At 52.5% G+C, this 136902-nt stretch overlaps 2 protein-coding genes and 1 long non-coding RNA gene across 6 annotated transcripts; 2 read left to right on the top strand and 1 right to left on the bottom strand.

Moving 5' to 3' along the window:
• The first annotated feature begins 48349 nt into the window (after positions 1–48349).
• Positions 48350–63197, top strand: CCDC167 (coiled-coil domain containing 167). 2 transcript variants are annotated; one of them, XM_008262861.4, is made up of 5 exons: positions 48350–48460; positions 60586–60680; positions 60773–60825; positions 61785–61884; positions 62817–63197. In XM_008262861.4, the coding sequence occupies exons 1-5, from the start codon at positions 48419–48421 to the stop codon at positions 62827–62829; spliced, it is 303 nt and encodes a 100-aa protein (XP_008261083.2). In that variant the 5' UTR covers positions 48350–48418; the 3' UTR covers positions 62830–63197. The 2 variants fall into 2 exon arrangements, with proteins under 2 accessions (XP_008261083.2, XP_051710743.2); XM_051854783.2 differs by lacking the exon at positions 62817–63197 and adding an exon at positions 62230–62474 and having other exon boundaries at positions 48364–48460.
• CMTR1 (cap methyltransferase 1) lies at positions 63176–112419 on the bottom strand. Of its 3 annotated transcripts, none has more exons than XM_051854781.2 (24): positions 112212–112419; positions 109946–110080; positions 101104–101255; positions 98872–99030; positions 96511–96603; positions 95098–95169; positions 93896–93990; positions 93724–93796; positions 87137–87335; positions 86285–86403; positions 82410–82506; positions 81590–81722; positions 80687–80866; positions 72399–72455; positions 71603–71660; positions 70760–70828; positions 69735–69866; positions 68760–68882; positions 68057–68148; positions 67433–67501; positions 66166–66213; positions 65358–65470; positions 64910–65018; positions 63176–64381 (listed from the first exon to the last, which is right to left on the bottom strand). In XM_051854781.2, the coding sequence occupies exons 2-24, from the start codon at positions 110073–110075 to the stop codon at positions 64249–64251; spliced, it is 2505 nt and encodes an 834-aa protein (XP_051710741.1). In that variant the 5' UTR covers positions 110076–110080; positions 112212–112419; the 3' UTR covers positions 63176–64248. The 3 variants fall into 3 exon arrangements, with proteins under 3 accessions (XP_051710741.1, XP_051710740.1, XP_051710742.1); XM_051854780.2 differs by having other exon boundaries at positions 68057–68211; XM_051854782.2 differs by lacking the exon at positions 80687–80866 and having other exon boundaries at positions 68057–68211.
• On the top strand, positions 80009–85298 carry LOC138849668 (uncharacterized). Its single transcript, XR_011388690.1, has 3 exons — positions 80009–80205; positions 82341–82547; positions 85087–85298. It is a non-coding gene; the product is annotated as an uncharacterized lncRNA (long non-coding RNA).
• Positions 112420–136902: the final 24483 nt, after the last annotated feature.

Genomic DNA, 136902 nt, shown 5'->3' on the forward strand with positions numbered 1-136902 from the left:
TTTATTTATTTATTTTAAAGGCAGTGTGATGGAGAGAGAAAGAGAGAGAGAGAGAGAGAGAGAGAGAAAGAGAGAGAATCTTCCACCTGCTGGGGTGGAACAAAGACAAACAAAGGGAAAGCATCCAGGACCACGCGGCAGAGCTGGAATGTGACCCAGGGCCCAGGCGCTGTGGCATCTGAGGAAGCCACAACCAATCCCGGGGTTTGGGGGGGAGGTGGGGAGCAGGGAGCAGAGCCGGACGAAAAGAGCTCTGTTTCTCCTTGGGAATTGCAGGCTCTGAGTAGACATTGAGGAAAAGCCCAAACGTGTGGGCTGGCTTGGCGGGGTTGCAAGGCGCAGATATCGGTCAAGGGCGCTGGCTCTGTGGCCTTGAACAAGGGACGGTAGCGAAACTGTAATTACAACCGTCTCCCCGACCCAGGGCTGGCGTGAGGACTCCCTGAACTGCTGCCTGCGTCCTGGCGTGGGTGGGCAGGAGCTGTCTGGGGCAGTGAGGCTTTAGCCCTCCGCAGGCTCATCCATGCTGAGGGCTCTGAGGGCCTGTCCGGGTGGTCCACTCCTCCTGGCTCGCCTCAGGCCAGCTGGAAGCAGCACAACTCACCGGCCCCTCCGGAGAGTGGACAGAGGGGAGGCTGACCCCGCTCACAAGCAGCTGAGCCAGAGCTGATGGAGCTTCCTGCCCCGACACGGGCTGCCCACTGTGCGGGGCTGGACAGACCAGCCAGTGTCACTTTGAGGGCCCTGTGGCTTCCTGTCCCACCCCAGCCTCTAAGCAGAAGGGACGGGGAGCAAATCAGAATCAAGTTCCAGCTGATTAATCCATAAGTCGTACTTTGGAAATTTATATTCATTAAATAAAAGTTAAAAAAAAAAAAAAGTTCCAGCTGAACTCCTTCCCTGCTAGGGCTCGCCAGAGAACCGGCGCACAGGAGAGACCCACTTCTGTCAACTCACGTTCCCTAGGTCTATACCCTGGGACAGGTGGTGAGCGGCAAGGGAGGGGCTCTGCAGCCAGCTGCCTGGCTCCCCCTGCTGGTGCCACCCAGCTCTGCAGCCTGGCACAGGTGCTCACACTCCACCTGTCCCAGTCTCCTCGTCTGTGATTGGAGGCTGCCACCTGTACTGTTGCTAGGATGGCTGCGAACAAGGCCACAGGTGGTGAGGGCTGGTCACCATTATCAGCCGGGGCTCACCTGGCTTCCGGAAGGCCCAAGGGGCAGGGCTCTGGGTGTTAAAAGCCACTGAGGCCACTGAAAGCCTCCCTGGGGGGAGGGTAGGGTAGAGGGAGAAGGGCTGCAGGGGTGGTGGGGGAAGGCAGCTACAGAAGTCTGGGGAGCCTGGGGCGGGGGGGACTTGACTGTCTGGTGGAGTCAGGCTGCCCTGTCTGCCTCTCCCACCTCCCTTCCCCCACACTTCTCTTCCTTCCTCCGTGGCTGATGGAGACACCCAGATTGAGAGAACTCAGCTGCAGGTAGGCTTCTCCGTGCTCACAGGGCTGCCCACCAGCCTGTCCTTGAGGGCCAATCGCCACCCCCTCCTGCACCCCATGGGCCGGCCCGGGGTCCCATGGGCACAGGGATGGCGCTGCTGTGGAGGGCAGGGAAGGGTGAGGAGGCTCCGTGACCCCACAGGGCCGTCTGCTCTGGCCTGGGTGTTAGCTGGGACCATGAGGGTCTGCCCCAGAGGCCCCTGTTAAAAGTTTGCTCCCCAAAGTCCTCTGTTCAGGGCACTAAGAGGGTGGGAACTTAGCTGTGGCATTGTGTGGGGTGGGGGCTTTGGGAGGTGGCTCGTGAGGGTGGAGCCCCTTGCAAGAGGCCACCGGACAGAGACAGGCACTCCCTCTAGCCTGGGGTGTCCTCGGCGCCACCCCCACTCTGCCACCAGGGGCAGAACCAGCCGGCAGCCCCATCAGGGACTGCGCACCCCCAGGGCCGTCAGCCCAAAGAAAGCTTTCCCTCTGTGAAGTTAGGCTGCCCAGGCACCAGCGTGCAAAAGCTGGCTAAGGCTCCTCGCCTCACTCCTCAGCTTCTGAGGAAAGTGTCGCCATATCTGTCCCTTCTTTCGGGGGCCTACACCACCAACTGGAATCATCCTTTAGGACAGGGCTGTGCCTCCCCCCTCAGGCTGGGGCTCCCTGGGGATGGGGGCTGTGCCTCCCCCTTCAGACTGGGCTCCCTGAGGGTGGGGCTGTGCCTCCCCCCTCAGACTGGGGCTCCCTGGGGATGGGGACTGTGCCTCCCCCTTCAGACTGGGCTCCCTGAGGACAGGGCTGTGCCTCCCCCCTCAGACTGGGGCTCCCTGGAGATGGGGGCTGTGTCTCCCTCTTCAGACTGGGGCTCCCTGGGGATGGGGGCTGTGTCTCCCCCCTCAGACTGGGGTCCCCTGAGGATGGGGCTGTGTCTCCCCCCTCAGACTGGGGCTCCCTGAGGACAGGGCTGTGTCTCCTTACTTGGTATCAGCTCAGTCTTTTCCTGAAAAATGATTTTGGCCTCTTGGCGCTCTAAGAGAGAGCGAAAAATGTTCCAATTGTCTAAAAATTCCCTGGAGCAGGGGATGGGGACAGGTGGGCACCAGGACAGGTGCTGGCAGGAAGCCAAAAGCCCTGGGGAGGGCAGTGGCGTCCCTGCTCTGTGGTGGGAGCTGGGGGGACCCCTGCCGGCGGCTGCAGGGGAAGCGGGGTGTGGGTGGCTCCCCGACACCCAGCGCTCCCCGCAGCCCATGAGGGAAGCTCCTTGCTGCGGGAGCCGGAAAGGCCATCTCTGCACTGAACCACAGGGTCTGCTTGAGCACAGGCCTGGCCCAAGTCGTGTCTGTTGAGTGACTATTCACCCAACCTGGACCATTCCCACCTCCGGCAGCCTCCGTCTTTGCAAATCTTCCAGCATCAAACCGTGCTCCCCAGCCAGCCCCGCCGCACCCTCCCCACCTGCTCTGACACCCCGTGCACGCAGGCCAGCCCTGACCTGGGCACTGGCCACAGTCCCGGGGCCACCACCAGAGGCTCACCCAATCGGCAGGGAGCAGGGGCTCCGTTCTGTCTCTAGATCAGGCACCTGCACGGGCCTGGTTCCTAGCAGCCACTCAGTGTTAGTGGTGGCTTGTGGTGGCTGCCTGCCAGCCGGCCAGCCCCCGCCTGGAGGGAGCTGCAAGCCCGCTCCTCTGCCGCAGGCCAGGCTGTGACAGACAGCTCAGCTCCACTGACTAGCACACCGGGTTCACATTCGCCCACTCCTCAGCCTTGGGTGAACTGAGCCTCAGTTTCCCCATCTGTAAATGGGGTTCCCAGCAGCCCCGACCACTGAGTGCTTTTGAGGATAGAGAACACATATCCATGAGAGTACTTCAAAAAGTCTGCAGAAAATGGAATGCAAAAATAAACTTATTTAGGTGCAAAAAAAAGTTGAAATCCATGCATACAAATGGTCTTCAAAAAGTTCATGAAAAATGTGTATTATGAAAAAACTGCATGTACTGTGACTTTTTTGCACCAAAATAAACTCCTCTTTTAATTCCATTTTCCATGAGCTTTAAAAGGTTTTTAAATTTATTTTCAGCTATTTGAAAGGCAGAGCCACAGAGCGATAGACAAAGAAAATGACACAAAGAGATTTGCCAGTTTCTGATTCACTCCCCATGGCCGAAACAGCCAGGGTGGGGCCACGTCAAGACCAGGAGCCCAGAATTCCATCAGGACGTCCACACCGCTGTCAGGAGCCCGGGTACTGGAGCCGTCCCCTGCTGCCTCCCAGGTGTGCCCGAGCAGGAAGCTGGCTGGGAAGCAGAGGCAGGACTCCATCCCAGGCGCTCAGGTCAGGGATGCGGGTGTCCGAGCAGCACCTTACCCGCTGCTCAGCAAAGCCGCTCGGTGCACTTTTTCAAGCATCCTCGTGTAAAGGCGTGGCTCAGGTGGTCTCGGTTAACCGAGTCCTGACAGGAAACAGGTGGTTCCTCCAAAACCCTGAGGGCATTGATCTAAGGGAGACGGGGCAGGGCTGAGGGAAGTGAGGGATGGTGCAAAAGCTGGGGCTGGCTGCACGGGGGGAGCACGGGGGAGCATGTTGGGAGAGGTCCCCGGAACCCAGGGACAGGGCCGTGCTGCGGGAGAGGGGCTGTGACAGACACCGTGAACCCGGACGCAGCAGCCATTGCCATCCCAAAATATCTCCTGGCCTCCTGTTGGGCAGCACCACCCAGAGGATGGCCCGGAGCCTGGGGGTGCAGGCTGTGCAGGTTAGCTCGGCGGGCACGGTGCAGGGTGGAGAGGGCAGAGAGTGGGTCTGGGAGGCACTGCTGCGAGGCTCCCAGCCCGTGACATACCCAGAGTGGGCCTGGGCCTGGGTCCAGGCCCCAGTCTTCAGCAGGTGCCCTGCACACATGGGAGGGCGGAAGGACCCAGCCCTTGCAGCACAGCGCGTCTCCGCGTGCAGCCAGGGGCGCAGCATGCCTGGCTAGCCCTCCAAAAGGCTTCGCTATACAGACTTCGTTGAGATGGAAGTGCACTGCTCCGGTATGCAGATGGGGCCACTTTATTATTTTTTAATTTGTTTACAGAGAGCCCCCTGGTTGGTGTGCACCATCTTTGCAAATAGTAACACATGGGCATGTTTGCTGCTCCCCCAAGCTGTGGGGTCCCTGGGTAAGTAGGCCAAACCCACATGTGAACGCTGCTCTCACCTTTTTTTTTTCTTAAGATTTATGTATTTTATTTGAAAGGCAGCAGCAGCAGAGAGAGAGAGAGAGATCTTCCATCTGCTGGTTCACTTCCCAGATGGCCACAATGGCCTGAACTGCACCGATCCAGGAGCCAGGAGCTTCTTCTGGGTCTCCCACATGGGTGCAGGGGCCCAAGCACTTGAGCCATCTTCCACTGCTTTCCCAGGCCATAGCAGAGAGCTGGATCAGAAGTGGAGCAGCCAGGACTCGAACTGGCGCCCATAAGGGATGCTGGCACTGCAGGCGGTGGCTTAACCCACTATGCCACAGTGCCAGTCCCACCAAATGCCTTGTGAAAACGGTCACATTGAATGAAGAATGCTTAAGGAGTGTAGCTATGTGAGTGGCCGTTCAAATATTCAAGCACAGTGCAGTCCCCAAGAGCAACAGTGGGGACCCTTGGGGCTCAGTGTCACTCCCTGCTGGTTGGGCAGGTTCCTTAAGGTCCCTGTCTCAGTCTCACCTGGCAAATGGGGGTGCATTAGCTTTCTGTTACTACAGCGAATACCTGAGGCAGCTAGGGGAAGGAGGTTCCCAGCCCCAGACCCGACAGGCCCCCCTGCTGGGTGTTCTGGCCGGCAGAATGCAGACATGGTGCAGAGCGTCACAGGGCAAGAGGGAGTGTGTCTCTGTCTACATCCACATGGTTTCCTAGAAGCCACCGGGACTGTGGGGGCTCCACCCTCGTGACCCAATCCCATCCCGTTACCAGCAAAGCCCCCCCCCCCCCGCCGCCAGTCCCAACACCAGGACTCAGTTTCTACCCTCTTAGTGTCCTGCACAGAGCCCTGGAGGACCAAGCCTTTGGGACAGTCCACGTCCAGACCGGCATCCGAGCCATAGCATGGAGTAGTGGGGTAGTGGTACCCCTGCCCCTGGGGTTGCTGGGGCTCATTCAACAGGGTGTGGCACTGTTAACCACTGTCATTATGCGTGGCAGCAGTGGGCTTCTTTTTTTCATTTTAATTTTTCTTATTTATTTTTTTGAAAGTCCAAGTTACAGAGGGAGAAACAGAGATCTTCCAGCCGCTTGTTCGCTCCCCAAATAGCCACAACAGCCAGGGCTGGGACAGGTGAAGCCAGGTTCTTCTGGGTCTCCCAAGTAGATGAAGGGGCCCAAGCACTTGGGCCATCCTCCATTGCTTTTCCAGGAGCATTAGCAGGGAGCTGGATCGGAAGCGGAGCAGCCAGGACCCAAACTGGCATCCATATGGGATACTGGCACTGCAGATGGCAGCTTTACCTGCTATGACACAGCACCGGCTCCTGAAGTACTGGCATCCCATATGGATGCCGGTTCCAGTCCCAGCTGCTCCACTTCCGATCCAGCTCTCTGCTGTGGCCTGGGAAAGCAGTAGAAGATGGCCCAAGTCCTTGGGCCCCTGCACCCGCCTGGGAAACTCAGAAGAAGCTCCTGGCTCTTGGCTTCGGATTGGCGCAGCTCCAGACGTTGTGGCCATCTGGGGAGTGAACCAGTGGATGGAAGACCTCTCTCCCTGTCTCTCCATCTCTCTCTCTCTCTCTCTCTCTCTCTCTCTCTCTAACTCTGCCTTTCAAAGACACAGTGCACTCTGCTCTCCTCTGTTTTCCTTTTATATACAAAACACCAGAGGCCCAGAGAGGTCAAGTGAGTTGCCAGAGGTCACAGAGCAAGTTGTCAGGAACTCCAGCCGATTGGGTCTAATGAATAGAACCGAGTTATGTTCTCTGCGTAGAAGCCAGGGCGGGAGCCCACGGCCAACTCATCAGCCAGCTCCACCCCTTCCACAGCCCCAGTCGTGGCCCAGGGCAATTTTCTGCCTAAGTGCAGCTGCTGCTGTGGGGTAGTCACTTAGAGAGTTTTAGCCCTTGGTTCTCCTCCAGAGAGGAAAAAGCAAAGGCCAGCCGCCTACTGGTCCTTTTGTTTGGGGGCCAATAAATCCCTTCCACCCCTCAGAAATGTCTAAATAACCCTCTTCCTTCCAGTAATTCTAGGAGAATGAAAATCCACGCCCACCTGCTTCTCCTACCACCATTTAAGCTAATGGCCCGGGGAGAGGGCCAGGGACAGCTTCTTTGTGTGCCTGGCCTCCCCCTTCCTCTCCTCCCTTCACACCCCAGGTCAGTGCCTGCAGTGGGGGTGGGGGCTGTCCTGCAGGGGAGCTGCCGCCAGGTGGCCAGGAGGAAGGCCAAGCCCCTGCGAGGGTCCACTGTGGCTACAGCGGCTTATTCCAGCTCATTCCGGTCCCTCGCGGGAGCCCCGGATCCACAGGGTACGCGCAGCATATTTGTGTACCTGGAACTCTCAGCTCCGTCCCCTTGGGGACCATAAGAGCCGCCGAGGAAAGAAACAACATGGTCTTCCATAATTCCAAAGTCAGCGCTAGAGTTAATAATAAATTAAGAGCAGGGCATGGCGGAGGATTGGAGGCGGACACGGAACCGGGAGCCCTGTAGCCTGCGGCGCCCAGCCCAGGGTGGCCAGGCCTGGAGCTGGGCAGAGCCCAGGAGACCCTCTCCCCTTTCTTCTCTTTCTCCTTCTGCCCCCCGGCAGGCCCCAGCCCCCATGGGAGCATGGGTCACCCTGCACCCCGAGGAAAACTGTGCAGATACCTGGAAGACCTGAGACCCCCCCCCCCGCCCCCCGGCCTCCAAGGAGGTTTTCACACCAGGGCAGCAGCCACACCGGCTGGAAACTCAACAGCCTAATATCCGCCCAGCCCAAATACCCATGGCATTTTGTTCTTTCCTCTCCTTTTGATCTCCCAGACAGGGAGCTCCCCGCAAACCAGGGCTCTGCCATCAGACTGAAAACTCCATCAGTGCCTGTCGGAGACGAGATCCGATGGGGCTGGGAGGCAGCGGGGGAGGACTGAGCCCCTGGGACCAGGCAAAGGGGCCATATGGAGTCCATTCTCTGGGGGCTGCTCCCAAGAAGGGGGGGAGGGGGAGGAGAGCTGGGAGCACTGGGAGGTGATACAGGGACTTGACTGGCTCTAGGAAAGAATGAATTTTCCAAGGGTGCGCTCAGCAGGAGGTGGTGAGGAGGCTGCTGCCGGGGTGGGGGTGGTGGCCACTTAGAGCTTTCCTGACAGGAAAGGCGGTTTGTATGCGGCTATGACGCTGCTTGGGACCCGTGCATCCCATGTCCGAGTGCCTGGGTTGAGCCCTGGCTTCTCCACTTCTGACTCCAGCTTCCTGTCAACACGCACCCTGGGAGGCAGCAGGCAATGGTCAAGTACTTGGGCCCCTGCCACCCACATGGGAGACCTGGATGGAGTTCCTGGCTCCTGGCTTCAACCTGGCCCAGCCCTGGCTGATATAGGCATTTGGAAGTGAACCAACGGATGGAAGATTCTCTACCCCCACCCTGTCCCACCCCGTGTGTTTGTGTGTGTGTTTCTTTTTAAAAATTTATTTATTTGAAACTCAGAGTTACAGAGAGAGAGGAGAGGCAGAGAGAGAGAGAGAGAGAGAGCGAGCAGTTGGTTCACTCCCCAGATGGCCATAACAGCTGGAGCTGCACCGATCAGGAGCCAGGAGCCAGGAGCTTCTTCCAGGTCTCCCACATAGGTACAGGGGCCCAAGGACTTGGGCCATCTTCTACTACTTTCCCAGGCCATAGCAGAGAGCTGGATTGGAAGAGGAGCAGCTAGGATTCAAACTGGTTGCCATATGGGATGCTGGCACTGCAGGCAGCGGCTTTACTCACTAAGCCCCAGCGTCAGCCCCAGTGCCTTTCAAATAAATTTTTAAAATAAGCTAAAAGATCCTCTCCAGTCCCAGAAGTCAGCCAGTGATGGGCAGAGGTTCCAGTCCCATCTACCCCGACACATGGGGCTGCCAGAGACCAATGTGCAGGCAGACGCGGAAACCCGGCCCCAGCCAGGGAGGCCACCAAACACCTACAGGCAGAGGGTGAACACAGCCCCCGCCCCACCTCCAACCCCTGGCTAGTGTACGCCTCTCCCTGCCCCGCCCCCACCCCACACGGCCTGGAAGATAGGCCCACTGCCTGCTGGCTGAACAGACAAATCAATAGGAAAATCTCCCTGGCTGAGCAGGGTGGGGATCTGTACTCATCACTGCCTGGGAGTGAGGCCTCGCTGGCCCTGCACAAGGCAGGAGCCCCACTCCCTTCTCACAGGGGCACCTGGGGCGCAGCAGCCTGCCCACAGCCACGTGGCTCCAAAGGGGCAGGGGTAGGTGAGGACCCAGGGCTCCCACCTGGAAGCCGCTGTCTCTTCTCCCGCCCTTGGCTGCCCCCGCAGCACCGACTGCTCCCGCTGCTACTGGGATTCCTTCCGGAAGTCCCGAGGTGGACAGGAAGACGAGGCACCTGTCTTTTGCTGGCCCAGGGAGAGCAGGAGAGTCTGACATTTCTGGGACAGCAGGGAATGCGCCAGACTCTGCTCTCCAAGCCAAGGGGCGGGGCGGTGCGGTGCGTGTGTCATCTTCACCTTCCAGGAGCCCTCCACACCCGCTCCTCCGCTGCTGCTGGGGAGGGCTGCAGACTTTCAGGGCTGCCCCTCCCTGGAAGAGGCTCCACTGGACAGGGAGGCTTAACCCGGAGCCCAGTCCCGGGCACTGAGGATGATGGTTTCTGAGCTGCTGCTCCTTCAGCTGCTCCCTGGCTGGAGAGGCGGGCTGTGGTGAAGTGGGGACATCATCCAGGAGGGGGCAGTTCAGGACTGGCCCCAGCCCGGGGTATCCTACAGGGACCAATTCCCTCTCCCTGACAGTTAATTAATCCTGAAGAACAGGAACTAGTTCTAGAACTATCCTGTGTCTGCGCAGACCAACCCAGACCCCTCTCTCCCCAGCTCAGTCCCCTCTACCAGCTCATCCCCATGCCCTGGGGGTGGGGGTGGGGCACTGGATGCAGTGGCTGCGGGGGGTCTCAGGTGGAGGTTTCCAGCTCCATCAATCCTGGGGCAGAGTGGATTGGCTGTCTGGGATCCCTGAGATCACCAGCGGCCGGAGCTCGGGAGCTCCACTGTTCACAGGCTGGAGAGCTGGAGAGCGGGCAGGTGGCTTCTGTCGCCCCTCCCCCTCCCGGGCCCAGGGCAATTTCCCCAGAAGTGTGCTCACGCTGTGCCCTCCAAGCCTCAGCGCCAATTGACTGGATTTCAATCAGAAATCCATCTCCCTTAAGGACCGCTTTGGATAAAAGCAGAAGTAACCTGCAATCTAGATGCTGACGCCGGGGCAGTAACAGGGGGTTGGGGGGGCTGGTGGGAGCCTAGCCAGGGTGACACCAGGCCTCAGCTGGGGCAGGCTCAACTTCTGCCACTGGCCCCCTGGCCAAGTGCCCCCCCGCCTGGCTGGCACAAGCTCAGAGCCAGCCCTTGGGCAGCAGCCGGGAGCCTGGGCGCGCCCTTTGTGCAGTTCTAGGGCTGCAGGACAAGGGCTCTTAAGGGCCAGGAGAGTCAGGGGAATCCTTCAGGGCCACAAAGAATTGCGGGCTTCTCCCCACCCGCATCCCCAGCTCAAGGCCAGTTGCCACTTCTGCCACCCACCGGTTCCTGTCTGGACCTTTGCTGCGGTCAAGAGAGGGTCACTCCGAGGGAGCGAGGCAGCTCCGGTTCGCCCCTCCCCCAGGCCCCGCACCGCGGGCGGGGGAAGGGCTGCAGGGTCCAGAGGGACCCCGCGTAGCGCTGGCGGCCGCGGTGCCCAGCGCAGGCAGCCTCCCTGGTAAATAATGCACGTCTCCCGGGCCGCTCTGTAGCAGGTAGTGTATCAAAGTAATATCGCGCCGCGAATTGCAGTGTAATCGCCATAATTTAGGGCCCCAGGGGTGAGACTGTTTGGGAAAGGCTGCACACCCGGCCCCGCAAGGTGACTGGAGCCTCTGCGCCGGCTTTGACCTCTGGATTTCCTCCAAGCTAAGTGAGGCCATAAAAAATTCAGAAGCCCAGCCTGTCTCCGGGCAAATGGGGTGTGGGCAGAAAGATTGTGTTATCTATCCAGACCCTGCGAGATGGCTGCACCGGCCCGCGGAAGAGCGGTGTTCCTGTGCGCACAGCCGCACTCTGGGTGTGGGCGCACGGCGCCCAGCCTCTCCCAGGTGGCCCTGACGCCCGGGCTTGTGTCGGGGGCGCCCTGCCAGGAGCGAGGAGATGTTTTCATTAGGCCTTGGGCGGCCCCTGCCGCGAGCCGGCGCGTCTGTGCCTCGCGCGGGCTGCTCAGCCACCGTCTTCCGGGCCCTCCCAGGATCAGCGCGGGCTGCGGCCGCCGCTCCTCCCTCCTGCGCCGGGAAGTCGCGGGCATTAATATTCCTGTCCAGGCCCTCCTGAGGGGCCCGCGGCTTGCCTCCCCTCCCCCAGCCCCGCCAGGGAAAGCCATTCTGGGGTGGAGAGATGATAACAGGAAATGTATTCGCAGGCTCCCTTCTAACTTCTAGATGGGAGCCGGCTGGAAGCGCAGGAGCAGCGTGGTCCCTGCGCGCTCCGCTCCCCGTGACCTAGAAGGTGATAATGATGAGCTCCTCTCAGGAAAGACAAAGAAATGGAAACACTTATCAGGCGCTGCAGCCCTGCCACGTGGCGTCAGCAGAGCTCCGGGGCCAGGGTGCCCGGGTGCCCTGTGTGCGTCTACTCCCTCCTCAATATCGGGACCCAGGAGTACCCGCGGCCTCCTCCCACCTCCTGGTCATCTCGGGAGACGCAGCGGGCAGCAGGCTTTCCCAACTGACCGTGGGCAGCGAGCCCCCAGCTCCCGCCCCTGCCTTGCTTCTCTCTCCCGGGGCAGTGGGTTGGGGAGCCAGCGGGACCGGGACGTCAGCAGTTGTGGTTAAACACGCAGTGGTGCATCGGTGCAGCAGAGCGTTCTTCCGCTACAAAAACCAGGGAGATTTGTGTGTGAGTGTGCGCGTGTGTGTGCCTGCGCGCGTGTGTGTGTGTGCGTGGACGTGGAGCGATGTCTGGGATGTATTGTTACACAGAAAAAGGCAAGTTGTGGAATTAACATGTAAAGAATGGTCTCATTGGTGTTACATTTTAAATAAAAGCTATATATACTCATGCTTGCATATGCATAGAAGATGTCTGGAAAGATTAAAAAAAAAGGCTGTTAATGATCGTCCCACAGGGTAAGGAGGAGGAAGGGACTTTAACCTCTCATTCTAATATTCTTGTACTGTTAAATTTTTTCAACAAATAATTGCATTACATTCATAATTTAAACATAAATCTCTCTCTCTCAAAAAAAAAAAAAAAGAATAAAAGAAATCTCCCAGCTCAGCCCCCTCGCGGGGAATGGTGGCCCAGAGAGAGAAAGGGCACAGCGCCCCCAGCCCAGCTTCAGCCTCCCCCTTGCCCTCTCTGAGCACCAGGATCAAAGGGAATTGTGCCCCGCCCCCTCTTCCCAGAGCAGGAAGGGCCCCTGGCAGCTTCCGTACCTGATTGGAGGGAGCAGTGGCACAAAGGCAGGGACTCAGAGTTGGTCGCAGGTGTGGAGTCCGGGCTGGGTGGCCTGCCTCACCACCCCCCCACCGCCCCATCTTACACAGCTGGCTTCGGCCGGTGCAACCTTAACCGAAGTGGGGACTTGCAGGCCCACACCTAGGGTGGCCGACATCTTGATTTGTCCAGAACAGAGAGGGTTCCCAGGAGGCAGGACTTTCACGAGGCACACTGGGGACAAGCTGGTCACCTTGTCTTGGCCGACATGTCTACAGCAACCCGCTGAGTTTGGTGTAGTGGTTAAGCTGCTGCTTGGGACTCCTGCACCCTCTGTCGGAGTGCCTGGGTTCGTGGCCTGGCTCCACTTCTGATCCAGCTGCCTGCTGTTGCACACCCCGGGAGGCAGCAGGGTATGGCCCAAGTAGTTGGGCCCCTGCCGCCGACGTGAGAGCCGTGGATGGACTCCCGGGTTCCTGACTTCCAGGTCTCAGCCCTGGCTGTTTCAGACATTTGTAGAGTGAACCAGCCAATAAGAGCTTTATCTCGTGTGTGTGTGTGTGTGTGTGTATGTGTGTCTACCTGCCTTTCAAATAAAATGAGTAAACATTAAAAAAAAAAAAAAGAATTAAAGGACAACTTTGGCAATTCAAGGGTGAAGATTCTAGAAGGTTGTCTCCACATGAAGAGAGCCAGCCCCTGCTCTGGCTTTTCTGAGAAATATGAGCTGTAGGAGTTAATTTATATCTTGTCACAGCCGTTCTTAGCCCTCGATCCAAGCACACACACACACACACAGCCTCTCTACCTTCCCTGGTCCCCTTAGTCTATTGAGACACATCAGCTGGGGTCCAGCTGGACCACCCGGAGCCCATCGGGCCTCTTTGAGTGACATAATCCTCAAGAAATTCTAGAGCCTTTAATTACACACACGGTGCATCACAATTTCTCATCTCTCCCTCCCCACCCCAGGAGACAAAAAGGAAATTTCACACCCTAGTGAACCCAGCTCGTCTTTTCGTCTTTGATGCCAGCCCGGGGTTAAAAAGCAGGGACAGGCAACGCGTGCCTCCTCTGAGTCCCGATTCCTTTGCTGATTTTGAGATTCAAAGCATGCATCTTAAAGATGATAATCTGATTGTGCCATGCCCGCCTTCCCAGCGGAGTAATGCCCCCACGCCCAGCCTCTGCACTGCGGCACCCAGGGTTCTGCAGAAAGCCACCGCCTACCTTGTCCCCACGGGGCCTGCTAAGCCAGGGGAGAAAAGGCAAAGTTTAAACGGGGAAAGGGGGGTGTCAGAAAAAGAGCAGGGGAACCAAGTTCAAGTCCTGATCCCTTCACTAGCTAGCTGTGTGATGTTAGGTAGATTGTTTTCCTTCTCTGGTCTTGTTTTCTCATTCATAAAACGAAGGGGTGGGGCCTGCATTGCAGCACAGCCAATTAAGCAGATGAGCAGCCAGTCTGAGTCCCAGCTGCTCCACTTCCCATCCAGCTCCCTGCTAATGGCCTGGGAAAACAGCGGAGGATGGCCCAACCCAGGTGGAGCTCCAGGCTCTTGGCTTTGGCCTGGCCCAGCTCTGGCTATTGCAGCCATTTGAGGAATGAATCAGCAGATGGAAGAGTTTCTCTCTCTCTCTCTCTCTCTCTCTCTCTCTCTCTCTCTCTAATTCTGTCTTCAAATTAAATGAATAAATCTTAAAAAAAAAAAAGTGGGGTGGGGTTATCTTGGGTGGGGTTATCTTAGGTGGTGTGCAGGGCCGGTTAGGCCTTATAAACCAGACTTTGTCAGTTACAATCCTGGCCCCTCCTTCCAGCTGGGTGAACTTGGGCAAGTTACCTAACCTTTCTTCGCCTCAGTGTCATTCTCTAGCTGACTGTGTTGTAGTAAGGCTTAAGTGAGTTAATATTTGTGAAGCACTTAAATCCCAGCCTGGCACTCTCCCACATACCCCAGCACCGCCAGGCCCATGTGTGGCCCGTGAACTCCAAGAACCTGCGGTCTGCCGGCTGGGGTTCTTTCTCTTTAAAAAAAAAAAAATAGTGATTTGAAAGGCAGAGAGAGAGAGAGAGAGAGAGAGACAGAGAGAATGCTCCCATCTGCTGGTTCACTCTCCATACCCCTGGAACTGTCAGGACTGGGCCAGGCTGAAGCTGGGAGCCAGAGACTCAGCCCTGGTCTCCCAGGCGGGTGCAGGAACCCAGTTACTTGGGTCATCCCCTGCCGTCTCGAGGGGCTGCATTGGCAGGGAGCTGGCGTCAGGGGCTGGGGCTGGGGCTGGGGCTGGGGGTCCAAGCCAGGTGCTCAGACATGGGCTGCAGGAGTCTTAACCAGTGACTGCTGGTTTCTTGGACTCCCCCACCCCCAGCCTGCTCGCTCTGAGCTCCAGGCAGGGTACAAGAGTTGAGTTAGCCCTCAAGCTGATGACTGTGGCATCCGTGTGCAAACACCCCAGCTGTCCCTCTGCTGGCTTCACACTGAGGCCTGTTCTGCACACGCTAGCAGACGGCCAGGGGACTGAGCCCCATATCCAGGGTGGCAACTGCTGGTTAGCACAGCCTTCCTGTTTCCTGTCAGTCTCCCTCACTCAGTGCTTCCTGGGACCACGCTCCCAATAAACAACTTGTGCGCAAATCCTTGTTATAAAGCCCTTCGCAAACACCACCTTCCCTTCTTCACAGCCATGAAATGGGTGCACTTGTCCTCATGCCACAGATATGGAAACTGAGGCCTACTGGGCTGAAATACCTTTGCCTGCCCAAGACAGCAGCTCAGGGGTGTGGCCCTGCTGGGACTCGAACCCAAGCTGTCCAAGTCTCCACCTCCACCGCCCTTCCTCTTTGTCCTCTGAGAGGCCAGACCCTGCTGCAGGATGGACACCCAGCCGTTCCTGTGCGCCAGACAGGGAGAAGGGGCAGAGAGGTGGGGCTGTCTGTGAGAGCTCCACCTTTTCCAGTCATGTGGACAGACGGAGACCCCGTGGGTGGCACAGTCTCAGGCAAAGCAACCCAGCACTTGGCACCACAGGCGTAGTTTAAATGCAAACATATTGGGGATCCTTGGGGGGCAAACGGTCTGAGTGACTGCCTGCCCAAGGTGGGCGCAGCACCTCCCAGCCCCAGCCGAGCCCTCCTCCTGGCCCCTTGAAGCGTGCGCTGCTGGCGAGGGCGGTGGACCATCTGCCGGAGACCCAGAGAGCTCCGCCTCCCATTGCCTCTCCAGCATGGAGGCCTCCCTTGCTATCAGGGCCGATTGCAGTTCCTGGTGTCTTAGACGAGGCTTTGTACCTACCCATAGCTTTTATGTGCACAGGGTCCCAAGTGCACAAATGCCTTGCTTCCCTGCTCCCTGGAGCCCCCAGCTGCTGCTGCCTTCTATGGAATCTTCCAGACACATAGACAAGCACATACATGTCACCCTTCCAAGTACCCTCTTTTCTCCAAGCCATTGTCTTGGAAATCCTTCTGCCTGACCACAAAGAGAATGTGCCCATTCCTTTTTACAGCTCTGTAGTGCTCCAGTGTCTCTGTGCCCTGTGATTGATTGAACTAGTTCCCAAGGGATGATTAATTTGAGATCTGTACATATGTTATTTTGCACACTTGGCAGTTTATCTATGGAAAAAATAACTACAGACAGAATTGAGACAACAGGTGTGTGCACTTGTGATTTTCAAAATTTTATTGAACAATTTGAGAGTCAGAGAGAGACAGAGCTCCCATCTGTGGTTCACTCTCCAAATACCTGCACTGGCTGGGGCTGGACTGGAGGCTAAGCCAGAAGCTTAGCCTTAAGACCAGCCAGGAATGCAACCCAGGTCTCCCACGTGTGTAGCAGGAAGCCAAGGACTTGTGCCACCACAGCTAACTGCTGGGGGGGAGGGGGGGTCTGCTTTGGCGGGAGGCTGGAGTCAGGAGCTGGGCATTGAACCCAGGTGCTCCAGTGGGGGTCGTGGACATCATAACCTCTAGGCTGACCACCCAGAAGATGCTGCCAAGCTGACCGCCAAAGACCATGAATCATTACACTGCCGCCATTCCTGTACCGACTGAGAGCCTGCTCTATGCCTAGCGAGGATGTCTCCCAGCTCTCCTGGGAGGGGGGCACCGGCGTCCCCATGTGATGAGATCACATTCTGTTTTGCGCAGGATGACCCAATAAGCTGTTTATTGGGCCTTTCATTACTCTGTGCTCAGTGCTTCCTTTGCTGTCTTCTCTAACCTCCCAACAGCCCCGGGAGGCAGGTGCTCTTACCATCAAGGCTCATTTTGCAGCTGAGCCCAGCATTGGAGTTTGGAGCGGTTAAGCAGGCTGTTCCCAGCCTCACACAGCTTGGGAGTGGCAGAGCTGGGTGTGGAATTTCTCAGCGTGGCTCTCTGCTTGCTGCCTTGTGTTCCCAAACTCCTCCAGGCACTGTGGGAAGGCGCAAAAGCCGGGTCCCCTGTCAGAGCGAGGAATGTAATTGAGGAGTCGGAGATGGGTAGAAGGTCGGAGCTGGAGAGGATCAGCAAAACGCCCCTGGAAAGGGACTCCCTGCCGCCAGCAGGGAGGAGAGGGCTGCAAAGAGGGGGCGCCGTCTGGCTGCCTCCGTGCCTGGGTTGGGGGTGCCAGTGGGATGCCAGACTGCCTCTCCTTGGGGGAGATGGTCTCACACAACAAAGGACTGTTCCCCAGAGCACGCCTGCCAAGGAGAAACTCTGGGACTGTTTCATTCTGTAGATGAAGACACATGACAGGGACGCCCTCTGGGGAAGGGACCGGTGTGTGGTGGGTCGCAGGCCAAGCCAGGGTTGGATATCTCACTGCTGACTTCCAGACCAGTGCTCTGAACTCTGCCCGGCACTGCCTCCAGCACACACTTGAAACAAAGAGCGCTGTACTGAGTGGCTCAGGGCGTGTTGGCACAGGAGACGGATCACTTATTAAGCCCTTGCTGTATATGCATAATCATTTAAGTTCCAAGATAACCCTGTCAACTTCCAGAAGGGGAGAGAGGCTCTCAACACCCCAGCTAAAGAAGGGGGAGCGGTGCTCGAGCTGGCAGGCATGGGGTAAGTGGAGGCAGATTTTGGGAGAAGCCTGGAACCAAGGCAGAGGGCTTTGTAGGGACTATTTCCGCAATGCCAGTGAACAAACAGGCCTGACTCTTGAGCCAGGACCTGAATTCACGACCTGGTCCAGTTCCTGTTTTGGGTCCAGTTCATGAATTCATCACCTCGTGGCATGTTCTGCATCTGCTCTTCTCCTGCTTGCAATGTCTTTCCCAGGCTTGGACACCCCAAGAACTGGCGCCCAAGGCTCTGTCTGTGGCATTCCTGGGAAGCTTTCCCCTGATGGGGTGCAGCTCCACCCCTCGACGAAACAGAGGTCCCCTGAAGGCGGAGGCTGAGCCTTACCTTTGCGTCCCCAAGCTGGGGTCCAGTGTCAGGCACACAGTGGGAGCTCACCAGATGTTTACACAGCGAATGGCATGAAGAAGGCATGACAGGCCGAGGTAGCGGCAGCCCGAAAGACAAGGAAACACGAAGGTGAGTGGAAGGAAGATGCACAGGGCCTCTTGACTGCTTAGATGTGATGAGAACAGCACACACTTATATAGCACTTACTGTATACCAGCCCCCATAAGGGAGTGCGATTATTATTTACATTTGACAGATGGGGAAGTCAAGGCTTGGAGAGATTACCCAGCTCTTGTCCTCTGGTCTGCCTTTAGAACTCAAGCGTTGGGGGCTGGCACTGTGGCATAGTGGGCTAGGCCTCCACCTGCAGTGCCACCATCCCATACGAGTGCCGGTTCGGGTCCCAGCTGCTCCTCTTCCAATCCAGCTCTCTGCTATGGCCTGGGAGAGCAGTGGAGGATGGCCCAAGTGCTTGGGCCCCTGTACCCACATGGGAGACCCGGAAGAAGCTCCTGGCTCCTGGCTTCGGATCGGCCCAGTTCCAGCCATTACGGCCATTTGGAGAGTAAACCAGCAGATGGAAGACCTCTCTCTCTGTCTCTGTCTGTAACTCTGCCTCTCAAATAAATCTTAAAAGAAAAAAAAAATTCACAAGGACTGAAACAGGTGAATGCGGTCAAAGTCATCCGTCCGTCCTTGGCAGACGGGGACGCGATGCAGAGGTCCAGATCTGCCCGCTCAACTCCTTCCCATTCATCACCTCTTTGAACCTGACGTCCCACACACTGGGCAGCCAGGATGAAGGCGCAGAGCCCTCCTCTCCTGAGCGGTGCCAACGCGGGGGCCAGGAGAATGTGGGGGTGCGCGCCCCCAGGCCCCGCCCGCTTTGGGCTTGCCCGGGTGGACTCTGGGCAGGAAGCCAGTCCAGGCTATGGTGCCCTCTCTCTGCTGTGCCTCCTCCCTCACCCAAGTCACACTCCACACGCTCAGGCTCCTTTGTGGTGGGTGTTTTGATTAATTTTATTCTAATTAATTCAGTAATCTCAAGCTGTTTGCAAAATCTGCACCAAGCGCTGCTCTGTGATGGATGTGCAGAAGGCGAGCCGCGTTTCCCCGCCGGCGCTATATATATATCCGCGGCGGGAGCGGGCGGGCTGGGGGCCGGCGCGGACGCGCTGCCTCCTGCCTGCCGGCTTCTCACTGTCCTTTCCCGCGTGCCCTCGGCATGCCTGGGCAGGGGCTTGGCGGCTGTGTTTGCAGGACGGGGACCCGGAGGTCTTCTGGCAGGTGGCTGTTGCGCTTTGTATCCCCACTTCTCTCCACCTCTTTTTGGGGAGCCTTGGGTGCTTTGCCTAACCAACCTCAGCATGCACACTTAGAAAACCGAGATGAAATGCCTGCCCTGGCCACCCCGCGGGCACTCACGACCAGCTGGAGTGTGGCACGGGCTTGAGAAAGCGGAAGGCTCCTCGGGAGCCGATGACACTGTCAGAGAGCTGGTGGGGTGTGACGCTGAAGACTCGACCGGATTTCCTGGGCTTCACGTCCGCCTCAGCCTCTCACGGGCTGCGAACCTGGGAGCTATCGCTTCATCTCGCGGTGCCTGCTTTCACATCTACACCATGGGGGTGGGAAAGCACTCACTGCACAGAGGGTTAAAGCCCCGGCCTGCAGTGCCGGCATCCCATATAGGCACCTATTCAAGTTCTGGCTGCTCCACTTCTGAACCATGTCCCTGCTAATGTTCCTGGGAAAGCAGTGGAGAATGGCCCAAGTCCTTGGGCCCCTGCACCCACGTGGGAGACCCAGAAGAAGCTTCTGGCTCCTGGCTTTGGCTTGGCCCAGCCCCAGCTGTTGCCATTTGGGAAGTGAACCAGCAGGTGGAAAATTCTCTCTCTCTCTCTCTCTCTCTCTTTCTGACACTCTGCCTTTCAAATAAATACAATAAATCTTTAAAAGGGAGAGAGAAAGAAGAAGGAGGAGGAGGAGGAGGGAAGGAAGAAAAGGCTGGGTTTGCTAAGTATATATGATGATTTTACTGAAAATCTAAATAATTGCAGGAAGATTTATAAAAATCTACTTGTCTATAGGAAGGGTTGGCTTTGGCTTATGTGGAGGGACATTGAGAGGCACAAATGGAAACAGAGCGAGGGCATCCCCCAAAGGTCACCCCTGGGTCTGCATTAGCTACGTGAGGGGGAACCTGCCAACCAGGAAATGGAGAGGGGTGGTGGTGCCACTTCCCATGGAGGCACAGAGAAGGCCTCCCTGAGGAGGTCTCCTTTAATCCAAGCCCCGGGAAACCAGAGGAAGCCAACTGCGTGGCCATCTGGGTAAAGAGGTCTCCAGATGGAGGACACAGCCACACAGAGGCTTGGGGCAGGAACGAGCTGGGGGCAGCTAGGAGACAGGGAGCAGCGAGTGAGGGGGACAGCAGGACAGTTCCGAGTGGCAAGCCACAAGGTCCAGAGCATAAGGCTTTGTAGGTTGTGGTAGGGGCCTGGCATCCACCCTCCATGCAGTGGGAGCCCTTGGAGAATTTTAAGCAAGAACGTGACCGGTTCTCGCTTATGTTTTTGGAAGACAGTTTTGGCTGCCCCCAGAGCATTCGTCCGTCCATCCTCGCGCCCACTCATCACCAAGATGTACTGCATGTGCACCTGCTGTGTGGCAGAGTCTGCGCCAGACACTAGCAGTTCAGAGCTGACATTGCCACCACCCCACCTTTAACCACCATGGAGCTTGGCCCTGATGAGAAAGCAAACTCCTGATGATTTCAGAAGTGGGCGGTTGAGTGCTGTGTCCTGGGCGTGCACGGTGGAGGAAAAGCTGCTAGAGCAGTGGTTGTCCGTTCTGTGAGGGTTGGTGAAGACAGCAGTGCTCACCGTGCCCCCCCCCCCCCCCCCCCCCGCCCTGCCGGCCGCAGGGATTTAGTGAGTCTGCCGTCTGCCGTAGGCCCCCTTTGGCCCTTGTAGCGCATTTCACGGTGCTGCTAATAATGCTCCTGGTCCCGGGGCTGCACCTGGAGAACCTCGGCGGTAGGAGGCGCTCAACATCCGTGGACCAGCAAGAGTTCGTCTCAGCACCCGGGGACGGACAGGCTCCCCCACAGCTCCGGGCTGCAGCTGAGGCAGGGAGCCCGCTGAAGACAGCACTTCCCAACACCTCCCCCACCCCGCCGGGTGGAGGCCGCCCCGCCCCCTGCCCGGGAGGCACGCCCTCAACCTTCCCTCTCACCCTCCACTGATTCCCTTCCAAAGGCACAAAGCGTCGGTTAACCTCTGTCCCTGGCTCCCGGCCAGCTGACAGCCCCTAGAGAACCTTAACTAGAACTGTGCGCGGGACCAGCTCTGTCCTCTGCCTGCCCCAGACCTGACCCATTTCACGTCCAAGTGGTCAGAATCTCCCCACCCCTCCTCTTCCTGCCTTTCTCTGAACACTGAGTGCCCCCTTCTCCCGGACCTTGCATCGTTAGGCTCTCTCCTCCTTACACCTCCGCCCCGCCCACCTATGCTCAATTGGCAAGTTCTCCCATGAAAACCCTGGTAACCTTGGCTCTCAAAGACAACGGGGCTCAAGTTTCCAACGTCACTCAGGACCTGAATTTCAGCATTTAGAAAAATTCCCCAACTCTCCTCCAAGACCAGAACCTCCCTTGGGTTTCTCAGTGGGCAGCGGAGCCCGAACCCTCTCTCTCTTCTGCCAGATCATAATCTCCCTGAGAATAAGGAGCTCAATGCTCCTCTCGGCCACACTCTTCCCAGCACGGTGCCCGGCACCCGGCTCCCGAGCAGCCACTTGGTTGTCGATAGGATCTGACTGCATTGCTGTCATCAGTGCCGGCTGCTCTCCTCATACCTTGCCCGGTGCGCTGCACACAGCAAGGTCTCAGTAAGGTCCTCCAGGCACGCAGGTGACTCACTGGTGGGGCCACCCGTCCCATTCGCCTATAACACTTTTCCTTCCTTTGCATTTTTTTATTTTTTTAAGTTGCAACATTTGAGTGATTTTTGTGCAATGACTTCCCACCCCACGCCAGTTCTTGGGGGCCTGGGAGATTAGTGTCAGGAGACTGTGGGGGTAATGGGTTCTGGGCAGTAGAAAGTGGCCCCATTATAGAGGTACAGTGACATGGGTTACACTTCCCTGGGTTCCCGCACGGCCAGGGACCCGCACCTGGAGTCAGCACAGTGCATGGGACCATGTTATGTGGAATAGTCTCCACTTGCGCTAAGGCTGCTGACAAATATATATGAAATGAGATGGTTTCCTTTTCTTTTTTCCCCCCTTCTTTTTGTTAGCCAAACACTGCGGGCCCTTGTGAGTCACAAAAGTTTCGAGATATTACTCAGGAATATAGAAGGAAAACTCCATATTTCCCCCTGTCAAAGGTTTGGTTTTCTTATTTATTTACGAGCGTGCCAGTGGGTAAATTGAACCCTGAACAACATTAAAAGGAAATAAACATATCTGTCAGCAGCTCACGGATGCAGCACTCACCAGGGAGCCGGGTTATCAGCGAGCCTCGCCAGGCCAGCCAGGGACAGAGTCGCAGCCTCAATGGGGGTGTCTGTGCACCTGCTGCTCCCCCCGGCACTCTGGCACATCCTGGCTCCCACGCCACTCGCCAGCCTCCAGGACCCACGACTTGGAACATGCCCACACACGGCCCTCCTCCGCTGCGGCTCCTAGATGACAGACTAACTCCCTCTCTATCCGCCCCAGTCAAGTCCCTCTCCTCTCACCGTGCCAACGTGCACACACCTGGCCATGCCGAGCGGCACCCAGCCACAGGGGGATGCCATCTCAGAGTAGGAGAGGGGGGCAGGGCTGGGCTCTGATGGTGGAAAGCCTGAACACATTCTCACGGCCACTGAGAACTGATTCTGACTCTCGGGAAAGGGACAACACACACACACACACACACACATCTGTGTGGATGGATAGCTCCCACTCGCCCTGAAAACCATGACAGATGAGCTTTGCTTGATCTCTATGCATTTGAGAGGTGCATTTGAACTCATGAAATGGACCGGAGGCCATGGCACCCACCCCCGCCCTGGCCTCTCTCTCCTTTGGCTGGGGTGGGGGGGTGGGGGGAGGGCAGCTGAGCAGCTCCTCATTTGGAATTCAGTCTTGCCTGAGTGGTGTGATGGTTGCTCCCTCCTTGTCCGGTTTCCCTGGTGCAGGAAGCCTGGCCCTCTCCTCTATCCCGGAGGCCTGGGCCAGGTGGGTTTATAGGGTGAAGGCAGAGACCCCACTGCATGTGCTCAAGGCCAATGGGGCCAGGGCAAGTGGTCCCCCATCCCCCATTCCAGGTGTGCCAAACCTGCTCTGACACTTGGTCGCAGCTCAAGACCCTGCAGTGGCTCCCAATTACCCACAGCAAGTAAATTCCCTCTTACTGACAAACCACGGGTGAGGCCGCCTGCAACTCTGGCTTCAAAAGGTCTCCGGGGCCTCAGGCGGGTTCTGCAAGGAGAGTGCAGTTACGAAACTTGCCACACCTGCCACGGATGGAGGAGGGGAGAACAGAGGCATCCATGATGGGTGTCTGTCTTCCCCGGATTCCAGAACTAAGTCCAAGTACCCCCGTGGCTAAGTCCTCAGGCAGCACTTGCTGCAGTGCCGCCCAACCCAGCTCGCCAAGAAGGGCAGAGGCTTTCAGCGCTTTTTAAAGCATTTTTGTGTATTTGTTTTCACTTTGCTCAAAAGACAGAGAGACAGAGAAAGCCAGAGACACACAGAGAACTTCCATCTGCTGCTTCACTCCCCGAATGCCTGGAACAGCCAGGGCTGGGACCAAGCCAAAGCCAGGAGCCTAGAATTCCATCTGGGCCTCCCATGTGGATGGCAGGGATCCAAGGACTTGAGCCATCACCTGCTGCCTCCCTGAGCGCGCACTAGCGGGAAGCTGGATCAGAAGCCGAAGAATCAATAGGTGAACCCGGGTGCTTCAATTTGGCATGCAGTTGTCCCAAGCCACATCCTAACAGCTGCATCCATTGCCTGGCCCTGCTTCCATCTCTTTTATTCCCTGCTTTTTATCCCTGCATCTGCACGGACACCCAGCACCAAGGGGGCACAAATAGCTGTTGAATGAGCGATCCCACGAATGGGGCGGCCTCTTCAAGATGGCAGGAGGTGTGGAGAGGGGGACGAATGTGCCACAGCTGAGACATATGCTGGGAGTTTGGGGTGCTCTAGGGAGACAGAGGAGAAGAAAGAAACTTTGTCCAAGAAAGGCTTTCCAGAGTGGGCAGAGCCAGGCTCCGAAAGCTAAGACAGACATTGTGAGGCCGTGGCTGGGAGGAAGGGCACTCGCCAAGGAGCAGTGGAGGCAAAGGCAGAGAGGCTGTGACCGGGGCCGGCACATGCGACGCTGGATCCTATATGGGAGTGCTGGCTGCTCTGTTTCAGATCCAGCTCCCTGCTAATGTGCTTGGGGAAGCAGTGGAAGACGGCTGAGGCACATGAGCCCCTGCACCCATGTGGAAGACCCGGATGGAGCTCCAGGCTCCTGGCTTCAGCTGGGCTCAGCCGCAACCGTAGCAGCCATCTGGAGAGTGAACCAGTGGATGGAAGATCTCTTTATCTCTGCCTCTCCCTCTCTCTGTCATCGTGCCTTTCAAATAAATAAAATAAATCCCAGGAAAAAAAAATTAAAATGTCATTACTAGCTGGTGGGCAGCCCAGGGGACCGAGTAGGAATAGTGGAAGATGTGGCAGAAGGCCGGGAGCCTTGCACCTGGCGCTGTAAGTGTGTGGCGTGCATTCACTCATGCTCACGGCGTAAGCTGAGCACATGCAGAGCCGGGCACAGGGAGATGAGACCACCTGCTCACGGCTGCACAGCAGTGCCAGGCGGCTCTGAGATTGGAGCCTGGCGGTGGACTCCTCAGCCTGTGTGCTCCCCTGAACCCCTAGCTGGTCTCACGGGGCCACGGGCTTCCCGGGGGACACCCTCTGCCCTGTCTGTCCCTCCATGTGGCCCGACGACCAGCATCCTCTGAGGATGTTAGTACAGCACCAACTCACAGCAATACCAGGAGACACTGACCTTGGTCCTGGAGGGAAACAGCTCCAGGAAGGCGGGGGCGGGGAGGAGCCTGCAGCAGACAAGGAGAAAGCAACGCTGCAAAGAGAGGCCCCTGGATTTATTCCGAGTGCTCCCTCCTCCGTGTCAGGGCTGAGGTCCACAGGGATCTTGCCTGTATGAGAAGGGGTAAAGGCCACTTACAGGCTGAAGCATCCTGCATTATCGCATTGATAGCTCCCTGGTGACTCCTATGAGGCCCACATGCCTGCCCTCGTTTTACAGATGAGATGAGGCACAGAGAGGGCACGTGACTTCCCTGAGGTCATCCGGCTTCTGCACGCTGGAGCTGGGACTGACCCTGGGTCTGGGAGACCCCTGGCCCTCCCTGCAGCCGCCTCCCTCTTGCAAGCCCACTGGGATCTTTCTGTCTCTGTGGCAGGAGTCTGTTCTGATGCTGCTGCCTCCCCACCCCCTATCCTGCTGCCACAATCTGCAGTCAACATATGCCTCAAAAAGGCAACGAAGCCACAGATGTCCTCAAGGGGGGTTTAAAACGCAGTGTTATTATGCAAGAGCTGAGAGCGTCTTGCCGGAAACTCCCCTCGCCTTACTTAATCCTGGCACGTTGGAAAACCGTCCTAAGACAGCAATCTGAGCGCCTTCGGGCACTGAAGACCTTGGCTGCTTCTCTGCTCCAGCCCCAGCCGCTGGGAAGGAGGCCTCTGAAATCCGAGTGAGCCAGAGATGTGTGCGCTTGCCTCCCTGGGGCTCCCACAGAGCTCCCCAGGGAGAGACCCAAGCCGGCATGGCTGCACAGCACAACCCCGGGGGGCCGCTCCTGAGGGCGCAGCCTGTGCCTGGAGCAGCGTCAGTCAGCAGCCTCCTTCCTCCCCACTGTCCCAGGCCTCCCGTGCCCCCAGCACCCAGCCCGGAAGTCCTTTGGGCATCTTAAGCCCAGGCCCGCGTCTGACTGATGGCTGGGTGCTGGGCAGCCCACGCGGCTGGATTGCTTCCCGGGAGAAGCCCCAACTACAGCCCAGTAAATCAATAAACAAATTAATAAGCAAATACTGCTGTCTGCTGAGCCCAACTGGGACTCCGGGGCGAACAGATTTAAAATCAACAACAGACGGCCACAGGGCATGCCGGGAAGTAGGGCACCATTTCGGCTGGAATTTGCAAGCCCCGGTGGCTCCCTGGATTAGAAGCCAGGATGGTGGGAGGTGGGGGGGGGAGTACGCCCTCCCGATGTGGGCGGCAGCGGGGAGCCAGGCTGTGGTCCTGAGCCTCCTCTTTTATCCTCACTTGCTCCCCTCTGCTGTTTCCTGGGAGCATAGCTGGTTAGCGGCCTTTGATCTGCACCACCGGTGATGATGACGTGGGGGACAGACGTGGGGAACAGCGGAGCCCCATGGGCGCAGATGTGGGAGACAGCACAGCCCCAAGGAGCCGCAGATGGCCCTTTATTGGTGGCTCCCAGCTCCCAGGGCACAGAGAGGGAGGGAGGCCTGGAGGAGGCAGGGGCCTGTGGAAAGGGGCTGGCCCCATTTGTGATCGCGTGGGCAAATAGGGAGGGCTCCAGCTCTGGGCAGCCAGCACCTCCTGGCAGAAACCTGTTGCCCACCCCCTCCCCCGAAGGTGTGTGGGAGACGTCCCCCTCCCCGGCAGTGCCCAGGAGGCGCCCCCCACCCCCCCGGGCCCGGAGCAGACAGAAAGGTCTGGGCGGCTGAAATAGACTCCAGCGACCTCTGGGGATCTCCTTTCCTGAAAGAGTCTCTTCAATGCCGGCGGCCGCTCCTTTGTGCTCACAAATGCCACCGAGCGGGGGAGGCGCGCCCGCTGGGTAATAAGGCAGCGGCAGTGTCTGCCTGGGGCGCTGGCCTCTGGGCCGGCTGCCAGGGCTGTCAGGCCGCCTGGACTTCAATGCCGACAGAACGCGGGGACAAGAGAACAGCTCCCCGCAAGGCCTGGGAGCGGCGGGGAGGGAGGCAGCCTGTGTTGTTTGGCAGAGACCCGTCCACCCGAGGCCTTGGACTAGAGGCTGGGGCGGGCAGCCCTGAGCGGGAGCTCCTGGGTTGCAGGGGAGCCCCCCACCCCGGGCTTGTGGGTGAGGTCTGGCAGCAGGTGCAGCTCTGAGCAGGCCCCCTCCGGGACAGAGGGAAGGGGCAGGTGCCCAGGTGGGGAGACTCCTGGCCCTGAAACACAGTGCCGGAAGCCCCGGCCCCCTGTGCTGGCCTGCAGAGCGATGTCCACGCCCTTGGCACGGCCCAACCTTCCTGCTCTAACAGGCAATGGCACCTGCTATGACTCAAGGAGCTCTGGGGAAAAGGACCAGGTGGGGACTGTGAGAAGATGACGGGGCTCCTCCCCACTGCGGGAGCCAGGCTCTCAGAGCCAGAGGGTGAGCTGGGCCCGGTGGGACACTCAGTGTCTCCAGGGACACAGGGAGTTAGTTCCCTGGGTCTGGAAAGCCAGGGAGCATCTGGATGGGCTGGGCACAGGAGCCCCTTGCAGACAGTGGGGTGGGTGGTGGTAAAAGGGCACAGGTTGGGGGGACCCCACAGCCAGGGAAAAAGAAGAAGCCAGTCTGGGCTCAGCAGCTGGGTGAGGGGTGTCTTGGAAATCAGAATTAGGGACAGAAGAGATCCCTGCAGAGGGACGTGGCCCCAGGGAAGCCCAGAGCAGCTGAGGAGCTGGGGTCAGAGCACAGCCCCCGGGCTGCTCCTACCGTGTGGCTTTGGGTCAGTCACTTCCCCTCTCTGTGCCTCGGTTTGCTTGTCTGTAAGATTCAGGTAGACACAGGACCACAGTGCATGGGGTTGCTGTGGCACAGTGCGTAGAGCCGCTATCTGCAACGCCCGCATCCCACTCCACTTCCGATCCAGCTCCCTGCTGATGCACCTGGGAAAGCAGCAGAAGATGGTACAAGTGCTTGAGCCCCTGCACCCACACCTGGCTCCTGGCTTCAGCCTGGTCCAGCCCCTGCCATTGCCACCATTTGGGGAGTACATCAGCAGCTAGAAGATTCTCTCTCTCTCTCTCTCTCTCTCTCTCTCTGCCTTTCAAATGAAAATTTTTAAAAAAAAATTTTTTGAGGGGCTGGTGCTGTAGCATAGCTGGTAAAGATGGAGCCTACAGCACTGACATCCCATATGGGCGCTGGTTCAAGTCCCTGCTGCTCCACTTCTGATTCAGCTTTTTGCTCTGGCCTGGGAAAGCAGTAGAAGATAGCCCAAGTCCTTGGGCCTCTGCACCCACATGGGAGACTCGGAAGAAGCTCCTGGCTTCAGATTGGCTCAGCTCTGGCTGTTACGGCTCTCTGGGGAGTGAACCAGCAGATGAAAGACCTCTCTCTCTGTCTCTCCCTCTGCCTCTCCTTCTCTGTAATTCTGCTTTTCAAAGAAACAAATAAATCTTTAAAAATTTTTTTTGAAAAAGAATTAAATGAGTTAGTGCCCATTTAGCACCTAGAGCTGCTCTCAGCACATAGTAAGCGCTGTGTGTGACGCATTGTACTCTGAAACAACAGGTGGCTGGGATTGCTTCCCCTGGGGGACGACCCTGGGCCTGGCCACTGTGCAGTGTAGGGGAGGGAGAGGGAGGGTGAGGAGAAAGAGAGAGTCAGCCCTCGAACTGCTGACTGCTCCAGGCTCCTGGGTGGACAGCAGAAGGAAGGAGGGACCCCCGTGCCCCGGCATGTGTGTGTGTGTGCGTGTGTGTGTGTGTGTGTGTGAGAGAGAGAGAGAGAGCTCACACACACTAATCCTAGGTGCACACAGGTGTGCAGTCCTAAATCACCACTCAGGTCAACATAACATTGCCAGCATCCAGAATGTTCCACTAGGGACATTGGCCTTTTATTTCTTGAGAGGCAGACAGAGAGTGTTCTGGTTGTCTCCAAATGCTCCCAATACCTGGGGCTGGGCCCAGACAAAGCTGGGAACCTGGAAGACAATCCAGGTCTCGCACTTGGGTGGCAGGGACCCAAGTACTAGAGCCATCACCTGCTGCCTGTCAGGGTGCACATCAGCAGGAAGCTGGAATCAGACCAAGGAGGGCACCCAGGTCCTCTGATACAGCCCTCGGGCATCCCAGCCAGCGTCCTGTCTGCCCAGTCAAACGTGGGGCACTGGCCATGTGGACAGTGTTCATCGAAGCGGGGTGCACACACCCTGCTCCTGGGCACCAGAGCAGTGTAAGAGAACGGTTCCTTCTACTGACCTTGTCTCGCCCTTTCTGTCCCCCTTGTGGGGACTCTAACTACAGAATGTGTCAGCGCAGTCTCACACGCTTAGGCTACTGCTGTATAAACACACAATTGCTAGGGCTCCAAGCTCAAGGTCCTGCCTGCCCCTGCAGACACTGTCACCTTGGCCCCTGCTCAGAACCTGCCTGGTCTCCTCACTGGGGCTCTCTCGGGCGTCAGGTATCAGCCTGACAGGAGGCCCTGGGAGGAGATGGGAGCGCAGGAGGGGCGGCCAGCCAGGGAACTGACTCCACCTGCTCCCTCCTGGTCCTGGCAAGCTCCTTGCAGAGGGGCCAGGCCTTTGGGGGTTTTGGTAAGCACTCCCCCTCCCCAGCCCAGCCCCAGAGTCACAGCCCCACAGGCCCTGATCACAACTGGCTGTGGGGTGCCTGGCTGTTAAGCAGTGCTTCGTAAATAAATCTTCAGCATTGCTCTAATTTAAATGTGGCATCTGCTTCCTGCTGGGGCCCTGACAGAGTCACAGCACACCCCCAGGGGAATGCCACCAAGCTACTTAGAGATCTCTGTTCACGTACAGCACAGTGCCCATCGGAGCGCCAGGGAGGACCTCCTCTGCCTGGGGACCAGCAAAGGGAGCTGCTGGGGGTCCCTGCCTTCTGTGTGGGGCTCGCGAGGGGCTCCTCAGCTCCAGGAGGCTGTTGGCCAGGGAGTGGCAGCCCTCTGGGGCCGGCCCTCTCAGCCTGTCTCCTGTCTGGGGACCCTGCACTCTTTCCCAAGTAGCAGGTGCTTGGTTCAGGCAGGATGCTGGGAGCGGCAAGGCGGCAGCCTCCCCCCAGACACGGTGAGGACAGGTCAGTAAGGGGCTCCTCACAGCTGGAGCAGGGCTTAGGGAAACCGGCAGCAGCGCCTGGAGCTAGCAAGAGTGGGGAGCACTCCCTGCAAGAGAGTAGCTGCCAACTGCAGCCACCACAGTGGGCAGGGGGCACAGCCAACCAGGGGACCTTGCAGGAGGGAGGCGGGGTGGTAAGCTCCCCATCCTCATTCTGCTCCTTTCCTCCAAACCCCGCCCTCGGCGGCCAGGCAGGGAGGTCAGCAGGGTGGAGCGGGTGTGGACAGGCTGAATGTGAGACACAGGGAAGGCTTCTGCCCAGCACAGCAGTGCCCTGGCGCCTACCCCCAGGGTAGCTCCTCGCCCCCCAGGCCTCACTGGTGGCGGTGGTGCAGGGCTGTGGATGCGGGCACCCCCTCCACACGGCCCCTACAGGAACAGGAGGGCAGCAGGCACTGAGTGGTGAGAAACAGGCTGGAGGATCAAGGCCTCTTCCAGTGCCAGGTGACCTTGGAGCTCACCCTGCAGCCCGGGTAGCACAAGGAGGCTAAGTGGTCATCCGGCTAAAGCCAGGCCCCAGCCAGCACCCTTGTCCGCAGTGCAGGGGAATCCAGGCGGGAGGAGGGCTCTGTCTCTGTTATTTCTTACCAAGCTCCAAGACCAGAGGTGCAGGGTAGAGGGGTGGTGAGAGTGGGGGAAGCTGGAGGCTGGGGACAAGAACGCTGGAGCCCCCAGCAGGATGCTTTGGCCTTCGGTCATGGCCATGCACAGGGCTCCGGCCCAGGGGCCCAGAGGGACCTGGTGTTTAAGGCTCAGAACCAGCCAGGAAGAGGCGGCTGGCAGAGAAGGGGATGGGAGTTCTCGCTACCTGGCCTCTGGGGGACTCAGGCCTGGCCCTGCCTGCTCCAGGCAGGTCCCTGCATTGCTCCAGGCCACCAAGCACGGTCATCTGGAAGGTGACACCAGAGGCCTGCTTCCTGGTGTCCTGGTGACCCCAGGTGGGGAGCACAGGGCGGGCAGCAGAGCTGCTTTCTGGGAAGCCTAAGGGACTGCCCCTCGCTTCAGTGTCTGCAGGGAACAGAGCCTTTCCCCGCCCACGAGAGTGAGTTGACTGTGTCTGTGCTGTGCAGAGGAGCTGGAGGGCCCCCCGGGGGTACCCTGGCACTCAGGGTCTCAGAGAGGATGGGGGGGTACATGGGACAGAGGGAGACCTCGAAAGGCGGCCAAGGGAGGGGATGGACCAGCGTGTGCTACAGTGGGAAATCAGAGGGGGAAATTGGCCAGAGGAGGCAGGGGGTGTGGGGAAAGGCTGAGAGACCGTGGTGAGCGGAGGCCCCCGGTGGAAGCCTGGAGCAGGGGCGTCTCCAGCAGGGAGGCAGGCCTCGCTGAGTGCAGGCTGGGAGGGGCCGGAGTCCTGCCCTGGGATCCAGGCTCTTGCAGCCCACAGCGCGCCCGGTGAGCCCAGGCACAGCCACCTTCCCTGCTGGCTTCCTCAGTCCCCTCTGAGCAGAGCCCCAGCTCCGAGTCTGCTTTCCCTCTCCCAGCTGCTGAGGTCAGCAGAGAAAATGACCCCTTCTTCTCAGTCCCCGGGCTTCTGCAAACCCAGGCACTCATTCCAGCACTGACCGCTATCACCCACTAAATCCCTGGGGATACATCAGTGAATGAAACGGAGCTACGCTGGTGCAGGAAGAAAGATAAACGAAACAAATGACAAAATACGTGGCAACTGCTAGGGAGGAAAGGGAAGGGGCACAAGGGAAACTCAGAAGGGATTCAATCGATTTTTTAAAGTGTCTTTTCTTATTTTTTATCTGCTTGAAAGAGAAAGAGACAGACACATCTTCCATCCTCCGGTTCACTTCCTGAATGGCCACAACAGCCGGATCTGGGCCAGGCAGAAGCCAGGAGCCAGGAACTCCATCCGGGTCTCCCACGTGGGTGGCAGGAGCCCAAGTACAGCTTTCCCAGGTGCCTCAGCAGGGAGCTGGATTGGAAGCGAAGCAGCCAGGGCTCAAACCAAGCACCCTGATGTGGACTGCAGCTTAACCCGCTGCGCCACAGCTCCCGCCCCCAGATTCGATCTGAAGAGAGAAGGAGAGGGGGCCTCACTGAGAAGCTACGTCAGTCCGAGAGCCCTGAAGGAGGTGAGGGGAGGAAGAACCCGCCAGGGAGCAGGCACAGCAGCAGAGGCGGGGATGGGAGCAGGAGTGCGAGTGGGCGTGGCCCTCACCTGTCTGAGCACCCGCAAGAGGCCTTGTAGCTGGGGTGAAGTGCATGACGTCACAGAGGTGGGGGAGCCAGCCTCAGAGAGCCCCCTGGGCTACTGGGAGACCCTTTTTCTCAACCAGGCCCTTGACACTGTGTTGGGCTTCCCTCTGCAATGATTCCCAGAATCCCTTGTTCCGTTAGTGTGGTTTGGCTGCCAGTAACAGAAACACCAAGGAGCGGGGGACCAAACCATAAGGACAGGCATCTGGAGGGGGTGGGCCCAGGGGTTAAACAGCTCACTGACGTCCTCAAGGAGCTGGGATCTTCTCGCCTTTTAACTCAGTCTCCAAGCCTCACACGGCCCTCCCGACAGCTTCCCCAGTGGAGAGGAAGGGGTCCTGGAGAGAAAACACGTGTGTGGAGACAGAAGACTTTCCCCTCACGCTGCTCTCCAGGAAGCACTTTCCAAGACCCTGCAGACATCCCTGACATCTCATTGGCCAGAATGGGGTCACGTGTCTCCTCCTAAGCCAATCACTGGCTGAGAGAATGGAGCATCATCACTGATTCCTACCAATCATGATGCATCTCAGGGCTGGGCACATTGACCCTTAACGAAAACTTGGGCTCTCTTGGCAAGGGAAGAAGGAGGCCACACCCATCCTAACTCCCCTGCTTCCCTTCCTGGGGGGCAAAGACCTTGCGGCCAGAACTTCTTCAACTGCCCACCTGGTGCTAACAGGCGCACCCTGGAGCCTAAACCTCAGGGGACACTTCATCCAGTGTCTCCTCCTACTCAGCTCATCCACTGCCATGCAACAAACCACCCGACTCTCAGTGTCTTATACAGCCACTAGTTTGCTCTGCTCACAGATTCTGTGGATCAAGAGTTCGGCGGTGGGGGTGGCACTGTGGCGTAGCGGGCACCGCCACCGCCACCTGCAGTGCTGGCATCCCAAATAAGTGCCAGTTTGAGTCCGGCTGTGCCACTTCTGATCCAGCTCTCTACTGTGGCCTGGGAAAGCAGTAGAAGATGGCCCAGGTCCTTGGGCATCTGCATCCCTGTGAGAGACTCGGAAGAAGCTATTGGCTCCTGGCTTTGGGTCATCACAGCTCGGGCCATTGCAGTCATCTGGGGAGTGAACCAGTGGATGGAAGAACTCTCTCTCTCTCTCTCTCTCTCTATTTCTCTTTCTGTCTCTACCTCTCTGTAACTCTGCCTTTCAAATAAGTAAATAAATCTTAAAATGAGAGGGAGAGAGGGTGGGGGGAGAGAGTTCACAGGGGCCAAACATTTGGCCTGGAAGGTAAGACACAGGCATCTCATCTCGGAGTGCCCTGGGTCCTGACGTTACTGGAGAAAAGAGCTGTGGAAGCTGTGTGGGTCTTGTCTTCACACAAGAAAGAATTCAGGCGTGAGACAGAGAGCTAAGCAATAAGGTTTTATTGGGGATAGGGCATACGTCAGAATGGAAGGGACAGATAGAAAGTGCCCAGTCCCTCAGACTAAGGGAGGGCGAGTTTACATGGTTGGATGGAGAGAATACACCTGGGCAGGCCAGATGGGCAGCTCAGCAGAGAGCAGAGGATTTAGACTCCCTGGTTTTTTGTTTGTTTGTTTGTTTTGTTTTGTTTTTGACAAGCAGAGTTAGACAGTGAAGAGAGAGACAGAGAGAAAGGTCTTCCTTCCATTGGTTCACCCATCCAAATGGCCGCTACGGCCGGCATGCTGTGCCAATCCGAAGCCAGGAGCCAGGTGCTTCCTCCTGGTCTCCTATGCGGGTGCAAGGCCCAAGTACTTGGGCCATCCTCCACTGCACTCCTGGGCTACAGCAGAGAGCTGGACAGGAAGAAGAGCAACCGGGACAGAATCCGGCGCCCCAACCGGGACTAGAACCCGGTGTGCCGGCATCACAGGCGGAGGATTAGCCTAGTGAGCTGCGGCACCAGCCACGACTCCCTGTTTTTAAGGGAGTCTCTTTACACCCCTCCCTCTTCTCTTCCAGGACGAAGGATGGGGAGCCCTGGTAGAAGGGTTTGTTGGATAAAAATACAAAAACATTCCTCTCCAAGTTTACCACTGAGGTTGTCAGACAGGGGAAGCCTTGCTGGTGTTGGCCAAGGGGCTTCTCTCCTGGGTGGAATGTTTATCAGGCCAGGTGGAGGGGCCAGGCGCCTGGAAGGGTACCAGGGTCTGGGCAGGACTTTGAAAGTCAGGTGCTGGACAGCTGTGGACGTCAGTTTCTTCAGGCCCTCCTCACACACATATGCTGATTTCTAACTTCCTACCTAACCCTGATACCAGCCTCTTGCTAATGCACTCCCTGGGAGACGCTGGTGATGGCTCAAGCAGTTGGGTCTCTGCGTCCACGTGGGGGACCTGCACTGAGCTCCTAACTCCTGGCTTTGCAGCTGTTGTGGACATTGGGGAGGGGGCGTCAGACTCCTCCTCCCGTAGGCGGAGACACCAGGCTGTGTGAGAGGCGCCGGGCGGTGCCCATGTTTGGAAACCTAGCTGCCGCGCCCCTAAACCAGGGCTTCCACCGCGCCCGTGTTCGTCCCCCTGCCCTCTGCCAGCATGCACACCAGCCTTCTTAGGCACCTGTGCCCTAAGGCGCGGTCCTTTCCCAGCCAGACTTCTGGCTTCTGTTCGGCCCCAGCCAGCCCCCCTCTTTCAGACAGTGCGCCCCTGGTTTCTGAGTCCCCGCTGGCTTCCAGCCGTCCTCTTGCTTGAGTGGCGCCCCTCTCAGTCTGTCTCGCGGGCCCTCCCCCTACCCTCGCCTGAGTCCAGTCCTGGCTCCGCGCTCTCCCCACTCTTCACTGCCCAGAAAACGTGAGCCCTCCCAGCTGCTGTGTGCATCTGGCTCCCGGACCTCTCTTTCCAAGCCAATCCCTTGAGCCCTAGACATGTGTACCCACAAGTCCCCTGGCCATCTCAGATCCAGTGCGGCTGAAGCCAGAGTTGCTATCACGCTTCCTAAATCGGCCCTTCTGCCGGCTTCCCTGTCGCAGCCAATGGCAGCCCCATGCATTTGTCCAAGCCTGGAAAGCTGGGAGGCTTTGTGGGCTCTCCACGCCCCTCTTGAATCACCTGCTTCTCATCGCCTCCAGCTGTCCCCCCTCTCCCCTCCGCCACTGCTTTGGCTCGGGCCCTGCATCCCTGCCCCGAGCATCAGTGCTTGCGACGGTGGCTAGGAGCATTGTCAGGGGAGCGAGGCACTTTGGGGGCCACTGGCTGGGTCGTGTTGTGGCACTGCTCCCACCACCCTCCCTGCTGCAGCCGGCTGACCCTTGTAGACACACAGCGCCGCTGAAGCTCAGAGCTGCCAGGGGATCCCTTCCGGCTTGGCATGAGACCGAACTCCTTAGAAGGATCTCAGGACCCCACCTGCCTTCCCAGCGTCCTCTCCCATCTCCTTCCTCCCTGTGTATTTCATGCTCCAGCCATTCTGGTTGGCAAAGCATCCCTCCCCCTCAACCCCACTCCCTCCATCTAGGTCCTGGTCCTGGAACCACTACCTGTACAGCAGCAGCCGTCTCCCCATTCCTGGAGCCATCGCCACCTGCCTTTTAAGTTCACTGTTTGTACAGCAGATGTTGGAACAGCTGAGCAGGACACAGTATTGTTTGGAGGATTTGGAACAGCTGAGCAGGACACAGTATTGTTTGGGGGATTTTGAATATTTTCAAGCTTTAGGTTTGCATTGCCTGTGACACAAACGGTGCTTGTGAGGTGTCTGCATGTGGGTGGGTGGATGTCAGGCTGCTTTCCAGGCAAGGGACAGATAATCAATACTTTAAGCTTTGTGAGCCCAGTAGTCTGTTGTGACCACTCAACTCTGCCATTTTAGTGAGAAAGCAGACACTGACAGTACACTACAAGTGCGTGTAGCTGGGGTCCCATACAACTCCGTTTATAGAAATAGGGGTGAGCTGGGTTTGGCCCACAGACAATAGTTTGCTTATCTACACCATTTATTTTCATTGCTGTATAATATTTCACTGTATGATGCCACAATTTTTTAAAAAGATGTATTTCTTTGAAAAGCAGAGCTAGAAAAAGAGAGAGAGAGAGAGAGAGAGAGAGAGAGAGAGAGAGACTATCTTCTATCTGCTAGTTCATTTCCCAAATGGCCACAATGGCTGGGGGTGGGCAGAGCTGAAGCCAGGAACTCCATCCAGGTCTCACACGTGGGGGACAGGGATCCAAGGTGCATCAGCAAGGAGCTGGATAGGAAGTAGAGCAGCCAGAACCCGAACCAGTGCTCACATGGTATGCCGGCATTGCAGGTGGAGGCTTAACTCGCTGTACCACAATGTCAACCCTTGATACTACAGCTTATTGATTCATTCTCCTAATGATGGAATGGGTGAAAAAATTATTGTTCTCAAGTCTTTACTCCAATACTATATAGGACTATCCCATATTCATACTCTGGGACCCATACAGTGAATTTAGCATTCATTCCTATTCTGTTAACTTTGGGTTTGGCCTAAAAGATTTTAACTGACTGAATGCGATGCAAACAAGAACAAGTATTCGTATTGTGTAGCTTGGCCGCCCACAGTCCTGTCGTTTCCTATGAGAAGGGCATGCTTCCAGAAAGCTCTGTCCTCTTCAACCCAAGTTCCTGAGTGAGCTATGTGGAACCAGTGGGAACCTGACGGTCCTGTGGGCAAGCGGTAACCTCTGTTGCAAGCCCCTGAGACTGTATGGGGACTATTATACAGCATTACTGCATCAGTTACAAACACAGTGGACATTTAAGTTGTTTCCAATTCTTCGCTGTGGCCACAAAGTATATTCTGGTGTATGTCAACTATGCACAGTGCGTCTTCAACTTGAAGTTGCTTTCCAAAGTTCTGTGTCAATTACACTCCACCAGCAATGGCTCAGAGTTTTCCTGGCTCCAGGTCCTTGTCAACACTTGGTTGTGTCGGATGTCTGCCGCTCTGATGGGTGTGAAATTACATTGCCAGGCATAGCCCTTACTCACTCTCTCTTCCTCTGAGTCTCCTTCCCTGACGCCCTGGTCTCAGCTGGGTCAGGTCCCACGCTCACCGCAGCCATAGCTCCTTAGGCTTCCTCTTTCATAGTACTGGCAGCTGGGCAACGCATTTACCTCCTGGACTGTTAGCAGCCAGAGAGCCCCTGCCCTGCGGCCACTGTACAGAGCTTAGCTGGTGAGCAGTGAAGAGTTACATGAAGATTGGGTGGGGCCCTTCGGTCAGTCCACCAGCTCCTGCCTTGGGGAGTGTCCAGCTCAGGTATCCACTGCACCAGACGCACAACGCACACACCAAGCTCTGTCGAGGCGCGGAGTCTGATTGCTCTTCAGGTGCTTACTACACTCGGGCTTTGACTACAACTGGCTTTTATGCTAAAAGTGTGATCAGGCCCAGGCAGGTCTTGGAGGACTGCAATGGCTGGAGAGATGTGCAGGCAAATAAGCCTTAAGGGACTGGGAAGGCTTTGTTGGAAATTCTACAAAAAAAAAAAAAAAAAAAGCAGCATAGTCACAGAGCACAAAGCAAGCACCTGTTTCCCAGCGGTCTCAGTGAGGGGGAAGCCTCACTGCAACTTAGGGGACAGAGCCAAGGAGGAAGCCGAGACAGATGACCTTGCCCATGGTACACAGCTGTGAAGGGGAGGATATGCAATGATTTGAACTCAGGCAGCCCGGCTCCAGAGCCTGAAGTCTTGGCCCCCACCCTCAGCTGCTCGTTCTAGAAACCTTCACACCCCACATCCCCCAGCTCAGAGCAAACTGCATCAGAGGTCACAAAAGCCGAGTACCCCCCTCCTGATCCCCTTCCCTAAGCACCGAGAACCCCTTGGCATGATGGCCTAAGTTGGTGGAAGCAAGGTCATATCCAATGGCTGGGGTTCTGAGAGATCTTTGGGGAGGTTAGCTTTGCTGCCAGATGGAGTGGTGGAAAAACAAAGGTCTGGAAGTCACAAGACTCAGATGCTAACCCCAAACCCAGCCACAGTCGCTTCTCGGCCTTTTGGCTAAGATCAAGTGTAAAACTCAGCCACCGCAACCTTAATTTAGAGTTTGTTTTATTTTTGCAAGAAAAAGAATCAATAGCTTCAACAACCCCCTCCTGCATTGCAAAAGTGAGATGTATTATATGGGATGGGTGGTACTGGTGGGGCACCCAAGGATGGATCCAGGATTGGGCAGTGGTTCTGTCTCCTTCCTATCTGGGCCAAGACCAGTAGCTCACCAGGGGCAAATTCCAATCAGCTGTGACCAGGAAGGCATGCTCACATACACTTCATGAAACCTGGCCCTGGTGAGCCACGCAGGAACTGTCCAGAAAGTGCCTGACAAAGCAACTGCTTCCCTGCACGCCTTCAGGAAGCCGTCTTCCATCCCGGGGCTCATCTGTAAAATCAGGGACTCGGGGCCAGCACTGTGGCGTAGCAGATAAAGCCACCGCCTGCAGTGCCGGCATCTCATAGGGGTGACAGTTCAAGTCCCAGCTGCTCCACTATGATCCAGTTCTCTGCTGTGGCCTGGAAAAGCAGTAGAAGATGGCCCAAGTCCTTGGGCCCCTGCACCCACATGGGAGACCCAGAAAAAGCTCCTGGCTCCTGGCTTCGGATCTGCACAGCTCTGGTCATTGTGGCCATCTGGGGAGTGAACCATCGGATGGAAGACCTCTCTCTCTCTCTCTCTGCCTCTCTGTAACTCTGCCTTTCAAATAAAATAAATGAATCTTTTAAAAAAATCAGGGACATGAGGCCGGCGCCGCGGCTCACTAGGCTAATCCTCCGCCTAGCGGCGCCGGCACACCGGGTTCTAGTCCCGGTCGGGGCGCCGGATTCTGTCCCGGTTGCCCCTCTTCCAGGCCAGCTCTCTGCTGTGGCCAGGGAGTGCAGTGGAGGATGGCCCAGGTGCTTGGGCCCTGCACCCCATGGGAGACCAGGAAAAGCACCTGGCTCCTGGCTCCTGCCATCGGATCAGCGCGGTGCGCCAGCCGCGGCGGCCATTGGAGGGTGAACCAACGGCAAAGGAAGACCTTTCTCTCTGTCTCTCTCTCTCACTGTCCACTCTGCCTGTCAAAAAAAAAAAAAAAAAAAAAATCAGGGACATGATTTACCTCTGGTTTACCACTTCATTTACCACTTCATTTATACCACTACGCCTGACACATAGTAGATGTTTAATAAATGTTGGTTGAAGGGACCCACATTGTACCAAAGCAAATTAAGCAGCTGCCTGAGACACCAGCATTCCATATGGGCACCGGTTCGAGTCCTGGCTGCTCCACTTCCGATCCAGCTCTCTGCCGTGGCCTGGGAAAGCAGTAGAAGATGGCCCAAGTCCTTGGGCCCCTGCACCCACATGGGAGACCTGGAGAAAGCTCCTGGGCTTTGGACTAGCCCAACTCCAGTGCTTGTGGTCATTTGGGGAGTGAACCAGTGGGTAGAAGATTTCTCTCTCTGTTTCTTCCTCTCTCTCTCTCTCTCTCTGTAACTCTGCCTTTCAAATAAATGAAACATAAAATAATAAGATAAACGTTAGTTGAAATGGATGAAATGTTAGTTGAAACGGATGAGTGAGTTAGAGCGATCTCTATCTTTGCTTTGGTTCTGACGATCTGTCTTCTGGAATTCTGAGATGCGTGAGTGCTGGGAGCTGGCAGTGAAGACAAAGGGGAGGAGGAGGCTGGAGGCGTCCAGGAGCCGGCTTAGCAGTTTTTCCTCTGGGCATCCTTTCCAGGAGCCGTGCTGCATCCTCACCAAACAGCCTCGTGGCTAGAATTTGGCTTCTCTAATGGGTTTTGTCCCTGTCCCTGGAGGAATAGTGCCCTTGGCCTGACAACACCAGCACTGTGCCATTGGAGAAGCACTGCTGGGTTGGAGTGCAATGCTGGGAACCCAGACTCTTCAGTTTGCGAGGTGACCTGAACGATCGCCTAGCTCCTCTGAATTTCATGCCCTTCACTGGACAAATACATATAAGAGTGTTTGCTTGGCCTCATCCACAGGCGTGTTTGAGAGAGGTAGCATATAAAGCTGCCCAAGCCATCGAACGACATCTCTGGCATGCTAGGTGCTGGCAGAGCAGTATGTGCTAAAATGGATTATTTTATATACAAAGGGACTCAAAAAGTTCATGGGAAAAATGTTTATTTTGGCACAAAAATTTTTTGAAATCTGTGCATAGCTTTTTCATAATACACATTGCCCATGAACTGTTTTTATTGAAAAAAACTGTGCATGGATTTCAAAACTTTTTTGCACCCAAAATAAACACATTGAATTCCACTTTCCATGAACTTCTGTTTTTGTAAGATTTATTTTATTTATTGGCAAGGCAGTGTGACAGAAAGAAAGAGATTGTCCCCCTGCTGTTCCACTCCCCAGATGGCTGCAACTGTCCAAAGTCAGGAGCCAGGAACTCCATCAGGGTCCCCCATGTGGGTGGTAAGAGCCCAAGTATTTGGGCCCTCTTCTGCTACTTTCCCAGGCACATTAGCAAGAAGCTAGATCAGAAGTGGAGTAGGCAGGACTCGAACCAGTGCTCCGATATGGGACGCTGGCACTGCAGTGGCAGCTTAACCCACCGTGCCACACCAGCAGCCCTTCCATGAACTTTCTGAAATACCTTTGAATTTTCACAAGAACCTTATGAGGTAGCTACTGTCGTTATCCCCATTTCACAGAAGATGAACTGAGGCCCAGTGGTTAAATCACTCGCCCACAGGCACACAGGCGCAGGGGTCACACTCTGAACTACTGACTTCTACCACCTTTTTGAAAAAACACTCCAGGTCTAGAAAGACACAGGATGGTGTGGGGAGGACGCTGGCGATTGCTTCTCAGGGTCTCAGCCCCTTTCAGCAAGCTCGGTGATCAAGTTCTAAACCCGTGGAGCAGGGAGAGCAGAACGTGGACCCGAACAAGCACCTGTCAGGGTTTATCGCCTCTGAAAACAGACGTCTACACGAATCAAGACATCTCGGGGCCAGCGCCATGGCTCAACAGGCTAATCCTCTGCCTAGCGGCGCCGGCACACCGGATTCTAGTCCCGGTCAGGGCGCTGGATTCTGTCCCGGTTGCCCCTCTTCCAGGCCAGCTCTCTGCTGTGGCCAGGGAGTGCAGTGGAGGATGGCCCAAGTGCTTGGGCCCTGCACCCCATGGGAGACCAGGAGAAGTACCTGGCTCCTGCCTTCAGATCAGCGCGGTGCGCCGGCTGAAGCGCACCAGCCACGGCGGCCATTGGAGGGTGAACCAACAGCAAAGAGAAAGACCTTTCTCTCTGTCTCTCTCTCTCACTGTCCACTCTGCCTGAAAAAAAAAAAAAAGAGAAAAAAGAAAAAAAAAGAAAAAAAGACATCTCGGCTGCAAAGGAGAGAATCCCAGCACAAATTAGTTTCTTTGGAAAAGGGAAGCTATTGGGCTCTATTCTGGGAGGAGCAAGGATAAGGCTCCAGCCTAAGTTTCTCTCTTTTTTTAATTAGATACTTATTTCAGGGGAGGAGGGAGGGAGGCAGAGAGAGAGAGAGAGCAGGAGCCCCCAACCCCCCCCCATCTGCTGGTTCACTTCCCATATGCCCACAAGGGCCTGGCCAGCCAGGGATGAAGCCTTCAGCTCGGAATGCAATCCAAGTCTCCCAAATGGGTGGCAGGGACCCAACTGCCTGGCCCGTCACCTGCCGCCTGCCTCCCAGAGTCCAAGTTAGCAGGAAGCCGGAACTGGGAACCAGAACCGGGAGCCCAACCCAGTTACTCTGCTGGGGGACGCAGATGTTTTCACTGAAGGCTCAGAGCCCGCCCCCGGAGCCCAGGGCACCGCCTGGTGTCATCTCTCTGAACCACCGCCCCGGGCATGCTGCCTGCCTTCTCTCGTGCTCCACAGACGGGAACCGTGCTGGGCAGTTCCCAGATCACATCTCGGCAGCTCTGCAACCTGGGCTGAGCTGCGATCTCATTTCCCAGCTGCAGGTGGAAACGCTCAGGGAAGGACTCGTACTGACCCAGGCCAGGTCGTGCGTCCTTCTCTCTGAAGCTCTCTATGGCCAGGAGTTTGTGGTGCTGTGATTGGCTGCCCAGTTTGGATCAGGGGCCACCCACGTGCCCAGTGGGAGTGGGCCTCTTATCAGAGATGTGGACTCTGGGGCAGCCCCCCAAGTCAGTGGCACCCTGATGCATGTCCTCTCCAAATGGCATGCCCTCCTTGCTTTCTTCCTTATCAGAAGTCCCCTGGGGGGTGCCACCATCACCTCCTTGTCTCCTCCAGAGAGGCTCTCGGGGCTGCTACAGAGGAGGCAGGATGGGTCTGTCCTCTGCTGCAAGGCCCTCGCTCAGGGATGTACTTCAGCTTCCCTACCTTCCTGGTGGATGCCTACAAGGAAGGACCCACAGAGCTAATGATACGAGCAAACCAGAAAGAACTGTTGCTTAAGGACAAAGTGCCACATTTACACATGCAGGGTGTGTTTATTGATTTATTCATGGTCCTTTGTGTTCCAAAAAAGGATTTGCAGTAGCTTACCAAAACTGCACACAATGCGGGAGGCTAAAACTAGATCATGTGTCTGAGCAGCGGGAAAGGGGGAGAGAAAGAAAACAAAGCCAGGCAAAATCCCCCAACGTGTTTGGATCTGCGCTTCCCCCTGAGCAAAGGCAACTGATGGGAGGCACGGTCAGCCTCAGAAGGCACAGTGGCCATGTGCTCATAGCAGGTCAGGTGGGCCTCTGGCTAGAGCCCCAGCCCGCACTGGAGCCCCTGGGTGTGATGCCCGGCTCTGGCTCCTGACTCCAGCCTCCTGCTGATGCAGACCCTGGGGCGATGGCTCAGTGACTGGGTTCCTGCCAGTCATGTAGGAGACCTGGATTGTGTTGCCTGGCCCAGCCCTGGCTGTTGTGGGAATTTGGGGAACTCCCTTTCTCTCTCTGCCTCTCAAATAAATAAAAAACTTTAAAAAGCATATCGGGACACCAGACAAGGCCACGGAGTTTATCCTGCCACTGATGTCTGGTAAATGGGACACTTACATATGCAACAGAATTTAGAGCCCTGATCTTTTGTATTCGTGATATTGCTACTGGAGAAGGCAGGATTCTTGTCAGAATTCAGGCATGAGACAGAGAGCAGTGGAAAGTAAAATAGCAAGGTTTATTAGGGCAGGGACATCCGTAAGAACAGATGGGCACCTCTCCAGACAGAACCTGAGAGAGAGTGCCCAGTCGTTCAGATTAGGGGAGAGCGGGGGTTACATGGTTGAGTGGCGAGAACACACCTGGGCAGGCCAGGCATGTGGCTCAGCAGAGAGGCAGAGGGCTGAGCATGTAGTCCGGTTGAGGCCAGGGGGTATTTAAGGGGATCAGTCTTGCCTCCCCACTTCTCCTCCTGGAACAAAGGACTTTTTGGATGTAAATACGAAAAGTTCCTATCTGAGTTTTCCCCCTGAAGTTATCAGACAGGGGGAAGCCTGGCTGGCATCGCCCGCCTTAGAGGAGCCTTAGAGGAAGGATGGTTATCAGGCAGAAGGGGCAGGGCATTTGAAGTGCAGATACTGGGCTGCACCTGGGTTATTGGGATGACTTTCAGATGCGGATGCTGGACCTAAATGTCAACTCTTTAGGGCCTTTGTCACACACACATAAGCTCATTTCTGACTTCCTACCTAACAATATCACTTGGTATCTATCTTTTTTTAAAGATTTTATTTATTTATTTGAGAGGCAGAGTTACAGACAGTGAGCAGAGAGACACAGAGAGAGGTCCTTCATCTGCTGGTTCACTTCTCAGATGGCCGCAATAGCCAGAGCTGAGCCTATCCAAAGCCAGGAGCCAGGAGCTTCTTCCAGGTCTCCCATGTGGGTGCAAGGGTCCAAGCATTTGGGCCATCTTCTGCTGCTTTCCCAGGCCACAGCGGAGAGCTAGATTGGAAGTGGAGCACCCAGGACTAGAACCGGTGCCCATAGGGGATGCCAGTGCTGCAGGCAGAGGATTAACCTACTTCGCCACAGCACCAGCCCCTGGTATCTACTTTAGAGTCTCATTTGGATTCACTGTTTATGATTTGGCTTAATTTAATTAAATGCTGGACACCAACGAACAAGTAAAAACATTCTTTTCTTCAATTTTGCTCTTCATTTGTAAAATGAGGTTGGGTGCAAGGAGGGGTACACGAGCTCACCCCAGTGAAGTACAATGAAAAAAAAGTTTGAGTGTCTTGGCTGAGCTGAAACATAAAAATCCCCAAGACATAAAACCAATCCAAGGAGCCCATAAAGACCCCAATGCCTTTGCCTTGGAACTTGGGCTATAATCTGCTGCCCTGGAACAAAATTCAAACATAAATCAGCTTGCACTGTATTTTTAACCACCTGCAAAATTCCTCATTTCCTGCCTGAAATGCTTCTGACGGTGAACAGTGCTTTTCTCCCTCACCCCTGCTCTGCAAAGACTCCCTGAGGGTGGAGGTGGGGACCTGGGGCTGGGCCCTGTTAGCTCAGCAAGCCCAGGACCAGGCAAGGGGTCTCCAGGACGAATCAGCCAGGGCTGGGACTCCACGGTGCTTTTGTGCATTCTCAGCCCCGCAGGGTTCCCACCTGGAATGCCTTCTCCCCCACCTCCAGGCCTCCATAACCCACAGCCTCCCCAAAGCACTCCCCAGTACTCACAGCATTCTCATAATTTGTGAGCTCTTAATGCAGCCACAGTAAGTAGCAAACAGCTGGCATTTAATTATATGATGTCTGGCATTCACTATTTCATGCTGTCAGTCTGTCTCTCTAACTAGATTAAAGATGTTGTCAGGGTAATGATTAGTTTTTTAAAAGATTTATTTATTTATTTAAAAGACAGAGAAACAGAGAGAAGGAAAGAGAGACAGAGACAGAGAGAGAGGGCAAGATCTTCCATGTGTTGGTTCACTCCCTGAATGGCCTCATTGACCTGGGGCTGGGCCAGGCAGAAGCCAGGAGCTTTTTCTGGTTCTCCCATGTGGGTGCAGGGACCCAAGAACTTGGGCCATCTTCACTGCTATCCCAGGTGCACTAGCAGAGAGCTGGATCAGAAGTAGAGCAGCAGGGACTTGAACCGGCGCCCATATGGGATGTGGGCACTGTAGGCAAAGGCTTAACCCTCTACACCACAGTGCCAGCCCCATATAGTCCTTATATAGCTACCTTACAGCCAGTAATGCTGCCTTGTGACTGAGCACCTCACAAATGACAAGGTCATGAAAAATGGAATCCTGGGATATCTAAGTTCTCTAGCTCTCTCCTCTGTGCCTGTGTCACAGACAAGGAATCAGAGCCAAAGAGGAGGCTTGACCCGTCCAAGGTCACACAGCGAGAGCACCGCCTAGCGGGGAACACCCCAAGTTCTGCCCACCAAATGACCCAATATTTCCCTTAAGCATGGAGCTCTAAATTCTCCAAAAGAGATGGCTCAGAGCCACAGCTCACTGGGAAACAAAGACAGACAGACAGACATCTGGCCCTCAGGAAGCCATCTGCTTCAGCATGAAGACCGGCCAAGCTGCAAGCAGCCCCATGGGAGTCGAAGCCGGGTCTGTGTGCGTCAGCTCCAAAGGTGTCACTGCAGACTCCCCAGTGCCACCTGCAGCGGCTGCCATGCGGAACCCGCGATCCGAGGACATGGACAGTGGTGGAGAGGGTGTCTCCTCTCTCCCCAGAGATGCCTGTGTGCCCAGGGCCTTCAAAAACTTCATGGAAAATGTGTTTGATGAAAAACCGATACATGAATTTCAACATCTTTTTGCACCAAAATCAACTTCTCTTTTAATTTCATTTTCCATGAACTTTTAAAAGCACCCTCATCTGTTGGGGGCTGCCTCTGCAGTGCCTAATGCGCCCCCAATAGCTCAGGAAACAAGCGAAGGATGTGTCCCAAACTCATAGCAACAGATACTCTACAATAGCGTCAAAGCTGTTGAAAACCAGTATCAAAACAATGACAAAAATTACCAATGGTGACAACTGCTAGGTGAAGCCCGGCAGCGACAAGCTGGCGGCAGGTTCCTGAGCCCTGCTGCCTCTCCTCATCATCCAAGCCACAGTACTGACTTCTCAGTCATTCTCACCTCAACCCTGCGAGCCTGGTGTTGTAAGCCCATTTAACAGATGTGGAAACTGAGGCTCAGCCAGCTGAAGGATCTTGCCCCCCATCAACCACTGATAGGTGGCAGAACTGGGATTGGAATCCAGGTCGGTCTCTAAAAAGGCCCAGCGCCTTCATGACAACTCACCCAGGCTCTCTACCAGCCCCATTTCTGCTATTTGGTTCCATGATCAGGCCGTGGGGGCAAGACAAGAGTGAGAAAATCCATGGCTGTTCAGAGAGAAAGACAGCAGCTTGCCCATCACTTCCCAGGGACTTGGGAAAATGAGACAAGGGGCCGACAGCAGGCACACCCAGATCTCCATGGCTTTTTCTGGGTGCCAAACAAACACAGAAGGAACCACTTCGAAAAGAACACGGCGTTTTCCCCTCCTGTCTCCTGTCCTCTAGGCCAGTGCCTGTGCTGATTGGGAAGCCCAGAGTCTGTTTTTTCTGGGACTGGAACCAACAGTGTGAGGAGTGTTCTGAGAACGCACAGTCGGAGTGACAGTTGACGGACAGTGTTCTTGAGCAAGTTTTTCCTGGGCTGAGACCAACAGCTGCTCAGCAGCCTGCTCCCTGTTCAGAAAGAATTTACGACATTTCCCCTCCGTGGGCCTCGGCCAAGCGGCCAGGCAAGATGGTATCTCGGGCACCTTCCGGCTCCATCACTCAACGACTCTATCAAGGGGAGAACGCAGGTCTGAAAGCATTTTCTTCTCCAAACACCGAGTCGGGGTTATTATTCACATGGAGAGGCACAGGTCTAACAGAGAGATAACTGCGGAGGAAACGGGCAGCTTTGATTCTGGTCTCACGCTTGTCGGCCCCGTAATTCCACTTTTGTGAATTGATCTCGCAGGAAGGATCCAGGAAGGACAGAGCTCTGTCCACAAAGATGTTTGCTTTCGCTTGCACACTACTTGGAAGGACTGCTCAATTCAAGCAAGCAATACATTCCCTTCCAGATGATGAGCTGAAGGGCATGAGAAATGTCTACGGCTGATTTTCAAGTTGAAGTCCGCGCTCCGCTAATGGGTCATGGAATAAACGGAATAGGTCTCCTGCCAACTTTTTTTTTTTTTTTTAATTAGGCTGAAATAGAAAATAGCTGACTGCATCACAGGTGCTTGAAGTACTTATTGTGAAACTTTGTACTCAGTTATACGGGCAACCAAGCCAAGATATAAAATGTACTTAGTATTGTGGGGTCACTATCAAAACACTTCAGGTCTCCAGGGCATGGTACAATAGAATCACTACTGTATAAAATGCTCCTACTATGTGCGAGCCCAAGCCTGAAAGGGACCACACAGAAAGGAAGACAGGCACTTGTAAGATGGTTAGGATAAAGGATGCTGCTTCTCCATTTACAAGTTGTATCTCATGTTCTAACCATACGACGATTAAGAATTCAAGATGAGAGTCCAGCGCTATGGCTCAGTGGGTTAAAGTCCTGGCCTGCAGTGCCAACATCCCATATGTGTGCCAATTTGAGTTCCCGCTGCTCCATTTCTGATCCAGCTCCCTGTTAACGTGCCTGGGAAAGCAGCAGAAGATGACCCCAGTGCTTGGGCCCCTGCAGCCATGTGAGAGACCTGGAAGAAGCTCCTGGCTCCTGATGGGCTCAGCTCTGGGTGTTGCAGCCATTTGCAGGGGAGGGTGTGAACCAGCAGATGGAACACCCCCATCTCTACCTCTGTAGCTCTTTCAAATAAATAAAAAAAAATTTTTTTTTTGACAGGCAGAGTGTATTTTTGAGAGAGAGAGACAGAGAGAAAGGTCTTTCTCTTTGCTGTTGGTTCACCCTCCAATGGCCGCCTCGGCTGGCACGCTGCGGCCGGCGCACCGCGCTGATCCGATGGCAGGAGCCAGGTACTTATCCTGGTCTCCCATGGGGTGCAGGGCCCAGGTACTTGGGCCATCTCCACTGCCTTCCTGGGCCACAGCAGAGAGCTGGCCTGGAAGAGGGGCAACCGGGACAGAATCCGGCGCCCCGACCGGGACTAGAACCTGGTGCGCCGGCGCCGCTAGGTGGAGGATTAGCCTATTGAGCCGCGGCGCCGGCCTCAAATAAATAAAATCTTAAAAAAATTTTTTTTTCAAGACAAAAGGAGGAATAGCAATAGAAGGCTATTATCAGATCCCAAAGGGCCCAGGGGCCAAGGCGGGGCCTCCAAGGATGTGAAGTTTGAATACGGGAAAGGCAAGGTTGGCATAAAATTGGGTAGGGTGGTCGCTGAAGGGGAAGGGCTCAGAAAACGAGGTTAAGACTTTCAGCGTTGTAAGGCGGCCTCGAACTGGAGGCCCCTCCTCTCTGGACAGATTTAGCCTCTCCCCAGCCCTGGGCTGAGGCCTCAAACGGAAGCTGCCCCTCACAAATATGGCTGTACCTAGGCGGCCGTGCCCCTCAACAAGATGGCGACCACGTGGCCCCACCTCCTGCGGCCTCGGCGGCCAATGAGGAAGCAGCACGAATACTTGCGCCTGCGTGGTGCTACTCAGTGGGCGAGTCCAGTAATGACCGGGAGATCCCGGCAAGTAACATGACGAAAAAGAAGCGGGAGAATCTGGGCGTCGCACTGGAGGTGAGAGGGCAGGTGGGAGTTGGGTCGCACGATGAGGCAGTACCCCTGCCTGGCCGCGGGATACTGGGGGCGCCCTGGCTGCAGGTTTTGAAGGAGGGAGGGGGGGAAGTGAGCGCAACGCGGGTTCTGGGAGAGGGAGGCTTGGGGTGAGGGGGCCGGGCGGGGTGGCCGGAGGTCCGAGACTGCTCGGGGCTCCAGGCGAGGGGGCAGCGGGAGGCCAGGAGGTGAAGGGGAGCCCCAAAGGAGGCGGGACACAGGAGGGAGGGGGCTCACGGCGCGGCGGGGGAGTGGCATGTGGAGCGATGGGGGAGCTCCAGCGGGACCGGGAGCAAAGCGTGAGGGGGCCACGCTGCTTGGCGGGAGGCTGCTCCCAAAGTTCGTGGGAAAATGGAGTTAAAACTTTTATCTTGGCGCAAAACCTAGCTTGAAAGCCATGCGTAGCTTTTCAGCAGTAGACACTTGTCGTGAACTTGTTGATGCACCTTTGAATGGGATTGGTGATTCACACGTCCTGCGAGATGGGTCGTCTTTCCTCTGGGGTATCAGCCCTGCAGCGTGAAATGACCTCGGGAACCTTTGGGAATCCGTAAGGAAAATTCTGGAGATGGCGAGGCTGGCAGAGGGCTTGAAATGACTTGCTGCATGTGTGCGCAAGGGAAGGAAAAGAGACACACATTGAGCAACTGCTGTATGCTGCTGTCGCGTGTGAGACTTGCCCAGGTGAGGAACGTGAGGTTGCAGGTAGCACCAGGTGGAGGTGGTGGCGTGGAGCAGATCAGCCTAGGAGGGCTTCCTGGAAGTGCCTCTTCCTTTTCGGCTCCTTTGGACTCCTCCCCACCCCCAGGGTTAGCAGACAGGTGCAGGGTGGCAGTCTGATTCAGCCCTACTGCGTCCTTCACTGGTTCTCAAGCTTAAGAACCCATAGAATCACTTACAAAGCCTGCTGAAAAATGGAGACTCGAACTCTTTCCCCATCCCGTGTGGCTTGCTGCAGCTGCGCTCAACCCGCGTTGCTTGCGTGCCCGGTGGCTGCGGCGTATCTGTAGCCCCCAGGTTAATACCCAGAGCGCCTTTGCACTCACTCTGGGCCAATTCAAAGCCGCAGAAGAAACGAGAGTGGCCTAAGGTCCGTGTTCCCACCTCGGGTCCGGTTTCGGCTCTCCTGCTTTATCATCCAGTGAGTTCTTCCCTGGTCTAGTTAGTGCCCGTTTGTTTGTGGCATTTTTGTGCATTTTGGTGATTTCGCTGTGTAAGGTGGCCCTGAGTGTAGTGTTGAAATGCTGCGAGATGTTGCCAAGTGCAGGAAGGGCGTGCTGTACCTTGCAGAGAAAATAGGTTAGATAAAGCTTGTTCACGCATGAGCTGATCCGTGTAACTCCGTACTATCAATGTTAATGGACGCACAATATGTGTTAAATAAGGTCTCTAAACAGAAACGCACATAAAGCAAGGTTTTGCATGGACCCCTTGATGAAAATGTACTCACAGGAACCTAACCTGATTCAGCAGCTGCTAATTCAATGTTGGCATCGGTTACATAGAGCAACTGTACATAGATAGGCTGTCTTAAGGCACAAACAGCCACAGGCAGTATGTAAATGAGTGGGTGTGGCAATGTAAAAACAGTTACCAACACTGGTGGTAGACCGGGTGAGGCCCACAGGCCATAGTTTGCCAGCTCCAGGACGCTGGTGGCTCTGCGGTTCCCCGGGGCCTTCACTGATGTGTCCGCTGGCTGAGAGTCGAGGAAGCACACCCACTGTCTTAGGGATCCAGGCTGCCCACTTCCACAGGCGAGAGCTGACCTCTGAGGTCCCATCTAGCTGCAGGGGAGGCTGGGCAAGGCCCTTGTCAGCCCCAAGGCCACGGGCCAGGCTGCAGTTCCGTCCCTGAGAGAGAGAAGGGGCCGGCGTGTTTCAAGGGAAGGCCCTGCAGTTGCCACTGCGGATTGCAGCCCGCCTCTGTGGCTGAGGATGGAACGAGACGCCTGGCCGGCCCTGGCACTGTGCACCAGCCAGAAGTGGCAGCTCTTCCTGTTGGCTCCTTTTCTTTCTTTTGCATTCTTCCTCTGTGGCTCAGTCCACCCTCTTATTTGGGCTTCAGTTTTCTCTTCTGTAACAGAAGCACTTGAACTTCACAGAGGTACAGGCTCACTGTGGGCCAAATACAAATTACAGGTGTCTTTTGTTTGGCTGACACAGATTTTTAAAGTGTTTTGGATTCGATGAGGCATTAGTTCTAGGGCCTTATATGGAGCAGTTCCCGCTCCCCACACCCCCCTTTTTTTTGAGAGACAGAGGGCGCTCTTATCCACTGGCTCACTCCTCAAATGCCCGCAGTGGCTGGGCCGGCCAGGCTGAGGCCAAGACTGGGAGTGTAATCCAGGTCTTCCGTGTGGGTGGCAGGAGCCCACTTACTTGAGCCATCATTGCTACCTCCCAGAGTCTGCACTGGCAGGAAGCTGGACTCAGATGCTTGGAACCAAACCCAGGCACTCCAGTGTCAAATAGGCATCTTCCCCACCGGGCTGACTCCCACTCCGTATTTTTTAACCTCTTGATCGCGTAAGAGGTATCAATATATGTACAGATATTTGGCATCTTGGTCTCGGTAAAATTTCTTTTTGCTTGAATATTCAAAGATTTGAGATCTGGGGGCCGGCGTTGTGGCGTAGCAGGTAAAGCTACCAGCTTGCTGCCTGCGACACAGCTCCCCGTACCAGCGCTGGTTCATGTCCTGGCTGCTCCACTTCTGCACCAGCTCCCTGTTAATGGCCTGGGAAAAGCAGCAGAAGATGGCCCAAGTACATCCCTGCACCCATGTGGGAGACTCAGATGGAGTTCCAGGCTCCTGGCTTCAGCCTGACCCAGCCCTGGTCATTGAGGCCATTTGGGGAGTGAACCAGCAAATAGAGGATCTCTCTCTCTCTCTCTCTCTCTCTCTCTGTCTCTCTCTCTGTCTGTCTCTGTCCCTGCCTCTTTCTCTCTAACTCTTTCAAATACATAAATGAACTTAACGTGAGATCCATAACTTGTGCCTTGGAAAACGCCTGGCATCTGGCGTCTCCCCTCACTCCCCTGGCCCCCAGCAGGTCTGAGGACCAAACGCGCGCTGAGGCTCAGCAGCAGTAGACATTGTCCTCTTATTAAAAGTCGTGCGCTCTGAGCCAATGAAGTGGTGATTTAATCAGAAATGTTTGTTAATCTGACAAGTGCAATAAACCCCCACCAGTGAGCTTGCTCGCACCTGCAGACGTCTCCACTTGTTGTAATGAAGCAATTACCACACAGGCGACACTCACCCCGGGGGCTGGCGCAGGCCGGCTGCACCGGGCAGTCACCGCCTGGGAGAGCCAAGGCCCCCGCCAGCCCCCCGACTCATGCTTCCTTTTGAAGCCTTTTTATCCAAGTCATTTGCCACCTTGTGAGGTCTCAGAGTTTTAGTTGCTGAGAGTTTGTTCTGAATAACAAGAGAAAATGTTTGTTCGGATGAGACATCCCCAGCCCTAGCGCTGGTTGTAGTGTTGTATGGGAGGAGAGGGAAGTTGTATTCCAGTCCAACTGGTGGGAGGATTTGGGCAGAGGGAAGGGACACACTTCAGTCTACACCGCGGGGATCAGGCTGCTGGGAAGCCTGGTTGTGTTTTTCGCTTTCCCGTAGGAACGAGCTGTCCCTGTTACTGCTTGTTTCTCTTGTAGCTGGTCTGTTTAGCCTGGTGGCTTTAGCGGCTTTGATGGCCATTTGTTCTTCACAGAGATGTGGGCTGCTAGCTGACGTCATCAAGGGGCGTTCCCTTGGTGGGATGTGGTAACTAGTACGAGAGTCCTGAGTTTGGAAAGCTTTTGGGTACCGGTTACAGAGATGACCTTATCCACGTCACCGAGTAGGAGTGTACTTTCTCTCCCCCGTGGAAGTTTGTGGGCAGGTGGCTGCTGGCACTTGCTGAAAAGCTCAGCTGTGCGGGCTAGCATTTCTTCATTCTCGGCCGTTTTCTCGTAGTCACAGAAGAGCTGCCACAGTTCCAGTCACCATAGTCAGCTCTAAGTCGGGAAGGAAAAAGGATCAATACTGTTTGCCCCGTTAGCAGCAAAACCAAAGCTGTCCCAGCAGGCTCCCGGCTGATTTCTGGAACAGCTCGTTGGACAGAACCAAGTTAGGACCACAGCGAGGCTATGGAAGCACCTGTTGAGTTTTTCCAACTCCTGTAGGCGAGGAGGGGTGGGGAGCCAGTGTTGGGCTGGCCAGTGACCAGAGTGGGCTGTACAGAACGGATGGGGCTTGTCCAAAACTCACCAGAGTCCCTCCCAGAGAGAGGGCAGAGTCCCTGACCATGAAGGAGAGGGGCCGGCGGCTGAGGGGAAACATGGCCCAGGCCGGGGTCAGCAGCAGGAGGAAAGGGGCCTCGACACTTGGCACTGATTCTGTTGTTGTTGTTTAATTTTATTTATTTATTTGAGACGTAGAGTTACAGAGAGAGGGAGGGACAGAGGTCTTCCATCCGCTGGTTCCCTCCCCAAATGTCTACAATGGCTAAAGCTGTGCTGATCCGAAGCCAGGAGCTCCTTTCGGGTCTCCCACGCGGGTGCAGGGGCCCAAGGACCTGGGCCATCTTCTACTGCTTTCCCAGGCCACAGCAGAGAGCTGGATCGGAAGAGGAGCAGCCGGGAATTGAACTGGCAGCATAGGCGGAGGCTTAGCTCACTACACTGCGGTGCCGGCTCCTGTACTTATTTTTCATCAGCCACTGCTGTAAGCTCCCTGAGGACAAGGAGGGGTGGAGGCACTGTGCCCGAGAGGGGCGGTGCCCAAGGCTGCAGGGAGCCTGCCTGGCCAGAGGCAGCTCAGAGGCCCTTCCATAAATAGTTGCTGAATTGGCCTGAGGGACAGGACCTTCCTCTCTGGCGTCTGTCTCACCAGTGCACTGCCGGGGGCCGGGACGTGTGCAGGGCCCGCGAGGGCTGCTGACCATTAAGTGAACCTCACCTGCTGCAGGGGGCGCACCGGGTCGCCGTCGGGCAGGTGCTTCCGCCCGGCAGACTGTGTCTGGCTCCGCTCCACTTGACGGGGTCAGGAGACTAAAACCTCATTACCTAGCGCGGCTGGCTGTCAGCATGTGTGGGGTGGCTGTTTGCCAGCATCTTAATTAATGGATTCATAAGGCCTGGGGTGGATGCCAGTTCTTGAAAAGTGCTTTGAGCCTTTCAACGATGAAGAAGCTCTTGCTAATTTATCAAAAAAAATTTTTATATATATATATGTATACACACGTATGGGGGCGGGAAGAGAAAACAAACCCCGAACCCCGCTGTGGCTCGGGAGACGGCTGCAGGCTGCAGGCAGGGGCCGCCCTGGCACTGTCGTCACCAGGCCGCTTAGACCCTGCTTGTAGGGCCAGGGGCCGTGGGATCCCACAGGGCCGAGCAGGGCCCCTGGCTTCCTGGCCCGGGGGGGGGGCGGGGGGGGGCGGGGGCAGTGTCCAGAGAGCCGTTCACTGCTGAGCAGCGGGAGGGTTTGCCTCCTGATCTCCAGCTGGGAGTGCAGCGGCCCTCCAGGAGCCATGGGCCCCCGGGGAGCTGCCTCCACAGAAAAGTGTCCTCTGGGTGGTGGTGGGTAATCAGCCCTTTGGGGTTTGAGGCTGGTCACCTGGAGGACCGAGGCCTGTGACCCCCATGTGACCTGGCTGTGTGACTGGGAGGCCCCGGGATGGAAAGGCCACTCGCTGTTGCCAGAGACCGTCTGGGCGAGCACTCGGGCCTCTGCACGGTGCAGTAAATGTCCTGGGGCCTCCGACATGTGCAAGCGCGTGGGTTTCCTGAAATCCAGTCCCCAGGCTGCTGTCGCCCGCTGTGCGTTAACCCTTGGGGAGACGGGCTCCTCGGCCTCTCTCCTCCGCCTTTTTCGTCTCCAAACTGGATGTCGCGTGTGACATTGGGAGGATGCTTTGCCAGCGTGGGCGAGGAGGGCGCCTGGGATGTGTGGGCAGCCGGGAGCTGGCTCAGCATGAGGACAGACCCTGGGCTCCAGGCACACAGATTTCACTTGGGTCCGCCGCTCACGCAGTGAATGTGGTGTGGACAGAGACCAAGCCCCGCTGGCCAGACGCTCCCCAGAGCCGCTGCCTAACCAGAGCAGAGCCAGGCCCTGCGGGCGCCCGCTGCCCCCTCTCAGAAGCAGCTCTGGCTCAGGTGCAGGGCCGCCTCCGGGCTGGTTCGCTCACCGCGGGAAGCTTGGCCCCCTTCTGCAGGAGGAGCGCGGGGGCCAGTGGGCACGCGCAGGCCCTGGCCTGGCCTGTGTGCTTGAGCGGTTAGCCACGCGGGAGCCGGAGCCACCACGTTCAGGGGCTTGCACTCCTCAGAAACTGCCTCGCGGGGATTTCTGGTGAGTTTTACAATTTCCCTTAGCACAGTGGTTTTATGGCATATCGGCCCCCAAGGAGACTTCCCTAAAGCTGTGGAATAAGGTGCCCCCCAAGGCTGCCTGGGGCTGCTGAGCCGCCAGCTGTGTGAGGGGTCCCTGCCCTGCTCTCTGGAAATCAAACCCTGGCTTCCCGTGACACCTGGCAGCAGGCACCACGGCCCTGTGGAGCCAGGACCTTGTCCCCAGCACCCCTGTGACCCACCCTGCCGCCTCCGTTGGCCTCAACTGCCGAGCCTGCTACGGAGCTCCTGTGGGGCGGTGCGCCCTCCCCGGCTCCTCTGCCCGCCAGCCTGATTCCCCCAGCCCCAGTTGCGGCTCGCTGGTGAGGGCCTCGGTTCTCATCCTGACGGGTGGCGGCACCCGTGGGGGTGTTTATGTTAGCGTGCAGACTTCCTGGATCCCGGCCCCCCGGCCCTCCCCTGGGCCCCCAGTGTCCTTGTGGAGGGGGGCCCCTTCCCTGCCTTAGATGCCTCTTCTCTCCTTGCTGCTCCCCGCCCCGCCGACTCCCCAGCAGACCCCATGGGCAGCTTTTGGACCCTGCTGGTCTCTGGGGCCAGAGTGGACTTTGCATGCGATACCCTGCACGCTCACCCACCCAGCTGCTTCCCGCTCCCCTGAACTGCTTGTGCAGGACCCCACGAGCAAGTCCGTGCCTGTGTGGGGTGCTGACCGGGGGAGCCTGCGCCCCCTGCAGATGGCAGCTCCGCTTTGCCTGCTGATGCGTGTCTTGGACTCTGCTCTTTTCCCCAGTGTAACAATTGACCTGGGTTTTTATTTTTTAAGATTTATTTGAATGGCAGAGTGACAGAGACTGAGGGAGGAACAGTTAGATCTTCTGTCTGCTGCGTCGCTCTCCGAATGCCTGCAGCAGCCAGAGTTGAGTTGGGCCAAAGCCAGGAGCCAGGAGCTTCATCCAGTTCTCCCCCATGGGTGGCAGGGGCCCGTATGGGCCACCACCCACTGCCTTCTCAGGCACGTTAGCAGGAAGCTGGTTGGAAGCGGAGGAGCTGGGACTGGACCCAGCACCCCGATATGGGATGCAGGTGTCCACATTGCCCACCCCAGGACCTGGGTTATCTGAGTGTAGGCTCTCCTGTTGTCACGCCCCTCACCCCTGCCCCCACACCGTGCCTGGCTGGCTGAGGGCTTTGGATGTCCCCACCTTGGTTGTGTGACTTTGCCTCTCCCATTCACAGCTGGCAGCGCACCCCCGCCATGCTTCCAGGCCCATCCTAGCCCGAGCCGGTCGTGGGCTGGCCTCTCGCTGCTGGTCGGCTGTCCTGCCTGCAGGAAGGGAGCCCTGGGAGTCTCCGAGGCCCTCGGAGTGCACCTCCTCGCCCCGCTGGAGTTGCTGTCATCCCTTTGAGACTTTTACTGCCCGAGGGTCTGCTCCACCTGGGATGAAACTCCAGTCCTCTCATCCTTGGGTTCTGCCAGGCCCAGCCTCTGCAGCTCGGTGCCGGCTCCGGTGCCCCACCCCAGCTCCATCCCCGGCAAGGCCCTGCACCAGCTGGGTAGGTGGCCTGTGCAGGTGCCACGGTCCTCACCTTCCACATCACAGGCCCCTCCCTGCTGAGCCCCTTGTTGGAATCAGAGAACTGCCCAGATCCGGGCCCCAGGGGCTTCTGCCAGCCAGCAAGCAGAGGGGATGTCTCTGTGCCTCACACCCCCACTTCTGTCGCCTTTGCTTACCTCGCTGCAGATTAACTTACTTACTTTTTATTCCCCAAAGAGCCCGTGAGAACCATCCTGTGGTGGTAGCGACGGCGTGCTGCGGAGCACCTTATGCTGTCACAGCTGCCCGGGGCCCTTCGGCCTCGGCTAGTGCGGCAGAGTGCCCGCTGGCCAGCTCCCTGGGCCCGCCCGGAGCTGGAAAGCCGGCAGCGTCGCGTCGCAGGGTGGCTTCGTGGCCAGCTCGAGGGCCTCCTGACCATCTCGGCCTCCCTCTCAGCCCGCATCAAGCGGCTGGGTTCCGTAGAAGGGGAGCTTGCTGTTTAGAAGGGAATCAGAGAGCTGTCAGCAGGACATAAATATTCATAGAGGGAGGTTAGAACTTGAGTCCCTAAAACCTTGATTTGTGTTCACCCGTTTAAGCCTCATTAAAAAGTGGCAAATGGAAGCGGGGATATTGAGGGGAACTGCAGATGAACTGGGCTTGTTCCGACGAAGGCCCCTGCCTGTGAGCTCCTCAGGCGCTGTCCGGAGGTGAGGGCAGAATGGCGCGGCCACTTGGGGTTTGCCAGCCTCAGTTTGAAGGTCTTGCTTAGCATGACTTCCTGGCCTTGCTCTGGGCGATCACCACTTGTTTGGCCCGGAGGCGTTTGGGGATGGACGTCCCCAGCCTGCTCCCTCCCCAGAGTGACCTGTCCACTGCGGGGAGGGCGCTGTGGTGGCAGGACCAAGGCGTGTGCTGGGCAGGCGGCACCTCGCATGATCTGTGCGCATTATGTGCACGTGTCGTTGCTTCTCCTGCCAGCTTCTGTGGGCACGAAGGGAGGGTTTCTGACTCCAGCTGTGACATGAGACCTAAACTTCCCAGCCCCTCGGTCCCCCTAGTCCCACCTGCTCACTGCTGCTGCAGACACGAGGATTGCAGCGGCCAGGAACTAGGTGGCCACCAGGCCTTCCAGGATGGGAGCCACCAGTGCAGGCGCCCTTGGGGGCCAGGCAGGTCACAGACATGAGTGGAACGGGCCAGCCTAGGGGCTCGTGGGGTTTGGAAACACAGGAGAAGCAATGACAAGAATGCTCAGCTTCATCCAAGGACCTGTTGCATCGTTAGGGAAAAGAGCAACGAGACATCAGCTTTCTTTGGGGCTGCTGTGGAAGTGGGTGCCCTGGTTGTAGTTTTTACATCGTGGGATGGAAATGGTGTCTCTGGGTCCCGGGGCTGGGCTGGGCCTGCTGGGGAGTGTTGCTGTGAGGACGGACAGCGTGGTGGCCGGAAGCACCAGCATCAGGCTGAGGCTCTTCCAAGCTTGCTCCTCGGCATGCATTTCCCTGCGGCGTGGCTCCGGGGTGCCGTCGGCCTCTCCAGGCACAGCCCTGTCTCCCGGCTGGGCCGCTTCCCAGGGCAGTCTTTCCTTTGCCCATTAGCAGAGAGGGACACAGTTACCCAGGCAGTTAACTCCAGACCCTGTTCCTGGACTTGGCCGTGGCCAGGCCAGCAGGGGTGGGGGTGGATGTGTCATTTGGGCCAGTCATCAGCAGAGGGCCAGTGGCTGACCCAGTGCTGGCCAGGGCGAGGGCGGATGGCTCTCCTGCCACCTGCTCTGGACTCTCACCAGCCTTCCTGGGAGCAGGGATTCATACCTGCCTACTGTGCCTGCAAGGGGAAGCTCCCGACAGGAACGAGCAGAGAACCAAGTCAGAAGGGATGACATTCCACTTGGGGACCCCTTTTACCACTTGTCACATGGAGATCATGTTTGCTAGCCCTCCCAGGCATGTGATGAGAATGAGTGAAATCAGAGAGGAGAAGTGGAGCATTACAGGACCAGCAGGCACTACTGTAGGCCCGCTGTGTGTGACAGAGCCCACCCACCGAGATCTAGGCTCCTGCCAGTAGGGATGCAGAACTGGCCTGGCCCCCGAGAAGCGACCAATAAGACTTCGACTTTTTTGTTTTTTGAAGGTTTATTTCTGTAAAAGGCAGAGTGACAGAGAGAGGGTCAGAGATCTTCCATCTGCTGGTTCACTTCCCAAATGGCCACAACAGCTGGGGGTGGGCCAGGATGAAGCCAAGAGCCTGGCACCCTATCCAGGTCCCTCATATGGGTGGCAGGGGCCCAAGCTTTTGGGCCATCTTCTCCTGCCTTCCCAGGTGCATGAGCAAGGAGCTGGACTGAAAGCAGAGCAGCTGGCACTCCAGTGTGGATGTCGGTGTCACAGGCTGTGGCTGAACCTGCTGTGCCACGCCGTGCCCTGGACGTGGACTTTCCATGCCGGCTGCATGATGCAGGACCCAGATTTGGAAAACCCAGGCCAATATTTTTTCAAAACATTCTTGCACTAAAATATTCCAAGAACACATCTTGGAAACTGCTCAAACAGTACCTTTGGCAAGCAACTTTTCAGCAGCTTAATTATTTTTTTTAAAACATTTTTATTGTATTTATTTATTTGAAAGAGTTACAGGGAGAGGGAGACAGATCTTCCATGGGCTGGTTCACTCCCCAGATGGCCACAACAGCCAGGGGCTGGGCCAGGCTGAAGCCTGGAGCCAGGAGCTTCCTCTGGGTCTTCCATGCAAGTGCAGGAGCCCAAACACTTAGGCCATCTTCTTCTGCTTTCCCAGGCCACAGCAGAGAGCTGGATCAGAAGTGGAGCAGCCGGAACATTAACTGGCACCCATATGGGATGCTGGGATCACAGGTGGTAGCTTAACCTGCTATACCACAGCACTGGCCTCAGGAGCTTACTTTTTTTCCCATCCAACTTAGAGCTACTTGATGGGGTCTTTGTACAAGAACCAAGTCAAGAAATGGAAGCGTTTTTGAGTTGTGCTGTTTTTCACCTGACTTTTATTCTCATATGAAAGTGTGTGTATATATATATATATATATATTTTTTTTTTTTTTTTAAGAGATGTTGACAGGTAGAGTTACAGACAGACCGAAAGAAAGGTCTTCCATCCATTGGATCACTCCTTAAATGGCCGCAATGGCCAGAGCTACGCCGACCTGAAGCCAGGAGCTTCTTCCTGGTCTTCTATGCAAGTGCAGGGGCCCAAGCACCTGGGCCATCTTTTACTGCTTTCCCAGGCCACAGCAGAAAGTTGGACTGGGAGAGGAACAACCGGGACTAGAACTGGTGCCCATATGGGATGCTAGTGCCGCAGGCGGAGGATTAACCAAGTGAGCCACGGCGCCAGCCCCAAAAGTGTATATTCTGAAGTCTGCATTATTGGGGGCCAGCACTATGGCGCAGCAGGTTAACGCCCTGGCCTGAAGTGCCGGCATCCCTTATGGGTGGTCAAGTCCTGGCTGATCCAGCTCTCTGCTCTGGCCTGGGAGAGCAGTGGAGGATGGCCCAAGTCCTTGGGCCCCTGCAGCTGCCTGGGTGACCCGGAAGAAGCTCCTGGCTTCAGATCAGTGTAGCCATCTTGGGAGTGAACCAGTGGATGGAAGACCTCTCTCTCTCTCTCTCTCTCTCTCTCTCTCTCTGCCTCTCCTCTGTGTAACTCTTTCAAATAAATAAATGAATCTTTAAAAGACTGCATTATTTATTGAGATGAAGTATGTCTGTGAGAAAAACACCCTCTGCTCGGCCCCTGCGTGTCTGATCACACGTCCCGGAGCGAGGAGTGTTTCAGAAGTCAGGGCCGTCTCCAGGTCTCCTTCCCCTCTAGACGTGCCTCTGGCACGGGTGCTGCACTCAGGGCTCTGCTTGCCCCTGCTGTGGGCCAGCTGGGTTCCGGAGGCGAGAGACAGCTGGGGGCTCCTCTCCACCCCAGCCTGCGCTGCACACACAGGTTCGGGGGAGCTGTGGACCTGTTCCCCGTGGGGTGTGGGCTGCTGTCTGAAGCAGTGGTGGTAGAGGGTGGCTCCGCAAGGACATGGCAGGTGGGCGGGCCGGAGTGCATGCCCAGCAGATTGATGTGAAAATCTGGAGGCTGTGTCCACTGCAAACGTGGAGAGGGTCCCTCCACCCAGTGCCCCTGCTGCCAGCCAGAGGCTCTGAGCGCATCCTCGCCTGTGGTGTTTCAGATCGACGGGCTGGAGGAAAAGCTCTCCCAGTGTCGGCGAGACCTGGAGGCCGTGAACACCAGGCTCCACAGGGCGGAGCTGAGCCCAGAGGCCAGGTAACGCTCCTGTCCAGCCAGCCCCCGACCTACCTGCCCCCGTGCCGGCTGCCCCTCAGGGCTTCAGCCCAAAAACTCCTTCTCCTCTACAGAAGATCTCTGGAGAAGGAGAAGAACAGCCTGATGAGCAAAGCCTCCAGCTACGGTGAGAAATTCCGCAGTCACCAGCCGCACCTCCAGTGCCCAGGGCACGCAGGGTCAGGGGGCCCGACACGGTGGCAGGACAGAGGGATTCTTGGAGCCAGCTGGGGGCACACAGCGGATTTGTTCCTTTGTTCAAAGGAGGACGGGGGACCGGCTATGACTGTCATTTCTTGGACTGGAGCCAGGTCCAGAAGGGACCTGGGAGGTCTGCTTGCTCCCCTCCCCCCCCCCAGACTCCAAGCTGTCCCAGGAGAATCGTGGATGGGAGGGGGTGGTAGAGGAAAACCACCTTACTCTTGGGAGAAGAGCCCTGCGGGTGGAGCGATGCTGCCATCTTCTGGGCGCCAGGCACAGAGCCAGGGTGGGGGGCTGGAGGCAGTGGCCGGGCACCCGAGGCCAGGGAGGCTCCTCAGACTTGCGTGTTTAGTTCTCCCCTGGGGGGCCAGTGCTGATGGCAAGGCCACCCCAGAAGGACCTGTCGAGGTCAACACGGTAGCAGCACACCAACGCTCCCTCCCCAGGCCTGTCCGGCCTGCCTGGAGCGGGCACGTAGGGGTCTGCTAAGTGATTTTCACATCCACGTGGCACAGCCTGGCCGCCCAGCCTGCAGAGGCCAAGCCGCTGGCCAGCCTGTGGCATGGAGGGAGTTAGGGTGAGGGCCTGGCCGCCTTGGAGCGCCCTCATTCCGCTAGCCCGGGGAGGGCAGCAGAGGACTCACCTGGAGGGTCACACACCCTGCTCCCCAGCCTGGCTTTCAGATGCAGCCTTTTTGGTGAGCCCTCAGGCCCCTGGCACAGCCGATCAGCACTGGCGCAGGGACTTGACCGGACTGGCAGTGAAAGGTTGAGAGGCTCCAGGTAGAGGACAGGGTCCTTGTTAGCGTTAAGGAAGCGGCTGGTGTCCCCTCCACCTTCAGCAACAGACAGGCTTCAACTCTGTCCTACCCCGTGTTCCCCGCAGAGAAGGAGCTGAAGCTGCTGCGGCAGGAAAACCGAAAGAACACGCTGCTCTCAGTGGCCATCTTCGTCCTCCTGGCCCTCATCTACACCTGCTGGGCCATGTGAGTCTGAGAACCGCGGCGGCCAGCACAGCCTTCCCCTCGGAGGACGCAGGGGCCAGGGCCTCATGCCCCTGCCCAGAGCCTGAGCACGGCCTCCTGGTGGCCCAGGCCCCCTTGCCGCCCTGGCCTAGGGGCTGCTGGCTCCTCCCGAAGCCCAAGGGGAGGCAATAAAGAACACGGGCTGCTCCCGCCTGCCGAGTACAGTCACGGGCCCACTGCAGCCAGGGCGGGGGCACGGGAAAGAGGTCTCGGCTTAGAACTCAGAGGGGAGGCACGTCCCCAGCCTAAGCGGGGAACTAGCAGACAGCAGTTTCCAAGCTGAAACTGCCACTTGTCTGTCCCCAGACCATCCTGCCCTCAATCATGGCAGAAAAAATGCAGTCTTTGCAGCAGAGGGCGGCGTGGGGACTTGAAGTGGCCATGTGGAGGTCCCTGGGGAGCGTGGAGTTAATCCATCTTCGAAAGGCAGGCAGGGCTGGTGAGGCCCCAAAGAGGAGTGGGCAGCAAGAGCCATGGTAATGATCAGACTTACGGTGACAGTGGCCAGTAAATCAGGCGTGGTTTGCAGTGAGAAGTGGCAGGGGTGGGGGCGAACAGAGACATCACCATGGCCTCTGTGCATGTGCCCCTCCCAGCATGGGGCAGAGGGGAGGAGGCTGGGAAGCAGCGCTTGGGCAGCTGAGATGAAACCAATTAAATAAATAGAAATGGGGGAAGGAGTTGGCCAGGGACCTAAGGCTGTGAGACTCCAAGGCAGGCCCCTGGAGTCCAGCAAGGTAGACGCAGGATTAGGAAGGACCACAGCCATGGGAGGGGTCCCCCAGTGGTGACAGTGGCCTTTTTGGTGGGGAGGCTGGCCAGGGTCAGCAAGACCATCTCTCCCTCCTCCTTGTCTGGTGACATTAATTGGTCTGACGCCTCTGTTATTTTAGTCACACAGGCTGATCCTGGATTGTCACAGTGCCACTGCCGAGTGAGCTGTGTGATTTATGTAAAGGGGAACGGTGCCTCCTGCCCTCCTGGGGCTGTCAGTTCATCTCCGCTCCTGTTCGTGTTTCTGCTGGGAGCTGCAGACTTTCTCCCACTGTTCTGGGCCTCTTCTCTGGCATCAAGCAGAGGCCTTGGGAGCCCTGCGGGGGCCCAGGAGCTTGGACTGGCTCCCATTAAACAAGTGCTGTTTTCTCTGAGTACAGCTTCCTCCCCCTTCACCTCCAGCCGTTTCATCCAAGCCAGTCCTAGACCACAAAGCACAGAGGACTAAGCACAGCCCCAGCACAGAGCCACACAGCCATTAAAAATATGTTTATCTTTAATGATCCGAGATTCTGTGGGATTCACTGGAAGACCCAGAACTGGGTGGAACACAGCATCTCAGCAGTGCCGCCTCAGCCTCGGGGCTGGATGCAGGACCCCATGCTGGAGTCTCAGTGCCCCATCTCCATGGAAACCAGTCTGCCACTGGGATGGGGCCCCAGGGAGCCCACTTGAACATGAGAGGTATTTCCCATTAACAACCACCACAGGTGCCCTCCCCCACCCAAAGCTACTGCCCAGCTTCCCCTTCTGCCTCTGCCAAGATACAGGAAATGGAGTGACCACATGTTTGAACGAAAGCAGCCCATGCCTCCTTGGGGGAAAACACGAGGAAGGGTAGCAAGGAGCTACGCTCCCCCACCCCCCGGAAAGTGCCAAGACAGCTGTGTGACAGCCAGAGGGCAACAGCTGCTGCTGGCAGGGAGAGAGAGGCTGATGCCTGCCCTTTTAGAGTTGCCCAAGGCTTGAGTCGAGGGTGTGGGCCCAGGGAGGCGCCACGATGCTGGGAGGCAGTCACACCCAGTACCAAGGGGGAAGACCTACACTCTTCCTTCCCGGCCTGCCGGGACTGTCAGAGGTTCAGGCTGGGAAGGCCGGGACGGGCTAGGGGAGGAGACAAAAAGTCTCCCACTTGGCATCAAAACTGCAAGTTTAAAAAACAAAACCTTGATTTGTAGAGCAGCTGCTCCTGGCCTCTACCCACTCATGTGGGCAAAGCGGGGACACGGCCACCCTCGTGCATGGGACTCAGAAAAGTGAGTCCACAGGATCTGGCAGAGCGCGGCCGCGCCCTCTGCCATGGCCCCGCCTGCCCCGCACACCTTGGGCAGTGACCTCACACCTGCCTCAGCAGGAGAGGGCTCCGCGAGGAACGTGTGCAGTCTTCTGGAGGCCCTGACGGACCCTCGGGGCCAGGCTGAGGGCTCCAGTCTCTTTCCAAGAGGGGGAAGAAACAGTGCTGTGGGCCCCAGGTCCTGAGCACCCTGCCCTGCTCTGTCTTGGGAAGCGATAGGGCACTAGGCTGCGGCAGGGTGGGGCGGCCCACGGCCCTCAGGCGCTGTGCATCTGGATGAAGGAGAGGACGTCCTCCTTAGACAACTTGTCCGGGTCCTGGGGCTTCTGGGAGTCGTGCACACGGATGCCATCCCCCCACTCCCAGAAGAGCCGGCCGTAGTGGCAGATGCTGGGAAGGGCAAGGGGAAAAAGGTCAGAGGGCTGCAGCCAGGCGGCACAGGCCAAAGACCACCACACCCGTAAGAGTGACGCTGGGGAAGGGAGGGGAGACCTTTCAGTGTCCCCTGTAGGCCCCAGCTTTCCCCAACAAGCAGCTGTGGCTGCTAAGATGACCCAACTGGATTCCTATCGCTGACAGTCCTGGGCTCGCCCACCACTATTACTGTGGTGCCAGGGGCAAGTGTCGGACTGATTACAGGCACAGGAGGGACCTGGCCAGTGGACGCTGGGCTCCCGGGGGACCTGGGACCTCAAGTCCCAAAGGGCCAGGCTGCAGACCTTAGCACACTGCCACTGCCAGGCCAGTGTCAGGTCACACAAGCAGCCCCTCAGACTCGGGACCCCCAGCCATCACAGCAGGCTGGCATCACTCTGCTCCCAGCTTTTAGGGGGCCCTGCTGTGCCACTGGATGCCAGGCTGTCATCCTGGCAACAGTACTGGGGCTGTCGAGCACAGGCTTCGAGAGGGGCTACTCACTGAAATGGGGCAATGGAGTCTGCGGGGAGGTCAAAGGTCGACTTCTTGGTTTTCTTGTTGTAGAAGAACTTCCTCTTAAAGCTTTTGCTGAATCCCATGGTCCACGGCTCTGCCGAGAACAAAAGACACTTAGCAAGGACACAGGACCTGTAGGGGCGGGTCCAGCTGGCAGGGGCACTCCTGCCTCTCTCCAGGAGCAGGGAGGGCCACCCATGAGGATACAGCCTCCCTCCCCAAGCCACCAGGCTTGCCATTCTGGGTCCACTATTGGCCATCACAAAGGCCCTTCTGCCACGGAGCCACCTTGTTCTACCTGCAGTCCTGGCTCCCAGGATCTAGAACAGCAGGAGAGGCTCGAGATGCCATCCCCCTAAGGGACCAGTGGAGCTCAGCAGGGCAGCCTGTCTGTCCCCCACTCTGGCTTGCAGTGGGAGAAGGGGGCACCCACCATTCACCGTCCTGACGATGTAGAGGCCCGTGGGTACAAAGTGCCGGTCATCCCGCCCTGTGTAGCTGAGCCTGGGGGTGCCACTGGAACCCTTGATGATCTTCATTTCCAACCTGGCTCCCCAGGCAGGAAGAATGAGAAAGAAAAGCCCCAGCATTAGCCTCTGGGTAGTATCAAGGTCCTACCAGCCACAGTGTTTCATCCTGGTTCAACTTCAGGAGGTGGCAACTCCCAACCAAACAATGGAGGTGGAGCAGTCACAGGTGAGCCTGCCGTGTTACTGCTTTTTGGGGGCTCCAAGGTGACCGCGACAATGGGGAGACAAGACCACAGGTGACAGTGGGTCTTCAATTCCCCTCTTGGCATCACTGGCCACTGAGTTTAGAGTGAGCACCTCCAGGGCACTAAGATTCAGCCTGCTGGCTCCCAGGATGAGACACCCACAGCCTGCCCACCACAAAGAATATAAGGAGGCATTTATGCCCCCGCTACCCCTCCAGGCTCAAGCTCAGTCTCAGCATGGGGAGCTGGGATTTAGTGTTTCAGGCCCCTCACAGGGACAGCCGTTAATGAGTACAGCATCAACGAGCCTGTATTTCCGCCTGACACACCTACCCTGCTCCTCTCCTAACAGGGGAGCTCTAACAATCAGCTCGCAGCCAGGGGGCTCCTGGCTACAGGTAGGTGGGGCATGGAGGGAGCCACTAGGGCCTACTTGCCACCCTACCCCCAACCCACCTGGGCAGAGGGAACAGAACCTGGACAAGGCTGCGCCTCCCACCCTGCTCCCCACGGGTGAGGCACTCACCTGACAAAAATCTTCTCCATTTCCTCCAGCCTGTACACCTCCTTCACCCTGCAGGTAGAGGGGGAGAGGACACGCTTTCTGGGCCATTCTGCAGGAAGCAGCTGGCAGGCAGGAGGCAGCACCCACCCTTGCCTGTGCGCCAGGCCTTCCCCGCAACCGCCCGGCCTGGGGCACTGCTGTCCTACCCTGACAAACCTTACGTTTCCAGCGCTGCCAAGCAGCTCCTCGGGCCTGCCTAGAGTGACTGAGGAGTGCAACTGTGGGCCCTGGAGGACAGGTCTGGCCTACAAAGATGTCTGCCAGCATTCCCAGCCCCAGGTCACTTGCGCCGTCAACAGAGGCCAGAAAACCAAAGGTCAGGCTCTTGCCTACTTCGGTCAACTTGGATTTTTGGCCTTCTTACCATCCCAATACCCATACTGGATAGGGGACTCCTACCCAGATGTAGGACACCACCCCTGGGGGCCCTGACCAACTGTTCCTGGCTAAGGAGGCCCAGCAGGCAGACCTCCGGCTACTGCGCAGTTCCTGGCTGGCAGGACATCTGAAAACAGAAGTTGCTTTCAGACTTTGACATGGCATCTGTAGTGCACCCTCCCTTCCGGAGGTAATTCACTGAAGAAATCTACATTAAAAGGGAGATGAAAATGGATTCAATAAAGTGTAAACGGACCCGTCTACTGCCAGTGAAGCCCCGAGGAGCAGAGCCCTTTTGGTGATAACCTCAGGCCCCAGCTACCCTGGCAAGCTTTTTCTGCATCTGTCCTCCTCCTCTCCCCTTCAGGGGCCTGGAACCTTCACATCTAACAGGGAAACAAAGCCCAAGCACTGAGGACACCACTCCCTTACACTCCTATTCCCTAAGTACTCTTCTTTCTGGGAGGAAAAAAATAAATAAAAATAAAAAAGGCCAGGTGATAGGCTAATGACACCCAGGTGTAAAGGTGACAGGTGATAGGCTAATGACAAGCAGGTGTAGAGGTGACAGCTGGGCGTCAGTGCTCAGAAGCACACACGTGTGCCATGAGGACACCTTAGCCTCCACCTGTGGCAGCTTGCCCACTGCCGGGCAGGATGGGGGCTACACTGGGGCACAGGGACCACCTGCCCAGCACCCTGAAACACGGCTTGACAAAGGCAGTCTTCTCTCAAACTCCAACTGCCCAGTCCCCTCTGCTGAGCCCTCCCCTCCCTCATAGGACAGGAGAAGCCAAAACTGGCCAGAGCAGCAACAGGGAAGAGGAGTGAGAGAGGGCGCCGTGCTCACCTGATGGGATTCATGTCAGGCCGACTGGGCTTGGACACCGCTTTCACAAACTTCTCAGCCAGCTGAATTCTGCAACCCAGACAGTCGGGCACACAACGGTGACTCCACCAGCACCCCTGCCCCAGGGTGTCTTCACAGCACCAGTGGCAAAGCCACTCAGCAAGGCAGCCCACCCCGCCTTTGAGGCCATCCGCACCCACGCCCTCCCTCACGTTTCCCTGTGTCTTGCTGGCTTTCCCAAAGGGTGCTCAGTGCCCTGAGCTGAACTTTCTGCATCTGTGCCAAGACCCCAAAGCAGGGCAGCCACTCCAGTGAGCCAGCTTAAATGGGGTGCCCTGAGCAAGGACGTGTTCTTTCGAGAAGACCCTCCTCCCCCCAAGGTCGCCCTCTTGTTCAGCCACAGTCTGGGCATCCTGCTGGCACATACGACAACCAAGGCCCAAGCCCCCGCATCCTCTGGAGCCGGTACCAATTTCACCCTCTGCCCTTGGGACTGACCCGTGGGCAGGGCGGGGCAAGCCTCGGGATGTACGTGTAGCAGATCAGGCCCAGGTGAGAGGCCGAGCTCCGACAGCCGCCTGCCCCCCCCCCACCCCCCACCCCCGCCTGGGGCCCAGGTCAGACCGCTGGTTGAAGTGCTGCTCCCGAACATCACTGCCGTTCAGCACAAGGACGTCGAGGATGTGGATGGCACTGATCTTCCGCTGGGCCTTCCCCTGGAAGGACAAGTACACTGTCCGCTCTGCCCACCACAGCGTGCTGGCCTGCTGCCACCTAGGCTGGGGAAGGGTGGGAAGCTAAACGCAGGGTGCTTCTCTTGCCTCCCTCTCAGCACCAGACCGGCCAGGGCTTGTCAGGTGAAAAGCCAAGGCTCTGGATGATGGGCCCCCTTAAGCCCCAACCCCAGTGGGCAGCAGGCTGCTGCCACCATGGGCCTCCCACGGCCAGCCAGGACTGGGCTCCCAGCCTTTGCCACTTCTCTCGCTGCCTACTGTTCTGAATGTCATTGTATAGTAGTTAACACTGCTCCCGGGGAATGACAAGTCCCTTCCCGAGGGATTCTTGGTCAAACTAAACCCGCTGCCTGAAAGCATCCCCAAGGCCCTCACTGCAGAGATGACAGAGGGCCCCTCTGACACACACACGACTGCTCCTTCATACCTGAACGCCCTGTGGCCTGGAGCCACTGCTCAGGGAAAGGAACAGTTAGAAACCCTTCCTAGCCAGGGCCCTGTCAGCCACCACACCAAGCCAGCAAGTTAGCTCGGGCTTGGCAGAGGCCCGTTCCCCAGCTGTGGGGCCGACAGGGGGCAGAACCACCTCTGACCTCCCCTTTCAGCTCATGCACAATTTCCACAGAGAGCAGGGTGTCCCGGGGCAGCTCTGTCTTCAGGTCCAGCTTCACCCAGCGGTCTGACTGGCGGCCATCCCATGTGTAGATCTGGGACTTCTACAGGCAGAGAGAAAGGGGAATCAGAAAGGCACGGAGGCCGAGGAGTGAGAGACCTGGTTCTCCAAAGGCCTTTGGGTTGGCAGCTACTAGCGAAGGGGGTTGGGACACGTCAGATAACAATGTCTAGGAGAGGGGACGTTTGTTGTGCTAGTTTTCTGCTGCCTCAGCAAAGGGAAGCAGAGATCTGGCTTCGTCCTGTTGCCAGGGAACAGGGCAGGGGATCTTTCAAAAGACCTAAGTCATGATTAGTGGCCCTCAAGAAAGCTCCGGCTGGGAGTATGTGGGGGGAGGGGGGCTGGTGAAGGACAAGGAGTGAGAAGTACAAAGAGAAAAGGACAAAGTGTGAAGGCACCAAAGTAGTAACTGAAGAAGGGATCACATTAAACAGACAAGTCAGAGCTGAAAGAAACAGCAATAATTTTACTCAATTAAGTAAGATAAAGAATTTGCCAAGGCTCTCCCTCACCTCATTTTGGATTCCAAGGGCCCCAGAGAAAGGACAGGGGATGTCTTTGCAAGCCAGGGGATGACAGGGTGAGGGCAGTGATGGCAAAGAATGGCTGCAGGCGCTCAAGCCAGATGAGCCCACTGACCATGCTGCTAGGCAGGGAAGCTCTGCATCACAGGAAAAGGGGAGTGTTCCCTTCAGAGCACGCAGAGTTGAAGAAATAAATACACGAAGACACAAGAGAATGAATGAAAGGCACAAGGGAAACTCAGGAAGAAAGGAAATGAAGCTTCAAGCACCTGCACCAGGGCCTGAGTGCCAGCTCCTTGGCGCCGAGAGAACGTGCGCAGACTCGAGGCGCTCCCGCCTGAGCGCGGGCAGGAAGCCCGCTGCAGACTCACCCCGAGGCCGATGAGGAACTTCTGCTCGCTGCCAGACACCATGCAGCGGTAGTCCAGCACGGGGCGGATCTTCTCCAGGGTCTTGGAGGTGAGCAGCGTGGGTTTGTAGCTGAAGATGTCAATCTCGGTGCCCTGCAGCCGTGGGTCAGAGGAAACACTGCTGGTTCGGGGGAAGGGACAGGCACTCAGCATGGTGCCTGGAGGGGGTGGGCCAGGCTGGGAGAGGCAGGGACAGGAAGCACTTGCTCTGGAACCACGCTCCCTGCGGCGTCTTCTCTAGCTAACCATGCACTAAATGGGATCTATTTCCATCTGCCTGGAGTGCTCCTGCAGGACCTATTAGGAAAGGCTGGGGAAGAAAGAACCCCGAGGCCCCTAGTAGAGATGGATTTACCAGAGCTGTAAGGAAATGTCACCAGGATATAGAAGCTGCCCTTCAATAAAACTGAAGGCAAGGATTCTCCAGCGGTTGGCTGGATAACAATTAAGTGATCTCTACTCCATTCAGAAAAATGTACATGCTACTCTTGAGGCTACCTCCTTCTTCAGTCCCTGACCCTCACAAATCAGCACCCTGGTCCAGGATCTAGGCCAGACTTAAATGAGAAAAGCTGGAGGTAGAAAAAACATGGAAGAACTCACAGCACCCGTCCACCACAAGCAGGACAGAGAAGCTGGGGTTGGACCAGCCCCACTGTGGGCTCCCCAGCAGCTCCATGGCCCTCTGTCCAGGATTCCACACCTCCTCAGCAGGCTAATCCCGCAGAACCCTGAGCTTGCCAGGCTCCCATGGCCAGCACCACCCTTGAGTGGCGTGAGTGCTGGGCACAAGCACATCAGGATGTGCTAGGAACTCAACACCATGTGTCCAATGTCCTTGCCTGTGGTGGCCTCCGCCCAGCCCCTCAGGGCTTGGCAGTGGCACCTCCCAAGCCTACAGGAGGCCAGGGCTCTGGGGCCTCAGTGACTCCTTCCACATCTAGAGTTAGGCCACCGCCTGTTTCCACCACAGATGTCAGACTTACCTGAATTAGCTCAAAGAATTTAGATTTCGGGTCAGAGGAAGAAGGCGCGACTCGAGCCTGGTCTGGGATCTGAAAGGAGAGCGCGGAGAGCCCCGTCACGAGCCCTGCTGACCAAGGCTGTGTGTGAGCAGGTGCAGGCAAGGGGCCTGTTCAGACTGCAGCAGAGGAAATGGAACACAAGAAAGGGAGCTGGACTGGGCTGGCAGCGTGGCGTGGGGGGTAAGGCTGCCGCCTGCAGTGCCGCCATCCCATGGGGTGCCAGTTCATGTCCTGGGGCTTCACCTCCGATCCAGCTCCCTGCTAGTGGCTTGGGGAAAACAGATGCAGATGGCCCCTGCACCCATGGAAGAAGCTCCTGGTTTCAGCCTGGCCCAGACCCAGCCATTGTGGCCATCTGGGGACTGAACCAGCAGATAGAAGACTCTCTGAAGCTCTTTCAAATAAATAAATAAATCTTGAAAAGGAAGGAAGGAAGGGAGGGAGGGAGAAAGGGAGAAAAGAGAAAAAGAAGGAAGCTGGAAAGTGGGCGAGGGAGTTGGGCGATTCCAGACCTGTGGTCGCACACTTCTCTCTGGGGCGCTTTGTGGGCAGGGACCACCAGTAGCAAAATGAAGCCTGTCCACCTCCCACCCCATCCCTTCTGACCCACCTACTGACAAACTGGCAGTGCCAGGCCGAGGAGGCAGCGCCCTGCAGCGCCCAGAAGCCAGCTCTGCAGTACTGTTAGAGGCAGCCACTTTCCAGGCTGGGTGGGCGGGGATCCGCAACTGACAGGGCTCGGGGCAGCCCTGCTCTCCAGAGCTTCTCGGCCCGACAGTGACAACAGGCCCGGGAGACACTCACCCCCCAGAGCTGCAGGCACTCTTTGCGGATCTCTGCCTGCCGAGGTTCACTCAGGGTCCTGAGAAAACGAAGCCAGGAAATGGTTAAATCCTCCGAAAGCACAGGGGCAAGCTCCCTGTGTGCCCCTCACAACCCACAACCCAGAGGAGGCCGACACCGGAACGCACGTGCACACACAAAGGCCGTGCCCCGCGGCCAGGTGCTCACTGCACTCAGGGCCGCTCCTCCTGACAACAGGCGTACGTGGAATGGGATTACCGCCCCTTCCACCGCGGGACACCTGCTCTCTGTGGAAAGGGGAGGTCAGAGGTGGTTCTGCTCACTGTTGGCCCCACAGAAGGAAGGTGACTACCCCCCTAACACACACACCTATGCCGGGGCCCCCACACAGCCCTCTTCCGATCACCCTTCAGCACGTCCTGGGTCCTCCTCTGTGACACGCCACAGAAGACCCGTCAGCAGAGGTCCACACGCCTCGTGCAGCTGCCACAACTCCTGGTCACCCCCACCGGAGGTTCTCCCTGCCCACCCCTTACTCTGTCGCCTGAACACTGTGTTTCACTTGTGCCATGCTGCTGACTCTGAGGCACTGCTAGGAACTCTTCCTGTCTCCTTTTCCTGGTTATTTGCCCAATGGCGACTTATAGTCTCTGAGGACCAGTTCACACCATAGGCTTCTGTGACATCCTTCACAGTCCACGTGTGTGTTGTTGCAATGAAATAAATAGAGCTTTGGGGAAGAGCAAACAAATCTTCCCTTGAAATAGGTGAATTCAGAAAAGGAGGCAACACTTACGTGTCTTGAACAAAGGCGTGGATTTTGGCCAGAGCTTTGATCTGCAGACTACAATGGCTAGTAGAGAAAGAAATGGTTTGATCTCAGAAGGATTTCCACACAAGACAGCCACATGACATCAGGACATAACCAGAGCTACGGCCATCTATATTTAGGGAATAGGCTGAGTGGTTGAGAGAGGGCCACTCCAAGGTGCAGTTCTATGGAGCCCACCGGAGGCTAAGGGCAGAGGGAAAGAATCATGTCGAACCCTCTAGACACTCAATCCCAAGTCCTACTGAAGAGAAAGCTTTTGATTCTACCTTTACATAATTTGAAATCAGGGGCCGGCACGGTGGTGCAGCAGGTTAAAGCCCTGGCCTGAAGCGCCAACATCCCATATGGGTGCTGGTTCTAGTCCCAGCTGCTCCTCTTCCAATCTAGCTCTCTGCTATGACCTGGGATGGCAGTAGAAGATGGCCCAAGTCCTTGGGCCCCTGCACCCACATGGAGACCCGGAAGAGGCTCCTGGCTTCGGATTAGCACAGCTCCGGCTGTTGCGACCTTCTGGAGAGTGAACCACTGGATGTAAGACCTCTCTCTCTCTCTCCCTCTCTCTGTAACTCTTTCAAATAAATAAAGTAAATCTTTAAAATAATAATAATTTGAAACCAGTGACAAATATTGTAATTAAAGCAACAACAAATCCTAGTTGCAGTTCAATTACATACTAAGCTGGCTGAACCCATTCATATTGATAGCTGCCCTTTCTTTTTTATTCTTCCCTATTACACATAACATCTTGCATTGAATAAAAAGTTAGGAGGCATACAAAGCAAGAAAATGTGACACAATGATGGCGGCAAACGGCCCAATAGAACAAGACCCAGAGATGGCTGAAACACTGAAAGTCTGGATGGGGCCTTTAGATAGTGATAAACATGTTAAAAGATCTACTGGAAAAGGCAGGCAATACACACAAAAAGATGGAGAATTTGAGCAAAGATAAAGTAACTTCTGTTTTACTTAAAGATTTTTATTTTTCTTTGAAAGGTAGAGCAATAGAGAGAGAAACAGATTTTCCATCCTCTGGTTCACTCCCCAAATAGTCACAAAAATGGCTGGTGCTAGGCCAGGCTGAAGCCAGGAGCCCAGAGCTCCAGCGAGGTCTCCCAAGTGAGTGCAGGGGTCCAAGCACTTGGGCCATCATCTGCTGCTTTCCCTGGCAAGTTAGCAGCGAGCTGGATCAGAAGCAGATATAAGGTGGAACCCAAACTGATGATCCACTATGAGATGCTGGGATCACAAGCATAGCTCAACCCACTGTGCCACAACACCAGCCCCAGTACCTGTATTTTTTTTTAATATTTTATTTGAAAGGTAGAGTAAAAGAGAGAGAGAGAGAGAATCTTTCATCTACTGGTTCACTCCTGAGATGGCTGCAATGGCTAGGGCTGGGCAAGGCCAAAGTTAGGAGGCCTGGAGCTCCATCTGTGTCTCCCACATGGGTGGCAGGGGCCCAAGTGCTGGATCATCTGCTGCGGCCCTCCCAGGCTGCCATCGAGCACGCAGCCGAGACTTGCACCAGGCACTCTGATGTGAGATGTGGTGTCCCAAGCAGTGTCTAAACCGCTGTGCCAAATATCTACCCCAAGACATTGAATTTTAAAATTTCTCAAAACAGAAACTCCAGGCTCAAATGGCTCCACTATCAATGATTTAAAAAATATTAACTGCCGGCCGGCGCCGCGGCTCACTAGGCTAATCCTCCGCCTAGCAGCGCCGGCACACCAGGTTCTAGTCCCGGTCGGGGCGCCGGATTCTGTCCCGGTTGCCCCTCTTCCAGGCCAGCCCTCTGCTGTGGCCAGGGAGTGCAGTGGAGGATGGCCCAGGTGCTTGGGCCCTGCACCCCATGGGAGACCAGGAAAAGCACCTGGCTCCTGGCTCCTGCCATCGGATCAGCGCGGTGCGCCGGCCGCAGCGCGCCGGCCGCAGCGGCCATTGGAGGGTGAACCAACGGCAAAGGAAGACCTTTCTCTCTGTCTCTCTCTCTCACTGTCCACTCTGCCTGTCAAAAAAAAAAAAAAAAAAATATTAACTGCCAATCTTATATAAATTGTTTCAGAAAATAAAAATAGGAAACACTTTCTAAATCATTTTATAAAAACAGCCTAACCCTGATACTACTACCAAAGACTTCAGATGAATATAGAATTAGGAACTAACATCCTACATGATTAAATTTCTGGGCCTGGCGCTGTGGCTCAGCAGGTTAAAGCTGCTGCCTGCCATGCTGGAGTCCCTTATGGGCACCGGATTGAGTCCCAGCTGCTCTATTTCCGATCTAGATCTCTGCTGATGGCCTGGGAAAGCAACAGAGGATGGTCCAGGTGCTTGGACTCCTGCACCCACGTGGGAGTCCCAGAGGAAGCTCCTGGCTTTGGCCTGATCCAGTCCAGGCTTTTGAGGTCATCTGGGAAGTAAACCAGCTGATAGAAGATCACTCTCTGTCTCTCCTTCTGTCTCTCTCTCTATAACTGTGCCTTTCAAATAAATAAATAAATCTCTAAAAAAGAAAATTTCTATAGATACAACAGAAATATTTAACAAGGTTAAACATCTATTCATGATCAAAAATTTCCAGCAAACTAGGAATAAAAGAAAAGTTGTCTTGATAGAGGACATCCACAAAAAACTATATAGCTAGCATAATACTTCATGGTTGAACATGCACACTAAAAAATGAGGAGTAAGGGCTGGCACCGCGGCTCAATAGGCTAATCCTCCACCTGTGGCACCAGCACCCTGGGTTCTAGTCCCGGTCGGAGCACGGGATTCTGTCCCAGTTGCTCCTCTTCCAGTCCAGCTCTCTGCTGTGGCCTGGAGTGAAGTGGAGGCTGGCCCAAGTGCTTGGGCCCTGCACCTGCATGGGAGACCAGGATGAGGCACCTGGCTCCTGGCTTCGGATCCGCGCAGCGCGCCAGCCGCAGCACGCCAGCCACAACAGCCACTTGGGGGGTAAACCAACGGAAAAAGGAAGACCTTTCTTTCTTTCTCTCTCTTTCTCTCTCTCGCTCTCTGTCTACCTCTGCCTGTCAAAAAATAAAAAAATAAATTAAAAAAAAGAGGAACAAGGCAAGATGGTTGATGTCATCAACTCAGTATTATACTGGAGGAACAATCAGTGCCATAAGACAAGAAAAGAAAGGCAAGACAAAGAAATTGGAAAGAAGAGTGAACTATCTTTTTCTTCATGATTCGGCATGTAAAAAATCTTAAGGAACCTGCCAAAATCTACTAGCATTTATAAGTAAATCAAGCATTCTCACAGGATACAGGCAATATACAAAACTCAACTGTATGGGGCTGGTACTGTGGCATAGTGGGTAAAGCCGCCGCCTGCAGTGCCGGCATCCCATATGGGCGCTGGTTCTAGTCCCTGCTGTTCCAGTCCCAGTAGAAGATGGCCCAAGTCCTCAGGCCCCAGCACCCGCGTGGGAGACCCGGAGGAGGCTCCTGGCTCTTGGCTCCTGGCTCCGGCCACTGCGGCCAACTAGGGCATTAACCACTGGATGGAAGACTTTCTCTCTGCGTCTCCTTCTCTCTGTGTAACTCTGACTTTCAAATAAATACATAAATCTTTAAAAAAAAAAAAAAAAAGTCAATTGTAGGGGCTGGCACTGTGGCGCAGCAAGTTAAAGCCCTGGCCTGCAGTACCGGCATCCCATACAGGCATCGGTTCAAGTCCCAAGTACTTCACTTCTGATCTAGCTCTCTGCTAATGGGCCAGGAAAAGCAATGAAGACTGTCCAAGTCCTTGGGCCCCTCCTGCCATGTGGGAGACCGGAAAGAAGTTCCTGGCTCCAGATAGGCGCAGCTCTGGCCGTTGCAGCCAACTGGGGAGTGAACCAGCGAATGGAAGACCTCTGTCTCTCTGCCGCTCCTCTCACTGTGTAACTCTGACTTTCAAGTAAAATTACATTAACAAAAAGAAAAGGATAAAATACTTATGGATCAATTGAACCAAGGATGTGAAAGACTTGTAACTGAAAACCACAAAACACTGCTTGAAAGAAGGAAGACATAAATAAATGGAAACACCCAGTGTTCAGAAACTGGAAGACTCATTAAGATGACAATACAAGGGACTGGCATTGTGGCATAGCGGGTAAAGCCGCCGCCTGCAATGTGCCCACTGCATATGGCCCATCCCAAATGGGCGCCAGTTCAAGTCCCAGCTGTTCCACTTCCAATCCAGCTCCCTGCTAATGCACCTAGGAAAGCAGCAGAAGATGGCCCAAGTGCTTGGGCCCCCGCACCCATGTAGGAGACCTGGAGGAAGCTGCTCCCTCCCCCACCAAAAAAAGATGACAATACTGTCTAAAGTAACATACATTTTAATCTATGAAATTCCAAAAGTGGTTTTTGCAAAAAACAGAAAAATCCAGCCTATAATTCATATGGAATCTCAGCGGACCCCAAATAGCCAAAAGAACACTGAAAATGACAAGTAAAGTTGAAGGATCCATACTTTTCAATTTCAGAACTTACTACAAAGCTATAGTAAACAAAGCAGTGTGACCTTAGCCAATGGAACAGAGAGCCCAGAAAGACTCTTATGCATATGGTCAAATGATTTTCATTAAAGGTGCAGGACCATTCAGTGGAGAAAGGACAGTCTTTTCAACAAACAGTGCTGGGAAAACTGGATATTCATATGCAGAAGCGTGAAGTTGGATCTAATCCAATACACAAAAGTTAACTCAAAATGGATAGAAACATAAATGTAAGAGCTCAAACTATAGAACTCTTAGAATATAATATAAGGGAAAAGCTTTATGACATAGTAATGATTTCATGGATATGATACCAAAAGCTCAAGCAATAACAAAAAATAGGTAAACTGGACCACATCAAAACTGAAAACTTCTGTGTGCAGCAAAGGACACAATAAACAGTGAAAAAAATCACAGAGAGTTAATATTTTGAAATTTAAATCTGATAAGGAGTAATATCCAGAAAGCATAATGAACTACCATTACTCAATGCAATATTAAAAAATGGACAAAAGATTTGAATACACATTTCTCCAAAGAGATACAAATGGCCCATAATCACATGAACAGATGCTCAGTATCACTAGTCAGAGAAATGCAAATCAAAACCTCAATTAGATACTACTTCATATATATTAGGATGTCTATCATAAAAATTGGAAAATAACAAATGTCAGAGTGTACAGAAATATGAACTCTAAAAAAAGCAGGATTTTATTTATTTGAACGGCAGAGTGGGCCAGCACCGCGGCTCACTTGGCTAATCCTCCGCCTGCAGCACCGGCACCCGGGTTCTAGTCCTGGTTGGGGCGCCAGGTTCTGTCCCAGCTGCTCTTCTTCCAGTCCAGCTCTCTGCTGTGGCCTGGGAAGGCAGTGGAGGATGGCCCGGGTGCTTGGGCCCTGCACCCGCATGGGAGACGAGAAGGAAGCGCCTGGTTCCTAGCTTCGGATCAGCACAGCGTGCCAGCAGTAGTGGCCATTTTGGGGGGTGAACCAACGGAAAAGGAAGACCTTTCTCTCTGCCCCTCTCTCTAACTCTGCCTGTCCAAAAAAAAAAAAAAAAAAAAAAAAAAGGCAGAGTGACAGAAAAAGAGAGGAAGACACAGAAAGAGACCTGCCATCCACTGGTTCACTCCCCAAATGCCTGCAACAGCTGGGCCTGGGACAGGCAGAAGCCAGGAGCCCAGAACTCCATCTAGATCTCCTATGTGGGCGGAAGGGGGCTCAAGTACTTGGGCCATCGTCCACTGCCTTCCCAGGCACATTAGTACAGAGCTGGAGTGGAAGCAGAGCAGCTGGGACTCAAACTAGTGCTCATATGGGATGCTGGAACTGCAGGGGTGGCTTAACCCACTGCTCCAAAACACTGGCCCCTGAAATTTGAACCCTTGTGTATTACTGCTGCTGCAGTCACTGTGGAAAATACAGTGGTTCCTAAAAAACAATAAAGCTACATGATCCAGGAATTCCACTTCTAGATATACCTCAACAGAACTGAAAACAGGAACTCAAGCAGGTATTTACACACCATTGTTCACAGCACTATTATTCACAACAGCTGTAAGGTGAAAACCAACCTAAACATCCATCAATAGGGGGCTGGCGCCGTGGCTCACTTGGTTAATCCCCTGCCTGCGGTGCCAGCATCCCATATGGGCGCTGGTTCTAGTCCCAACTGCTCCTCTTCCAATCCAGCTCTCTGCTATCTTCTGGGAAAGCAGAAGATGGCCCAACTCCTTGGGCCCCTGCACCCACATGGGAGACCAGGAAGAAGCTCCTGGCTCCTGGCTTCGGATTGGCGCAGCTCAGGCCGTTGTGGCCATTTAGGGAGTGAACCAATGGAAGGAAGACCTTTCTCTCTCTCTCTCTCTCTCTCTCTCTCTCTCTCACTGTCTGTAACTCTACCTTTCAAATAAAGAAATAAACCCTTTAAAAAAAAATCAATGGATAAGCAAAATGCAGCACATATACACACAATGAAATATTATTCACTTTTAAAAAGGAATAGAATTATAATTGCTACAGCATGATTTATCTGCTAAATATAAGCTAAATACAATAGTAAAATTACTGTAAGATTCTTTTATATGAGAGAATAAGCAAATTCAAACACAGAAAGTCCAAAAGAGGTAAGCAGGGTCTGGGAGAAGGGGAAATTGGAGAATCACTGCTTAATTGGCAGAGTTCCTGTTTAAGATGATGAAAGCATTATGGAAATAGTGTTGATGGCTATACAACGCGAACATCCTTAGTGTCACTGAACCTGGGAAGCAGCAGGTTATGGCTCAAGTGCTAGGGCCCCTGCCACCCACATGGGAGACCCAGATGAAATTCCTGGCTCCTGGTTTTGGCTTGGTCCAAATGGCCTGGCTGTTGTGGCCATTTGGGGGAGTGAACCAGCAGATGGAAGACCCCTCCCTCCTTCCCCCCACCTCCCTCTTTCTCTCTCTCTCTCTCAACTCTGCCTTTCACATAAATCAATCTTAAAAAAAAGTTTAGTTCTGCCATACATCCATGTGCATCTGTAGCAGATGCCTGGTTCAGCAAAACGAGTACATGGTCCCACTGTGCTGCAAAGCCCTACCTTTGTGGATTCTAGGCTGCTCCCTGGCTAGTCTCCTGACCTGTAACATGCTAAAACTGAGTGTCTGCTGCACCTTGGTACCTAGCATTACTAACAAGATGAGAGAGTTTATGAAACAGTTCTGAGGAAAGTTAAAATACTATGGGATGCTGGAATACCAGGGAAAAGCAAGCATTGTGGCACAGCAGGCTAAGCTGCCACCTGCAATGCCACCATCCCAAATAAGCACCAGCTTGAGTTCCAGCTGCTCCACTTCTGATCCCGATCTCTGCTAATGTGCCTGAGAAAGCAGTAAAAGATGGCCCAAGTACTTGGGCCCCTACCACCCATGTGGGAGACCTGGATGGAATTCCTGGTTCTTGGCTTCAACCTGGCCTAGCCCTGGCTGTCGTGGCCATTTGGGGAGTGAACCAAAGGATGGAGATCTGTCTCTTCGTCTCTGCTTTTCAATTAAAAAAAAAAAATTTCCTCTCCTTCTACCATTCCTCCAGGGCCACCTACACGTCCCAACTTCTCCAGGAGACTTGTGATTGGCCTTTTGAACACCCTGTTCGGTACTGATTCATTACCACCATACAACCCTCCATCTTTCTAAGGCCTGCTCACTGAGAACTGAATCAACTGTCACAACTTTAAATTACTGCCACTAATGGGTGAGCGGAAGGGGAAGACAAACAAATTGAAGAAGGTAATAAAAACCAATATCCAGATTATCCATCTGAAGGAACTCGTGAACTGGTAAAAGCTTTGTCACTTCAAAAGCATGTCTGTACACCTGCTATCCAGCCCTCTTCTGCATCCAAAGAGGGCACCTTTCACAAAGCAACAACCGCGGTGGTCTTTTACAAACAGCACCAATTAAATGGACATCGCTGTGCCTCCAGGGAACAAGCTGTTGGGGGTTTTCACAGTCATATTCAGATGCCTTTGGGCAGGCCTACAACGCCTTTCCCAGCCAGAAACCCACCTATAGGCCTTATGACAGGACATGGGAGCAAGATGAGAATCCCAAAGGTCTCCAAATTCCTGGGGAGCCCTGGACCAAACCCAGTAACCGATTTTCAGGGTTGACAAAGTAATAGCAAGAACCAGTCACTGTATTTAGTCCTTAATGCTCTGGTCTTCCTTGGTGCCCCAGGGGGCCCTGCACAAACAGCTGGTTGGCTTACCTCTCATTAGACCGTATCATGTAGTCAGTAAATTCATGATCTCCTTTGATCACCTCCAAGGGGACCACAAGGTTGACATCGGAATCGGTGTTTCGCAGCTGGTTGAGCTTAATATTCACCGAGAAGAGGTAATCCCGAACGTCATCTATGCCCACCTTCAGGCCCTTACACACCACATACCTGGCAGGAGACACCGTTACTCCGTTAAGCAAGGGCTTCCTCACCACACCACACATGCCTTTCCTCCCAACCCCTGCCGAGTCACAAAGCTAACAGCTTCCCTGTTCAACTCTCAGTCTGAGCACAAAGAACAGCATACACAGACTCTGTGCTGCCAAAGTTGACCTCAAACCCTTCCCTTTTATGTCAGGCTGTGTTTCTACTCTCTGAGGCAGTGGCTTCCAACACGCTGCACCAGACAGGCTGCATCCTTGTCACCTAGGGAGGCAAATTGTTCAGTTACAGCCCTAGTGACTCAGACTCCCCAAGTGCAAAGCCCAGCAATCTGTTTTTACAAGCCATCTGGCAATTCTGATTGGCTGTACTTTCATCTCATGTGTAGGTACTGGGTCCACCTGGGATGCCAGCAGTGCCTCTGGATGGCAGTTCTCTTGCCCCTTCCTCATTCCTGTCCCTCCAAGTATCCTTATTATTGGTCACCTTTCCTCAGGGCAATCTAAAAATCCCCCAAATACGCATGCAGATAAGGCTTGTGGAGGAGGTGAGGATGAGCTGGCACATCACAGGACTACTGAGAGCCAAGTATCCTGACTCTCTCTCTCTCTCATCACTTCTTTAAGGTGAAACGTTTCAGTGTAGAGTTCATGCCAGGGAGATGCACCAGGGCTTGCTGTCCTGACACACAGCTATCTATCCTGGCTGAAAGACAAAGGAGGGCCTCACCTCTCTGAGTTGGCAGGACGGCTAGTAACGGGTTTGAAGAGGCACACTCGTTCAAAGCAGCAGTACAGCAGGTAGATGAGCCCCACGCTAAATGGTGTGAACAGGTCAAAGGTTTTACAGATGAAGTGGCCGCCTGGATTAGAGAGAAAACATCAAGAACAGTCAGTGAGACTCTCCAAGGAGCTGACTGAGCCAGTCTCAGGGAGGTAATAGGACAAAGTCAAGAAACCAGCACCTGGGCCGGCGCCACGGCTCACTAGGCTAATCCTCCGCCTAGCGGCGCCGGCACACCAGGTTCTAGTCCCGGTCGGGGCGCCGGATTCTGTCCCGGTTGCCCCTCTTCCAGGCCAGCCCTCTGCTGTGGCCAGGGAGTGCAGTGGAGGATGGCCCAGGTGCTTGGGCCCTGCACCCCATGGGAGACCAGGATAAGTACCTGGCTCCTGCCATCGGATCAGCGCGGTGCGCCGGCCGCAGCGTGCCGGCCGCGGCGGCCATTGGAGGGTGAACCAACGGCAAAGGAAGACTTTCCTCTCTGTCTCTCTCTCTCACTGTCCACTCTGCCTGTCAAAAAATAAAAAAAAAAAAAAAAAAAAAAAAAAAAGAAACCAGCACCTGGGTTCATCAGAAGTCAGAACAGGGAGAATCACCCTGGGAGAACATTCTGGAGATTCCATAAACCTTTCTTCCCTAAATTCCTTATTTAGACACCTGATCTAAGAAGATTTCTTTTTCTTTTTTTTTAACTTCCCAGCCAACCCCTGAACATGCTCTTGTCCAGCAGGGCCTCTAAGGGGTCCTGCAGAGGGGGCGGACACGGCACCTGTGCGGACCACGGACAGTGCCATCAGGAACTGGCACAGCAGCAGCTGCTTGCTGAGGATCTCCTGCAGGTTCTCCTGGCCCTCCACCGAGAAACCCTGAAATGAGAGCACAAGTGTTGGGGTGAGAAGGAGAAGCGGTAAGCAAAGCACCCCCAGCTCATCTCCATCAGGAGGTCCTGAAGTATTCTCCTGACCTCTACCAGCTGACCAGCACACAGCTTCGCAGGGCAGCTCTTCCGGCAGTGTCACACGGCTCAACAGGTTCCGAGGCCCCGGCCCACTACCGGCCCAGGGCTACTTCTCTGCTCTGTCCCTCCCAGGGGAAGGAACCAAGTCTGCTTTTCCAAAGAGATGCTCGTGAGCATTTTTAAATTCAGGGAGACATCCAGGACAGAGTAAGGCAGAACTCAGGTAAACACTGGCTATTCCTGGGCCAGCCACAGGACAGGACTTAAAATGCCCTGAATACAGTGGAAATATTCTGCTCAGGCTCACTAAGTACTGCACATACCGCTGACAGGCCCCAATCTGAAAACAGGAGAAAAGTGAACACAGCTCTGACAGCCACAGTTACCTCCCTCTCTGACAGCCAAGGATGTACTTATGACACCCCTTCCCTGTCCTAAGACCAGGAAGCCTCTTTCCTCCAGCTGGCAGCCTCTCTGGCCAGGGTGTTTTCTCAAAGAATGTCTGAGCTGCTATACCTAGAGTGGTCTCTGTCCTTGTGAGATTCCAACACGGAGAAGACAGCCGATGGTCGAGCTTACATAGAAGCAAAGGAGGCCCAGAAATCTGAATATAGACCTACCATATGACCCAGCCATCCCACTCCTGGGAATTTACCCAAGGGAAATGAATCAGCAAATAAAAGTTATCTGCACCCCCATGTTTACTGCAGCTCAATTCACAATAGCTAAGGCATGGAATCAACCTAAATGCCTGTCAACTGGGCCGGCGCCACGGCTCAGTAGGCTAATCCTCCGCCTTGCGGAGCCGGCACACCAGGTTCTAGTCCCGGTCAGGGCACCAGATTCTGTCCCAGTTGCCCCTCTTCCAGGCCAGCTCTCTGCTGTGGCCAGGGAGTGCAGTGGAGGATGGCCCAAATGCTTGGGCCCTGCACCCCATGGGAGACCAGGATAAGCACCTGGCTCCTGCCTTCGGATAGGTGCGATGCGCCGGCCGCGGCGGCCATTGGAGGGTGAACCAACAGCAAAGGAAGACCTTTCTCTCTGTCTCTCTCACTGTCCACTCTGCCTGTAAAAAAAAAAAAAAAAAAAAAAAAAAAAAAAAAAAAAAAAGCCTGTCAACTGAAGACTGGATAAAGAAATCATGGGATTTGTACTCTATGGAATACTACACAGTGGTAAAAAAAAATGAAATCCAATTATTTACAACAAAATGGATGAATCTGGAAAACAGCATACTTAGTGAAATAAGCCAGTTCCAAAGAGACAAATACCATAGGTTCTCCCTGATCTGTGATAACTAATAGAGCACCTAAAAGGAAATCTGTAGAAGTGAAATGAACACTTTGAGAAGCAATGACTTGAACAGCACTTGTCTTGACTGTTGAAGAACAGGTTTTTTTTTTCTTAATGGAGAATGGGACTGGGTATGGGAGAGGGAGGGGGAAGTGGGATGGGAGTAGGAATGAGGGTGCATATGATGGGAAGAATCACTATATTCCTAAAGTTATACTTATGAAATTTGTACTCATTAAATAAATGGTTTCTTTGGGAAAAAAGAAAAAGGAGTAAAGGAGGCCAGGGGATTGCAAAGGGGCAGGGAGTTGTTCAACGGGCATAGAGCTTCAGTTCTGCAAAAAATAAAAAAAAGCACCAAACAATAACAACCCTGGAGAACTGCTGTACAACAATGTGCACAGACTTAACACTACTGCAGTGTGCACTTAAAAACTGTTAGGGGACAGTGTTTGCTTAGCAATTAAGATGTTGCTTGGAACACCCACATCCCACAGTGGAGTCCTGGGTTCAAGTCATGATCCCATTTCTGATTCTAGATGCGTGCTAATGTGTACCCCGGAAAGAAGCAGATAATGGGTCAGGTAACTGGGGCCTTGCCATCCACACAGGAGATCTGGATTGAGTTACCAGCTCCTGGCTTCAGCTTGGCTCAACTCTGGCTGTTACATGCATTTGGGGAGTGAATCAGTGCATGGGAGTTCTCTTTATCTGCATCTCAAAGAGACAAAAAATTTAAAAAGAAAACTTAAAGTGGCATAGCAGTTACTTGTGATGCCAGATCCCATATTGCAGTGCCAATTCAAGTCTCCACTGCTCCACTTCCAATCCAGCTTCCTGCTAATGTGCCTGGGAAGGCAACAGAAGATGGTCCAAGTGATGGGGCCCTTGGCACCCATGTGGGAGACCAGGCTTCAGCCTGGCCTAGACCTGGCTGTTATAGCTATATGGGGAGTGAACCAGTGAACAGAATGTATCTCTCTCTCTGTTTCTCCCCATCTCTCTATTGCTCTGCCATTCAAATAAATAAACAAATCTTAAAAAAAAAAAAAAAAAACTTTAAAAATGATTAAGATAGGGGCCGGTGCTGTGGCGTAGCAGGTAAAGCCATTGCCTGCAGTGCCGGCATCCCATACGGGCACCAATTTGAGTCCCGGATACTCCAATTCCAATCCCGCTCTCTGCTATGGTCTAGGAAAGCAGCAGAAGATGGCCCAACTCCTTGGACCCCTGCACCTGTGTGGGAGACCTGGAAGAAGCTCCTCACTCCAGGCTTTGGATCGGCCCAGCTCCAGTCATTGCGGCCATCTGGGGAGTGAACCAGTGGTTAAAAGACCTCTCTCTCTCTGCCTCTAGCTCTGCCTTTCAAATAAATAATCTTTTAAAAAAAATGATTAACTTAATAAATTTTGTTATGTGTTTTTTACAATTAAAAAACAAACTAAAAATGGAGGCTAGTCTTCATTAAGCTGACCCTAGCCAGGTCAAATCTTCCTGGCTCAGTCCTACAAAAGTAGAGCTAACTCAGAATTAAAAATGTTTAGCAATGTCTTTCAGACTTACAGACACTTCCCCAAATGCATGTCTGTTCCTAAGTTAAAAATAAAAAGCAGCCCAGGTGAGCAATCCTCCACAGGGTCAAAGCAGGGCAACCCAGACTGCAAGGGCACCTCACAAGTACTGAGACCCCCTTCTACTCGGCAGGAGCAGCCTTCCCTTCTAGCCGGCCCGAGCCTGGCTCCCTGCTGTCTGCTGCTCTGCACACTGCTCTGGGGAGCCAGGGCACCTTCCAATCCTGGGCCACCATCCTGACCCCCTTCCTTCACCCGCTGCCTGAGAGGCCACCCAACAAGCTCCAGGGGCTTTTCTCTCCTGCAGCCACATAACCCTGGAGCAACAGCCACACTCTCTGTACACACATTCTGTAAGGAATGCAGGAAGCATTGCCTCCGGTGTCAGATTACCGGGTGCCTCAAGCAGCATAGCCCAGCCACTGACAGAGTTTGGGGATGCCTCTGAGTTGCCTGTCGAGCCTCTGCCAGGCTTAGGAGTGGCCACACATAGACAGCTCTCACCACGAGCAACACCAAGGAACTAATGCTTCTTCAGCTTTGCCTGTAGTTGGTTTTGGTAATGGTCCTTGTCTCATCATTCCTCATGGCCAAAAAAGCCCTTTGATGAAGTGAGCTAAGAAGTTCCACCCTGTTCCAAGCAAAAGAATCCACAACATCACAGTCTTTACAAAATTATCATAGAAAATATGTAGAAAAAGAATAGAAATGTAAATCCTACCTTTCTGAATAGTGAGCTATCTTCTTTGGGTGTAGCTAAAAGACCCAACCAAAAACAATTCCCAAACCTCTGAAATAACAAATCTCTCATAGGTCACCTACCCCATCAGCCATCAGAAAGTGGACACCTTTCCGATCTGTATTATCCAGGACAAAATTCCGAAAAGCACTGATGTTCTCTGGGCGGGTGATATCTCCATCTCCATCGATCCCATGCTCACCTGGTAGGACACAAGTGTCACAAGGCACTTACCTGCCTTGTAGTCCCAGAAGCTGGGACACAAGCTCTGTGGGACAATGACCAGAGGTACTACGGGACTCTTGAGACACGGCACCCATCCTATACAGCTGACTGAAGAGTGATTGGCCAGGAGGAAGAACAAGGCCTGCTGTATTAGGCCAGATCCAAAAGTTGACCAGCTAACGGTTAGCAACTGAAACAGAGGGCCTTCCTCTTCAAGACCCAGTTGTGTTTAATGAACCTACACTTGAGAATCAACATCCATTTTTTACTGAAGACTGTTAAGGAAGGACCCAGGATTTGCAGATAAATCACAACAATCAAGATAGAGAAGAGCCGCTGAGCTCTGTACCCAGGGCATTCTGCACCCGTGACAGGGCTGGAGATGGGCATGGGGTGTGTATTTGTTAATAACCTTGCCAGTTCTCAGCCAGGGATCAGGCAGTTTCATTATCTCCTGTCACCACAAAAGAATGCTCCTGGAAGGAGGGATTAATATGGCTTCAATGAGAGTAAGCCTAGTGGAGTGTTTAACCTGTATTCTGCAAACCCAGGACAGTCTAGAGGGAACCAGCTCTCACAACAGGGTCAATGAAGCCTGGACCCAGGGCCTGAGGGAAGAAAACATGGCATGTGGGTAACAGCTGCTTCCAACCTGCAGCGCCCCACAGGGCCACCCTCATACCACCAAGTGCTCTCCTCAGTGTCCCTACCGTAGTAGGGCTCGAAGAGTTCACTGGAGGCCGAGTAGAAGTCCTCCAGCTTGAAGTCATTAGGGCCCTTCAGAGTCATCCCAAAGCCCTTTGCGTGCCACTTCTTCCTCCACAGCACATACTCCGAGAAGCCACCTGGGCCCGCACAGACATCAGCAAAGTATAGGAGATCAGGGTCCCGGTCCTTTACCAGAGGCTTCTGCAAAGGCAAGCAGGAAACGGGGAAGAAGGGGAGAAGATGGTCTAATGAGAAATAGGAAGAAGAGGCAGTGGGAGTCTAATAGTCCTTTAAACAAGTATGACGCACACTTCCTGCCAGGACCACAAAAAACGTAACCCTCCGCAACCATCATCTGCTGGAACTGCCCAACCCAACCCCTAAACACACCAGGCTGAGCTCAGACTCCTAATAAAAACATCACTGTGAGTGTTTAAGCGTGCTTTATTTTTCAAAGTCTTTTCCTTGCAAGCTTCTGCTCTTCTACAGAGCAGAATAGATGCTGTATGCCCCATATTACGGATAGGGAAAAAGAGGCACCAGGACCCGAGATAACCTGTTTCCAGTAAGTCTGCAACAAGGCAACGTCAGAATCCAGGAGGCCTGACTGCTAGACTCAGGTCTTCCCGTGTGGCTGGGGCTTCAACACCATCCCTCCAGCCACCCGAACCTACCTTTCCACATCAGTCTCTCCGCTTTTCTCCTCTGCCTCTTGGCTCACCTACCTTTTATTTCCAATTGATTTTCTATTTTGGATAAATTTTAAAATAAAAGTTGCCAGGATAGTATAGAGTTCCTGTATCCTTCATCCAGTTTCCAGTTTTGTTAACACCTTGCACAACCCTGGTGGCTATCAAAACTAGAAACCATCAGTGTTAAAATGAAACTCCAGGGGTTGGCACTGTGGCATGGCAGGTGGGGCCACTGCCTGCAGTACCGGCATTCCATATGGTCACCGGTTCAAGACCCAGCTGCTCCACTTCTGATCCAGCTCTCTGCTGTGGCCTGGGAAAGCAGCTAAAGATGGCCTAGACCACTGGACCCCTGCACCCGCATGGGAGGACCCAGAGGACGCTCCTGGCTCCTGGCTTCAGATCAGCACAGCTCCAGCCATTGTGGTCAACTGGGGAGTGAACCAGCAGATGGAAGACCTCTCTCTCTCCCCCTCTGCCTCTCCTTCTCTGTGTAACTCTTTCAAAGTCAATAAATAAATCTTAAAAAAAAAAAAAATAATAATGGTTCCGGCGCCATGGTGCAGTGGGTTTATCTGCTGCCTGTGGTGCCGGCATCCCATATGGGTGCTAGTTCTAGTCCCTGTTGCTCCTCTTCCAATCAGACTCTCTGCTATGGCCTGGGAGAGCAGTGGAGGATGGCCCAAGACCTTGGGCCCATGCACCCACGTGGGAGACCGGGAGGAAGCGCCTGGCTCCTGGCTCCTATCAGTGCAGTTCCAGCCGTTGCAGCCATTTGAAGAGTGAACCAACGGAAGGAAGACCTTTCTCTCTCTCTCCCTCTCACTGTCTATAACTCTACTTCTCAAATAAAATAAATAAAATCTTAAAAAAAAAGAGACTCCAGCACCCAACCACTCCCAAACTGACTAGATGACAATAACCATTTGAATTTTTTAAAAGATTTATTTATTTGAAAAGCAGATTTACAGCAGGGGAGGGAATCTTCTATCCACTGGTTCATTCTCTAAATGGCTACAATGGCCAGAGCTGGGCTAATCCAAAGCCAGAAGTTTCTTCAGGGTCTCCCATGTGGGCGAAGGGGCCCAAGCACTTGGGCCATCTTCCTCTGCTTTCTTGGATACATTACCAGGGATCTGGATCAGAAGTGGAGCAGCAGGGACTTGAACTAGTGCCCACATGGTATGCTGGTGCTGCAGGCAGTGACTTTACCCACTACATCACAGTGCCAGCCCCAACCATTTGAATTTGACTTGATTCTATTTTAGCTTTATCCTCAACCTCAAATGCACGCTAAACACAGCACTGGCCCAGTGCGTGTGTTTATACTTCTCACTTAAGCAAATGCTAGGGGTGGCTGTGCCCTGCGAGGGCTGCTACTGGCCCTCCACAGTGGAGAGGACTAAGTGTCTGCGCTGCTGACAACGAGAGGATGTGCTCTCAGCTGCCCTGGACCCTTGATGAATCTGCAGGAAGGGGCTCAAGGATCTCAGCCTTCCCTCATTACAGATCTGGTTGGCTGAGCGCTTGTCTGCAACTGTGGGATAAAGGTCAGAAAGCTTTAGGAGAAACACTTTTAAGAAAGAAAGAGACCTATTGGGCCCAGCACTGTGGCACAGCAGGTTAAAACCCTGGCCTGATGTGCCGGCACCCTATATGGGCACCAGTTCTAGTCCCAGCTGCTCCTCTTCCGATCCAGCTCTCTGTTGCGGCTTGGGATGGCCCAGGTCCTTGGGCCCCTGCACCCACGTGGGAAACCTGGAAGAGGGTCCTGGCTCCTGGCTTCGGATCTGTGCAGCTCTGGCTGTTGTGGCCATCTAGGGAGTGAACCAGTGAATGGAGGACCTCTCTCTCTGTCTCTACCTCTCTCTGTAACTCTGTCTTTCAAATAAATAAAATAAATCTAAAAAAAAAGGAAGAAAAAAAGAAAGGAAGAGACATACTAAGGTTCACAACACAATCACTTCTAGGTACCATTGGCCTCTGATGATAGCTATCTAGCTTTATAAAACAGTGAAAAACCTCTGGAGAAAGTGAATTTAGCTAAAAATAAATCTCATTATCCAGTTACAAGCCTAGACCAGGCAGGCTGGGGTCTATCATCAGTTGTTTCTCAATACTCCCCCCCATCATTTTTTGTTCCTGACATGGCAGTTGTTTGTGCTTCTGGATTATGTTAATTTGCATGTAAAAGAAGATCTAATGGGGGCTGGTGCTGTGGCATGTTGGGTTAACCTGCCGCCTGCAACACCAGCATCCTATATGGGTGTCAATTAGAGTCCCAGCTGCTCCACTTCCATTTCAGCTCCTTGCTAATGGCCTAGGAAAGCAGTGGAAGATGGTCCCAAGTGCTCGGGCCCTTCCACCCACATGGAAGATCCAAATGAAGCCCCTGGCTCCGGCCTAGCCCAGCCCTGGCCGCTGCAGCCATCTGGGGAGTGAACCAGTGGATGGAAGATCTCTCTGTTTCTGTCTCTCTCTTTCAAATAAGTAAACCCTAAAAAAAGATGACAACGATGACCTAATGACATTCACCAAGAACATCACGTAGTGTTTTCCAGTCAGCACAGCAGTGATGAGGCGGGGGTCGTGAGTTTAAGCCCTGTGCTCACTATGAAGAGGGGACATGTGTTCCTCAGCCCCGCCATGCCTTCACCCCAGGCTCCAGCCTCTGTGGCTGAACCGCTGATCCAAAGGAAAACTAGGGGAAGGAAGGAACTGAATCAATGAGAATCTGACCGAGTGAAGAGGCATAAACAGAATAGCATTCTATGACTGCAAGACATGCAGCCTTCACAGCCTTGGCCAGGAGGTCTTTCACAGAAAGGACAGCTGAGGTCTGCAGCTCTGCGGCTTGCTGGCAGTGCAGTCAAGGGCAAGCACAAAATTTAAGTCTTCAAGCTCAAGCTTCCCCAACTGTAAATGGAGACAAATGCAGGTATTTCTCAAGGCTGATGTGGGATTAAACAAATATCCTATGGCAAAGGTCTTTCTATATCGTGAAGCATCAAAAAATTCTAGGATGATATTATGTTCAAAACTCTCATCCTTTTCATCTTTTTCTCTTTCCAATGCCAAGTACACTACTGTACATGCATGCAGTGCACACTGTAAATGCCATCTAATTTTCTCCAAATTAGGTCTGAAACTTAAAGATCCACATTCTGCTTTTATCTTCTTATACTTCACAATGTTTTCTTAGCTCAACAACATCCTCAGGCACACAAATCCCTCACACAATGTAACAGTTATAATATTCCCCCATGTATCTCAAGGATCTAAATTCCCTTCCTTCCCTGTCTCTTCCAATTTTTGTTGGCAATCTCTTTCTTTTCCTGCTTTGGTCCTTCTTCTCCTCTTATCACAACCTGCAGCACCAGAGACCTATTTAAGAACCCCAGGGTCTCCCTTCCCACTCCCACCCTCTGCATACTCCTCTAAGCTTCAAGGTTTTCTGCTCTTAGTCTGTAATTTATCCGATCCAAGAGCCACTAAGACCCTAGCAAACCTGAGCATATGCCTGGGCTTTGACCACTCCCACCTCTGCTGGGACTGCTCTAGCATCTCTGCTTGCTTGAAAAACACACGAAGCCTTCTGGGCTTGGCTGTCATTCTGGTCCTCAGGGGAAAACAAGGAGATGAAAAGAGAGAAGAAAGCACTATGGGCTCGAGAGAAATCACTTTTCAGAGTGGAGTATAGGGAAACATCTCTGATAGGCAATTCTCCGTGGCCACTAACAATCAATTCAGGTCAAGAAGCTGCCTGAAGCATTACAAACACACTGCCTTTTCCTATGTAACTAACATCTCTACCCTCAACCCGAGTGGTATAACCCTGGTGCCTACTTCATTTTCAGGACAGCAAAAGACAATAATCAGATAGCAGCTGCTGGAGGCATTTACATTCAAAAGCCCAGAATGACGCTGTGACTTCCCGTCAGTTTAACAGAGCTCCTCTGCCAGGCAGGTTTAAAGGAAATCATTTGGAGCACAGAAAATTTAATCAACATCATATCAACCTAATTTTCTCAAGATGCTAATTCTAAGAGCCCTTCTGTGCTGTGTTGCCTGCTGGTACTGGAAAATGGGGAGGGAGACCTGGGAGAGAAAAATGAGTGAAAACTGGAAGGGTCCATACGCAGGTCTGCCAGCATGGGAGAAGCAGTTAGGCAGGTGGGGCTGCAACAGGAAGAGCTGGGAAAGTAAGCTGCTTTAAAAGGTAGATAATCAGAGGGTCTGGCTGACGAGAGGGAGTGAGGCAGAAACAGGTTTGGGGGTAGCTGACTCCTTGCCCAGTCACTGTTAGAGAAAACAACTTCCTAAGATTGGGTAAAATGCTTTAAAGCCCTGAAGGGAATTCTAGAATGCAATGTCCCCTTCATTCTCCACGATGACAGAAGGTCTGTGTTCAGAGAACCGAGATACAGCAGAGTAGACCATCATTTCCCCCCACCACTTCTGGAGAAAGACCAAAGCTTCTTAATCGTGATCCTACACAAAGCTGGTCCAGAGAAGCAGAGGGAAAGCAGCCCTGTCTAAAATCCTGATCGTGGAGCTGGAACAGATCTCCAGAGCTTTCTGGTTCTAGCCCAGACCTCTGGCAGCTTAGCATGGCTTATTTCAAAATGAGGCAGTGAAGGCCCAAAGTATGATCTTAAATGATGCTAGCAGCTTCCTAAGTGCTGTGTTCCTTCCCCTTACAGCCCGACAAGAGATACTAGACTTCCGGACATGATACCGATTTTAATGAAATAGACTAGGGAAAATGTGCCTTGAAATGCCCACATTTCATTCAGCATTCAAATCCCACTTCCCAGAGCACTCCCATCTCATAACAGAAACACCAAAATCCAATGTCGCAAGTTTCAAAATCGAAAATAAGCTTGCTTTAAAGACTACACTTGAAGCCGGCGCCGTGGCTCACTAGGCTAATCCTCCGCCTTGCGGCGCCGGCACACCGGGTTCTAGTCCCAGTCAGGGCGCTGGATTCTGTCCCGGTTGCCCCTCTTCCAGGCCAGCTCTCTGCTGTGGCCCGGGAAGGCAGTGGAGGATGGCCCAAGTGCTTGGGCCCTGCACCCCATGGGAGACCAGAAGAAGCACCTGGCTCCTGGCTTCAGATCAGTGCGGTGCGCCGGCCGCAGCGTGCCAGCCATGGCGGCCACTGAAGGGTGAACCAACAGCAAAAGAAGACCTTTCTCCCTGTCTCTCTCTCTCTCACTGTCCACTCTGCCTGTCACACACACACACACACACACAAAAAAAGACTACAAGGACTACACTTGTCCTTTTGCCCTTCCTCATTCATGGTAGGAAGGAAGAAGCCTGAAGCTTCTTGGTGACAGGTGACCTCCAAATTCCCATGAGCAAAAGAGGATTTACATACAACCAGTCCTGCACCCCTTCTAGCTCTCAAATTCACCAGAACATCTAGACTAAGTGCCATAAGGAGAGGGATCACATCTACCTAACTGTAAATGATACAGGCAGTGTCTGGCACAAAGCAGGGACTGGATAAATAAATGTATGTTTAACAAAGGCAGGAGGGTGGCCAGGTTCTAACTCTTGGCCTCACTTCTCTGCTCCCTCGGCCTGCAGATGCTAGGGCCCTAGATTCTGTCTAGGAATGTCCTTTCTCCACTGCTGTAGGCCCCATCTACCTTCAGCCACAGTGAGCAACAAGACCTATGCATCAGGGACTGGGACTCTGGGCTGGCAGCGCTGGGGACAGCTCCTAACTGGGGCATTCCTGGAACCACAGGAGCACTGTGGAACCCCTTCTGAGAAGCTGTCTCTACCACCTGCCACCATTCCCCCAGTACTGAACCAAGAGCAATTTCTGAGTCACTGAAACGTAAGTCCACTCAACACTGAATTCAGAAGCAGAATCTCATTCTCACCCCATTAGAGTCCCGTGGATTTGTAAACATGCAATCAAACACAAAATCCATGTTAGCCATCTTCATCGCAGCCCTGAAACAAAGCAAGACAGGAGAGCGAGACTCAGTAGGAGACGTATGGAAAGCTGTGGTAAAGCGGCGCACGTCAGGAGAGAAGGAGAGGCCAGCAAACCTGTTCAGGAAGAAGACTCCTCGGATCATCTCGTAGGGATTGGCCCGGGTGCGAGCTCGCCTCATCTCCTCCCCGTCCAAGTCGTCAAACACACTCTGCCCAGAGAGAGTCAGAGCCAGGTGATGTGATGTGGGGTCACACCAGATCCTCTGGGATGGGACAGGGGTCTTACAGGCTGCTGGTGCCCAAACCACAGCACTCCCAGGGGCATCTCAGCTCTGAAGTGACTTAGCTGTGTGATCTGAGACAAGCTGCTCAATCACTCTGATCTTCAACTATCTCAACTATAAAATGGTTAAAAAAAAGCTGGTGCCTGGCACATGATAAACAGTTAGAAAACAGCACCTTCTGCTATACAGAGCCACCTCTGGGTGTGGCTAATCCTCACAGCAACTCAGTCTCCACACCAGCAGCAACTCTCCAAGGGACCAGAGGTCAGATACAAGACTCACTTGGCTGCGGTCACTCAGAGAAGGGGAAGCAAAGCGAGACCAGGGTTTTCTGATGGCACTTACCACACAGTGATGATTCCTTTCCTACCTCTGTTCCCTTGCTGGAAAAATAAATCCTCACTTCACCTGATTTCCCTTCACCGTACGGATATTTCCAATTCTATGTCTGCCAAAAATAACCCTGGGAGGCCAGGCTGAGGCTTTCATACTTCACTGGCCCGTTTCTCCTCAGTTTCCCTGGCTCATTGGGCCCAGGCCATGTGTTTCCAGACCCGCAATCAAACCAAAAATTATCAAGGGAAGGCTAACATTCAGCCAGGCACTTCATACCCACTATTTCATTCAATTCTACATCTTCCCAAGGAAGTATTCTGTCCCCATTCTATAGATGAAGAAACCTGGAATAGCAGAACTGGCCCAAGGTCACACAGCAATTAAGTTTTAGGAACTAGGATCTGAATCCAGATCCATCTGATGCTCAAAATTATTCCAAACTTCTTCCTACACCAGGCCCCACAGGAGTACAATGAACCAGCCCACTGAGGTTAAATGAATTCTCTGCTGGCTACTGACCATGGGATAGTACAACATACACCACAAGGCACAACAGTCACCAGGAAAATGACACCTCAGAGGTCTGTAGGAAACATCTTCATCTTCCCCCAACCGATGCAAATGAAGAATTGGGAAAGCCCCAGCAAATCACCTCACGTGAGGTCTTCAAGTCCAGCTGCAGCCCCAAGGCCTTACCTTACACTGCAACACACTATGAAGCAGCTCTTCCCCACAAAATTCTGTTTCATCTTCAATCATCAACTTCCTCTACAGGGAGAAGAAAACAGTAAATAATGACCACCTGTGACTGCACTCGGGGGCTGAATTGAGAAATCCAGGTTCCAAGAGAGCAGAGTAAAGAGTTTGAGTTCCTGCCAAGAACATCGATCCCTGAGGAATGGGAAAGAGAATCCTAAACCCCTCCGGCTCTCCTCCAGATGGCTGTGAGATGAAGCAGTCCCCCGGGAGCTCGGAGTAGCACACCATATGGATACAAGACTCACAAATGCTGAGGCTGGGAAAAGCAAACAGGAAGGTGCCATTGGAGCCGTCTGCCCGGAGTGCCTCATCTCTCATCCAGAATGCCTCTCATCCTGTGATGAGTACAAGGGCATGGGACCAGGCACCGACTGGCAGTGCTATAGAAAACAAGGGCTGAAAGGGGCCTTGGAGATGTCAAGTCCAGGCCCCACCTGAATGGGGATACTGTTAAATCAACAATGTTTAAACTTGTGGTCTCAGGTTTTCTACCCTTAAAAAACACCAAGACCCCAAAGAGGTTCTGTTTTTGTGGATATATAGATAGAAAGACGTTAATATTGTTAGAAATTAAAACAGAGGCTTGGGGCTGGCGTAGTGGGTAAAGCCGCTGCCTACAGTGCTGGCATCCCATATGGGTGCCGGTTCAAGTCCCAACTGCTCCACTTCCGATCCAGCTCTCTGCTATTGCCTAGGAAAGCAGTGGAAGATGGCCCTAAGTGCTTGGGCCCCTGCACCCGAGTGGGAGACCTGGAAGAAGCTCCTGGCTCCTGGCTTTGGATCAGCTCAGCTCCGGCCATTGCGGCCATCTGGGGAGTGAACCAGCAGATGGAAAATTTCTCTCTTTGCCTCTACATCTCTGTAACTCTGCCTTTCAAATAAATCTTCAAAAAAAAAAAAAAAAAAAAAAGGCAAAACAGGCTTAAAAATGTTCCTTAATTCAGTTTAAAATAACAATTTTACATTAACATAGTTTTATTAAAATACTCATTTCCCATCAAGAAATTTGAGTGGTACCATTTCCCACCTTTGCAAATCTGTTCAATGCCTGACTTCATATAAGGCTAGACTCTCCTCTCTGCTTTTGTATTTAATCAATTGTAATACCACATGTCATGGCTTCTGGAAAAATCCACTGGACACTCATGTTAAAGTATGAATGTGAAAAGGGCAAATAACTTTTCACCACTGTTATGAAGCCCATGCATTGCATTTTCATAATATACATTTTCCATAAACTTTCTGAAGACCCCTCGTACTCGCTAAGTTGCAAGGGTACATACATACCAGAGTCAAGGAGGAAAATCGGGAGAGTGCCAAGAAGTCAGGGCACAATTTCCTGAATCCTACCTTTCCCACAACCATCCAGTCGCCCATTTCCTGAGTGTCAGGAATCTCCGTGGTACATTCTGGGAACCATGACACTTGCTCACAGGCACTGGGCTATAAAGAGAAGAGACGCAAGTAAGTCAGGTAAGAATGACCCTCACGCTTAGGACTATGCCCCAAATTCATCAGGGCTTCCCCAAAACAAACAGGCTCAGACAGACTGAGAAGGGTCAAGGTTGCTGAGGCCGACTGTAGTGGTCAAATATGAGAAGTGAGAGCCAGGATTCTAACTTCTGAAGGCTGTTTCCAATTCTGGTTTCAATTCTTAGAAGTGTCCCAAATCTCCATTTCTTTCATTTGTCCAGTATTATTTGATGAATACCTACTACATGCCAAGTGCTCAGGATGCAGTTACGTAAGACAGGTCCTTGACCCAAGGGGTTTAAAATCAGAGCATCAGGGACACAGAGAAGAAAATGGATGGTTATCACATGTATTTTAGGTTTACAATAAGGTAACTGCACTAGGAAGACTTAGTGGCAACAAGTCTCTCCTGATGCCTTTCCAAATATTATTGACAAAACAACTCAGAACCTGGAAATTAGCATTCCTTCTCCATTCAGTTCAAGACAGGATAGAAACCAGCCTCTCTCACAGCTGCTCTCTCTTAATTTTCCAGTTACTTTGCCTATCAGGCTAAAACACTGGTTCCCACCCTGGCTGTATGTTAGGATCAGGTCAGCACTTTAAAAAGGGCGAATACCCTGCCTACACTCTCCTACCTCTCTCCCCGCAACAAGAGTATATGATTCTCTTGGCCTGAGGTGGGGATGGCACATAAGTACATTTTTAAAGTCTCTGTATAATTCTACTGTGCAGCCAGGACTAAGTACCACTGGGCTAGAGAAATGGGGATTATAAAATCTAAACAGGTGGCTAACCTGCATAGCCGCTTCACAGATTGAGTCTCAAGCAAGTGTGGAGAAAAGATTCACCATTGCAAATCGAAGCAATGTGATTAAAGGTAATATTACATGCTCTGAAAGGCATAAAATGGTATCACAATGCAAGGTCTTGAGGGCAAGCCAACCATGATCAACAGAGAAAAAGTTGAAAAGGAAAATTACTGAAGTCTTTTGTCCATGAATCTGGCAGTGTATGGTGGCTTCTCCTCCTGGTCAAACCCATCACCTCTAGGCATAATGGCTGTAAATTTTAAACTCCAGAAAAGAGCTCGTATATACTTTGGATGCTCCTTTAAAAGAAAAGGCAGGCTTCATCTCCCTAGGGAAGTCTGAACATTAAAGCTGCTATGTGGTAGACTGTGTCCCAAGGGTCAGTGGCTGCAGTGGCCACTGAGCACTTTCCCTGCAGTGACCCAGGACTGGACACCCAGCCTCATCTGCCTTAAAGAAGTAGCTACCAACTGACAGCTGAGCCAAACTCTGACTCATGAGGCATCTTTTGTAAGAGGAAAAACTGAAGTATGATAAACGGCGAATTTTTACAGGCACATTTCAGATTCTGAGTTGAGCAACGTTAGTCCAAATTCTACCCACTGAAAGGACTGGAAGCCTTCACTTGTTTTCACATGAATGATGACAACAGAGAGCACCAGGTATTTCTGAGGGGAAAGCCTTTATCTGACAGCCAGTTACAGTGCCTTCCTATTCGACACCGTCCCATCTGCTATTCTGCCGACTGACCTTGGCTCCTCACAAGGATAAGGCAACACAGGGAAACCACCACAGAACCCACCAACTCCTGGCTTATCAGAATCTTATTTTGAACCATATTAAGTTTTTATCATATATGACTTCCCAAGAATTCCTTTCTGGACTGCAGCCATCAAAGAGATAAAGTATCCAGAGTTCAGAGCCAAACCTGAAGCTCAACCACAGCAACTGTGTGTAAGGCTAGATTTTGATGTACTATTTTCTTTCTGTAATGCTAATATCTCACTGTTCTTTTAGATGCTTTTATTGTACCTATCTTTTATTGTACCTATCTTTTGCGGAATAAGGCAGAACATAAATAAAACCTGTGCCATAATCTGTGCCACAAAAAGGAATGTTAAAGAGTCTTGTCTGGTCTCCTGGATTCAAAGAAAGTGGTACCCAAACAGATAAATGGACTAAACCCACGGGAGACATCCATTTAGCATAAACAAACTCCTATTTCGAAGCTTAATGGTGTAGACTCTCTCAGTCTTGTTTTCCATTCTGGACATCCCCAAAAACTTCCATGTAAGAAGCCAATCACAACCCCACTTGGTACCTTCCTCACACTACCTCGAGACTTCTGGTCTGTTACTATGGCTTCTTAAAACCACGCAACCAAAAACACAAGGATTTCTCCTCTCCTCCTCCCCACACCAGTTACCTCTGGCTCATCTCGCCAGTCCACGTTCAGCTCCTGGTCAAAGCCCCGAAGTGTCAGACCCAAGCCTCTTCGACCTTTCTGACTAGAGGCCTCAACGATGTCCTTCCGACCCTGGCTGTATTTACCCAGTCCTTCACCTTCCCTGAAGCCCATCTTGGCCTGAAAAAGAGAGGGAAGAGAGCACATTAATTCAGCGCAACAACATTCATTTAGCCTCCACCACTTGTCCAACTTTACGCTAAGCCATGAGAAATATGGATGAGTAAGCCTAAAGTTAGGCCTTCTAGCCTTATGAAGAAAAAGCAGCGTAAGTAAGTAACTGTGGTAACGATGGGCCCAGTCTGTATCTAGAGGTGAAAGTCTAGGGCAACCAGAAGTTGGACAAATGAGAATGGACCTCATAGCTATAACTAAAAGCATCAAGAGTGCTTAATGAATCTCACTGGACATTTGCACAACTTACCCTTCCAGCTAATTTGACTGAGTAAGCAAGAAGTAGATCAAAATACAGCTGATATCACTTCAAGCAGTAGCTTCTACTTTATGTTTAGCCAAACAGCCTTACTTAGTGAGGACAATGAGGGCCTGTATTAGGTCACTTAAATCAAGAAACTAGCCGAAAACCTGCTTCATGTAAAATGAGGTATGGAAGCAACAATAAAATCCCAGGACAGAAACATTTTTTAAATGTCACAACTGTCTGTCTATAAGCTCACACCAAATTCTAGTTGTTGAGCTCATGTGCATACCTCAAAGATCCAAGCCCAGAGACTCTCACTTAATAAAAGAATTCCAATAATTAGACGATCTAATTCCCCAGGAGGGTCTATATTCTCTTTGAAAATAGCTTCCTAGCTCAGGAGCTGCAGGGCATCTTACAGTAGCCACAAATCCTTCCCCAGCTCAAAAGGTTGACTGAGACATCACAAGCCTCTCCATCTTCCACTTCTCCAAAGTTTGTGGCCCCCTAACTACAACCCCAACTTCAATAGTGGCAGTTCTCATCCTTCAGTGAGCCCAACAGGAAATGATGGAGTCAACTATGATATTCCTGAAGCCAGATGAAGGCAATTTGATTTCCTGACAACCTTTGCACACACAGTAAATTCTGCTGTTTTTAATTTGAGGGGGGCTGAGGGACAGAATGCATGTTTCCCCATATGCTGATTTACTCCTTAAATACCCAAAATAGCCAGAGATGGGCCAGGCAGAGACTGGGAACTGGGAACTCAATCCAGGTCAACCACAAAGGTGGCAGGGACCCAAGTACTTGAACCATCACTGCACAGCCACGGTCTGCACAGTTAGGAGCTGGAACTGGGACCTGAACCCAGGCACTATGATACGGGATGCAGATGTCCTAGCCACAAGGTCTAACACCCCTGGTAGACACTAAATTTGGATGAGGAAAAGAGCAATCTTCCTGTTCACCTCCATTCTTGTGATGCATCAACAGGGCATGAAAGCTGGGAAAAAGAACTGGATCTTCTTTTGGAAAAAGGCTGTGCTACTTCTATTTATTTTACTTCCTGGGGATGAACAGGATTTCAGTAACTTCTTTTGAGATCACCCTCTAGAGCAACTCCTCACAGCAGCCTCTTTATCCACTAGTACCCATCCATGTTTAGGAAAATGTACTCCTGTGTGCTTCTAACAAGAATTATTACAAATATGAAAAGGTGATCCAGTTCTGTCCAGAAACAGGCCTAAGCAGTCACTCCGATGGATGATTCAAATGTGACAGATTTGAAGAATTAAGAAGGGGGCCCCGTTTTCTTTATTAAATTTCAGTAGCTAGGGCAGGTGTTATGGCAGTGTGTTAAGTCACCACTTGGGACACCTGCATCCCATACTGGACTGCCAGTTTGAGTCCCAGCTACTCCATTTCCGATTCCACTTCCTACTAATGCACCTGGGGAGCAGATTACAGTTCAAGTACTTGAGTTCCTGCCACCCACATGGGAGACCAGGATGCAGCTCCTGGCTTCAGCCTGGCCCAGGTAGAGCCTTACAGTCATGTGGAGACTGAGTCAGCACCTGGAAGATCTCTCCATCTCTCTTGCTCTGTCACTGTTTTCAAATACATACATACATAAATTTTTTAAAAATTCAGTAGCTGGAAAGCAGAGGAAAACCCTATTCCTAACCTTCCCTTCTTTTCACACGGGTGCAAACTGCCCTCCTTTCACTTTGCCGGGGGAGTTTGTGAATACCAAACCAAACGCTACATACCATGAGCTTCTGGGACACACTATTGTACATGGAGTAACGAGAGGACGTTCCCTCCACAAGGGAGTCCGCTTTGAACGCATCATGGAAAGAGTCGGAGCTGTGCTGCTTCCCCTCATTCTCACTGTCAGACTCACTTAAGCTTGTGGCAGATGCTGGAAAACAAAAAGGAAAATGTTCACATGAGTCTATGGCACAAAATAGTCTCTAGAAATCCAAGTATCATTTATTCAACTGGTGTTCACTGTATATACTACACACATGAAGTTCATTAAATGACCAGGGTCAAATCTATTCTCTAGGTCTCACTAGCTGTGTAATCTCAGACAAGTCTCTGAAAGTTTCTGGTAGTACTTGTCACAATGGTGATCAAAAGTAAGTTTTCCTTCTCCACGCTTTTAATTTCTTCCACCAAAGTAGGATGGTAATACTTACATTGTGGCTGTTTAAAAATTAAATGAAATAGCATATCTGAAAGTATACTGTCAAATATAAAGTATATATTGAAGATATATTGTTAATTCTGTTGCCACTGTTTCTTATTCAAACATCAATTTCTAAATATTGATGCCTGGTTCTATTTTCACCAATTCTGTCATCAGACTAGCAGTTTTGGATTGTTTAATCTCCCACTTATCTTTGTTTTCAGTCCTTTAAACTTACAGATAAGAAGCTGCATCCATAACACAGCTCAGAGAAGAGCTGGCTCACAGGGAGATGAGTGGGAGAAGAACAAAGGAGGAGAGGAAGGGAAGGGAGGAAGAAAAAAAACAAAAGGAGGGACCCTGCCACCCATGTGGGAGACACATTTGAAGTTCCTGGCTCTTGGCTTCAATTTGGCCCAGCCCTGGCTGATTGTGGCCATTTGGAGAATGAATTAGCATGTGGAAGATCTTCCCCCCCCCCACCGCATCACTCTTTAAAATAAATAAATAAATAAATCTTTAAAAAATAATTATGGTTAAAGATAAAACAATTTTTTCCAATTTATATGTATTAGTCTTTCAAATGCCTATTAGCTAGTTGTTAGGACACAAATGTGTAGCATTCAGACCTAAATAAATATTTGATTCTTAATAAACTGGACATAGTAAAAAAAAAAAAAAAAAGGATCACATTGAGAGTACCAAGAATCAACAAAGTCTGAGAACCTATGCTCTATGGATTGAGAAAGATGAACCACCAAGACACCCTATCAGAAGAGCAACAGAGCGAGACCATGGACTTCAGCACAACATCCTAACTCTTGTGTACCAAAGAGGGAAAAGAATGCTATATGCCTTGCCTATAATTGCATAAGTTTTTAGATGGAAAAATATACAAGACCAATAAAAGTGATTATCCACTCATGCAGGGGCTAATGCATGGACAGAAAATATCAACCTGGAGGTGACTGTTTGTCCTGGTAGTTAAGATGCCTACACTCCATAATGGAATGCCTAGGTTTAGTACCCAGATCTGGTTCCTGTCTCAAGCTTCCTGCTAATGCCAATCCTGAAAGCAGCAATGACAGTCCAAGTGATTGGGTTCCTGCCACCTGCAGAAGAGACCTGGATTGAGTTTCTGGCTCTCAGCTTCAGGCTAGGGGGCTGCTGCAGGCATCTGGAGAGTGAACCAGCAGGAAGGACCTCTCTCCCTTCTCAAATGGTCTCTTTCTAATGTAAAACAAAATTTTTTTAAATATTTTATTTACTTGAAAGAGTTGCAGAGAGAGGTAGAGATGAAGAGAGAGGTCCTCTATCTGCTGGTCCACTCCCCAGATGGCCACAACGGCCAGGAGCCAGGAGCTTCTTCCAGGTCTCCCACGTGGGTGCAGGGTCCAGGGACTTGGGCTATCTTGTACTGCCTTCCCAGGACACAGCAGAGAGCTGGACCAGAAGAGGAGCAGCCGGGACCAGAACTGGCGCCCATATGGGATGCCAGCACTTCCAGTCAGGGCTTTAACTCGCTGTGCCACAGTGCCGGCCCCACAAATTTTTAATAAATAAAAAAAGAATGCTAAAATGATCACTCAGAACAAGTAAAAGTGAAAGAAGTGAAATCTGATTCACATTTTTATGTGAGAGTTTACACTGATCTTTTAAAAAATACTTTGACTTACAAACCTATAATTACCCGTTAATATTTAAAATAAATATAAAAAATCTGACTTAGCAAAGTGGCATAGTTCCTTTGAGGAAAAATTGTTGAGGAAAGATGCTGGGTCAAAACCCAGCTGCTGGCTGGCATCGCTCACTAGGTAAATCTTCCACCTACGGCACCAGCACCCAGGTTCTAGTCCCAGTTGGGGCGCCGGATTCTGTCCCAGTTGCTCCTCTTCCAGTCCAGCTCTCTGCTGTGGCCCAGGAAGGAGGTGGAGGATGGCCCAAGTCCTTGGGCCCTGCACCCGCATGGGAGACCGGGGAAGCACCTGGCTCCTGGCTTCGGATCAGCGCAGCGCATTGGCCATAGCAGCCATTTGGGGGGTGAACCAATGGAAGGAAGACCTTTCTCTGTCTCTGTCTCTAACTCCACCTATCAAAAAAAAAAAAAAAAAAAAAAAAAAAAGCCCAGCTGCTTTCTCTTTCTCTAACTCTGCCTGTCAAAAAAAAATTTTAGAAAAAAAAGAAAAAAGAAAAAGAAAACCCAGCTGCTGTAACCAGGAGGTACTGAGGAAAGGTGCTGAAGCAGCTGTGTGAGACAATTCTTTACACACCCGAGGTGGTCACTCTTCAGGCATTCCTAACCTGAAGAGGACATCGTAATTCTGAAGTGTACATGCACTGTGTACATGCATTTCCCTTCTAGCACACAAACTTGCAGCACCAGGAGTCACCTAGCAGCACAGCACGCACCACACTGCCTTACCGCCAGTCAGCATTTGCTGTAAGCCGTCCCCACAGGACGAGGTCTCACAGAGAAGGAGCTGTGTGCACTCAACCTGGCAGCCCTGACACCTGGACTGAGGCTTTCCATTTATCAGAAACTAAACACTCATCATGGTGAATTTAGATATCTGTCGGCCCGGTGTCACCTCTCCTGAAGACGTACTTAGAATAGGGCTCCTCTTAACACCTCCTACAAGCAGTGCAACATGTTCAGACCTTACTAGTTTAAGCATGAGGATGGAATTCTCATATCCTAAAAGAGAACTGGGCCCTCCCTGGACCATGATTTAGCCCCTGAAGCCCCAATAGGTTAAAATAGGACATATGTCAGCATTTAGAAGGTTAATATTGTTTAAAAGAGCAGACAATTACTGTGATTCAGAAACTGCCCCATAAAAGGTCCATGCTATATACAGTAGGCTACTGTGCAAAATAAGAACACTCAGAGAACATAAAAATCTAACAGAAAACATAAAAACGCTTTAAAAAAAATAAAAAAGGAGGGGGCCTGGGAGATGGGAGAGAATCTTCCATCTGCTGGTTCTCTCCTGAAAAGTCCACAAAAAATTCACAGCAGCCAGGGCTGGACCAGGCTGATGCCAGGAGCCTGGAACTCCATCTGGTCTCCCACATTGGTGACAAGGACCCAAGTGCATACGTTACTACCTGCTGTGCCACTTCCCCACCCCGGGGCACACATTAGCAGGAAGCTGGACTCTGAAGTAGAGCCAGGACTCAAACGCAAGCAGTCTGTTATGGCATGTGAGCACCCCAGGTGGAACCTCAACTACTATGTCAAATGTTTGCCCCGAAATATGCATCTTTAAAAGATACAACATTTTTGCAAAAGAACAAACAGCAGGTGAATATGTGAAATATTTCTATAAATAAAAATAAAATGTTAATTTATAAAATAAAACATCAGAATAAAATACTGCCTCCTGATCAGCTGGCAAGGAGGAATTATGACTGTGCAGCCCCTGTGTGGGAAGCACGGAATCTGCCCCTTCTCTTGTGGTGGTTGTCCAATTCTCCTAATAAGCAGTGGATATTCGTACATAGACCAGTGCAGCATACATCAGAGTGCCAGAGAGTGCCACTCAGAAGGAAAGACCCAGAACATTAACAATGAGTAACCATGGAAACTGAGAGGTGAGGTGATATTTATTTTCCATTTTGCACTTTTCTGTGCTTTCTGCATTTGTGAGAAACAAGAATATATTAGGTTTTTTTTTTTTTTTAAAGTAAAAATAAAGCCATGAATAAATAAATTGCCATTCCAAGCCTTGGGAAGAGGTTGGTTCCTTTCTATAGAAATCTTCTGAGAGCAGATCTGAGGGGAAAAGGCTCTGGGTGGCTCAAGACTACCTGCGCTTGGCCCTTCGCCTGTCGTCTCCATGTGGAGGAGAGCACCCTTGCACTCAAAAACAGCACTCCCAACGGTGCAGAAAGAGGCAGTGCCAGGAACCTGGCAGGTCCCCAGGTACAGCCCTATCACTCCTTCTGGGCAGCCCCCAGGTCCAGGGTCCTGACTGATCAGAAGCTGCAAAGTTAAATTATTCCCTTCACCAGCTACCTGGACATTACAGTTTTACAAGGCTAACAAATCCAGTATTCTGCTCAAAGAACAAGGTGCCTTGCTCCAGCGCTGGGGAGCTGCTGGGCATTTGCCTGCAGACCCAAAAATGAGCGCTGCAGCGGATGAATACCATTCCTGGGCACGCAGGGTTCCTGCCCGCTGCAGCTCGCAGGGAGGTAGCTTTTGTTTCCTTTTGTCTCCACCACACCTTTGGGCATTTGGATAGGGAGAACCAAATGTGGTGGAAGGCTCACTAGGCAAATCGGTGGTGCAAAACTCCAACCCCATACTCTGGCACAAAGACCCGTCCTCTCTGTCCTGCCAAGGTGTAACCTACTGTACACTGTCCTTTCCAGCTTCTCAGAGTGAGCATGATGGGAGCTACAATGTTAGCCTGCTAGACAGATAAGCAAATAAGCCTTACTTATCTCTTTCATTCATGTGGTATGTGAAACCAGTTCTTAGTTTGATGTTATTTAGGACCAAGTTCTGCAGATCAGTCCTGCTATCTGCAGACTGCCACAGTCTCCACTTAACTTTTACTCCTGGTCATTGGGGCCACTCTTTTCAAATAACTGCCATGGCTGCAGCAGAAACTAAAGAGGAGGTTTAGCTTCCTAAGACTGATAAGAATGTAGCAAACATTGAACAGGCAATTTTGTAATGAGGATATAAATTACCAGGAGTAATAAGGTCGGTCTATTAAAATCATTAGTTTCATTAAGAACTTGCCAAAGCTAGGTGGCATTCCCATTTACCTCCCTGGGAGTACCCCTTCTGAAACACACCACCGAGCCCAAAGCATTATTTAGGATTGTCACTTACAATTGCTTCTCTACATGACAGAAATCATTATTAAGGCGTTTTAAAGAAGAAAGGTTCATTTACAGAGGAACCAGAGGTTTCCCAGAGTTGGCAAAATTTTTCACATCATGATGTAGCAGTAGGGCAAACCACAAAGATTAAAAATGACAGAGACAACACACAAGGAGGGACAGCTCCAGCTGCTAATGGCCAAGGTGAGCAGCACATAGAGGAGAATAAATTATGGATTTTAATAAACATCACCTCTTGCCTAACAATGGCTATGGAATACTCTTATTCTTGCTTAAAGACTCAATTTCCCCTTCATGCTAGACAAATGGTAACTCGTTAAAGCAATTTAAACAGATACCGATAAAGGAAGTTTTTGATTAAGGTCATGAATCTGGGCTGACAGGAAAGCAATGGTGTTTCAGGGCAAATAGCCTGTTTAGGAAAGAATTAAACCTGGTGGAGGGGAAGGCGCTTAGAGTGTGGTGCTGGAGAAGCAGGAATCCAACTAGGTGCACAGCTAACGGGAGAAAGAAATCCTGCTGGGGCCTAGACTGCAGTTTAGCTTTAAGAACAGGCCAACAAGGTGTCCTGTCTGCCTCTCCTTACTTCAAAAGGGTGTTGATTTGATAGCAAATAGGCAAAGGCTTTACACCTGAAAATGCCTTCAAACACATTTTCTTCTAATCTATTAGAAAGGTAGAGTTAGAGAAATCCTTCATCTACTAGTTCACTCCCCAAATGGCTGCAATGGCCAGAGCTAGGCAGATCTGAAGCCAGGAGCCAGGAGCCAGGAGCTTCTTCCAGGTCTTCCATGCAGGTACAGGGGCCCAAGCACTTGGGCCATCTTCCACTGCTTTCCCAGGCCATAGCAGAGAGCTGGATAGGAAGAGGAGCAGCCGGGACTCAAACCGGCGCCCATACAGGATGTTGACGCCACGGGCAGTGGCTTCACCCACTGCACCATAGCACCAGCTCCTAAATGCCTCTTAACAATACTAAGAACACAATGCAACATTGTTCATGACAACATCCTTTCCCTTCTTAAGTCAAAAGGCAGTCTCTGACCACCTTGTGAATAATGTAAACTAAACAAACTTATCAAATAGTAACATTAGTGAGTCATTGCACTGATCTAGCAGAGGAAGAAAACACAGGGCCCCAGCAGACAGAAATAGTAACTCTGGCTTTTGTTTTTCTCACTGCCCTTCCATCATAATGGAACAGCATGTCCAGGTGGAACTGGTTGGAGCAAACAGAAACACCGTGCTTTGAAACAAGTATCTGGATAGAACAGCTGCATTTACATATGAGGCACATGAAGTCCTGGCAAGACACCAGAGCCAGGTGCCAGGTCTCAGGAATGTGAGGTGATATAAACACTAAGTACTTAACAGAATGTTAGTACTCTGCAGACCACAGGAAGGATGGGCAAAAGGAAAAAGGTGAAGCGTTTTAAGCTTCTTGGAGGATCCTATAGTTGCCTTGTAACAGCTCACTCAGGGAATGTTTACTGAGCATTACTCCCTGCAGGCCTGGGTAGAGGCGAGCATTGTGAAGAGTGTAGCTGAGGAAGACAACTACCTCTAGCCCTCAGCTGTCCTGGCAATGTGGAGCTGCTGCTTCCTAAAATAAGATACCATGGGGTGATGGAGCAAAGCTGGTTTGCCTCTGCCTCTGCCTCATTTTCTGCAAATGAAAGAGACTGGCCTATTGCCAGACACATACAAGGGCCTGGCCACCTCTGGACTTCCATTCTGTGCACACAACAGCAGTGATCAGCCCTGACTGAGTCAAATGGTGCTACTTCTAGAAAAGGTTAAAGCTATTTCATAAAATTAGGGGGCTTGTGTGTAAGAACAGGAAGGGAAAAATCTCAATTCACAGTCACATTTTTAAAAGCTTGAAATTTAAACTAGACTGGTTTCCCTGAAAGATCCTCAACTACTATGCACTTAGCTTCCTTTACCTGAGAGTCCTCCTCTCCTTCCTGGAGGTATATGTCCCCAAGAGGCCCCCAGAACTAGACATCTTCACCACCCGAGCACCACTGATTCCCCAGGCATGCTCCCCCCTTTCCCGTGGAGGCCACCTCTCCCCGTGCCCCAGAGCCCTACCTGAAGAGCCTCTGCCTCCCCCAAGCTGTTCAAATCCCAGGTGCGAAGATCCCCTTCCCTCAGCAGTCCGAGAACTACTGCAGCCAGTACGCTCTTACCTCCCGAGGTCCACTCTCACCCAGCCTGGAATCCAAGACGACTTTAAAGGCGGGCGAACCTCCACACACAGGTTTATGAGTCTCTCCTCTAGCCTGGCCCACAGCCGCACCAAATGCTCCATTAGCTGCACCACCTGTCAAGCTTCTCTCTGAACCAGTTTCTTAGTAACAGCTGATGAGTAACTGCCCTTCAGTTAGCCTGTCATTGTGCACAAACTGTATTTCCTACCACCCTCAAAGGATGCTTCACACCCTTTCAGTCACCAATCTGTTACCTAATTTCATTCCAGTTTACCAACAATCCAACAGAAGATCCCCAATCCAAGCATGCTGGTGTACTGGGTTAGATACAATGCCCCATCCCCCACCCCCAAATCTTGTCCATCCAGAACTTGTACTGAATGTAGCCTTATTTGGAAACAAGGTCTTTGCTGATGTTATCAAATCAAGATGAGGTAATACTCGATGGGGCGGGGGGGGGGGGGGGGGGAGGGGGAGCCCTAATCCAATGGCAGATATTCTTAAAGAGGGAAATCGGAACACACACACAGGGAAAGCAGAGGCAGAAACCGGAGTTGTGCTGCCACAGCCAAGGTACACCAGGACAGTGGCAACTACCAAAAGCTAGAAGTAAAGAAAGTCTTCCCAAGAGCCTTTGGAGGGGGTATGGACCTGCTCACAACCCAATTTTAGACTTCAAGCCCCATAACAGAGTGAATACATTTCTGTTGCTTTAAGCAACCCAGTTTGTGTTCATTTGTTACAGCAGCCTTAGGATACTGATACAGCTGGCAAGTCAAGGTAAATGCAAACAGAGCTACTTCTTGGCACTGGAGGCAAACTCCTAGACACTTCACATTTCTCAGAGAGCATCTGTGGAAACTGTGAATGTCCACAACCTTTAAAAAGTGCTACTTTCAGCCAGATCAGTGAAATCTTTGGGCTTAATATAAACAGTAAACACAGCAACACTCCAATACAGTTGGTGAGAAAGCAACATGCAAAAACCTGAGGAGGACTGGACCAGACAGGCGCAGCGGCAGGCCCCTCCTGCATCAGAGAGTCCTAGGGTCGCTCACAGCTATTAAGGGCACACGAGCAGCCCATCACGCTCCAACTGGTGTAAGGCAGCAGAAGGGTGCCACCTACTGAAGTACCTGCTACGGAACCCAGGGACTTCTAGAAAAATCCCAATTTTTATTTCAACAAGTCTCCCGCTTGTGGCAGAAGGGAAGATCTAGGGCCGACATCTCTCCAGAGAATCTGCCCAGCTGTCCCCAAGGGCCAGCGGACTGTGTTACGCTCAGCTCAAGCACCCGGGATGCAAACCTCCAGATCCTTGGCAGCCTCACACCACACAGGCAAGCATACCTTTCACTGCGTGATTGACAGAGGGAGGATCATCGTCGGACGTGGAGCTGAGGTTCAGGCCAAGCTCTGCAACTCTTTTTTTCTGTTTCTTGATGGGGGCAGTGCGTTCTGGGTCAGTTCTCCTCTTCATTGTGACTGTAACCATAAATCCAGATGGTCAGCTGCCCTCGGGTGAGTCCCATGGGACCAGAGCACGGTTCCCAAAGCATAAATCATCAGTGGGATGAATCGGGCAGCTCGGAACATCTTCCAGCACGAGCATTTCAACAGCATCCTCCTCAGATGACAGGCAGGGAGGGTGCCAGCCAAAGCCGGGCTTCAGTGATAGGGGGCAGTTTTACTTGAAAATGCAATGTTCTCAGACCTGGAGCCCCACAGCCCACTGGTGTCAGGTATCAAAAGGCCATGCATCAACATCATAGGCCACACAGGGGAAAAAAAGACCTCGGGTATTTGTTATTCAATACTTTTGATGCACTATTGGCTGTGCATGACAGACAATGTACACTGGAAATGAGTTCTGAAGCCAGTAAGTATCAACCAATATCTCCACGGTGAAAGGATCATCTAGAATGAGCAATCCATCACCATCATTTTACCAAGACAATTAAGAGATTATGTAATATTAAATACTGGGTTTTGGCTTCATGATGTTTGGAAATATGAAAGAACAACGGGGAAAGTTTTTATCCAGAGTAAAAGGTGGAAGCAATGGTTGGTTAGGACTGAAGAAAAAAGAACAGTAGACAAGTTACTACAACTGATGATAGCTGGATCATTGGCCTGAGATACAAAAAAAAAGTAACTTAAGTTCAGCAACCCACCTCCACACACACAAAAAAAAAGTAGGCAGCCTGACACCATCATCCAAGCCCAGGGGTACGTAAGCATGAGAAGGAAAAAAAAAAAAAAAAGAAAGAAGAAGAAATGGACTAAAGTGATTATAAGACCCTGAAATCTTAAGGAGTAATTAAGTTAATGAACAAGCAAGAGAAGTAGTAAATGCAGCACAGCTTACACACCACTGAATGGCTGTAGAGAGCTCAGAAAAGAGAACGGACTCAAAACAGGAGTAAAGGGGCCAGTACCGTGGCATAGTGGGAAAAGCCACTGCCTGCAGTGCCAACATCCCATATGGGTGCCGGTTTGAGTCCCAGCTGCTCCACTTCCAGTCCATCTTTCTGCCATGGCCTGGGGAGTGAACCAGCGGATAGAAGACCTTTCTCTCTGCCTCTGCCTTTCAAATAATAAATCTTAAAAATAAATAAATAAATAAATGGAGTAATAAGAGGTGACCAGCTGTGCTGCGAAACTCGGGGCTGGGAAGCATGTTCAGGGGCACATGAGTGGCCTTATGTCATGACCACAGCAGCCACAGCAAGAAAGTAAGTGTCACTGACCCCCTAACTTCACGAAACCCTGGATCCCACGTTCCCCTTCTCTCACCTCCTTCTCTGGGAGGCAGCCCCTAACTGCCACAGGCAGAGGCTACCGGGGAGGCAGGATGAACGGGAGACACTGAGCAATCAGACTTCTATCCCCCGCGAAAGGTTCTCGAGGTGAGCCATGGGAAAACCCATCACTGAGCCTACTTCTAACCATTGCAAACGCAAAAGCACCGGTCTGAGTTGTAGCTAGAGATCAGAAACACGGGACACTCAATGCGTGTTGTGTTGGGATGGGTGGGTGCAAGAAAATAGTTGTGTGAAAGTCAGGAGATGCTGATGCTCCTCCCCCAAACATATCACTTTAGACTGGGGCCTTCTAAATGACCGAATCCCACCGTCTCCGTTTGCACGGGAGACTGAGGCCCGAGAGAAGGCGGCCCCGCAGCTACACAGTGCCCAAGTGAACTACACGTGCCAGAGTGTGTTCTGATGGGGAGCTTCCAAACGGAAGGCGGGAGGCATGGTTCTACCTGCTGCTTCCCCCACGTAAGGGGCTCAAATCCCCTCTGCAGTCTGCCCTCCGTGGGCCTCGGTTTCGCATGCCGCCCTCTCTCCGTAGAGGGAAGACCTGAGCTCCCACCTCCCCGGGCTAGTCTTCTCATTGGAAGGCGGAGCAGGGTGTGTGAATGTGTGCACACAGATGTCAGCGGTAGCTCCAGGAAACGGGCGTAGGCGGGGGGTAGGAGGGGGAGAGAGAAGCCGCCAGAAGGCGCGGAGAGTCACGACTGCGGGTGGGGGCCGAGGCGGCGGTGGAGAGAAGGATGCCGAGCCCGCGCGCCCGCCCGCTCGCTCCCCCCGGGCCGCGCGTCGGCACTCACGCTCAGGGGACAGGGCGAGCTGCCAGGGAGCGGAGACGGGGGTCAGGCCCACGCTGTCGCCACCACCGCTGCCGCCGCCGGGCCTGGCCCTGCCGCTGCCAGAGCCTCTGCCGCCTCCCTCACTTTCGTTTCCCCACAAGCCAGCCTAGGTCCGCCGGTCGCGCCGTCGCGCTCAGGTCCCGCCCTGCGGGCCGCGCAGCCTAATGACGTCACGGAACAGCCGGCCCCGCCTCCACCAGGCCGCGTCCTGGCCCTGGGAAAGGGCCGCTTAGGTTCCGGCCCGCCCCGCCCACCAGCCCGGGGAGGTACAGGGCGCCTGCGCAGAAGAGCCGCCTGCCACAGGATGCAAAAGTCGCGGAACTTAAGTGGCCAGCGTAGAGGACACCCTCCACAGGCGACGGACAGTCCCAGCTCCCTCCAGGTTTTCAGACCAGCGTGGCCAGAAGTCTGTTGGATATCCTCAGTCCCTACAAGCCCCGCAAATTCAGAGTTCGCCGTATGTCCTCGTGCTTAGGGAACTACCGCCCATCTTCTTGGCCCAGCTAGAGACCTAAGGGGGCTCCCTCTCATTCTCAGAGCCTCCACTACGCTGAATTGAGTATGACTGTCTCTCAGAGGGGTCCATTCACCCCCTCTGCGTTGCCACAACCCCTGCACCCATTCTCCTTCGGTAACGTTAGTCTAGGAAGCACCACACCAACCCGCCTGCCTCCAGTCGCCATCCCGCTACTGCATTCCCCACAAAACCACACTTACTCTTATTTCAACTTAAATCTCGTCCTGTCACAACCCATCGATGATTAAAACCACTCAGTGGCCTCCAAGACCCTCCAGTCTGGCCTCTTCCGCAGTTGTGAATTGCCCTGCTGTTTCCTGAGTTTTCCACATCCAGGTCTTTGTTTCTTTTCTCAAACCTGCCATGTCCCTTAAGGGCTCAAGCCCCCACCCCGCCTGGATGAGTGTTCTCATTTGCTTGACTCATGGCCTCGGTTCCCTGGGATCCTAGTGTAGTGTCCTTAAAGCTGCAAACCTTCAGGTCGGGACTGGCAGCCCCCATCTCCCGTAGCACTGCCCTTCCCCTACCAAAGCGTGTACTGCAATGTGTGTAACGGCCTCTCCACTCACCTGCCTCCCCTGCTCAGCCATACACTCTGTCCAGGAAAGGGTATGGCTGTCTGTGTGTGCTTAAATATATATATACATATACATATACATATACATATACATATACATATACATATTTGGAAGGCAGAATGACAGAGAGAGGTCTTTCATCTGCTGTGGATCAACCCCTTAAAGACTACAAGCCACGGAAATTTACCAAAGAAGCAGCAGGTAACCTAAATAGCTGTGTGTCTAGGGGCCGGTGCCATGGTTAATCCTCTGCCTGCGGTGCTGGCATCCCATATAGGCTCTGGTTCTAGTCTCGGCTTCTCCTCTTCCAATCTAGCTCTCTGCTATGGCCTGGAAAAGCAGTAGAAGATGGCCCAAGTGCTTGGGCCCCTGCACTTGGGCTCCACATGGGAGACTGGGAAGAAGCTCCTGGCTCCTGGATTTGGATCAGCGCAGCTCCAGCCATTGCAGCCATTTGGGGAGTGAACCAATGGAAGGAAGACCTTTCTCTCTGTCTCTACCTCTCAAATAAATAAATAAAATCTTTTTAAAAAAGCCTTGTATCTAGTAAGGCAATTGAATTCATCGTTTTCTTAAGCACCTTTAAAAAATTGAGGTCCACATGGCTTCAATGGTGAATTCTACTGAACAAATCAAAGAGAAATAATTGAGTCTACACAATCTGTTGCGGGAAATAGATTAAGGAGGAACGTTTTCCAACATATTATGAGGCCAGCATTCCCCTAATATCAAAACCAAATAAAGATACTAGGAGATTGCAGACCAACCTCCTGCATGAATATAAAAACAAAAATCCCAAATAACATACTAGCAAGTGAGATCCAGCAAATATGTAAAAACAATTACACACCATGGCCTACTGGCAAGAGTGGGTGAGTGTTTGAAGCTCAATTAATGGGGCTGACATTCTGGCATAGTGGATAAAGCCACCTGCAGTTTGTGTTCTGGCTGCTCCACTTCCCATCCAGCTCCCTGCTAATGGCCTGGGAAAAGCAACGGAAGTTGGTCCAAGTTCTTGGGACGCTGCCATCCGTGTGGGAGACCAAGATACAGCTCCTGGCTTCAATCTGGCTCAGCCCTGGCCATTGTGTAAATTCTGGGGAGTGGGGAGTGGGCAGTGGGCACTGTGGTGTGGCAGGTTAAGCCACGGCCTTTTATACTGGTATCCATAGAGGTGCCAGTTCTAGTCCTGGCTGCTTCACTTCTAATCCAATTCCCTGCTAGTGCACCTGGGAAAGCAGTGGAAGATGGCCCAAGTGCCTGGACCCCTACCACCCATGTGGGAGACCCTGATGAAACTCCTGGCTCCTGGCTTCGGATCAGCCTGACTCTGGTGATTGTGGTCATTTGGGGAGTGAACCAGCAGACGGAAGATCTCTCTCCATGTATCTCCATGTCTATATATAACTCTGACTTTCAAATCAATCACTTAATCTTTTTAAAAAGATCAATTAATGCAATCTGTCATATCAATATATTTGAGAATCAAAACCCTATGATCATATTAACCCATGCAGAAAAAGCATTCGACAAAATTCAACCTCAATTCATGTTTAAAAGCTAGTAGTACATAATGTATACATGTATCAAGACATCAAACAGTATGCCATAGGTATTTATGGCTTTTATAGTCAATTAAAAATTAAAACTGGTAATAAAAGGGAACTTCTATCACCTGATAAAGGATAAAAGTCTATATTCATATCATATTTGTATCTCTTTCATATTTATATTTAATGGTGAAAGACAATGTTTGCCTACTAAAATTAGGAATAAAGCAAGATGAACACTCTGACACTCCTGTTCAAATCCTCCTGGAAGCCCACATCAGTGCAAAAAAGCAGAGGGAGAAAGGCACATAATTGGAAAGGGAAAGAGTCACACATGACATGAGGTCTGCACAGAAAATCCCAAACACAAATTCATGAATTTTAAAAAGCTATTTTTAAAAGTTCCTAGAATTAATAAATGAGTTAAAAAAGTTTGCAAGATACAAAAAAAGGTCTTCCTTTTCTGTTGGTTCACCCTCCAATGGCCGCTGCGGCTGGCGCACCACACTGATCCGAAGCCAGGAGCCAGGTACTTATCCTGGTCTCCCATGGGGTGCAGGGCCCAAGTACTTGGGCCATCCTCCACTACACTCCCTGGCCACAGCAGAGAGCTGGCCTGGAAGAGGAGCAACCGGGACAGAATCCGGCGCCCCGACTGGGACTAGAACCCGGTGTGCCGGCGCCACAAGGCGGAGGATTAGCATGGTGAGCCGCGGCGCCAGCCTGGAAATTGAACTTTCAAAGACTAAATTTATAATAACTTAAAGAAAATGATGTATACTTAAAAAAAAAAAAAAACTACAAGAGGCCAGAGCTGTGGTTCAGCAGGTTAAGCCACTATCTGCCATGTCAGCATCCCATGTGGAACCCAGTTAGAGTCCTGGCTGCTCCACTTCTGATCCAGCTCCCTGCTAATGTGCCTGGGAAAGCAGCAGAAGATGGCCCAAGTGCTTGGGCCCCTTGCACCCGCCTGGCCCAGACCCAGCCATTGCAGTTGTTTGGGAGTGAACCACGGACTGGAAGATCTCTCCCTCTCTTTGTCTATCCCTCTGTGTAACTCTGGCTTTCAAATAAACAAGTCTTTAGAGAAAAAAAAAAAAAAAACTGCAAAATGTTGCTAAAATCAACCAAAACAACCTATAGAGAGGCACATAGCTCAGTCATGGAATACAGAATTCAATACGGTTAAGATGACAATTATCTCTATATTATCTATTGATTTGGTGCGATTCCAATAAAAATCCCAGAAGGAATTTGTGCAGACACAAACACACTGAGTGTATTGTTTACCTGGGAGAGGCCTGTATTGTGATTCAGCAGGTTTAGCTGCCGTTTGCGATGTGGCGTCCCAGAACTGAGCACCTGTTCAAGTTCTGGCTGCCTGGCTTCTGATCCAGCTCCCTGCTAATGTGCTGGGAAGGCAGTGAATGATGGCCCAAGCACTTCGGCCCTTGCCACCCATGTGGGAGACCAGGATGGAGTTGCAGCTTCCTGTCTTTAGCCTGTCCCAGATCTTGCTGTTATGGCCATCTGGTGAGTGAACCAATGGATGGAAGACTCTCTTTCTCTCTCTCGCATTCTGCCTTTCAAATAAATGAATAAATCTTTTTAGGAAATAAAGTTTATGTGGGGAGACAAAGGAAGGTAGCCAGAACAATTTGAAAGAATATGGATGGGGACATGCCTAGCAGTTAAGATTCCTGCGTCCTGTATCAGAGTACCTATGCTCAATTTCCAGCTCCAGCTCCAGCCCCTGACTCCAGCTTCCTGCTCATGTACGTGCTGGGATGCAGCTGTGACAACTCACAACTCCTACCAATTATGTGGGAAACCTGGATTGAACTCCTGCCTGGCCCCTGGCCTTGTCACAGCCCTTATGAACATTTGGGGAGTGAAACTAGCAAAAGCTCTCTTTCTTTCAAATATATTTGAAAATTTTAATTAAGTTATTTATTCAAAAAAAGCAGGGAAACAGAAACAGACAGGCAGAAAGAGATCTCCCATCACTCCCCAAATGCCTGCAGCAGCTGGAACAGGGTCAGGCCAAAGCCATGAGCTGAGAATTCAACTGGGGTGTCCCATGTGGGTGGCAGGGACCCAAGTACTTGAGCAATCATCTGCTGCCTCCCAGGGTGTGTTTAGCAGGAAGCTGGAATTGGAAGCAGAGCCAAGACTCAAACGTAGGCACTCTGATATAGGATGTGGGTGTTTCAAGTGGCCTCATAACTGCTGTTCCAGAAATCTGCCCCCAAATAATTTTTTTAATTTAGAAAGAAAAAGAATTAGTCTGGAATGTTCATACTACTTGCTTTTAAGGGTCCCTATAAAGCTACAGTAATCAAAGTGGTATCATACCAGTAAAGTAACAGATAAACAATTAATGCAACTGAGCCCAAAATCCACAAATAGTGCTGGAACAACTGAGCATCCCTAGGCAAAAAAAAAAAAAAAAACTACACTGAGCCCTATACAAAAATAATAAAATTACAAAACTGTTAGAAGAAAACAAGAGATAATCTTCTTGACCTTGGGGTAGGCAAAGATTTGTTAAATATGACACCTAAATCATCCTTTGAAAAACAATGGTAGGGGCTGGCACTGTGGCATAGCGGGTAAATCTACTGCATGCAATGCCAGCATCCCATATGGGCTCTGGTTCGAGTCCCAGCTGCTCCACTTCTGATCCAGCTCTCTGCTATGGCCTGGGATAGCAGTAGAAGATGGCCCAAGTCCTTGGGCCCCTGCACCCATGTGGGAGACCTGGAAGAAGCTCCTGGCTCCTGGCTTCGGATCAGCTCAGCTCCAGCTGTTGCAGCCATCTGGGGAGTGAACCAACAGATGAAAGAAGACCTTTCTCTCTTTCTCTGCCTCTCTATAACTCTGCCTTTCAAATAAATAAATAAATCGCTTTAAATAAATAAAAATAAATAAATAAAATCGCAGGTGGAGGATTAACCAAATGAGCCACGGCACCAGCCCCACCTGTAACTTACTTTCAAATGGTTCATAAAAACCCTATGTATGTGGCCAGTGCTGTGTCATGATAGGTTAAGCCACTACTTTCATCAGTATCCCATATGGGCACCTGGTTCATGTACTGGCTGCTCCACTTCTGATCCAACCTGGGAGAGCAGCAGAGAACTTAATCTCTCCCTCTCCCTCTCCCTCTCCCTCTCCCTCTCCCTCTCCCTCTCCTTCTTCCTCTGTCTCCCTGCTTTAAATAAATAAAATAAATATTTTTTTAAAAAAACACTATGCATTCATACAGGTAAATGAATGAGTACGTGCATGTCAAATGATAATGAAAAAAACCATGGGTGTATAAAGAGATGTATTTAGTGAGACAGAAAATAATACAAAGTAAATGTGGCAAGCTGTTAGCAATCGGGCAATGTAGGTCACGGGAGTACATGGCAATCCCTTGTATTATTATTACAATTTTATCTAAGTCTGTGGGCAGGCATCTAGTGATAAAGGTGCTGGTTAGGACACCCGTGTCCCACATTGAGATAACTGGGTTTAACCTCTGTCTCTGGCTTCTGACCTTCAACTTCCTATTAACAAAGACCCTGGGTGGCTATGGTGATTGCTGCCACCCACCTGGGAGACCTGGATTGAGTTCCTGGGTCCTGGGTCCTGGGTCCTGGGTCCTGGCTCCAGCCCTGGCCCAGTTGTGGGCATTTGGAGAATGAACCAATTGATGGGAACTTTCTCTCCCCCTCCCTCTCTCCCTCTCTCCCTCTCTCTCTCTCCTTGTATCTCTCAACTAAAAATTTTAAAAAATACATGTTTATATGTCTGAAATCAAAAACAAGTAAGTTAAATCAACGGTTTGATTTTTTACTTATTTTGTATCTTTTCTGTAAAGCCAATTTAAAATGAAATGCCAAAGACAAGGACAGATGGTGGAAATCAAGTATCACTTTCATTACTGAATATTATGGGATGCCGAAGCCAGGGTGGGGTGTGTGTGTGTGTGTGTGTGTGTGTGAAAATTAATGTCAATTGCAGTGCCCCATGCGCCCAGCCTGAAAGGGCGCCTACATCAGATGTTTGTGGAGGGACATCTCTCAAGGCAGCCAGCTCCCTCTTTGTTTCCTGTACGCACGCGGCTGCCATCAAAGAGGAATTCTTATTTTGTGAGTCCCTTTTTTAAACTACACAGGCTGCGAACATTTTGGAGACGGTGAAACAATTTTTTGCCAAGTAAACTTTGGAGTGAAAGCCTTCCTGCTCTGCACAGCTGGGGCCTCTGCCATGCTGGGTAATACATCCAGTGTCGCTGCCTTAATGAGCAAGCGAACACTTCATAACAGCACCACTTTATTTATTTATTTATTTATTTATTTATTTATTTATTTATTTTTACACAGGCATGCACTGACAACAAAGATTCGCCTAACAATCCTGGAGAAGAGATTTTGCCAAATGCCATCAATGGCATCAACTTAATTAGAGGCAGATCTTTGAGTCAAACACACTTAAAATGTTTTCATCAGGATAGGAAAGCACAAACATGAACTGCGTCTCTGGGATGCCCAAGTTCACTGTGGGTGGGTTGAAGCACTCTTTCACACTAAGGGTAGAAGTCTTTTTTTTTTTTTTTTTTTTTTTTTTTTTTTTTTTTTTACAGGCAGAGTGGACAGTGAGAGTGAGAGACAGAGAAAGGTCTTCCTTTGCCGTCGGTTCACCCTCCAATGGCCGCTGCGGCCAGCGCACCGCGCTGATCCAATGGCAGGAGCCAGGTACTTATTCTGGTCTCCCATGGGGTGCAGGGCCCAAGCACTTGGGACATCCTCCACTGCACTCCCTGGCCACAGCAGAGAGCTGTCCTGGAAGAGGGGCAACCCGGACAGAATCCGGCGCCCCGACCGACCGGGACTAGAACCGGGTGTGACGGCGCCGCTAGGTGGAGGATTAGCCTAGTGAGCCGCGGCGCCGGCCAGGATAGAAGTCTTAATTTACTGAGATAAGGGCGGATTTGAAGCCAGGAGCCAGGAGCTTCTTCCGGGTCTCCCACACAGGTGTGGGGCCCAAGCGCTTAGGCCATCTTCCACTGCCTTCCAGGCCATTAGCAGAGAGCTAGATCAGAAGTGAAGCAGCTGGGACTCAAACCAGGGCCCATATGGGATGCTGATGCCACAGCGCTGGTCCTGAAAATCCAATCTTGAGACAGTTTGAGGACAGGAATTTCATGGATGTGTCAGCTCACATGGCTGGCACCCAAAACCATGTTGAATGGGTTTAATCTTTCAATTTCATGTCATGAATTCAAGATTATGGATGTTATTGGAAAAATTAAAAACATTTTTAGCCAAGTGGTTGATAAGGAAGAAGCTGGAAGATGCAGACTTTTCTGAGATGGAGCTGTAATAGAAAATTCTCTGTTATTTTCTTTGAAAAGAGAAATCTATAAATTTCTGGAACACTTCAGAAGTCTTCCAAAAACAGTTTCTATCTTCATAGCTTCTAAGTTGAACCACAGATCTGCAATCCATTTCTTTCTCATCTACACAGAATCAAAGATGTTAAGATGTTGACCTAGCTGAAGAGGAATTCTTGATCTTAGGACCAAAAAAAAAAAAAAAAATACAGTTGAAGTTGAACTCAAAGATCCTTGGAGAATTACTCTATTCCTTGAGGATTATTCTTGCCTTGATTAAAACAAAAACAAAACTCTGGAAGTTTTCATCGTCTTTGCAATGGTAGTTTTTTGAATCTACAAATGTGGATTTTCAACACTTACGACCATTGAAACACAAAATTAGAAACTGAATGTCCAACAAAGCATGCATGTCAAAAATCATCTCACAACTTTGTTTTATTTAGGCTAAGTAATGGGCTTCTCATTGATAAGGAATTTTTATTTAGGTAAACTTTACATAAAGCAAAATTGTGGAGAGACGAGACATCGAGGGCTTTAACAGGAAGTAGTCTTTTTTTTAAAAAAAAAAAGATTTTATTTATTTATTTATTTATTTGAGAGGTAGAGTTACAGACAGTGAGAGGGTCAGAAAGGCTTCCATCTGCCGGTTCGCTCCCCAGATGGCCACAATGGCCAGAGATGTGCTGATCCAAAGTCGGGAACCAAGAGCTTCTTCCAGGTCTCTCATGCAGATGCAGGGGCCTAAGGACTTGGGCCAGTTTCCACTGCTTTTCCAGGCCACAGCTGAGAGCTGCATCAAAAGATGAGTAGCCAGGACTAGAACCAGCGCCCATATGGGATGCTGGCACTGTAGGTGGAGGATTAATCTACTGTGCCACAGCACCGGCCCCAGCAAGTAGTCTTTCATTATTATTTACGCCAGCATAAGGCCCGGGTGGAGTTTCATCCCAAAGCTTGAGCCGGTCTCTTGGCTCTTCTCTCCTGCTCTCTGCTCTCTTGGCTCCTCTCGTCTGCTCTCCTCTCCTCCTCTCGTCTCTTCCTCTCTGTCTCTCTCTCTCTCTCTTATACTCCCCTTCTCCCCCTTTTTCCCTCTTCGCCCCTTCTCTCCGGTCTGCTGGGTTTTCTCCAATAAACCCTTTCCCTTAAGAAAAAAAAAAAGCTTGCGTTGGTTTCAGCCTCTTTGTCTCCCTGATATGGCTACATGCATACATTTGATTGGATGTTCTAATGTTACAGCCACAGGAATTGATACAATACCGTGCATGGGTACTTAGTTACTGATGGTGTTTCCTCCCCCACACCATCTCTCAGTGCTAACAAGCAGATAATAACCCCACAGGCAAGCAGGTGACAACCACGTTGCATTCCCAGGACAGGGCCCTCCCTTCTTCTCCTCTGACCTTGGGAAGGCCTCTACCACACTTCAATCGTATCAGTTAGAAACAAGTTTAATGAAAAGACAAAGGCCTCTACTCAAAACCACAGATCTGAAGTGAACAGTTCCCTGAGTTGTGGTGTTTTTTGTTGTTGTTGTTGTTGTTGTTGTTTTTGGACAGGCAGAGTGGACAGTGAGAGAGTCAGAGAGAAAGGTCTTCCTTTTCCGTTGGTTCACCCCCCAAAATGGCCACCACTGCCTTTTGTGTGGTAGTCAGAGCCCACCCTGGGGTGAGCATTCAGCACAGCCACTAAAACTGCTGTAGGAGGCACCAGTACCCCACATCACAGTGCCAGCGTTTGAGTCTCTGCTCCACTTCTGCTTCCTGTTTCCTGCTAATGTACACCCTGGGAGGCAGCAGGCGATGGCTTAGGTAATTGGGTCCCTGTCACCCACTTGGAAGACCTGGTTTGGGTTCTAGGCTTCCAGCTTCAGCCCCAGCCCACAGCTTTGGTTGTGGGCATTTGGAGAGTGAACCTGAGGATGGGAGATCTAACTATCTGTCTTCTCTCTACCTCTCTGTCTTTCAAATAAAATAAATAAATAAACACATTTTTACCCTCACTCCCAAGTCCTAGCAACCACTTGTTTATTCTCTGTAGTTTTCTGTTTTCCAGAATGTGGATGGAATTGTATATTATGTAGCTATCAGAGCCTGGATTCTCCCACTCAGCATTTGAAATATGTTCATGTCATTACACGTGTGGATAGTTTGTTCTTTTTATCGCTCCCATACTATTCCACTGTATAGTCATACACAGCTCGTTCATTCATTGTCCTGTGAAAAGATATCTGAGTTGTATCTGGATTTTGACAGCTACAAATAGACCTGCTACAAACATTCATGTATGGTTTTTCTGTGGACATAAGATTAATTTATCAGTGGTAAATAGCTCGTGAGACTGCTGGATCATAAGGTAAGCAGATGTTTAAGTTTTGTCATAAGAAACTTCCCAACTGTTATTCAACATGCCTGCACCATTTTGCTTTTCCACCAGCAGTGTATAAAAGTTCCAATCACGGGGCCGGTGCTGTGGTGTGGCGGGTAAAGCTGCCACCTGCATGCAGTGCAGGCATTCTATATGGGCGCTGGTTTGAGACCTGGCTGCTCCTCTTCCAATTCAGCTCTCTGCTGTGGCTGGGAAAGCAGTAGAAGATGGCCCAAGTGCTTGGGCCCCTGCACCTAAGTGGGAGACCCAGAGAAAGCTCCTGGCTTCTGGCTTTGGATCCACACAGCTCTGTCCATTGCAGCCATTTGGGGAATGAACCAGTGGATGGAAGATTTTCTCTCTCTCTCTCTCTCTCTCTCTGCTTCTGCTTCTCTGTAACTCCACCTTTCAAATAAATAAATAAATCTTTAAAAAAAAAAAAAGTTCCAATTGCTGGGGCCAGCATTGTACTGCTGTGGGGTCTGCCACTGCCTGTGATCCCAGTATTCCATATGAGTACTGGTTCATGCCCTGGCTGCTCCACTTCCAGCCCAGCACTCTGCTAATGTGCCTGCAAAAGTCAGAGGAAGATGGCCCAAGTGCTTGGGTCCCTGCCACCCACATGGGAAACCCAGAAGAAGCTCTTGTTTTCTGGCTTCAGCCTGGCCCAGCCCTGGTCGTGGTGGCCATTTTGGGAGTGAACCAGAAGACAGAAGATCCCTCTGTCTCTCCCTTTCTTTCTGTAACTCTGCCTTTGAATTCTTTTTTTAAAAAGTTATTTAGTGGGGCCGGTGCTGTGGCGTAGTGGGTAAAGTTACTGCCTGCAGTGCCAGCATCCCATATGGGTGCCAGTTGGAGTCCCAGCTGCTCCACTTCTGATCCAGCTCTCTGCTATGGCCTGGGAAAGCAGTAGAAGATGGCCCAAGTCCTTGGGCCCCTGCACCCACGTGGGAGACCCAGAAGAAGCTCCTGGCTCCTGACTTCAGATCAGTGAAACTCTGGCCATTGCAGCCATCTGGGGAGTAAACCAGCAGATGGAAGACCTCTCTCTCTCTCTCTTTCTCTCTCTTTGCCTTTGCCTCTCTGTAGCTCTGCCTTTCAAATAAATAAATACATATTTTTTTTTAAAAGTTATTTAGTTATAGAAGACAACCTCAGTTACATTTGCCTAATGTTTCCCCATGATTAAGTTGGAGTCCTGCACTTTTGGCAACAATACCATAGACATGACACTGGGACCCTCGTATCAGGACCACGCCTGCAGTTGACACCATTACCAGGGATGTGCACTCTGAGCCTCTGTCAGGTTTCTCCACTGTGAAGTTATATTTTTCCCTTTGTAACGAAGCATTTCAGCACCACGTGCACGTTCTGTGCTCATTAAACTGAGCAGCTGGCTTTAGCCTTTAACAGGGAATCTCGCCTCAGTCAGTGTTTACTGTGGCATCTGCCAACAGCCGCTTTCCCGCACACCCTCCCTTCTTCCCGTGCAGGTTAGCTGTTTTTTTTTTTTTTTTTTTTTTTTTTTTGGTAAGATGTATTTTTTTTAATTTGAAAGGCATAGTGACCGAGAGAGAGAGAGAGAGAGAGAGAGAGATCTTCCATCAGCTGGTTCACTCCCCAAATGGCCACAATGGCCAGAGCTGAATCAGGCAGAAAGCAAGAGCCAGGAACTCCATCTGGCAGGAACTCAAGAATTTGATCCATCACCTGCTGGCTCCCGTGGCGCATGTTAACAGAAAGCTTGATCGGAAGTGGATGTAGGAGTCAAACCAGGCACTCCAACATGGCATGTGGATCCCCAGTAGCATCCTAACCGCTTGTACCAAACACCAGCCTTGTTTTGTTTTTAGTAACACTAAAGATTTAATATCACTAGGGATTTAATATGCATTTCCCCAAGAAGTTATGTTGTTTTATAGTGATTAGTGTTTAATAACAATTTGTATATCTTTTTTGGGGGTAAATGTCTATTGAAATCCTCTGCTCATTTTAAAAATGGGCTTGTCAGAGGCTGGTGCTGTGGCATAGTGAGTAAAGCCATTGCCTGTAGCACCAGCATCTCATATGGGCACTGGTTCGAGTCCTGGCTGCTCTTCTTCTGAGCCAGTTCTCTGATAATGCGTCTGGGGAAGCAACAGAAAAAGGCCAACATCCTTGGATCCCTACACCATGTGGGAGACCTAGAAGAAACTCCTGGTTCCTGGCTTCTGCCTGGCCCAGCCCTGGCCTTTGTGGTCATTTAGGGAGTGAACCAGAGGATGGAAGATCTCTCTTTTTCTCTCTCTCTCTCTCTCTCTGTAACTCTGCCTTTTTAAAAAAATGTTAGGTTGTCTGTTTCATTCTTGTTTAGTTGCAGGAGTTCTTTATATATTCTGAATATTAGTCCCTTCAGATACATGATTTGAAAATGTTTTTGTCATTCCATAGGTTGCTTTGTTATACTCTTTTTTTTTTAAACAAGACTTAATTATTTATTTGAAAGGCAGAGTTACAGAAAGAGGGAGAAAAACAGAACTTCCGTCTGCTGGTTCACCCCCCAAATGCCCACAACAGCCAGGATTGGCTCAGGCTAAAGCCAGGAGCCTGGAACTCCATTCAGGTCTCCCCAGTGAGCAGCAGGAACACAAGCTTTTGGGCCATCTTCCACCGCTTTCCCAGGCACACCAGCAGGGAACTGGATAGGAAGCGGAGCAACTGGGATTCGAACCGGTGCTCATGTGGCATGCCTGCATAACCCACTGTGCCACAGCGCTGGCCTCTCCTTGTTATACGCCTGATAGTGCCTTTGATGCACAAGTGTTTAATTTTGATGTGGTTCAATTTGCCCTTTTTTTTTTTTTTTTTTTTTTTTTGCTGTCTGTGTTTTTGGCATCACAGCCAAGAAATCATTGCCAACCCCAATACTGTTATGGTTTATTTTTCCCTTATGTTATCTTCTAATAATTTTATAGTTTTAGCTTACATTTAGGCCTTTAATCCATTTTGAGTTAATTTTCTATGTGGTATTGGGTAAGGGCTCAGCTTTAGTCTTTTGCATGTGGGTGCCCAGTTTTCTCAGCACCATTTGTGGAAAAGGGCCGTTCTTTCTCCACTGAATGATTTTGGCACCCTTGTCACAAAGCTTTTGACAAAAGATGGAGGATTTATTTCTGAGCTATCTATTTCATTTGTCTGTATGTCTATCTTTATGCCCTACTCATTTGCCTGCCTCTTTAAAAAAAAAAAAAGTATTTATTTGAAAGGCAGAGTGACAGCGAAAGAGGGAGGGAGAGACAGAGAGAGAGATTGTATCTGCTGGTTCACTCCCCAAATGGCCCCAGTAGCCGGGACTGGACCAGGCTGAAGCCAGGAAACAAGAACTTCTACCTGGTCTCCCACATGTGTGGCAGGGACCCAAGCTCTTGGACCATCTTCTGCTGCTTTCCCAAGCACATTAGCAGGGAGCTGGATCGGAAGTGGAGCAGCCAAGAACCCGCTGCTCTGATGTGGGATGCCGGAGTCACAAGTGGCAGCTTACCTGTTGTACCACTACACTGGTCCCTGAGATTGCCACTTTCATCAGTGCCACTGCTGGACCTGAACATTGTCCACTGCTCCAAACTGAGTGAGTCCTCCATTGACCAAAGCAGAGAGGCTACTGGTCCTGACAGGCTGAAACAGAAGCAGCAGCCCCGGGCCAGAACACTGCAAAGGCCTTCTCTTACCTGAAGGTCAGCAGTTTTCCAAGCATCAATATTTCCCAGGTTGATTTCTGACTCCGGGTGCTTTCTAGGGCTCTGGAATGCTTGCTTTTGTCAATTCCGGTTCTTGTCAACTACTGCTCTGGTCGATAGCTTCCTTTTTGGCACGCTGATCCCAGTTGGTTATCCTTAAAAGTCTTGCCTCTGGACTTTTTAATGCTCAGTATTTTTCAAGGAAAAATGATACACAAATACTACCTGTACAACACACCATGTGTTCATGCCTTTACTTCAAAACACAGAGCAAGTACAAAAGGAGAGTTGAAAGCAAAATTTTTAAAAAAGAACTTTGCGGGGCTGGCACTGTGGCATAGCAGGTAAAGCCGCCGCCTGCAGTGCTGGCATCCCACATGGGTGCTGGTTTGAGTCCTGGCTGCTCCTCTTGGGATCCAGCTCCCCGCTGATGGCCTGGGAAAGCAGAGGAGGATGGCCCAAGTCCTTGGACCCCTGCACCCGTGTGGGAGACCTGTAAGAAGCTCCAGGCTCCTGACTTTGGATCGACCCAGCTCTGGCCATTGAGGCCATTTGGGGAGTGAACCAGCAAATGAAAGACCTCTTTTTCTTTCTGCCTCTGCCTCTGTAACTCCGCCTTTCAAATAAATAAATAAATCTTTAAAAAAATAAAAAGAACTTCGGCTTTTTGCAGAGCTTGTAATTGTAAATGTAACAGGTGTACCACGCGCTAGCACTGAGAAGTGATCTTAGCTAGTGCCCTGCAGCAGTGACCTCAACCATTAGACATGCTTGCTCTTCCTTAGTCCGCACCCTGAGAACGCACGCCTAGCCACGCTTCCAAAGGCCACGCTGGCTTCTGGAGAGCCAGGAGTTCCCCTTTGAACTGTCTTGTTTACAGACCACACAATGGAGACAACTCACCTCTTTTTTTCTTTGGTCAGCCAAAAATTTTTGACAGAAATTCCTGGAAAGCAGCAAAGAGATCTGGGTTATCAAGAGGAAAACACAGCTTCACTGCTTGCTGGCTATTTTTATTTTTTGACAGGCAGAGAGAGAGAGAGAGAGAGAGAGAAAGGTCTTTCTTCCGTTGGTTCACCCCGCAAATGGCCACTACAGCTGGCGCACCACGCTGATCTGAAGCCAGGAGCCAGGTGCTTATCCTGGTCTCCCATGTGGGTACAGAGCCCAAGCACTTGGGCCATCCTCCACTGCACTCCCTGGCCACAGCAGAGAGCTGGACTGGAAGAGGAGCAACCGGGACAGAATCTGGCGCCCCAACCGGGACTAGAACCCGGGGTGCTGGTGCCGCAGGCGGAGGATCAGCCTAGTGAGCCACGGTGCCGGCCCACTACTTGCTGTCTAAATGATTACTTGATTCAGAGTGGCCCGAGGGTTGCACTGCATATGCCTAAGCAGATGGAAGACTGTAACCATGTGTGATCCAGTGGTGGGTCTCGTCTTACTGACAGCCTGCAGTTATGAGGAGGAGCAGGGATATTTTGAAACAGCCACAAGCTTAATACCCAGGGCCTTCAAAAAGTTCATGGGAAAATGTGCATAATGCAAAAACTATGAATAGATTTCAAAAGGTTGTGTGCCAAAATGAACTTACATTTTTAAAAGTTGAGATAGTAATTCTATAAAATTTTTATTTATTTACTTGAAAGGCAGAGACAGATGGAGAGAGATTGTCCATCTGCTGGTGTACTCCTCCAGGTGCCCACGATAGCCAGAATTGTGCCAGGCCAAAGCCAGGAGCAGAGAGCCTCCTCTCGGCATCTTTTGTGGTGTGTGGAGTACAGCATGCCCTATCGGCTTCAAGTCCTGACTCTGATCTGATTCCAGCTTCCTGCTATGCTCACCCTGGGAGACCAAGATGGAGTTTCTGGCTTCTGACCCAGCCCTGGCTGTTGTGGGCATTTGTGGTAGTAAACCAGCAGATGGGATCTCTTTGTCTCTCTCAAATAAAATGAAAATAAGTAAATAAAAATTACAAGATTCTGTATTAGCCTAACCCAATTCTGATATACATACAGCATCTAATTTCTCTTTTTAAAAAAATAATTATTTATTTTACTTGAAAGTCAGAGTTATACAGAGAGATGAGAGGCAGAGAGAGAGAGAGAGAGAGAGAGATAGGTCTTCCATCCAATGGTTCACTCCCCAATTGGCCACAATGGCTGGAACTGCACCAATCTGAAGCCAAGAGCCAGGAGCCTCCTCCGGGTCTCCCATGCGGGTGCAGGGGCCCGAGGACTTAGGCCATCTTCTACTGCTTTTCCAGGACATAGCAGAGAGCTGGATCAAAGTGGAGCAGCCACGACTCAAACTGGTACCCATATGGGATGCCAGCACTTCAGGCCAGGGCATTAACCAGCTGCACCACAGTGCCGGCCCCTTACAGCATCTAATTTCAATCTCACATAAACTCTGGGAAAGATTGTATTAGCCTCATTTCCTAGAAAAGGAAATCATAGGATAGATGAGTTGATTTGCCCAAGTTCATGGACAGAGCAAGAGTCCAAATCCAGGCATGTGACTCCCCAGCCTGTGCTCATGGCTATCAGCAATCTCAATTCTCTGCAATAGCAATAGAGGTAATCATAGCAAGAGCCCACACTCAGTGAGTTCTGGTCGTGTGCCAGGCACTATACTACCACTCATACACTTGTCAGTTCATTTAATCTCTGCAACAACTCCGTGAGGTAGGGGTGACTATGACCATTTTACAGGCGAGGAAACAGGCCTGGACATTTTAAGTCACTTGTGCATGACTCAAGCAGATATACAGGTGACCACAGCATGATCTCATGGATGCTTTAGAAAGTGAACCCTGGAGGTGGGCACTGTGGCGCAGAGGGTTGAGCCACTGCTTAGGATGCCTGCATCCCATGTTGGAGTACCTGGGTTCAAGTCCCAGCTACTCTGCTTTTGATCCAGCTTCCTGCTAATGTGCTTGGGAGGCAGCAGATAATGGCTCAACTACCTGAGTCCCTGCCACACATGTGGGAGACCCAGGTGGAATTCCTCACTCTCGGCTTCACCCTGGCCAAGCCCTGGGCATTGGGTAGTGTCAGCAGATGGAAGTGCGCGCGCTCTCTCTCTCTCTCTCTCTCACCCTGCCTTTCAAACAAACAAACAAACAAAAAACAAAAAGTAACCTCTGGGTAAGGTGTGCAAATGGGCTGGCGAGGGAGCGAGCAAAGCGCAGAGGCTTAGACATAGGGCTGCTGCCAGATTCTGGGAAGCAGGGAGGAAGGCCCACGCACTTGCCCACTGTGTGCCAGGAGCTCACTTCAGCTCCCGAGTTCTGTGTGCCCCGAGGCGGCTCCTTGCAGGACAGCTCTCTGCAAGACGTGAGGTTGAGGACGTGTTCGCCTCTCTCTTCTCCGAGTTTCTGGGGAGCTCCTGCAATCACCTCTTTCCTCTCACCTCTGCAGCCTCTGCGATGTCCACCAGAGTCTGTGAAGGGAAGAGCATGTGGGCAAGAGAAGAGCTGGTAAACCCATTTGCTTCAGAATGTCATGGAAGAGGGGCTGGCACCCACTGTGGGGTAGCCGGTGGAGCCACTGCCTGCAGCACCGGGATCCCATACGGGTGCCAGTTCAAGTCCTGGCTGCTCTACTTCTGATCCAGCTCCCCGCTGACGCTGCCTGAGAAGGCAATGGAGGATGGCCCAAGTGCTTGGGCCCCTGCACCCATGTCGGGGAGGAAGCTCCTGGTCCCTGGCTGTGGATCGGCTCAGCTCTGGCCATTGCAGCCATGTGGGGAGTGAACCAGCGGATGGAAGACCTCTCTCTGTCAATGCTTGTCCGCAGTTGTGCAGGAGAGATCTCGAAGCAGCGGCTCACCTCTCCCGAGCTCACGCACATTTATCTCAGTGACCGATGCAACAGAAGTTGGAATGGCGGGAGGGTGTGACATCACGTGGCACCCAAAACATGTGACCGTTCACCCGTGGGCATGGCAGATGAGTACGTTTTCCAATCCGTCTAGTGTAGCTCTGCTTTAATAACGTCAGGTTTTGCCATGGAAGATAAGCGTCCAGGAGGTGATGAGAAAGAACTAACGTTTGTGTGGATGTCGGAGGGGAACACACTGATACACGCGCATCGGCATTTTGTAGCCACTCCGCGCAGTTTTCTTTTTTGGCATCTCATTAGCCTCAGTACTCACTGTCTTCACCCCAGATGGTTTTCTCTTTCTGTGTTATTTCAGTGCACACTATCACCAGGATTATCATACAAAGCCGACAGAACCCACGGTTACCCTGAACTCCAGGCTCTCCTCCCCGCCCCCACCTCCACGGAGTCACAAACCTTGTTCAACACACCTGCCCCATATTTGTGAGATTCTCCACTCCCACTACCATCTAACATCTTGCCTGCATTACTGCAGCTGCCAAAGAGGTCTCGCTGAATCCTCTTGTCCTCCCCCCAACCAGAAAAACCTTCCCCAAAACAATGGAAAATGACACCCTCACACACACACACGCCCCCATGGTGACCTCCAATGGCTTCCCCCTGTCCTCAGGGTAGAGTCCTAACTTCCTCACAGGACTTCTCCAGCTTCACTTTCTCCACTTCGGCTGGGGTGTGCGGCCTTGGACAGGCACTTGATCTCTCCGTTGCCTTCTGCAAGCTGAAGGTACTAACAAGGTTGGTACAGAATGTGCCAGCAACAATGCATAACAAATTGCATTGTGCTCTTAGTGGCTGACTTTCTTCTCTCCCAGAACTCTGCAAGCCAATCACACAGAATGCCTTTCCCTCCTTCAAAGAAGCTATGCTCTCTCTGGCTCCCTGCCACACCTTTCCGCGTCTCTCCTTTGCCCCTCCCCAGCCTACTCTCTTCCTACCCTTACTCTGCTGAGCCCTAGCCTCCTTCGGGTCTTGGACTCCAGGAAGGCTTCCGTGCCCCTCAGTCTGGGCTAGGAGCTCTCACCGTGCTTTCCTGGCTGCCAGTATGCACCCCCCCCCCCCACTGGCACATTGCTTATTCAGTGTGTGCACCACCAGACCAGGACTGTGCCTGTTAGAGTCCTGGCACCTACCATAGTGCCAGGCCTGTAGAAGGTATTCAGTGAATATCTGGAACAAATGGATGAATGTTGAGAACTCCTCCTCCAGGGGATGTCAAGGATTCAGCCAAGTTCTGGGGCCAGCACTGTGGTGTAGCAGTGAAGTCACCAAGTGCAGTGCCATTATCCCATGTGGGTGCTGGCTCGAGTCCCGGCTGCTCCACTGCTGGCACAGCTCCCTGCTTGGGAAAGCAGCAGAAGATGGCCAAGTCCTTGGGGCCCTGAACACATGTCGGAGACCCAGAAGAAGCTTCTGGCTCCTGGCTTCGGATCAGCCCAACTCTGGCTGTTGTGGCCATTTGGGGAGTGAACCAGCAGATGGAAGACCTCTCTCACTCTCTCTTCCTCTGCCTCTCTGTAACTCAGCCTTTCAAATAATAAACAAATCAAAAAAATAAAAATAAAAAGACATTCACTTCTCAGAAAGGTTGGCCCTCAGGCCCCATTGCCTTTTTATCATTTAAATTTTAATTTATTTAATTTAATGTTATGTAAAAGGCTGAGACCAGAGACATCTCATCTGCTGACTCACATCCCAAATACCTACAACAGCCAGGGCTGGGCCAGGTTGAAGCCAGGAGCCAGGAACTCCATCTGGGTCTCCCACGTGGGTGGCAGGAACCCAAGTACTTGAGCCGTCACCTGCTGCCTCCCAGGGTGCACATTAGCAGGAAGCTGGAATCAGAGGAATGGGGACGGAATCCAGGCATTCTGATTTGGGATATGTGTACCCCAAGCAGCATCTTAACTGCTGCACCGAATGTTTGTCCTTGTTCAAAGATTCGTGCAGGAAGACAGCTTGAAGAAGTATAATGGGGCACACTCACTGACTGGCTGTGCCGAGGGCTGAGTCTCTGCTGCTGCTGACTGCATCCCTTCCCCCTACCCTCCTCTCCCAACTGTCTGTCTTACCTACATGGATGGCCACCAGGTTCAGGTAACTGAGGAAGCAAATGGCGGCGGCGGGGGCAGGTGCGGATCCAGAGGGTGGCATGACACCCATCTTCTCCTGGGCCTCTGGGATGCAGTTGGGCCCCAGGAGTTGTGAGACTGGTGCTCAAGAGCTGTTTTGGTGACTCCAAGGGTGGCCTTATAGGACCCAGAGCCGTGGGCAGAGCTGTTCTCCTGGCCTCTGTGGCGCCACTGCAGAGCTCCGGGCGGGAGACAGCTCCTTGGGCCTGAATGGTGGCTTTCTCACCAGAACTGGGACGACGCAGGGTGAGAAGGCTTCAGGAGGTAACACGTGAGGACACGCCATGATGCTCCAGGAGACGTTGCACTGGCTTTGGGGTAGGCTTTGTGGCAACTACCAGTCTGTGGTGTGACTACTCCCACCATGGCTGATGTCAAACTACCAAGGCGACCCTGCTGGTGGCAGGGTTGGGGAGCCAGGGGAGGAGGGGAGGAGGAGAGCTAAGTAGCAGCGAGGAAAGGGCTGTGAGGTCAGGAGAGGACCTCACCGCCAGGTATAAACACAAAGACTTGCAGTCCAGCAAAGCTGTCCAGCCCCAGGTACCACCAGGTTCAGTTCGGTGTCTTTATTCAGCCAGAAACAGTCAGTTGTGCCTACTTTGGTCCAAGTAGCATCACTGGAAGCTTCCTCGGGAGGCTCCTGGGTGCCTGCCTCCCCAAGACTGCAGGGTGTGGTGCTTCAGGGCTATTCATGCAGAGAGCCCCAACATGCCACACATGTCCTTGATGGCCCTGGCTAGAGCCGGGGAGGGCAGGCGAGCGTGAGCTCTAGGGAGCTCTCGGCGCCCTGATGGGGGAGGTGAAAGCAGCACACTGCAAAGGCTCAGGCTGCCCGGGTCCCGCCTGCTGGCGGAAAAGCCCAGCTTTGGATCTTGCGGTGGGCCCGGGGGGATGCGCAGCAATACCCAGGACTGGGCTAGGTCAGTAGGCGGTACACCTGAACCCCTGCCACACAATCTGTCCAGGCTTCTGTGAGACGCTTCTGACCTTTTCACTCCTACTAGAAGGCTCGTTCACAGAGGGCAGGCTGTTCTGCTCTCTACCAAAACACCTAGGGCAGTGCTCAGTTTAAAAAAAAAAAAAAAATGCGAGGGTCGGTATTGTGGTGTAGCATGTTAAGCCACTGCCTACAACACCAACATCCCATATGGGTACCAGCTTGTGTGCTGGCTCTCTACTTTGGATTCAACTCTCTGTTCATGCGCCTTGGGAAAGCAGCAGATGGCCCAAGTGTCTGGGCCCCTGCCACCATATGCGAGGCCAGGCTCCTGGCTTCAGCCTGGCTCAGCCCGGGCCATTTCGGTCATTTGAGGAGTGAAAGAGTGTCTGGAAAAGATCTCTCTCTCTCTCTCTCTCTCTCTCTCTCTCTCTCTGCCTCTCCCTCTGTCTCTGTCTCTCTCCTCTGCCCTTCAAATAAGTACTCCTTTAAAAAAAAAAAAAAGTAGACATTCCATAACTATTGCTTAGACTGAGTGTCTTGGAACCGTGGGTGAAAAAAATCACACCAGATTCAAGTGTTCATAGAACTGGAAGGAAAGGGAAGGGAAGGGAAGGGCAGGGTGGGTGCGCGAGAAAACTGGATCTGAGGTTGGGATCGGGTTAGAACTTGTAACGCGGCACCAGAGGGGAGAACTGCTTGGGGCTGAAATGTGCTCCTGCGCCTCTGCGGTACCTTGTGCGGGCCGCAGTAGAAGGATCGACAACGTCCGAGTGCTCCTTGGGCACCGGATACAGGCCCAGCCCTTTCCCAGGGTCCACAGGCTTTTCTGACCTGAAGAGCCGACCGGACAACAGTTCCTTATTCTTCACCCACACAAGGCCCCATTTTCTTTCCAGGAGCACCCTCCCGCCCACTGCACTCCCAACGCCTCAACTCCCATTTACAGAAAAAGCTGAAAACTTAACCAGGAGGGATTTTTATTTCTTCTCAGAATGAAGCTAACTAGTGTTCAGAAAAACAAGCCCCTGGCCTGCTACACCCAACGGCAGCATCCTGCCCAAATCCCGCCACTGCTAAGACTGCATCTCTGGGTTCTCCTGTTCTTCCTGGGCCTTTCTTAGATTAGAACCACACTGCAAGCTAGACATTTCTTCTCTTCCTTTCTATGTCAAATTCAGCTAACTGCAGAACTCCTCAGAGGCCTGGGGTCAGACATCTCTAGGTTACCCTCAGATGCAGGGTAGGCAGATGCCAGCCAAAGAGACAAGCCGTAAAAAGCACACAGGCAGAGGGAGAGCTGCCCAGCCCAGGCATTCCTGCAGCCATGCTGCCTGCCTGGATGGTCACTCACAGAGGAGAATGGAGTGAGAAGGGCTGGACACAACAAAGGGGTTAATCAGGTCTTTCTGTAAAAACAGCAGCTTCCGGGGTTAAACTGCTGGGGATGCCTGCACCCATGTCAGAATGCCTGGGTTTAAGACCTGATTCTGCTTTCTTTTTTTTCTTTTTTGACAGGCAGAGTTAGACAGTGAGAGAGAGAGAGACAGAAAAAGGTCTTCCTTCTGCTGGTGCACTCCCCAAATGGCTGCTACAGCTGGTGCACTGCGCTGATCTGAAGCCAGGAGCCAGGTGCTTCTTCCTGGTCTCCCATGTGGGTGCAGGGCCCAAGCACCCGGGCCATCCTCCACTGCTTTCCCAGGCCACAGCAGAGAGCTGGACTGGAAGAGGAGCAACCAGGACAGAACCCGGCGCTCCAACCAGGACTAGAACCTGGGGTGCTGGCGCCGCAGGTGGAGGATTAGCCAAGTGAGCCGTGGCGCTGGCCCCTAACTCTGCCTTTTTTTTTTTTTTTTTTTTTTTTTTACAGGCAGAGTGGACAGTGAAAGAGAGAGAAACAGAGAAAGGTCTTCCTTTGCCGTTGGTTCACCCTCCAATGGCTGCCGCGGCCGGCGCACCATGCTGATCTGAAGGCAGGAGCCAGGTGCTTATCCTGGTCTCCCATGCAGGTGCAGGGCCCAAGCACTTGGGCCATCCTCCACTGCACTCCCGGGCCACAGCAGAGAGCTGGACAGGAAGAGGGGCAATCGGGACAGAATCCGGCGCCCCGACCAGGACTAGAACCCGGTGTGCCAGCGCCGCAAGGTGGAGGATTAGCCTAGTGAGCCCCGGCGCCAGCCTAACTCTGCTTTCAATCCAGCTTCCTGCTAATGTGCACCCGAGAGGCAGAAGATGATGGCCCAAGTGCTTGGATCCCTGCCATCCCATGTGGGGAGGTTTGGATACAATCCTGACTCCTGGTTCCAGACTGGCCCAGCCCCAGCAGTTGCAGGCATTTGGGAAATCTCTCTCTCTAAACACAAAACAACAGCTTCCAATCAGAAAAACAGATGACGAGCAGGCAGCAATCTGGCTCACACTGGGCAGGGTTCCGCCTCGCACAGTGTGACTGCTGGGATGTGGGTAGCAGGCCTAGAGGTAGCAAGTCCATACTAGGTTAACATAAGCAGATGAATATGAAAACACCTGCCATTCATGCAAAGGCGCTTTGTATAGCTGGCTGCATTCACGGGCTCCATAAAGTCAGGATGTGAAACAAATCCTCTTTACCCATTTCTCAGGGTCCTGTTGTAGGGAACATGCCTTTAATGAGAGCCAGCCTGCAGAGCAGTGGGTCTCAGCTATACTGCAGTTTGGTGCTGCAAGGCAGAAAAGTTACCATGTATTTTTCTAGGCAAGCAAAATGTAGATATTTAATATCAAGTATCTCTCCAGGGAAAGAACTTTCTGTAGCTCAGAGAAATAATGCAAGTTTGGTTTAATTTTTTGGTTTGAATCCTTTAAAAATAGAACATTCGGGCTTTTGTTTGTGAGTAGTGTCAAAATAATGGGAATATAGGCAATTATTTCAGCCTTATTTGGCAATAATTTAGAGATGAAGGAACCACGAATCAGAGGTTGAGTAACTTGCTTAAGGGCGCACAAATGATAGGGCTAGAATTCAGACCCAACTAGGTTGGCTTTTATTTATTTATTTTACTTTTTTGAAAGGCAGAAGTTATAGGTAAAGACAAAGTGAGATCTTCTATCCTCTGGTTCACTCTTCAAATGGCTGCAACAGCCTACGCTGGGCCAGACTGAAGCCAGGAGCCAGAAGCTTCTTCCAGGTCTCCCGTGTAGGTGCAGGGGCCCAAGTACTTGGGCCATCTTCCACTGCTTTCCCAGGCACATTAGCAGGGAGCTGGATCCTAAGTGGTGCAGCTGGGACTCGAACAAGCATCCATATGGGATGCTGGTGTTGCAAACGGTGGCTTTACCTGCTATGCCAGAACACTGGCCCCATAGTGTGACTTTTAAATTGTAAGGTTTGGGGGTTGGTGTTGTGGCTTAGTGACAAGCTGCTGCCTGCAATGCTAGCATCCCAGGGGCACTGGTTCATGTCCCGGATGCTCCACTGCCAAATCAGCTCCCTGCTAATGTGCCTGGGAAAGTAGTGGAGGATGGCCCAAGTGCTTGGGCCCCTGCACTCACATGGGAGACCTGGAACAAGCTCTTGGCTTCTGCCTGGCC

The sequence above is a fragment of the Oryctolagus cuniculus genome, chromosome 5 (genome assembly GCF_964237555.1).
Source record: "Oryctolagus cuniculus chromosome 5, mOryCun1.1, whole genome shotgun sequence".
Classification (NCBI taxonomy): domain Eukaryota; kingdom Metazoa; phylum Chordata; class Mammalia; order Lagomorpha; family Leporidae; genus Oryctolagus; species Oryctolagus cuniculus.

Excerpts from the sequence above, each read along its gene's own strand:
- CCDC167 (XM_051854783.2), top strand. The coding sequence starts at position 48,419 with ATGACGAAAAAGAAGCGGGAGAATCTGGGCGTCGCACTGGAG. Across the intron at positions 60,681-60,772 it reads GAGCTGAGCCCAGAGGCCAG|AAGATCTCTGGAGAAGGAGA; the intron begins GTAACGCTCCTG and ends TCTCCTCTACAG. Across the intron at positions 60,826-61,784 it reads GAGCAAAGCCTCCAGCTACG|AGAAGGAGCTGAAGCTGCTG; the intron begins GTGAGAAATTCC and ends TGTTCCCCGCAG.
- CMTR1 (XM_051854780.2), bottom strand. The coding sequence starts at position 110,075 with ATGAAGAGGAGAACTGACCCAGAACGCACTGCCCCCATCAAGAAACAG. Across the intron at positions 99,031-101,103 it reads GTGTGTCCCAGAAGCTCATG|GCCAAGATGGGCTTCAGGGA; the intron begins GTATGTAGCGTT and ends TCTCTTTTTCAG. Across the intron at positions 66,214-67,432 it reads CCTGACATGAATCCCATCAG|GGTGAAGGAGGTGTACAGGC; the intron begins GTGAGCACGGCG and ends CTCTACCTGCAG.